The sequence below is a fragment of the Capra hircus genome, chromosome 29, assembly GCF_001704415.2.
Source record: "Capra hircus breed San Clemente chromosome 29, ASM170441v1, whole genome shotgun sequence".
Lineage (NCBI taxonomy): Eukaryota > Metazoa > Chordata > Mammalia > Artiodactyla > Bovidae > Capra > Capra hircus.
In genome coordinates, this window is record NC_030836.1 from 5,321,638 (window position 1) to 5,465,816 (window position 144,179).

Genomic DNA, 144,179 nt, shown 5'->3' on the forward strand with positions numbered 1-144,179 from the left:
GCAAAGAGTCAAGCACGACTGAGCGACTTATTTCACTTTACCAAAAGGGGGTATCCACGTGTCTGATAAACCTATGAAAAATTGTTCCACTGAATTTGTCATCAGGTCAGTTCTAGCTAAAACCACAATGAGGGCTTCCCTGGTGTCTCAATAGTCAAGAATCTGCCTGTCAATGCAGGAGACAACGTTTGCTCCCTGATCCAGGAAGATTCCACATGCCACGGAGCAACTTAGCCCTTTTGCCACAACTACTGAGCCCCCATGCTAGAGCCCATGAGCTGCAACTACTGAAGCCCACATGCCCTCCAGACCATACTCCACAACAAGAAAATCCACAGAAATGAGAAGCCTCCTCACTGCAGTCTGAGAGTCGTTTCCCCACCCCAACTGGAGAAACCCCCCGCAGCAAGGAAGACCCAGCAGCAACAAAGACCCAGCAGAGCCAAAAAATAAAGTTTTTTTTTTTAATTTCTAAACATTAATAAAACCACAACGAAAACACAAAATGACCAAAAAAATGACAGATAATGACATATGTTATCAAAAAATTGGAGGAAACAAAGTAATCATCGATTGTTTAAAAGTATGAAAGTTGACGTAGTCTCTTTGGAAAAATGTTAAGTATATGCTTTATGAGTCAACTATTTCACTCCTAGTTACAAACTGGGTATCACTTCTCTTTCAATAAAAAGATATGTATAATGTCTTCATGATAGCAGTATCTATGCTCACTCAATTGGAAATGAACATGTTCTTCAGCAGTAGAGAAAGTAAACTGAGGTATATTCATAGAATGAACTATTATGAAACAAAATAATAAAAACGCTGCATGCAACCAAGTGGATGAATCTCATCAACATAATTTTAAAGAAAAGAAACTACACAAAAAAGAGTATACGATATGTGATTTCATTTACAAAAATTTTCAAAAATTGATAGTGTCAGTTCAGTTCAGTTCAGTTCAGTTCATTTCAGTCCAGTTCAGTTACTCAGTCGTGTCCAACTCTTTGCGACCCCATGAATCGCAGCACACCAGGCCTCCCTGTCTATCACCATCTCCCGGAGCTCACTCAGACTCACGTCCATCGAGTCCGTGATGCCATCCAGCCATCTCATCCTCGGTCGTCCCCTTCTCCTCCTGCCCCCAATCCCTCCCAGCATCAGAGTCTTTTCCAATGAGTCAACTCTCTTCATGAGGTGGCCAAAGTACTGGAGCTTCAGCTTTAGCATCATTCCCTCCAAAGAAATCCCAGGGTTGATCTCCTTCAGAATGGACTGGTTGGATCTCCTTGCAGTCCAACGGACTCTCAAGAATCTTCTCCAACACCACAGTTCAAAAGCATCAATTCTTTGGCACTCAGCTTTCTTCACAGTCCAACTCTCACATCCATACATAACCACTGGAAAAACCATGGCCTTGACTAGACGGACTTTGTTGGCAAAGTAATGTCTCTGCTTTTCAATATGTTATCTAGGTTGGTCATAACTTTCCTTTCAAGGAGTAAGCATCTTTTAATTTCATGGGTGCAATCACCATCTGCAGTGATTTTGCAGCCCCCCAAAATAAAGTCTGACACTGTTTTCCCTGTTTCCCCATCTATTTCCCTTGAAGTTATGGGACCAGAAGCCATGATCTTTGTTTTCTGAATGTTGAGCTTTAAGCCAACTTTTTCATTCTCCTCTTTCACTTTCATCAAGAGGCTTTTTAGTTCCTCTTCACTTTCTGCCATAAGGGTGGTGTCATCTGCATATCTGAGGTTACTGATATTTCTCTCGGCAATCTTGATTCCAGCTTATGCTTCTTCCAGCACAGTGTTTCTCATGATGTACTCTGCATAGAAGTTAAATAAGCAGGGTAACAATATACAGCCTTGACGGACTCCTTTTCCTATTTGGAACCAGTCTGTTGTTCCATGTCCAGTTCTAACTGTTGCTTCCTGGCCTGCATATAGGTTTCTCAAGGTCAGGTGGTCTGGTATTCCCATCTCTTTCAGATTTTTCCACAGTTTCTTGTGATCCACACAGTCAAAGGCTTTGGCATAGCCAATAAACAGAAATAGATGTTTTTCTGGAACTCTTGGTTTTTCCATCATGTTTAGAGACTACTATAAAAGGAAGGAATATTTTAGGGTCAGCAATGGGGAACTATATACTTTTATTTCATTTCCATATATATGGTATTCAGATATGGTTTCCTGCTTCCAGTGATTTTTGTTTTTAATTAATCAATTTTTTTTAATTGGAGGCTAATGACTTTACAATATTGTGGTTGTTTTTGCCATACATTGACATGAATCAGCCCTGAGTGCACATGTGTTCCCCATCCTGAATCTCCTCCCTCCTCCCTCCCCATCCCATCCCTCAAGGTCATCCCAGTGTGCTGGCCCTGAGCACCCTGCCTCATGCATCAAACCTGGACTGGTGCTCTATATCACATATGGTAATATACATGTTTCAATGCCATTCTTTCAAATCATCCCACCCTTGCCTTCTCCCACAGAGTCCAAAAGTCTGTTCTTTATCTTTGTGTCTCTTTCACAGTCTTGCATATAGGGTCATCGTTATCATCTTTCTAAATTCTGTATATATGCCTTAATATACTGTATTGGTGTTTTTCTTTCTGACTTAGTTCACTCTGTATAATAGGCTCCAGTTTCATCCACCTCATTAGAACTGTTTTTTTTAAATAGCTGAGTAATATTCCATTGTGTATATGTACCACAACTGTTTTATCTGCTCATCTGCTGATGGACACCTAGGTTGCTTCCATGTCCTAGCTATCGTAAACAGTACTGCAGTGAACATCAGTGTACACGTGCCTCTTTCAGTTCTGGTTTCCTTGGTGTTTATGCCCAGCAGTGGGATTGCTGAGTCATATGGCAGTTTTATTTGGATTCCAGTGACTTCTAAGGGCACTTTTTCACCATATCATCACAAAAGAAGATAGGATTACACCACTGAACAGCATTTTCTAACCTGTGCTCAAATGGTCTTTTCTAATTACTGTGTTACTCAGTGAAGCCCATTTATTTTCCTTACTAAATGTGAAGTGTTGAGCTTAGTCTATTACTTTAGCTACATTTTAGAAAACCTTATCAGTGGTGGAATAATACTTGTTTATATGAATTCCTTAATTCAGGCATTTTTCATTGATCCACCTAATGCTTGTATTCTATATGCTGCATTGGGTAGTAAAAACATAAAAGATAAATATATAACATAATAGACATAAAATGCTAGGGATGATGTCAACAAAAGAGAGGAAATTGATTTACAGATTTACAAAAAATTCAATTATTTTGAGGTTTAAAATATCGACTGTATAATTCTATTTTAGGACATCTATTGTGGATCAGTAGATAAGAATCTGCCCTGCAATGCAGGTGAAGGTGGGTTCAACACTTGGTCAGGGAACTAGGATCCCACTTGCCCCAGAGCAACTAAACCTGCATGCTGCAGCTACTGACCTTGCCTGCTCTGGAGCTCACATGCCACAACTAAGACCCAGTGCAGCCAAACAAATAAGTAAAGTATTTTGGAGCTTCCCTCATAGCTCAGTTGGTAAAAAATCTGCCTGGCATGCAGGAGACCCGGGTTTGAATCCTGGATTGGGAAGATCCCCTGGAGAAGGATATGGCAACCCACTCCAGTATTCCTGCCTGGGGAATCCCATGGACAGAGGAGCCTGGCGGGCTACAGTCCATGGAGTCACAAAAGAGTCAAACATGACTTAGTGGCTAAACCACCACAAAAGGTAAATATCGTCTCTTCTTTCTTGGAAATTTCCATTAAGTACTAAAATTATCTACTAATTTGAGGAAAGTTTGCTCAGTGTTATGATGAGATGGTATATGCTTAGAGAGTTTGTAAACATTAATGGGCATTGGAAATTTGGGGGGTGATTGATATGTTCTGGAATTAGATATTTCTGGTTTCACACATTTTTATATATTTCTAGAAGACATTGAATCATGTGGTTTAAATGCAGTGATCTTTATGGTATATAATTTTTAGTTTAATAGAATTGTTACTTAAAAAGGAAGAAAGGCAATAGATTATATTCTATTAAATATTCCATAAAAATTTTATTAAAAGAAAATTTGTTTAACAAATTAATGCATAGAGCATGGTTATGCCATTTTGTAAACACACAATCATTATATTACATTAAGTAACAATGTGCTTGGACAGTCAGGTATCCTGTGTCCTCACATGAGGTTAAGGACAGCAATATCCCCAGAGAAGTATTTTCAATAAATGGTCCCAGAAGTGGGCAACTCATGGAGACCTAAGGCAAAGAAAAGGCTTCAGAGGGGAGGAGAAGGGGGAAGGAAGGAAACTATATATGAGGGAACTCCTGAAAACATCATAGAAGCTCACAGCTCCATTGTCATAATCCAGAAACACGCCAATCCTACCCAGAGGCCTTTTCACATACTGAACTGAGGGTCGAGCGTTGGTGAAGAGACTATAATGATCGTTCACATTCATAGAAAAGAGAAGAAATGCTTCTTCAGAATCAATGCTGATAGTGGTATCACTTGTCAAGATGTTTTTACAGACTCCCAGAATCCAGTTGGAGGACTGCGTCACATCTGCCTCCCAGTAATGCCTCCCGGAGGTGAAGGCCCGAGCTCCCCAGGCCACAAAACTCTCCCTACCCCGGGGCTGTCTGGACATGCCATGGTCATCATCTCCAAACATCAGACTTGTATTATCCTCAGAAAGGCTCACATTATGAAAGGTCATTTTTTGACGCAGAACGTTATCCACTGCAGAGAGAACAAAAATCAGGTCAGCAACTGAAATTTCCATGTCATGAGAGATAGAATCTCTCAACTCAATAAATTCTTTCATTTTCCTTCTTCCAAGGAAACAAAAAACAAAGAGCAGATGAAGTTCAGACTGGTTTTCTGTGAAGAATAATTATTATTAGTATCTAGAGCATATAGAAACATCTCAAATCAATTAGCAAAAGGAAAAAAAGACAGATATATGGAGAACCGTGTGAAATCTGATTTAATGTCAGTCTCTTGATACTTCACCTCAGGACTAACCTAAACATTCTTTTTTCTTTTGTTTAGAAATCGTTTCTTATTTCATTTGTCTTTAATAGCATGAAAAATGTGGATGACATGTTACTATCATATGGACATTTTGGGGTTTTATTCTGCACCAATTATTTTCAGAGGCCTAAAATTTTATGAAAAGGCATAAATGAATAATTTGGGACCTTCTAAAACTATGTTCTGAACTCATTCTATGAGGCCACCATCACTCTAATACCAAAACCTGACAAAGATGTCACACAAAAAGAAAACTACATGCCAATATCACTGATGAACATAGATGCAAAAATCCTTAACTAAATTCTAGCAATCAGAATCCAGCAACACATTAAAAACATCATACATCATGACCAAGTGGGCTTTATCCCAGGGATTCAAGGATTCTTCAATATCCACAAGTCAATCAATGTAATACACCACATTAACAAATTGAAAAATAAAAGCCATATGATTATCTCAATAGATGCAGAGAAAGTCTTTGACAAAATTCAACATCCATATGATAAAAACTCTCCAGCAAGCAGGAATAGAAGGAACACACCTCAATATAATAAAAGCTATATATGACACCCCCCCAGCAAACATTATCCTCAATGGTGAAAAATTGAAAGCATTTCCCCTAACAGGAACAAGACAAGGGTGCCCACTCTTACAACTACTACTAAACATAGTTTTGGAAGTTTTGGCCACAGCAATCAGAGCAGAAAAAGAAATAAAAGGAATTCAGATTGGAAACGATGAAGTAAAACTCTCACTGTTTGCAGATGACATGATCGTCTACATAGAAAACTTCTACATAGAAAACTCAAAAGACTCCACCAGAAAATTACTAGAGCTAATCAATGAATATAGTAAAGTTACAGGATATAAAATCAACACACAGAAATCTCTTGCATTCCTATACTTTAATAATGAGAAAATAGAAAGAGAAATTAAGGAAACAATTCCATTCACCATTGGAACGAAAAAAATAAAATACTTAGGAATATATCTACCTAAAGAAACTAAGATTTCCCTGGTGGCTTAGAGGTTAAAGCGTCTGCCTCCAATGCGGGAGGCCTGGGTTTGATCCCTGGGTTGGGAAGATCCCCTGGAGAAGGAAATGGCAATCCACCCCAGTATTCTTGCCTGGAGAATCCCATGGATGGAGAAGCCTAGTAGGTTACAGTCCACGGGGTCGCAAAGAGTCGGACACGACTGAGCGACTTCACCTTACCTTACCTAAAGAAACTAAAGACCTACATATAGAAAACTATAAGACACTGGTGAAAGAAATCAAAGAGGACACAAATAGATGGAGAAATATACCATGATCATGGATTGGAAGAATCAATATAGTGAAAGAAAGCATACTAGCCAAAGCAATCTACAGATTCAATGCAATCCCTATCAAGCTACTAATAAACTAGAACAAATAATTTCACAATTTGTATGGAAATACAAAAAAAAAAAAAAACCTCTAATAGCCAAAGCAATCTTGAGAAAGAAGAATGGAACTGGAGGAATCAACCTGCCTGACTTCAGGCTCTACTACAAAGCCACAGTCATCAAGACAGTATGGTACTGGCACAAAGACAGACATATAGATCAATGGAACAAAACGGAAAGCCCAGAGATAAATCCATGCACCTATGGACACCTTATCTTTGACAAAGGAGGCAAGAATATACAATGGATTAAAGACAATCTGTTTAACAAGTGGTGCTGGGAAAACTGGTCAACCACTTGTAAAAGAATGAAACTAGAACACTTTCTAACACCATACACAAAAATAAACTCTAAATGGATTAAAGACTAAATGTAAGACCAGAAACAATAAAACTCGTAAAGGAGAACATAGGCAAAACACTCTCCGACATAAATCACAGCAGGATCCTCTATGACCCACCTCCCAGAATACTGGAAATAAAAGCAAAAATAAACAAATGGGACCTAATTAAAATTAAAGGCTTCTGCACAATGAAGGAAACTATAAGCAAGGTGAAAAGATAGCCTTCGGAATGGGAGAAAATAATGGCAAATGAAGCAACTGACAAACAACTAATCTCAAAAATATACAAGCAACTCCCGCAGCTCAATTCCAGAAAAATAAATGACCCAATCAAAAACTGGGCCAAAGAACTAAAGAGACATTCTCCAAAGAAGACATACAGATGGCTAACAAACACATGAAGAGATGCTCAACATCACTCATTATCACAGAAATACAAATCAAAACCACAATGAGGTACCATTTCACACCAGTCAGAATGGCTGCGATCCAAAAGTCTACAAGCAATAAATGCTGGAGAGGGTGTGGAGAAAAGGGAACCCTCTTACACTGTTGGTGGGAATGCAAACTAGTACAGCCACTATGGAGAACAGTGTGGAGATTCCTTAAAAAACTGGAAATAGAACTGCCAAATGACACAGCAATCCCACTTCTGGGCACATACACCGAGGGAACCAGAATTGAAAGAGACATGTGTACCTCAATGTTCATCACAGCACTGTTTATAATATCTAGGACATGGAAGCAACCTAGATGTCCATCAGCAGATTAATGGATAAGAAAGCTGTGGCACATATACACAATGGAGTATTACTCAATCATTAAAAAGAATATATTTGAATAAGTTCTAATGAGGTGGATGAAACTGGAGCCTATTATACAGAATGAGTAAGCCAGAAAGAAAAACACTAATACAGTATAATAAAGCATATATATGGAATTTAGAAGGATGGTAATGATAATCCTGTACGTGAGACAGCAAAAGAGACACAGATGTTTAGAACAGTCTTTCGGACTCTGTGGGAGAGGGTGAGGGTGGGATGATTTGGAGAATGGCATTGAAACATGTATATTATCATATGTGAAATGAATCGCCAGTCCAGGTTTGATGCATGATACAGGATGCTCAGGGCTGGTGCACTGGGATGTCCCTGAGGGATGGTATGGGGAAGGAGGTGGGAGGGGGGTTCAGGATGAGGAACACTTGTACACCCGTGGCAGATTCATGTCAATGTATGGCAAAACCAATACAATATAGTAAAGTAAAAATAAATAAATAAAATATTATTTTATAAATAACAAATAAAATAAAATATTTTTTAAAAAATTAAAAAAAATAAATAAAAGTACGTCTGGCTAACCATGTTCACATATCCTTCAGCTGTTTTGAGATTGATCCAACAGCAATACAATTATTCTACTTAAGCCATTTTAGTCTTTCTTGTCGATTTTTTTTCTGATAACAAATATTCTTTTACAATGCAGTTTTTTATAAAGGCGGTTATAACATAGAGCATATTAGAACCCAGCAAGGACATATTTAACTTTCAAGAGTGAAATAACTGAGTAAGCAAAATATTGATTGATATTTTGATTGACTGATCTTCACAAAACTAAATTCTATTTCTTTATAATCACATGATCAACCTGGTTGCTCTTTTCTTGCTGTCTATGACATAAACATATGTCTGGCTTTAAATCATCAGTAAACTCTAGGTTGCAAAGCTCAATGGCGATTGTATTAATATAGGCAGAAAATATGTAGCAACTTTGTAAAGTTATGTACTAACTTAATGTCAGAAAATGTAAAATAACAGAAGAAAGTTCCTTCCTAGGAAGCTCTCATGAAATGCAGTCCTGATCACCACAGGGCTGACCCTCACCTCTGAAGCTGTTCAGCGTGTCTAGGATTCCAGTGACAGGCCAGCAAGTGAGCTCTGGGTTCACTGACTGAGGTTGCTGCATCTCTACCGAGTCAGTCCTGTAACAAATGACATCAATATATGTCAAGGCCAAAGGGTAATCATATGAATATTTAAAAAAAAAATTTTTATTCCAGGATATATTGTCAGAATTCTCTTATTTTTTGGTTAATTGCATATGTATTATATTCTACACACTTGGGAATATAAAAATGTTACTATATTCTTTTCTAAATGTAAGTTATATCAAATTGCAACTTCTGCATTCTTCCAAGACATGATTTCCGTTTTCAAATCATTGAACTTCATTCCCTCCCTCTATTCCATCTCAGGTAATGCAAAGATCCTGGGCAGTTTACAGAGACCAAAAAATTCAGGAAATTCCTTTGAGACTTGAGATAGCAAGTAGTTATCAAGGATACATTCTATTAATACAAGGAAGAGTTCACTGAGTGAGACACCTTTGTTCTTGTCAGCCCAGAAAGGGAATCCAATTTAAGCCTGGCTTCCCTGGTCCTGGAAGCCTAATATCCCAGAGTACACCAGGAAGCCCTCCCTCTGAGGTCCTGCTTACAAGAGGGCTTGCTGTGATGAAACAGGCTAAGTCACTGCTACTGCTAGGAACAAAATCATAGCCCTTTTTTCCATTCTTAGAGAATCTCCCTCTTTACTCTCTTATCCAGCTCACTATGGTAGGTGCTTCCTTTTTGACAGCTTAGAAAATTCCCTTCACTAAAGTTTATTGTGAGCTTCCCAGATGGTGTTAGTGGTAAAGAACCCCCCTGCCAATGTAGGAGACATGAAACACGGGTTTGGTCCCTGGGTCAAGAAGATCCTCTGGAGTAGGGCATGCCAACTTACTCCAGTATTCTTGCCTGGAAAATTCCATGGAGCCTGGAGGGTTTCAATCCATGGGGTCACAAAGAGCCAGATACGGCTTAGTGCATATATGTCAATTCCATATTCTCAAACTATCACACTCAAACCATTCCTCCACTCTGGTTCTGAATGGAAAATGCTTAGAAAAAACTTTCAGAAAGTTCCAAAAGGTAAAACCTGAAAATGCCAAATAACAATGAACTATTTACATGTCATTTAAATTGCATTTATCTATTAGGTGTTGCCTTGAGAATCCCATGGACAGAGGAGCCTGGTGGACTTCAGTCCATAGGGTCAAAAAGAGTCAGACAGGACTGAAGCAACTTAGCACACACAAACATACACACATAAGTAGTCTACAAATGACTTAAAGTGTATGGGAACATGCTTATAAGATATCTGCAAATATTATGCATTTTCAATAAGAGATTTTTCATTTTGGAATTTAGATATTCAGGAGGAGCTGAAAGCAATTTCCAATGGTACCAAGAAAGAAATGTGTAACACACTTAATCAAACAGAGAAAGTTGATCAGAATTAAAAATCATTAATTTATACTCACATCTCTAATACATTTCCCAAGGCCTGCAATGGAAAAAAAAAAAAAAGATGTTAATCATGAGAGTTCTGTCCTTTTACATTTTCTGTACTGTTCCTGATTGTTCAATAAGGTATTGTCTTTCTAATTTTCTTCTAAGGAACAATCAGAAGCCATGTTAATAACAGAGCTTAAAGTAAAACATGATGGGCTTCCTCAGGGCACATTAAGGAAGGAAGGAGGCCAGGAAGAGTGTGTTAAATGATGCAGCCACATCTAGGATCCCAGTGTCACTCATTGCCCATGCTACTCCCAAGGAGCAATTTCACCATCTATGATAACAATTAAAGCAAAACAGGGAACCATGTAAGACAAACTCTAGAGTGCCTTGAAACTAATGACCAATTCTGACAATCTTGCTTAGAAAATGGGGAAAACCTCAGTGTCTGCACTAAGTTTGGGATAACAGCCAAGCGACAAAGGTTTAGGATAACATCTACTGAGATTTATTCCAAGAAGTTAACTTGACCCCTGGTCACAAAATATTGCTGATTTTGGATCATCTGTCTGAATAGTACTCTGGATCAAACTGAACATATCTGGCCCTATGTTAGCTAGAAAAAGGGCAAAAATCTTCCTAAGATTACCAGGATATGATGAAATAGGAGATTAGACAAATACAATAATGGGGGTCAGGGAGCACCATCCCTTGGCTGAGAGTAACAGTATATGCAGGGACCATTTCAGTGTCACAGCAGCTCGTCTAGAAGAGTGTCTCTCTCTCTGAGGACGGACCCTCCTTTCTCACCTGGAGCAGCTCCATGTCCGGCTTGCGGCACAACTCACTCAGCTCTCTATACGTTTCTTTCAGACTTTCTCTCTGTTGAGTCATTCTGAACACACTCTCCTTGAGTTGGTGACAAATCTCATTTGCTTCTTGCTCCAGGGCCTCCAGGTGCAGTTGCTCCTCCCCCTGGAGCATTGGATGCATCCTCTGATATTCAAGTTTGATCATCTCTTTCCTTAAGGCCACAAACTTCTGATGGGATAGTGGATTCAAAGCATTGATTAGGTTCACATTTAAAAGAAAATCTCAAATATTATTTCCTAAATATTATCAAAAAAGCTCTTGAAAAATTTTTGCCTCACACATCAAAAGGTCTTGAATATTTGTTGGTCCTTCCTATCCATCCTTTCTCTTAGTGCTTAGTCTCCGCCTGTGTATAAATCAAGCTATCTGAGGGGTCCCAGGCTCTCTTCCTAGGAGAATTCTTCAGGGTTCTTCAGTCCAGTCCGTCAGTTGTGTCCAACTCTTTGCCACCCCATGGACTGCAGCACGCCAGGCCTCCCTGTCCACCACCAACTCCCAGAACTTGCTCAAACTCATGTCCATTGAATCAGTGATTTCATCCAACTGTCTCATCCTCTGTCGTCCCCTTCTCCTCCAGCTCTCAATCTTTCCCAGCATCAGGGTCTTTTCCAATAAGTCAGTTCTTCCCATCAGGTGGTCAAACCATTGGAGTTTCAGTTTCAGCTTCAGTCCTTCCAATGAATATTCAGGACTGATTTCTTTTAGGATGGATGGGTTGGATCTCCTTGCAGTCCAAGGGGCTCTCAAGAGTCTTCTCCAAAACATCAGGGTTCTTACTCTATCAATTATTTCCTTTCTAACCTGAATGTTGTTTTTCTCTTTTTTTTTTTCTTCCCCTGATTTTTCCAAGTATTCTTCTATGAGGCAAATCCCACTTAGTAAAATTTTTAAAATATGCTCTATTTTCCCTCTAGGTACTACTCTCCTCTCCTTCTCAGTCACACTGAGTGCAATATTGTCTTATACTTCACATCTGAGAACATTCATTCAAACCTTCAAAACTTGCCCTAGGCATACTTTTCATGTTTTGGTTCTCCAACACACCAGTATTCTTCAAACTAGAATGCATTGGCCTGTTCTAAATGTGATTACTGATAGGTCATTTGAAAACAATACTTTTCCAAGAAAGAGACCAATATCCTTTAAGGGGAACATATAGTGACCTAAACATCTAAGCTAGCATTCTATCCATATCTATACAAATAATTAGGAACATTTTTATTCTTACCTTAAATGAACGAGCCTTTTTAGCTTCCTGATTCAGAATGAGTCGCATTTTTTCTCTCATTCCCCATAAATAATCCATTCTATTCAGAAGTTTCTCCTGAAAAATATCCATGAGATTTAGCGATATGGAAGATGATATCATAAGTTTTATCCCTTTATTCATGAGCAAAGGCAGTTGTTGGTAACACAGAAATCTTGAGTTAGAGTACTGTGGTCCAGTTTTCCCACATGAATCTAATTTGACTGGAACATTTCAGTGTCACAGAAGAGCATACTAGAGAATTGGGGGAACTTTACAGATGATGAAATCCATTTCCTAAGAAACTGCCACTCAGACTCTAATACAGCGTGAGTAAGAAAACCTCAGGCTCCCATCAGAAGCCTGTGGCCCTGGTGCCACCCACCCCGGGATGCTGCATTTCCACACGTGTGGACAATTGGGCAACAACATTGAAAGGACACATTATATGTGAGGATACACATTCAGAACTCCCACCTCCACTCTCTCCACCCCCATCACCATCACAGCATCCTCATCTTCCTCTCTGACTTAGGAGCCTCTAGATCCCAAACTGCTCGAGAGGCGTTACCTACCCGGGTCTCCTCAGCAGCCCTGGGTATTGGCCTGTGGCTGTGAGCTGCGTGCTCGGGGCGTTCAGAGCAGGGCCCACAGAGCAGGGTCTGGTCAGCCTCACAGAAGAGGCCTTTGGCTTCCTGGTGTGTCACACAGATCTGCTCCTCAGAGCTGTGGTCGTGGTCAGCTCTGGCCTGTCTGGCAAGGGAAGCCAGCCTCTTGAGGGCAATGTTGGTTTGGAAATCAGGCCTCTCTGATAGTCCCCTGCACTCAGGGCAGCTCCTTGGAGTCTGGCCTTCTTCCCAGCAAAGGCTCAGACAGGGACGGCAGAAGCTGTGCCCACAGTCTATGGTGACGGGGTCCAGGAAGCAGTTCATGCAGATGGAGCAGGTGAGTTCCCTCTGGAAGGCTTCCAGTGTGTCTGAATCCATGTTTCTGAAAATGAAAGAGAGAAATATAGAGTATAAGAGAGAGAAAGTCTTTCTTCTGCCCTGATCAGGGGAAATAAAGTCTTTGGACCAAGTCTTGTCTTGAACTCCTAATTAATTTCCATATTTACTTACCCCCCAATACAAATCTAGAAATGTTGAATACAGAGAGGTTGGGATCATGGTTTGATACAAATGATGAAATTAGATAGAGAGCCCCTAACATCTTTTTTTGTATAAAATAAACCATGATCTCAGTCATACCTAAATTACATGGAAAAGCTAAAGATTAGATCAGAGGGTAAATGTTACGATGATTCCGGAGTTACTTTTATTAGCTGATTGGTGTAGAAGTACATATGTATTCTCAGTCTGTCTCTATCTTTCTCAACAGCTCTTCATGACTCACTGACTAGATCCTGAGCCTGCACACACTTTATCTCTATGCTGATGTTCTCTTTTGCTTTGAAGTATCATATGTGCTTTTTTTTTTTTAAAGACAAGCAAAATTGTTTGCAAAGAATTTAAACTTAATATAATCAATGCTGGCTTTAATTTTGAAGTTCCAAAACTATAAACATTTCAGTGTTTGCTTCCAACTTAAATAGTAAAACTCCTTCCTTTAAGACAAAAAGAAATTTAAAAAATATGTTATTTCTAGTTCAGGAAAACTATTTTTCCTGGAATCAGTTTAGATCATCAGAGTTGGTCATATTTTGAACTAGTGAACATTCAAGCTACAACAATAATCACTAAAAATTAATCAACTGGTTTTTAAAACATAAGAAAAATGTTTGAATGTACACAAGGTTTCCTGTCTACACTAGAAATTCCAGAGTTGTAGTTAATGGAAGCAATTTAATATCCTCTTCGTTTCTAATATTTCTCTCTTTGACAAATGCCACTTCTTGGGAATCCCTTTTGGTTGATTGGATCCACTCTGAAAACTGCAATTCCAGACTGCAAACTAATGGCTTTAAAAAAGTAACAATTATGACCTTTACAAGAAGGTATTCTGATTAATTTCACCCATTTAACTCATGCTCTTCTTTGTAAAGACTATGAAATGTATACATCATTTTGAACATTTTAGGAGTTCTACAGATTTTATAAATACTCATGTCTTTAGGAATGTCTTTTAAGACCCAAACACATCTAATGACCTAAAAGGTAATGGAAAATATAAATTTTAGATTAAATAACTTAATTTAATATTACAGATAAAATATCTGCCACAGATATTCTCAATATTGGTGTCATCTTCCAAACCTAAGAAAACTACTTGCTTGCTTGAACAAGAGCCAATCTAATCTTTAATTAAATTCAATATTTAATTAAAACAAATATTTAAATGGAAAATATTTGGATAAGGGAAAGTGAGCATGAAGATGTAATTTCAGTTATCACACATTGTGACTAAGTATTTGGTTTAACTACACGATTCTTGTTATCTTCCCTGTCTTTGAGAAGTTGAATGTAACAGGCTACTTCTTTCCAAGGCTGAAAATTTAGCTCTGGTCAAAAGAGACAGAAAGTAAACCCTTGCTTAATTGAACAATAACATCAGGTTTAAGATGTCTTTGGAAAAATTATGAGCAGTGATGTGCACAGTTATATTTATAGGCAAAAATTATTGACAGGGCCATTACAGACTTCTGATCAATGACTACAAAATGTTCAGTAGTATAGAACCTAACACCATGGACTAAAATGTCCATCAAATAAGGACACAGTTTGATGAAGAGGAAATACAGTAAGCTCAGTCGCTTCAGTCATGTCTGACTCTGTGCGACCCCATAGATGGCAGCCCACGAGTCTCCCCCGTCCCTGGGATTCTCTAGGCAAGAACACTGGAGTGGGTTGCCATTTCCTTCTCCAGTGCATGAAAGTGAAAAGTCAAAGTGAAGTCGCTCAGCCGTGTCTGACTTGTAGCAATCCCATGGACTGCAGCCCAGCAGGCTCCTCCATTCATGGGATTTTCCAGGCAAGAGTACTGGAGTCGGGTGCCATTGCCTTCTCCGTTAGAATGGCCTAGAAACTGGCAAAAAATTAATTATGAATATAATCACTTCTATACTGATAACATTAATGATCATGACAATATGAAAATAATAGGAGAACCTAATAAGTGTTGCTTACTATTTCTAGGCATTGGATTAGCTCCTGTTATATAGGTTAACTATTTTAATTTTCTGAACAATGCTAACCAGTTTTCTTTTACCCCCAATCTGTAAGGAAGTGACTTGACATAGAGTGAGTAAAATAAGCAATTTGTCTACAAATCTCACATGGAATAAATGCTTGATTCAGTGATCACATAGAGATATTACTGTTGAAATTAAAAACAATCTTTTGTGTCCACAATAACCATTACAGCTTACTTAAGTGAACATAGCAGAATCATTGTACCTTCATCAAACTCACCTTTGGGTTCTGTTAATGAAAATTTCCAATCTTATTCAGTAAGTAACTCTGTTAAATTCAGGACAGAGTTTAGGTGCTCACCTCCTTGTGGCAGAAACTCAAAAGTATCCACAGACCAGCCAACTCCAAACACAACAGCTCTGACGTCTGAAGAAAAAGAGCTTGGATCTTTGCTGGATGCTTTATATATGCTCTGAGGACCACACCCATTTCTTAACAAGCTATAGAGTTATGAGCCCTATAGAAAGGTATAGGTGCACATGATTAGATTTGGAAAAGTTGATTGATTAGATTTTGGATGTGATTGATTGAAGTCAAACCTTTGAAACCTACTTAATCCAATCCCCATGATCCAAGCTCTAGTAAAATGTAATGACATTACTTTACACTTGTAATCCATGAAGTTGTTGTTTGGAAAATAAATGAACTCCCCAAATATGAATTTCATCTCTCCATTTAATGAACTATATTATAGCCCTAATTGCATTGACTCATCACTCACTAGATTTATTCATCTGTCTGAGTTTGCCTGCGTTCCTTCGGTGACAATTCTTCAGAAAGTGGAATCCTTCGCATTCCATTTTTCAACCCCCAAGTTCCTCAATAACACCACTGCTTTGGTCCTTACAACCTTTCACTCTTTGCTGACGACTATTCTCAACCTCATCTGAACTAAAATTCTCTCAAATTTCATTCTTTTCATTCAGTCCTCAATGAAATTCTTTCCTCTAAGATTTGAGTTTTTTTGTTTGTTTCGTATGTGTGTGTTTGGTTACACACTATTGCCTTTTCTCTGTCCATAACTGCACACACAATAGGTGTTAATGACTGCTTTCTAAAACTGTCCCTTTACTTCCCTCTGCATATGATTTCATTCCCACTCATTCAAGAATAGAAACATTGATACTATGTTGCCAAATTAGTGATTACATCATAGTTGTATACTATATGATTGACTAAAAAAGTCCTAGACAATTTGAGGAAGAAATATGATATTGACGGTTACGTATGGGCAGCTATCTTTTAAGGTTTTCTTTATTTTTTTACAGTGTTTTCATTCTAGCCTTCAAAAACATTTTCTTACTTTAACCCAAGATGGGTCATAGTGCTTCACTCAAGAAAGGAGAATAGACATGAAAATTTATTCACTTTAAAATTTTTATTGAAATATCATTGATTTACAATGTTTAGTATGAGGTATACAGCAAAGTGAATCATTTACACATATACATATAGCCACTTTTTAAAAGAAAATTTTCCCATATATATCAATACAGAGTAATGAGTAGAGTTCCCTGTGTGATACAGTGGGCCCTTATTTATTATCTATTCTATATATTATAATGGATGTAAGTCAATCTCTCAATTCTTCTGCCCCTTCTTATAAATTGCTCATCATAAATTTGTTTTCTACATGTGTATCTCTTTTTTAAATAACTTCATTTGTACCATTTTCTTAAGATTCCACATATAAGTAATGTCATATGATATTTTTCCTTTTTTTTTTGCTGACTTCTTTTCTTCCTTGTCCTGACAATATCCAGGTCCATCCATGCTGCTGCAAATGGCATTTTGTTCTTTTTTATGGCTGAGTAATATTACATTGTATATATGTATGACATCGACATCATCTTTACCCATTCATGAAAAGGCAAAAATATATAACACTGAAAAATGAACCCTTCAGGTCAATAGGTGTCCAATATGCTACTGGAGAGGAGTGGAGAAGGACCTCCAGAACGAATGAAGAGGCTGAGTCAAAATGGAAATGAAGCCCAGTTGTGGATGTGTCTGGTGGTAAAAGTAAAGTCCTATGCTGTAAAGAACAATACTGCAGACAAACCTGGAATGTTAGGTCCACGAATCAAGGTACGCTGGAAGTGGTCAAACCGGAGATAGCAAAAGTGAACACTGACATTTTAGGAATCAGTGAACTAAAAGGGACTGGAATGGGCAAATTTAATTCAGACGACCATTACATCTACTATGGTAGGTAAGAATCTCTTAGAAGAAATGGGGTAGCCATCATAGTCAACAGAAAAAGGCAGGATTTGGATGCAGTCTCAAAAATGACAGAATGATCTGTTTGTTTCCAAGGCAAACCATTCAACAGCATGGTAATCCAAGTCTATGCCCCAGCCACTAATGCTGAAGATGAGGCTGAATGGTTCTATGATGACCTACAAGACCTTCTAGAACTAACACACACAAAAAAGATGTCCTTCTCATCATAGGGGACTGGAATGCAAAAGTAGGAAGTCAAGAGACACCTGGAGTAACAGTTAAGTCTAGCCTTGGAGTACAAAATGAAGCAGGGGAAAGGGTAACAGAGTTTTGCCAAGATAACACACTGGTCTTCCACCATCTTCCAACAATACAAGAGATGACTCTACATGTGGACATCACCAGATGGTCAATACCAAAATCAGATTGATTATATTCTTTGCAGCTAAAGATGGAGAAGCTCTATACAGTCAGCAAAAACAAGACTGGAGCTGACTGTGGCTAAGATCATGAACTCCTTATGGCCAAATTCAGACTTAAATTGAAGAAAGTAGGGGAAATCACTAGGCCAGTCAGGTATGACGTAAATCAAATCCTTCATGATTATACAGTGGAAGTGACAAATAGATTCAGGGATTAGATCTGATACAGATCTAACGGAAGAGTTGAAACATAAAGAAGGCTGAATGCTGAAGAATTGATGCTTTTGAACTGTGGTACTGGAGAAGACTCTTCAGAGTCCCTTAGCAGCAAGGAGATCAAACCAGTCCATCCTAAAGGATATCAACCCTGAATATTCATTGGAGGGACTGATGCTGAAGCTGAAGGTCCAGTATTTTGGTCACCTGATGCAAAGAGCTGACTCATTAGCAAATACCTTGATGCTGGAGGCAGGAGAAGGAGGCAACAGAAGAGGAGATGTTTGGATGGCATTACCAAGTCAATGGACATGAGTCTGAGCAAACTCCGACAGATAGTAAAGGACAGGCTGTTGTCCATGGGGTCACAAAGAGTCAGACACAACTGAGTAACTGAACAAAAATCCTTAATATTATTCAATTAAAATACTGTATCAGTTGTTTTTCTTTTTTTAATTTGTGCAGTTGTATAACAAATACATAGTGGAGACTGCCGTCGTGGTGCAGTGGAAGAATCAACCTTCCAATGCAGGGGACACAGGTTGATGGGTCCTGGAAGATTCCACATGTCTCAGAGTGACTAAAGCCCATATACCACAACTACTAAGCCCAAGGTCTAGAACCTAGGAGCCACAACTACTAAGCACGCGTGCTGCAACTACTGACCATATGCCTAGAGCTTGTGTTCTGAAACAAGAGAAGTCACAGCAATGAGTAGCCTGTGCACCACAATGCAGAGTAGCCCCTGCTGCTGCTGCTGCTGCTGCTAAGTCGCTTCAGTCATGTCTGACTCTGTGCGACCCCATAGACGGCAGCCCACCAGGCTTCCCTGTCCCTGGAATTCTCCAGGCAAGAACACTGGAGTGGGTTGCCATTTCCTTCTCCAGTGCATGAAAGTGAAAAGTGAAAGTGAAGTCACTCAGTCGTGTCCGACTCTTTGCGACCCCATGGACTGCAGCCTACCAGGCTCCTCCATCCATGGGATTTTCCAGGCAAAAGTACTGGAGTGGGGTGCCATTGCCTTCTCCAGAGTAGCCCCTACTTGCCACAAATAGAGAGAAGCCCATGCAGCAATGAAGACTCAGCACAACCAAAAATAGGTAAGTAAAATTAGGAAAAAAAAATTTTTTAAGAAATGCATAGTAGGAGGAAAATAGATGTTGAGTGCCAAAAAGAATAAACTGTCATTGCTGGGACTTGAATGTGTTCAGAATCTTTGCATATCTTCTCCATACTTTGCTCTTTATCTCAGGTAGCCAGACACTACAGCCTGAGATTCCAAAACTTTTACACAACTTGGTTTCCAGCAGGCTCTGGAACAACATTAGAGGGTAAGAGAAAGAGAGAAGTCGCTGTTATTTCTTCTCTTCCTCTCCACCTCAGGCACCATCTGCTTCATGGCTTCAGCCTGGAACTGACTCTGACTCTGACTCTAAGGATAATTAATATCATTACCACCCTATTTCCACAGCCTAGTTTGGTGATGGCTTTCTTGCTGATGCTAATCTCTGGGTGGTTCCACTATCTCTTGTTTCTATTGTCCCCTCTTATTTCACCAGTATAACCAATCCCTTGCATTACATTCCCTCTTTTTTAAATGCCCAGAATTTTTTTGAGCTTTACCGATCCATTTTGCATTTCATATTTTAAAGCCTCAAGACCACAAGTTAAAATATGAATCATGGACTTTGCTGGTGGTCCAGTGGTTAAGAATCCACCTTCCAACCAGAGGACCCTTAGTTGGGAAACTAAGATCCCACATTTCACAAAACAACTAAGACTCAATGCAGCCAGTAAATAAAATTTTTTAAAATGTTAATCGGTTCCAGGAAACAAATTATCCTTTATGAAATGAAGTAAATGTAACGTAAGAGAAGTAATCTCTTCTAAAATGGACTAAGTATGCCCTATTTGTGCTTCTCAGAGGAGAGCATAATCTTTTGCCTCTTTTTTGTTCCAGAGGTTTTTTTGTTTGTTTTAATTTTTATTTTTACTTTATTTTACTTTACAATACTGTATTGGTTTTGCCATGCATTGACATGAATCCACCACAGGTGTACATGAGTTCCCAAACATGAACCCCCCTCCACCTCCCATCCCATATCATCCCTCTGGATCATCCCCGTGCACCAGCCCCAAGCATCCCGTATCCTGCATCAAACATAGACTGGCGATTCGTTTCTTACATGCTAGTATACATGTTTCAGTGCCATTCTCCCAAATCATCCCACCCTCTCCCTCTCCCTCAGAGTCCAAAAGTCCGCTCTACACATCTGTGTCTCTTTTGCTGGCTCGCATACAGGGTCATCATTAGCATCTTTCTAAATTCCATATGTATGGGTTAGTATACTCTATTGGTGTTTTTCTTTCTGGCTTCCTTCACTCTGCATAATCGGCTCCAGTTTTGATTTACATATCACTCAGAGCAGTTCCTGGTGGCTTCCTGATGGTTCAGACTGTAAACAATCAGTCTGCAATGCAGGAGACCCAGATTCAATCCCTGGGTCAGGAAGATTCCCTGGAGAAGGAAATGGCAACCCACTCCAGTATTCTTGCCTGGAAAAATCCCATGGATGGAGGCACCTGGCTAGCCCATGGACTAGCAGAGTTTAGCGGACTGAGCAACTAACAGTTTCACTTTTCAGCGCTGTCAATCAGCAAGTTTAAATATTTGTTTAAACTAGCTAGAGAAGGGAATGGCACCCCACTCCAGTTCTCTTGCCTGGAAAATCCCATGGACGGAGGAGCCTGGTAGGCTACAGTCCATGGGGTCACAAAGAGTTGGGCACCACTGAGCAACTTCACTTTCACTTTCAACTAGCTAAAATTTATTTAAAAGTACATCTATAAATTAAACATGTTAAAGATATATGAAGTATTGCATTTCACTACCTGTGTTCCCTATTGATTCAACTCAGTTATCCAGTTTATATGAAACACTTATCTTTGCCTTTCAGGTATGGTGGGTGAACCAAACAAGATAGTCAGCCTTGTCCCCCAGAAAACATACCACATAGTTGTGTGTGAGTCGCTTCGGTCATGTCCTTCTCTGAGACCCCATGGACTGTAACCTGCCAGGCTTCTCTGTCCAGGGGATTCTCCAGGCAAGAATACTGGAGTGGATTGCTGTACCCTGCTCCAGGGTATCCTCCTGACCCAGGGATTGAACCTACATCTCTTATGTCCCCTGCATTAGCAGGCAACATTTACCTTCAGGGTGACTAGACCAGAGCTGCCCAACTACTGATCGAATACAGCAATCCTCTCAGCCCTGGGAGGCCAGGCAGACCCAGATCCCGGGCTGGCCGAAGCCCTGTGGATTTTCCCCTGTGTTCTGTAACAAACTGATGCTTTCTTCATGTGCAGTGACAGGAACAGATCTGGAAGTGTTGAAGGAGACATGATTCTCTGATAATGCCACCTAAGTGTATTAAAATTTTAGGCACTTCTTACTTTCATCATTTAGTTCAACTTCAGAATAACTTTCTATAATTTTAGAAGAAAAATATCCATCTTTCTTACTGATCTATAAGAAGAAAAGAAACACCAAGGTAGATGTGTGTATCTATCTATACCTATGTATATATATGTACACAACTTTACCTTTCAGTTTATCAATACATCCAACATGATTCTTTCTGATACATCATACCAACTCAGTATGTGTTTTACGAAGAAATTCCTTAGGCGACTTCTCTCAGAGTCCCTGCTGCAGCCTGCACTGTGAAGGCTGCAATAGAAATCTGTCTTTTCACTTCTTCCCAGGCCTTGGATGGGTCCACTCTGTTTTCAATATCAAAGAGAGCGTCGTAGATCCCAGGGAATGACTCCCCCATGTACTTGTTGTGGCTGCTTGGAGCATAGATGACATGCCTGTTAATAGAAATAGTTTGCTATCAGTTGCTCAAATTACATACACAAGGGAAAAAGCAAGGGCGCTCTACAATTCATGGATTGTGTAACTCTAATTGCCACTTGTCAACTAGACTTCCAAGTTCAATCTCCAAAGACTATGAAGTATGTGGTAATTAACTATATTTTGACTTTAGACAATGACCTAAAGTGGCTCAGAGCGACAAAAATGATGACAATGATAGCAATAGCAGCTTGTCACCTACTATGTATCACACTTAGCATTAAATTATTAACCTATAATTTTTCTAAAGGGTTTCCCTGGTGGCTCAGTGGGTAAAGAATCCACCTGCAATGCAGGAGACTGCCTGCAACACAGCAGCCCTGGGTTTGATCCCTGGGTTGGGAAGATCCCCTGGAGAAGGAAATGGCAACCCACTCCAGTATTCTTGCCTGGGAAATGCCACTGACAGAGGAGCCTGGCAGGCTACAGTCCACGGGGTCACAAAAGTTAGACATGACTTAGTGAGTAAACCACCATAAGTTTCCTAATTCTTGAAAATAAAGTCTACAAAATTGATATTAGCATCTTAAAGAGGAGGAAATTGAGGTCTGGGAGATGAACTGATGAATCTCAGTGTATATTGTAAAGAAGTGATGACTTCAAAATACCATTCTATCTTCTGAAATGCAGAATAATAGGGTCTCATTTGTGACCTAGCCAATCAGTTATTGTATGGACTTCCCTGGCGGCTCAGAGGTCAAGAATCCGCCTGCCATTTCAGGATATGTGGGTTCAATCCCTGGGTTGGGAAGATCCCTTGGAGGAGGGCATGGCAACCCACTCCATGTTCTTGCCTGGAAAATCTGTGGACAGAGGAGACTATGGGGCTGCAAAGAGCTGGACACGACTTAATGACTAACAACAGTAACGACAACCTGTCACTGTGTTTTTCTCCTACTTAAAAAGGAAGTCGTGCTGCAATACGAGCACCGACCGAGAATCAATAAAAAACAGTTCTGTAACATTCAACATGACCTCGGCAGAGGCTGCTGTTTTACTGAAGGAGCTAGTGAAAGTGAAAGTGAAAGCAAAGGTCATTCAGCTTGTCCAACTCTTTGCAACCCCATGGACTATGTAGTCCATGGGATTCTTCAGGCCAGAATACTGGGGTGGGTACCCTTTCCCTTCTCCAGGGGATCTTCTTCCAGCTGAGTCACAAGAGAAACCCAAGAATACTGGAGTGAGTAGCCTAGCCCTCCTCCAGCGGATCTTCCCAACCCAGGGATTAAACCGGTCTCTTGAATTGCAGGCAGATTCTTTACCAACTGAGCTATGAGGGAAGTGCATATAATAACCTTGGAAGAGAAGGACAAGTTCCACAGTAAAAAGACAAAAAAGGAAAGGGGCACAGTGCTGCCGCCAGGGGGAGACCATTCACTCTGTTTGGATGACACCCTTAGTCTCAATTCCAATTCTTCACAAATAATCCCTGCACATAAACATGGGATCATTTCTGGCTGGTCAATGATCCAATTCTTTCTGAATTCTTAGTAAGATCAACCTGGGGACAGTTGATGGTTATCAGAAATAATTAATGATTATCAAAAATTAGGGGAAAAATCTATCAACATTAAGACAGTAAATAAGTATATATTTATTATGCCTTATGTATATGCATAAATACACATTTAAAAGAAAATAAAAAGGGGCTAAAGTTTATGTATACCAAAGGGGAGATTTTTATTTTCTACTTCTGACTTCCTCAGTCTTCTAAATTTCCTACAATGAGCATACACTCTTTTATATATGGAAACAATCAAAAAAGATAATAAAAACCTGTAGTAATCATTTTATATAAATAAATAATATTTATCATTTACTACATATGTTTTGGAATTTTTTGTTTGCAAGAAATTAAATACATTTTTGCCACAATGCAAATAATAAAAAAAAATTTTATTAAAATGAAGAGCCATATTTTTATCCTTACCTATAGAAAGGCCTGTCTGGTAATCCTAAAGGATCAGTAAATGCTCGTTCCAAAAACATCAGTTGATCATTCATAATTCTTAATAATATTGGGCTAGAAAAGGAAAGGCATAAGCTGCAGCGTCACAAAAACAGGTGCACTACCCAGCAAACTAAACATTCAAAGCAAATCTAAACACAGCTAATTTTAAATTCCTATAACACGCAAATTAAGAACAGTAGCATGCATAGTTATATTTCTTTAAATCCCATAAAGTTAATATTCTGCTGAGGCTTATAATTAGGTCAGAAAGAAAGAAAGAAATATCATATATTTAATCCATATCTGAGGAAACTAGAGAAATGGTACAGATGAACATATCTGCAGGGCAGTAATAGAGAGTGCAGGGAATGAAGTGTGGACACAGGGGCCTGGGCAGGAAGGCATGGATGAACTGGGAGATCAGGATTGACATATATACACTACCATGGATAAAACAGACAGCTATTGGGAACAGCTACAAAGCACAGAAAGTTCAGTTCAGCGCTCTCTGCTGACCCAGATGGGTGGGACGGGAGCCAGGTTGAGAGGGAAGTCCAAGAGGGAGGGGATATATGTATACATATAGCTGATTCATTTCTTTGTACAGCAGAAACTAACACAACATAAAATTGTAAAGCAACTATACCCCCAATTTAAAACACAAACCAAAAAAAACCACTAAAAATGTTCAATGTGCCAATGGAAAAAATTATAGTAATTTTTATTTACACTGAAATAACTAACTATAAACCTAGGTATTCAAATAATAGGCAAGACTTTTTCATTTTAAGTATCCTAATAATCTGTTCATAAGTCATTTAAATATTGAAATGGATTAGTATATTAATATTTAGTAGGGTGCCTAGAGAATTATATTTACCAAATGATGGCTAATAATATTTTATTGTTTTTAAAGACAAACCTACATGAACACAGGGATGTTGCTTATTTTGTCCTTTCAACGATATTTGAATGACTGTTAGGTATCAGACTCTTCCTGCTTACAGAGTTCACATTTCAAAGTGTGCAGGAGAGTGTTACTGTAATAAAAATGCCTCAATATACCTGAAAATTTACCAGCAATCCTGGAGTAGGGCAGCAATATGTTGTTAAATTCAATGTATTGTCATAATTTAATTAACTAATTAAAAATAATCACTACTATAAGGAATCAAATTACTTTATATAAAAATGAATTATCTCTAGCTTTGTTATATCTTAGTTTTAATAAGAAAACTATGTGACCATTACTATTCTGAATGTTTATAAAATATATTCCTTTTAATCATCTAAGCAATCCTTCAAGCTATGCACGAACAGCAGCCCCATTCTATAGATGAGATACTCAGATTCAGTAGAGAAATAACTTGCCCAAGTTCACATCTAGAAAGTTTTAGAGTGAAATAGGAGCTCAGTGGGCTTCCCAGGTGGTACTAGTGGTAAAGAACCCACCTACTGATGCTGGAGATGTAAGAGACATGGGTTCTATCCCTGGGTCAGGAAGAGTCCCTAGAGGAGGGCGTAGCAACCCACTCCAATATTCTTGCCTGGAGAATCCCTATGGACAGGGGAGCCTGGTGGGCTACAGTTCATGGAGTCACACAGAGTTGGACCCGACTTAAGCGACCCAGCAGTAGCAGCAGTAGGAGGTCAGTATTATTCCTTCAACTGCAGTATGTCAACAAAAGGCAAATTGAATAATTAAAGGCCACAGAATTTGGATATGAGCTATTTTCAACATTCATTTATTTAGCATCAATAACTCAGGTTAAGTGATAGTATAAAGGTAAACCGTGGGCACAGACTTTACCTGTGAACAGTCCACATTAACTAATAAAGAGGAAAATTGAATGAACCGTAATTTCAATAAGGTATCACAAGTTTCTGGACCAAATTCATAAAGCATTGCTAAGAACACAGAAACTCATGTGAATATACACACACACACCCCATTCGGATGTTCCTTGTTCAACACAGTAAGTCACTTGAGTCGTGTCTTACTCCGTGAGACCCTATGGACTGTAGCCTGCCAAGCTCTTCTGTCCATGGGATTTTCCAGGCAAGAATACTGGAGTAGGTTGCCACTTCCTACTCTAGGGGATCTTCCTGACCCAGGGTTCGAACCTGAGTCTCCTGCGTCTCCTGTCTCCTGCGTTGGCAGGCAGATTCTTTACCACTAGCGCCACTTTGCAGGTTTCAAACTAAAACATCCCTGGGAGATAAATGCTCAGAGCACCAGACTTATGTAAACAGGATCTATTTCCACCAGAAGTATGCTGGCCTCCCTACAGAGACTGGAGGAGGCTAGGTCTTGAGGCTGAAAACTATGTGACCATAAAGGTACCAAGAAGTCAACACTGTTTTCTTCAATGGGTTAAGACATTGATTGGAGAAAAGCAGGATTCAAGAAGTGTCTCTTTCACAGATTTCAAAGTTTGTTTGAGAAATTCTACATCCACCTTAATTTATTTTAGCCAGCACTTACTCTTATTATGTACAAACCACAGCTCCAGGTGTTTCAGGGTATGCATACATAATATAGAGATACAAATTGTACTTTAACTATCACCTAGAGATAGTAAGACAAATCCAGAAATACTCAAGGAAGTGAAAGCCCAGTGTGCTAGACTACCATACTATGCCATCAGGCAGTTCCCCCACAAGGAAGAAACATCATTTATTTAATGACAGAAAATCAGCTTTATAGACTGGAGTGGGTTGCCACTTCCTACTCCAGGGGATCTTCCCGACTATACAGTGTTTGACATTACTCTAAAATTTATTTATCATTGGTTATTTTTACTTAGATAAAAATTTGAAAAGAATTATAAAGTATAAGGGAAAAAATCTTCACATTCACCTAAGGATAACACGATTATTATACTAATTGCTTTTTTGTAATATTTTCTGTGTATTCAATAAAACAGTGTATATGAACAATTTTATGACTTTTGTTTGCTTAACATATTATTATATCTTAATAAACTTCTTTTATAATTATCAATTTTAATGTTTACAAAATGTTTAAATTGGTGGACATCCGATTGTTTAGTAATTTCTATCCTCATAGGTATTAAGGCTGCTTTATTTGATATTATAATTTGATTTTTTCTGTGAAAAGCCATTTCATTCTTTCAAACTTGAGACCCTTTCCTGAAGGAAAAAATTTCAAGATATAGAAATACTACGGCAGAGTGTAAGAACACGGTCATTGCTCTAGAAATTGTAATAATATATATTTATGTTTTTTAATAGCTTAAAGCAATAGCAATTTCAATGCTATCAGAAAAAATAAAGCCCAACAGCATCAGCTTCAGTGTGCTGCCTGTAGCAATTTGCACAAACAAATTTTAAATTGCTACTCACTTGATATGAAAATAATACATTTTCATTTGTGGTTTTAGAATTACTAGTAAATTTGAATTTTTTTCTATTTCTGTATAAATGATATGTTATTTTTTAATTCTCTTGTCTAGTGTAAATATTTTCCACTTTGTCTTTTGGATTCTCTAATCAGTTTTCAAAAACAAATTTCTTATAATATCTGTATTACCCCCATTCATATTTTCTGGGTATTTATTACCCACCATCCAAACTTCCCAGTCTTTTATTTTTGATTTGGATTATTAATTTTCATATTATTAACCATTTAAATATTCTCAAATCTGACTGCATTATCATTCCTAAACTTTGAATCTCATTTCTAAGATATTTCTATTTTTATTAAAAAATTCTTCTATACCTGTTGTTTATCTTTGCATAGAATGTGAAGTGAGACTTTGGATTCACTTTTTTTTTTTTTACCAATTCCTGAAAGAGCTTATACAATATTATTATTATTGAATACTTTTCTCATTTGATTTTAATGTATCCTTCATTACAAATACTTCCTTATATATCACTGGTCTAACTTTTGATCTGTCTGCACTCTCTCTTTCCATGTATTCCTGCATCAGTCCCCAAGGATTTGATATTTGTATCATCATTATGTATTTAATTGATATTCACTCTCAAAATTCTACTTTATGGAAAAAAAATAATGGCTTTATCTTATTTGCTATTCTGGATATAGAGAATTTTTCCAGGTGGCAGTGTAGATTATGAGGTGTTTGTGGGAGTAATGACATTAAGAAGAGGGAAGAAGAAGGTGTGTTTTGGGAAAAGAAGTGTTTGGTTGAAATATGATGTACAGATGTTGAAACAACAACAACAACAAAAAAAAACAAGAAAATTATGGGGACATATAGTGAAAGACCCTTCAACGTTAAGGTGGAAATTTTGTTACTACTACTCAGTTCATAGTAATGGAGGCACCAGCATTCTCAACAGCACATATGTAACCTGAATGTCAAAAATATATCTTTAAGAGATATGGCAGCCCTTATAGGGTGTGTTAGAATAGAAAGAAAGCAGAAGAACACTTTCCAAAGATAGTTCAACAATAAGACATCAACTAGTATTTCTTTTTTATTCTATACAGTGGATGCATAGCACATCTATCTGTCTCCCTGTATATATGCAGAACATACTTGTTTTTATCCAAGTCTTGCAGTCTCTCACTGAAATTGGAAGCAATCTCTGTAAAATTCTTCACTGCAGAAAAGAGTGAATCTAAAAGAGAAATTAGAACCTAATGAAACGGCATTGCTCTATAGTTTAAACAAGGGGAACCATACAGGAAGCTGTTCCCTTTTGCATTTAACAAGGTAATTATATTTTGTATATTGCAAGATAGGCATCAGTGAGACAGAGGAAACATTTATATGCATAAAATATTTGATCATGTGGAATAGCAATAAATAATAAATGGACCTAAGGTAAGTCATTACATTTTAGAGATTACAGATTGAGAGTTTTGAAAGAGGAAAGGTAGCGTACCAAATGACACACTGTATGTTTTCATTTCTTGTGGATGCTTCATTGAAATATTGTAGATTTTATCAGCATACTTTCTTAAAACAACAGCATAATCTCGACAGTCGAAGGGCAGCACTATGGAATTGGCTATCTCGAAGATGATTCCACCTCGAACCTGGGCCACAGCGAGGTGATACTTAAATGCTGGATCGTAAAATTTTTCCACTAATTCATACGTTTCATAGATACTATGATACAGTGGATAGCTACTGAATGTGCTTCTTTCCTACAAAAAATAAAAAAAATCCAAAATGTATCCCTTGTAAGATAACTTATATAAAATGCATAGTATCACAGTTACTGTTAGTAAGACTGTTTTTGTCAGTAATGAATAAAGGAAGTATCTAAGTACTTCAATAAGCCACTTACTAAATGTTTATTATTATATTATTAAAACCTGCCCTAGGTTTTCACTAGTAAAAAAGTATGTGTATATAATATAAACAATACTGTAAAAATGATCTTGGAAGAAACCTAACATTCTTGCCTTTAAGAAAACAGGAGATGTAAAAATCTTCCTCAAATAAAGACAAGATAATGCTGCATTTGTTTGAAAATAATTTAAGAAGACAGAGAATTGTTAGAGGCAAGAAAATAAGCATAACATATCATATACAGCAATGGTGCAAATTGTTTCCTGACTGAAATTTCATGAATGAGTAATTTTCTGACAAGCAGTGTGCTGATGAGTGAGAGTCTAAACAGTGAGGGTTCAGTAGTAGATCCGAAATCTCACTAAAGAGAGAAGCAACGCTCAGACGGTTGTAAGAACACAAGAACACACACAAAAGGCAAGAGGGAACTACTTTTCAAATTCTGAGTTGCTGATTTATGCCTTTTGCCCACTTTTTAAAGATGCTTGCCTTTTTTTTTTAACTGATATAATAGAACACTTTATATAGAGGTGTATTGAGAGTGGGACTCTGGAATTAGCCTGCCAGAGTCTGAATCCAGGCTTCAGAACTTATTACCCTAAATAACTCTGGCCATTTATTAACCCCAGAATTACTAACCTTTCTTGCTGCAGTTTTCTCATGAGAAAATGTAGATGATATTTACATCTACCCTCAATACCAACGCCAGCAGTGAGCGATTTTCTGTCTGGGCAGAATAACCAACCCAAGACAAAAGACTACAGATCCTCAGTATTAGCTGTCACCCACCGAAGCAACTAGAACAGGCACCCCCAGTCCCTCTCTTGTGAAGCTTCCCCTTCAACACACACCACCTCGCATATGAGCTCTCTCTTGTCTCACTCCCAAACAAGAGAGAGAGCCAAAGATGGCCAGGCATTTGAAGACACCTTTTAACTTGAAAGTTATAGATCCAGCCTGCAAACTAGAATAAAATCATCTCAGAGTAAGGAGGTACTACAGGGAATGGAGAAGGAAATGGCAACCCACTCCAGTGTTCTTGCCTGGAGAATCCCAGGGATGGGGGAGCCTGGTGGGCTGTTGTCTTTGGGGTTGCACAGAGTCGGACATGACTGAAGTGACTTAGCAGCAACAGGGAATGGAGGAAAACTTAATAAAAAATACTAATAATAAATGAATAGCATAGTTGAAGGAAACATTGCAGAATGTAAAAAAAGACACAGATAGGAATGCAAGAGAACAGATAAAGGCATTGGAAAAGAATCCCCTAGAGGCTAAACAAATTCATAAGAGTTGAGAAAGAGAAAAGAGGGAATAATCAAAGAAAAAACATTTCCTCCAACTACAATCCATAAGTTTCCAGGACGAAGGGTATAACTTGTGCCCAGTTCAGCATATTAAAATATGACATAATACACATTTGTTCACCAAGGGCAACACAATCATAAAGAGTAGATACTAAAATTTTCCTTTAAAAATAAAAAGCAAGAAACAACAGATCAGGGAGCAAATAACATCTCTCAACAGGCTGGGAGACAATAAAGCAATAAGATCAAAATTCTAAGGGTACAGAATTTGCAACAAAATTTTTCTTCCCAGTCAAATCATTGAAGAATTCTGTGTAGTGTAACAAGCATGCAAGGTATTTAGCTTTCGTTCACTCTTTTCAAGAAGTGCCTGAAAGATGTGATCCAAAAAAAGAGGTGAGTAAGTAAGAAAAAGGAAGTCATAAAATCTGGGAAACAGAAAATTCAAAGTATGAGTGAAATGAAGATGTTCTCAGCTTTCTTTTAAAATTTAGGCAAGAACTGTGCCACAGGCAGAAAGAATAACCAGAGAACCCAGAGAAGCAGAAGAGCCCCAACAGGGAAAATGAATTCTGCCAGATCACCTGATGAGTTTGAATATACTAGACGTTTGTAGATACATGGAGGAAAAAAAAAAAAAAGCCTTCTAATCAACAAATGAAGCACAAATATGATATTGAAAACAATGCCATGAAGGAAAGTATTTGGGGGTTGGGAGAGGATGTGACATAAGAGAACTGAATGCCTAGCTTCCCTAGAAAGAAGTAAATGGATAATAACTAAAACTGGAAAAGAAAGAAATAGCAGAAGTATATGAGTGAAGTGAGTGAGTGAAGTCCCTCAGTCCTGTCCGACTCTTTGTGACCCCATGGACTGTAGCCCACCAGGCTCCTCCATCCATGGAATTTTCTAGGCAAGAGTACTGGAGTGGGTTGCAATTTCCTTCTCCAAGGGATCTTCCTGACCCAGAGATCGAACCCAGGTCTCCCACACTGCAGGCAGACGCTTTACCTGTCTGAGTAGACAGACATCAGAAGAAACCAATTAAAAATGGGAAGAATTCTAAGTTGCTGAACAAAATCAGGGATGTAGCAAGCATGGTGCTTAAATCACTTTTTTTGATCCAGAATTATTTGTTTAGCTAAAATATATTCATAATTAATCCTGAAGAACTTATTAATAGACTTACCCAATCTTTAGTATACCTTGCTCTGCCTGAAGCAATTCCAAGTCTTTGGAAGAACACTTCAAAATCATTTCCAGATCCTAATTTGCTAATCCTTTTAGAAATAAAATACAGGATTATTTGAGTAACTTCTTCATTGACTATAGATCAAAATGAATTAAACTAAATTTCCACTCAATACTATAAATACAATTTTTAGATATATTGCCTTTAGAGAAGCAGCAAGAAAAAAAAGGGGAATGTCATTTATGATCACAAAATATCTATTTCCTGAAGACTATTTTGGGGAGGGGTTATCATTGTTCTTTTGAGTTTCTGGACCCAATTCCAACCTGTTTATGTGGGGAGGGGAGGGTTTCCCACACCAACAGCACACAATTCTCCAGGACACCAGCTGGGTGTTCTACAATTCAACTCAGTTCTGACACTGCCCACCTGGAGTCAGGTCTCAGACATGAAGGGCTTGCCACCACAGACTGTCCCACCCCCCCAACTCAGAATTGTGTGCTTCTGACCAACCACTACAGAGAGGAGGATCCCACAAACCCCTCCTTGGATTGGCTAGAGCAGCTCATAGAACCAAGAGAAGCATTTACTTACTAGATCACCAATTTATTGTGGAAGATTATAACTCAGAAACAGCCAGATACAAGAGATGCATAGGATGAGGTACAGGAAAAGGGTCAGAACTCCCAACCTTGTCTAGGCTCACCACTCTTCCAGCATCCCCACATGTTCACCAGCCAGGAAGCTCCCCAAACTCTATAGTTTTGAGGTTTTATGAAAATCTCAGTACATGGTCATGATCAGCTAAGTTATTGGACACCAATGACTGAGTCAACCTCAGGCTGCCTCCCTTCCAGGGAGGTTGAGGGCCAGATTGAAAGTTAGAACCCTCAAATCACTCGATTGGTTCTCCTGGCAACCAGTCCCCACTTTAGGTGTGGGTCTATGTTACCTCATTAATAAAACAAAAGATACGTTTGTCCCTCTTACCTCTTACAAAATTCCAGGGATTTTAGGAGCTCTTTAAGAGAATCAAGAATAATTCTATTTCACTATTAAAAATTCTTGAAGTTGGAAACTATTTTCCTTCACTGACTTATTTTATTATTTGTTGTACATGATACAGTTAAAAGAATCCAAAAATTTTCAGATAACTCAGATTTAAATCCTATCCTTAAAAATTTAAATTATTCATACCATTACCTTAATCTCAAACTACTGAGATATTTACTCCTCATCCCTTGCTTGTGAAGATATGGCTAAACCTGATATGATGTTTATATTCTTCTCAGAGTAACCAAAATATTGCATGATGTTCAGAAAAAAAGGAAATTTATTAAGCAGCAAGAGGACAGACTTAGGTACCATGTGCATAATCTATTCAAAAGAGAACCACATTTTGATGGCCTATAGATTTAATTTCAAAACACATACCAATATTTGTAAACAGACAGGGTAGGGGGTCCCCAGAAAAAGAGAACTAGTTTTGGCTTTCTTGACATAAGACAACTCACTGTTGATCTAAGCCATTTTGTGATAAAGCCCTGGCCACAGTGCTTATCCCTGAACAGGTCTCAGTAATAAATAATTTTAAGGCAACAAGAAAATTTAGGAACAAATGACCTGGGCAAGAGAAGTAACAACAGCAAAGATAATAAGCCTGTTGTAAAGACTTTCAGTTCAGTTACAATGGTAAATATTAGCCTAAAGAACATTTTTGAGCTGTTCTTCAGAACGTAAACCCCTATGTGTGCTCAACCACCAGATCAGCTGGGAATGATGATGTTAACCTTTTCTGAACTCAGTCAACTTAAGTTTGGACTTTTTCAAATTTTGTCCAAATTTTATTATGAATTATTCATGGGGTCACAAAGAGTCGGACATGACTGAGTGACTGAACTGAACTGAACTGATACTCTGCTGAAGCCCCTTCATGAATGTGCATGTACTCTTAGCTTAAAACATCTATGATTTTACTGTTCAGGGAAATACTGCTTTAGGAGAGATCCCCAGTGTTTTCCAGGTTACCATGATGGCTCAGCAAGAATCTGCCTGCAAGGCAGGAGACACAGGAGATGCAGATTTGATCCCTGGGTTGGGAATATCCCCTGGAGAAGGAAACAGCAACCCACTCTGATATTCTTGTCTGGGAAATCCCATGGACAAAAAAGCCTGGTGGGCTACACCCCTGCAGTGGGTCACAAAGAGTCATACAGGACTAACTAAGCACATCCAGTGTTTTCCAAACTTGCTGCAAGTAATTCATCCTTCCATCTCCAGGTCTTTGACTTGGTTGTGTCTTTTGGCTCTACACCCCTTGAGAGGCAAACCCAGTTTTCAGGTAACAATTTTATTTGTGAACCTAAGCATTGCTTAATCTTTATCAGAAGTTAGAGAATTTTAAACTTTTATTATTTATTAAGAGAAGCTATCCTTTATTTTTGACACAATTCCTTACAGAGTTCTGTCTGTTTACCTTGGCAAGTCACTGAATTCAGGGGAAGGACTTTTTTCATTCCAGCTCTCAAAAAGAGACTTGCCTTCAAAACCTTCATCAGGACTTCGGAGCTACAGGAGTTAAACAGGAAAAAAGAGAGTATACTTATAAATCAGATGTTTCAAAATCTAAATATCTATTAACCAGGGAATGAGTAGTTAAATCATATTAAGGAAAATATGAGAAATAATTCATACATTAGCAGTCATTAAGAATTACAGCACTGCCTTTCTGATGATATGGGAAAATGTTACTATACATAATACAACTATTATAATAAAAATACATGGAGTATATGGAAAGAAAGGGTACACTAAATTATTACCAAGCCATTAAATTCAGATAATGGTCATAATATAAGACTTTTTTCAATCTATTCTTCTGAATTAAAGGAGGCTACTTTCAATGATCCATTCCTTCTCTTCTTTAAAAAAAATGAAAAGGAACAAGCTGGTTAAGGGAAGATTTTTGTTTTAACATTGCTTTGTGCCAACAAGGTTGTCAAAGTCATTAAATAATACATAAGAAAATAAATGCACTAATATTTTACTTAGTTGAGTGTATATTGTATTTATGTTAAACACAGGGCTTTTAATGAATTTTTAGATTTTACAGATAAGAAAACTAAGGGAGTAAAATATGCCCTACTACTGAATGTGAGTTTCAGAGCATTAAATGTTATGCCAAAACATTTAGCACACTAAATTGCAATTAATATTCCACTATTATTGGTAATTGACTAGTATATGGTATAAAAAATTTCATTTTATATTTAATAAAAGTCCTATGATCTTTTTTTTAACAGATTCAACTCAAAAAAATTTATAGACTACTTATGCTGTGGAAGACTTTTTGTAGATGCTAGCAATACAAAGAATAATAATACACATTACATATCATCTACTAGTGGGAACTGTAAATAACAGTGTGGATTTCATGTGCTAGGCGCTATAACACAGGGATGTGCAATGGTCAATGGGAACACAATTAAATTTGCATAAGCATAGGTAAAATGTCAGTATGTAAAGCAACAAAATAACTTCACTCAAGCTTATAAATTTACCCAAAACTTTTTGCTACAAATGGCAGAAACATTCCATTTATTTTAGGAAATATGAATTTTTGCATCATGTAGAAATATATTACTAGATTGCTTAGTTTATTACTAAAATTTGAAATGCTGCAAATCATCTTCTCAAAATAAACAAAACATAATTTTTAAAAATCCAAAATAACCAAGTATCACATAATTTCGAACCTAACCTAGAAGTAGTGTTTTTGCCTTTGTCACAGAGAACCACCAATCCACCTGGTAAGTAAATATAACTGCCAAGCTTCCCTGGCATTGGCTTTAAATTCCATAAATGGTGGGAATTCTCTGAGATGCAATGTTTCAAATATTTAATTTTGTAACAACATCACAGGAATTGATTAAAAACTGCAGATCCTGAAGGAACTCTTAAGTAACATACAAATAGATTAGTGCCAAATTAAACTTTTCCACTCCTACTGGAGATGCCAATAAATTAAATTCCATGCTTGTTAAGCCAAAGCTTAACCATATGTTTGAAGTGAAGTGAAATGAAGTCGCTCAGTCGTGTCCGACTCTTTGCGACCCCATGGACTGCAGCCCACCAGGCTCCTCTGTCCATGGGATTTTCCAGGCAATAGTCCTGGAGTGGATTGCCATTTCCTTCTCCAAAATCCCTACTTGAGGGAAACAAATGTTTTTCTTAGTAAATACCTTGCAGTTGATAATTCTGTTAGCCCTCTGTTAAATAAGCAAGTTTTTTTTTTTAATCCTTTTTCTGTTCACAGGAGGTAAATAGCAGTAAAAACAAAAATCTGCCATGCAAAAGCTCCTTCATTATGACTAAATTTAGGACCAGAGGCTTTATGGGGCAGGAGAACTAAAATGAAGAGCTGCCTGCAGAAATTTCAGTCCTGCAGAAATTCAGACACCACCAGGTTCAGTATCTTGTGCTGCTGTCAGAAGGAATAAGGCAACTTCAGCTCAGTGGACTGAAAGCCACAGCAGGAAATCATGAACTGAGTACATTCAACCCATGTACTCCAGTCTCTGTCCCAGGACTCTGCATGCAGTGATTTACTTACTCTTTCTCAACAAGTTAGAAATATCAACTTTTCCTGAGTCCTGAATTAATTGGTATCATATTAAAGAGTAAAAATCAGTTTTAAACCTAAGAAGTTAAACCACAGGACTCAGTCATGGTGCAGGTACTGAACAAGCTGTATGACTTCAATGGCTAATGCTGTTTGAGCTCCGTTGTTTCATTTCAAATGGATACGGCATACTCAATACTCCCCAAAGACTGCCTCAGACTGATGTGGGGCAAAACAGGATAGCGTGCATCCACCATTTATAAGACATTTCTAGGAGTGGATCTTTGCTATGTGGAAAAAAAAAGTTATAAAACAACAGTTGTTCAACATAATAAACATAATAATGCCACCTCAGGAAAATATTTATAGAACTTAAAATTCCATGTAATTATTTTTACCTCCTTTGTTAGGTTATATACCAGGCTGTACATAAGTGGAGTACAATCAACTCTCAGAGTGTAGTTTCCTGAAAGACAAGAAGATTGTTTTCTTTTTTTTTTTTCTACATGCGTTCCCAAACATGAACCCCCCCTCCCACCTCCCTCCCCATAACATCTCTCTGGGTCATCCCCGTGCACCAGCCCCAAGCATGCTGTATTCTGCATCGGACATAGACTGGCGATTCGTTTCTTACATGATATTTTATTCTTCCATTCAAAGACCATTCCTAACTCCTTAGCCAGAATGACCCTTTTAAAATCTGACTGGGGACTTCCGTGGCAGTCCACTGGTTAGGACATTGCATTTCCACTGCAGGAGGCATGGGTCTGATCTCGACCAGAAACTAAGTTCCCACGAGCCCTGATGTACAGCCAAAAATAAATAAATAGAATTCAAATCTGACCAAAACTCTCCAATTCATCCCTGGATAAAATTCATCCTTATCTTGACCCTTGGTGCAACACATAACAATCTCTAATCACCTCTCACCTTTCCAAATCTTCACCTTCTACTCCGCTAAAGCAAATGTTCTATACAACAGAGATAATAAAAGTACTTCCCTCACAGGATTACTGTGTCAAATAAATGTTTATATTTAAAGCTTTACTTTAAAACACTTAAAGTAAGTGTTTATATTTAACAGCATTTGCCGTTGTTGGCACTTTGAGCTAAATTTTGTATGTGAATGTCAACACCCTAAACTGAGGATAGTAGTGTCTTTGAAGAGAGAGTTATTTCAGAATGGTTTCAGTAGAAATTTTTTCCTCATAAATTCTGCATCTTAACATTAGGAAGCCAATACATCATTTATTGTATTGTTTGAGAAAGGAACAGTTAATCAAATTTTAAATACAAAACAAAGTGAGATAAGCTGTGTTCCAATCACAGACTAACGGGGGTGTTATTTGCTTTTGATCCTAAAAAGGATGGGGAAAAAACAAAACAGCATTAATTCAGAGAATGACATGATCAGCAAAACCCACAGATTAAAAAAAAAATGCATTAAAATCTTAAAAAAAACAGCAATAGAACGTTATTCTACTTTTGAAGAATATATGTTTGGAAAACTCATTCTGTGTGACAACGTATTTCATCTTCATATGTGTTTAAACAAGGATGATAATAATCCAAGTTAACATTTCTGAACATCAACCCTGTGCAAGGAACAACTCTGGGAGTTTTGTAATTATTAACTTCTTCTACCCTTACAAGAACCTTTGAGATATGTGATCTAACTTAGTAACTTTATTGAGAGCTGAGAAAACTGAGACACAGAGAGCAACAACCTGAGGTCACAAAATTAAGAAGTAGAAGGGCCAGATATAAGCCCAACCCCTGAGCCACTAACTAAGGAAATTCAGAGGAAGGAGGGGAGGATGACGAAAATGCACTAACTAAATTAGGAGACTACGCAGCTCAGATACATGGACAAAGAGGAAAATGTAAATGCCAACGTGCCTCCATTATATGCAATGTCCCAACTGTTTTTGACATGGCAGACTTACTAATAAACTAAAGAAAATATTCTATAGTCCACCCTTCATTCATTTGTTGCACCCATGCAAATAACATTTATTTTTTGAGACATGCAGGGATGGAGATGTATGATCCCACCTGTTCCTGGTGGAAGAATATAGTCTAGAAAGGGAGGCAGTTTGTAAAACAAATAATTACTTAATAATGGCAGTGATGAGTATTGCAAAGATACCTTTACCTGGAAAAAATTGGCATTCCTAAGGAGACTTTAAGAATTAAACAGATGGTGGGTTGAACAGCAATCTGAGTATACAGAACAGCAGTCACAGTGGCTGATAAGTTGCATGTGGTCAAGGAACAGAAAGAAGGGCGGGGCTATGGTGTAATGTGATTCATACCAGCTTCCCTGGTAGCTCAGTCAGTAAAGAATCTGCCTGCAGTGCAGGAGTCCTGGGTTTGATCCCTGGGTTGGGAAGATCCCCTGATGAAGGAAACAGCAAACCACTCCAGCATTCTTGCCTGGAAAATCCCATGGACAGAGGAGCCTGCCAGGCTACAGTCCACGGGGTCGCAAGAGTCAGACACAACTCAGCAACTAAACCATCACCATGGTGCTGTGAGTGACAATGGATTGTTTGGGTTTCTTGGAAGTTGACCTAAGCTTGTCTCTTCATTTGAATCTCTGTTTATCAAAACAAACCCATTCAAAAGTCCTATCTTCAATGCTTATCTCATTTCTCTAGCCTTTCCTGAAGTTGCTATCATTCTGTCCTCTGAATTCCAAGATCAGTACCTTAATATCTTTCTGAGAGTACCTGCATATATCAGAATCCTAAACTGATTTATTTTATTATCTATACTAAATCTTGGGCTTCCCTGGTGACTCAGATGGTAAACAATCCTCCTGCAATGCAGGAGACTTGGGTTTGATCCCTGGGTTGCAAAGATCCCCTGCATGAGGGCATGACAAACCACTCCAGTATTCTTACCTGGAGAATTCCCATGAACAAAGGAGCCTGACAGGCTGCAGTCCCTGGAGTCGCAAAGAGTTTGACATGACTCAGAGACTAAGCACAGCACAGTACATACTAAATCTTAAACTCCTGAGTATTAGATTGTTCTTTATCAACCTCTAATTCATTTGAAATCTTGGAAAGTTCATTGTATAGAGAGGAGCTTAGTAAGTATTTGAATTGAAGAAAAAAATTTAGAAGGAAAAAACCTTGGTGAAAGATGAAATCTTGGAAGCCAGTATCTGTCCTCAAAATTTGTATGCATGATATGATAATGACAGGAGTTAAACATAATCATAGCTTTTTGATATCCCACTCTAAAATTATAGAAATCTCTAGTTCCATAAACAATTTATTCATTTAACAATCACTGAATTCCTACCATAGATACGGTATCTGCCAGATGAAACAAACAAATCAAAGGGTGCTGTTTCAATAGAGTCCAAATTAGCATCCTAGAGCTCACAGCTGCCGTGAGTGCAACGAACCAGCAGGAGGTTCCCTCACCACCTGTCACCGGATTTCTATTCCTCGGCAGTGCATGATTTATGAACTAAACTGCTGCTCCTACCAAGATCATATATATTTTCCTATGAAACTGATGATACTCACCTTCTATAGAAGAATCAGCATTGATATAGGCCACACCACGCTCCTGAAGGAGTCTGGAATTTTCCTATAATAAATAAATAAAGTAAATGAATAATTAAACATACAGCCGTAACTCCCTTCTTAAATGCACAGATACATTTACTGAATGGTGTGTGGATGAAGCTGGCTCAAGTTCACCCCAAGTTTGACATATAAGACTTTCCAGATTTTCAACGTTTGAAAGAATTTGGCAAGAAATAACGAGCAAAACATTTTTAAGACTAAAATTTGAGATGAAACTGTCCACATTCTTAACATGGTGAGCAGAAAAGTTGAGTTCTTAATCACACATAATCCTAGAAGCTAAGTTCTTCTGTGTTATGGTACCACCTACTGGTCAAAACTTTTAAAACTTTGTTTTCAAGTTTAAAATAATGCCAAAGAGTAACAAGATTTTTTTTTTGATAGAAGTGGATTCTGAACCTCGAAAACAAGCAATTTTCTGTGTCCTGACTATAAAAAATAAAGTGAAAAAAACATGAAACTAAGTGAAGAAAATATGAAAGAGGGAAATCAAGATATTTCGGCTCTTCTTGACACCAGCATAAATCTTCATTTACAGGAACACCATTTTTTTCTTCGTAAACTTCAAATAAAATATAAGTACACATGGCTTCTAATAATTTCAAGATAATAGGAGATAAGTAAATATTTATATCATGACTAGAAGTTAATGTAATAAATGTTATTTTTGCATATATCTACTTTACTAGCAATGCTCTATTACCCACAGCCAACAATGTATGCAGGTAAAATTACTTTGCAAGAAGCCTCATAAATATTCTGTGGTGAGATTTTCCATCTCACTCTTAGCATGATTTAAAGTAGGCCATTATGATATGAGGAAGACAGTACAACCTCAAGGAGTATTTAAATGTGAATAGCTTTAGCAGCTAACCTGAAAAAACTGACCTGATATCTTATTATGATGTACAGTTTCTAGTGGATTTATTTAGCTACCAGCACATCCTCAGAAAGCAAAAATTATTTCCACAATTGACATTAAGTGGCTTTAAAAGTTCAAGTACAATTTAGTTCTCATGTGACAAGAATTTTGAACATGAATATGTTGTTTCAGACTTTTGAAAAAAATGTTTGAATATTTTCTTGCTAGATTGACATTATTCTTACATTCTTGTGAAGTAAATATTATGTTTTATTATTATGAAAATGTATCTTACATCGAATTACCAACTAACCTCTGCCCACTCAGTAGAACCAAAAAGACCAAATTCTTCTGCATCCCAGCTCGCAAACAGAATTGTTCTTCGAGGCCTCCATCCTGAAATATATGTGCATACCTAAGATGATGACTTGCAGCCATGAAATTAAAAGATGCTTTCTCCTTGGAAGAAAAGTTATGACCATTCTAGATAGCATATTAAAAAGCAGAGACATTACTTTGCCAACAAAGTTCCGTCTAGTCAAAGCTATGGTTTCTCCAGTAGTCATGTATGGATGTGAGAGTTGGACCATAAGGAAAGCTGAGTGATGAAGAATTGATGCTTTTGAACTATAGTGTTGGAGAAGACTCTTGAGAGTCCCTTGGACTGCATGGAGATCCAACCAGTTCATCCTAAAAGAAATCAGTCCTGAATATTCATTGGAAGGACTGATGCTGAAGTTGAAGCTCCAATACTTTGGTCACCTGATGCAAAGAACTGACTCACTGGAAAAGACTCTGATGCTGGGAAAGATTGAAGATGGGAGGAGAAGGGTACAACAGAGGATGAGATGGTTGGATGGCATCACCGAATCAACGGGCATGAATGTGAGTAAACTCCAGGAGTTGGTGATGGACAGGGAAGCCTGGCATGCTACAGTCCAGGGGGTTGCAAAGAATTGGACACAACTGAGCAACTGAACTGAACTGATAAAAGCTGGGAAAATGCACAATATAGCCAAGACATCAGCATGCCCAACAGCATAACAACAGCAAAAATTCACTGGTTGCTTAGGAAGGGTGAATTATGGTAATAATTTTAATTTCCTTCCCAATGATTTTAAAGCTGATCTGTCAATACAAAGTAGAGCATTTGTACTGAAAAAGAGGGGGAATGCAGACATGGTAAAAATTCTATGAGATCCAAGGAACTCAAACAGGGGCTCTGTGACAACCTAGAGGGATGGGATGGGATGAGAGGTGGGAGGGAGGCTTAAGAGGGAGGAGACATATGTATACAAATGGCTGATTCATGTTGGTGTATGGCAGAAACCAAAGCAATATTGTGATTATCCTTCAATTACAAATAAATAAATTTAAATAAATAATTTTAAACAAATATTCTATGAGTTCATAAAACATTCTAATAGGTTTACAATGACAGGCTAAGAACAGGAAGCCATCTGCGGTCTGCAGCTGCCTAGAGTGAAAGAAAGTGCTAGATGTAGACTATGCTCTTATAGCCAACAGAACTGAGAGAAAATCCTTTACAACTCTTCCGAGCTGCACTGGCGCCACACAAACAATTGTTCAGTGTCAGTTGGTTGTGTGACTTCACTCGATTCTCTGCCAGAATTAGTCAACAGGAGCTCCGTTTGCAACAACAGTGTCTGCTGCTGCTGAAAAGTACATCATTCAGTAGCAAGGTCATATGGCTTGGAGTTAAAAACACTGACCTTGGAGTTTAAAAGATCTTAATTCAAGCCCTGGTTCTTTCACTTACTAGCAGTATGACCAAGGGAATGTTACTCAAACTTGCTAAATCCCTGTTTCATCACCTGTATACCAAGAAGAGCAGAGCAAAGATAAAGATACTTTTTGACTGTTGGGAGGATGAAATGGCATAACAGTTATAAAGATAGCACTAAACAAGTGTTCTAAACAGTGCAAGTTGCCATTGTTTCAGTACATATTTCATTCGTGCTTATTAAGACTGAATATCCCTCTGGCTATTGAGTCAAGTGCTTCATGTTTGTTAAGAGTATTAATAGTTATTATCAAATCCCCCAATAATTATTATTCTTCATCACTGCAGTCTGTAGGCATACTCCGAAACTGTCATAGTCATGTTTTATATTTACCACAGGGATCCTTCTTCCAAAATAATGAAACATTTCATAATAATATTAAAAACTATGTAAATTCTAGTTTCCATAATTCTGTTTTCTTAAAGAATAAGAAAACTATGGTAAAAAGAATAGAGCACCCTTAGATTTGATTTCAAAGAGAGATGTCACGGTTTTTTGGACTGGGAGCCAGAAATCTGAATTTCAGTCCCAGACTCTGTTGCACACCCACTACACAACCTTGGGTGAATTACTAAATCCTAAACACTTCAGCAGAAAGTGAAGAGGAACTAAGAAGCCTCTTGTTGAAAGTGAAAGAAGAGAGTTAAAAAGTTGGGCTAAAGCTCAACATTCAGAAAACTTAAGATCATGGCATCTGGTCCCATCACTTCATGGCAAATAGATGGGGAAACAGTGTCAGAGTTTATTTTTTGGTGCTCCAAAATCACTGCAGATGGTGACTGCAGCCACAAAATTAAAAGATGCTTACTCCTTGCAAGGAAAGTTATGACCAACCTAGATAGCATATTCAAAAGCAGAGACATTACTTTGCCAACAAAGGTCCGTCTAGTCAAGGCTATGGTTTTTCCAGTGGTCATGTATGGATGTGACAGTTGGACTGTGAAGAAAGCTGAGCACCAAAGAATTGATGCTTTTGAACTGTGGTGTTGGAGAAGACTCTTGAGAGTCCCCTGGACTGCAAGGAGATCCAACCTGTCCATTCTAAAGGAGACCATCCTGGGTGTTCTTTGGAAGGACTGATGCTGAAGCTGAAACTCCAATACTTTGGCCACGTCATGCAAAGAGTTGACTCACTGGAAAAGACCCTGATGTCAGGAAGGACTGGGGACAGGAGAAGGGGATGACAGAGGATGAGATGGCTAGATGGCATCACCGGCTCGATGGACATGAGTTTGGGTAAACTCCGTGAGTTGGTGATGGACAGGGAGGCCTGGCATGCTGCAATTCATGGGGTCGCAAAGAGTTGGACACAACTGAGCAACTGAACCGAAATGAACTGAACTGAACTGAAACACTCAGTTAATTTATTTTTGCTTTTTGTTTGTTTTTGGCCACACTTCACTGCATGTGGTATCTTTCCAACCAGGGTTCGAATCTGTGTCCCCTGCACTGGAAGCATGGAGTCTTAATCACTAGACCACCAGGGAAGTCCATCAGTTAACATATTTGTAAATTGAAATGAGAAATAACTAGGTAAACATCTCCCTGGTGCTATGTGTTCAAAACAGACAGCACACATAATAACATTGATTCTCTGAGAAAATAGGTACCATGCAAACATAACATATTTTTACTAAACGTAACATATTTTCACTACTTTCACTGTTGCTAAAAAAAAGAAAAATTGTGGATCACATTCAGTCCAGACACCTTGTCTGCAGGAGCAGTAAACACAGACCTTCTGTTCTCAGTGTGAAATGTTCATTTTAACAAACAACCATTTGAACTAAATTTTATTTTGGTTTCATAAAAAGGTTCTAAAATGACTGAAGTAATGGTCAGTCTGATAGTATAGTATAATCTGAAAGTCTGCGAGAGAAACCAAAGCTGGAGTGTGAGAATGCAGATATAAAACTTTTGACAGTATCCTATTAAGCAAGAAGACCAGCATTTACCTGAATAAGCTTTCATCTCCTCAGTCACTTAGTGCCCTTGACCTGAGGCCTGAGGCTGGAAGAGCCCAAGGAACTCCTGTTCACATTTCTCAGACCAGGACACAATGGCTTATAATCTAATTCTGGTGGCTATTCTCCAGTGAAGAAACTCATTTCCATCTTCTTTATTGCCAAAAGAAACCATGAACAGTATAATTCCTTTATTTCAGGTTATAATTTAATGTCTAAACATAAGTAATGTGAATATTACATATAAAGGAATTATTACAAATAAATATATAAAAGAACAAACAATATTATTAACCAACATAAGGTGGCACAGCTGGTAAAGAATCCATCTCTAATGGAGGAGATGCAGGTTTGATCCCTGGGTTGGAATGATCCTCTGGAGGAGGATGTAGCGACCCACTCCAGTATTCTTGCCTGGAGAATCCCATGGAAAGAGGAGCCTGGTGGGCTACAGTCCGTGGGGTTGCAAAGAGTCAGACACAACTGAGCAACTGAACACAAGTAATATAGCTGCTAACTACCGAAAGCTACTCTCTGCTCCTAACCACTATTACATATTGTATGCTACTACTATGATTTAATTTGCATGCAGCCTCTCTGCTGTTTCACACAAACCACTGAGGTGGTAATTTTACACTCACTTTACTGAAGACCAAACTGAGATTCAGAAAAAATGGTCTTTTTACTTTTTGCTTATATTACCTTCTTTTTTCAGCTTTCCAAAACTCCGGACAATTTCATGAACGACAGCTGCTCCACTCTGAGGGTCAATGCCACCAAACACCCAGGAGTCACGGTGACCTCCAAGAATGACATATCTGTCTAGAAAGCATCATTGCAAAATTACTTTCCATTCCAGGTCAAGAACAGAGCAAACAGCAAATGACTCAATAGCATCCAAACACGAGGCACTAAGGACTCAAGATAGCAACATTCCTAAAGACTTACATAAATATATCACTATTCTGAATGTGATGTATGAAGAAAATATACATGCGATAAGCAAATGTAAATACTTCAATGAATTATAGTAATTATAACTATATAAGTAATGATAAGTGAATATAAAAGTATCCTTTTCCACCTCTTTATATAATTCTCTGTTACTCCTCTTTTATCAATTTACACTGCTTCCAGTATTTTCAGAGTAAAAGAATACAGTGGCCATGTAATGAGTTCTCCATGTTCTACTCTTTCTACTTAGTTTTTACGGTACAGCTCAGAGATTCTACCTCTCTATAATCTGCTCCCATTTCTACAGGGGGAGGAAATCACACCACTACCCTGCTTTCAGGGCAGTCTCTTCATGTTGATAAAGCATTTACCACACTTCAATGTAGGGGGCTCCTTGTCCCTGGTCTGGGTCTTTTATAAAAATCCCTCCATCCCCAAAGCCTAGCACAGAGCTGGCACAAAACATGTACTCAGTGAGGTTCAATAAATAGTTGCATATCACTTAGTGCTCACTGGAAGGCATATCAATATCTTTATCCCTGAAAGAAAATACTGGCTGCTTGTATGAGAGATATGCAGTTTAATTCTATTTTGGTTACAAATTTATAGGTCCTAAGGAATCAAAACATAATAAAGTAAGATTATTTTCAAATGTATCACTGAGCAGGTCATCTGAAATCATATGGAAATCACATGTCTATGTATTTTACCAATTTCAGTGCAAAAAAAAAAAAAATAAAGCCATGTACAGGATTCATTAACTTGAAGTTATCTTAACTGCATAAGAGTATTATTTATCATTATTATGAAGGTATTTCTCCATGCAAAATATCCATTAAAGAAATCTGGAGTTCTTTAAAAAGAAAAAATGCTCAGATTAAACACCTAGAAACCATCTCTCCCTGCTCCTCCTCCCTTGTTCCTTTAATTGAAGCATGCATAGTTTTTCAGCAAGCTTGCTCATCTGACCACTCTAGTCCCAACCTTTATTCACAACATGCATCACAATGCAAAATTACCTCCTATGGATCTGTTTTGTGTTTACGTGAGTTCCATTAGGACTAAGAGTTGCCTTGCTTTGTTCACTCTACATTCCCGGAGCGCAGAGCAGTATCTGGCACCAAAGAATTGCCCAATCCATATTTGCCGAACAAATGACTAAATTACCTGGCTCCACTGCTCCTCTGAGAGTTCCAATCACGTTGTAAATTCTTTCCACTTTATTGTTGGAATGGATATGCATCTTGACTTTTCTAACACAAAAATAGAGGACACAGGCTAACAATATTGGTTAACAGCTTGCCACCCACATTTTTTAAATCTTCCATTGTTTTGACTATTTCTAAATGCACATAAGCAATAACTGTCCAATCGTGAGGATACAAGCATAATACCCTTTCCAACCTGTTGTTATGTCTCCTGCTGATGGTATATTTTACTTTTCAGTCATCCTCTAAAATTGCTTTTTGAAAAAAGGTTTCCTCCCCCTAAAGAGGGTTACAATAAAAATAATCTCTTAACTGTGCAGAAAAGTTTCCAATAAATCCAGGTCCAACATTGTAGGGCACTTTAAGACCTCCTTTCCAGCTGTCATCTGGGGGTGCTAATCCACCCATTCTTCTGTTGAACATAAAAAAATATTATTAGCTGATGGATAATTCTGAGGTTATAAGTTAAAATGTCAAAGAACTTGCTTTCTGTTTTTGTTTGTTTGGCCACACTGTGCATCATGTGGAATCTTAATCTCTGACCAGGAATCAAACCTGCGCCCCTTGCACTGGAAGGCAAAGTTTTAACCACTGGACTGCCAGGGAAGTCCCTGAACTTACTTTTTGAATGCTCGCTTATAATAGCTTCTAGTACAGTTTGCATAGGATATACCATTTAACCCTTATACCATGGTGACTACAGATGTGAAATTAAAAGACGCCTGCTCCTTGGAAAGAAAGGCTATGACAAACCTAGACAGCATCTTAAAAAGCAGAGACATTACTTTGCCAACAAAGGTCCATATAGTTAAAGCTACAGTTTTTCCAGTAGTCATGTATGGATGTGAGAGTTGGACCATAAAGAAGGCTAAGTGGCAAAGAATTAATGCTTTTAAACTGTGGTGCTGGAGAAGACTCTTGAAAGTCCCTCGGACAGCAAGGAGATCAAGCCAGTCAATCCTAAAGGAAATCAACTCTGAATATTCATTGGAAGGTGAAGCTGAAGCTCCAGTACTTTGGCTACCTGATGGGAAGAGCTGACTTATTGGAAAAGACCCTGATGCTGGGAAAAACTGAAGGCAAGAGGAGAAGAGGGCAACAGAGGATGAGATGGTTAGATGGCATCATCAACTCAATGGACATGCATTTGAGCAAACTCCAAGAAATAGGTAAGGACAGGGAAGCCTGGTGTACTGCAGTCCACGGGGTTGCAAAGAGTCAGACATGACTGAGCAATTGAATAACAACAATAACAAAGTTTTACATCAGACATGAATTTGGATCCCAGATCTATCATGTATTCTCTGAACTTTGATTTCCTTATTTGTAAAATAAGTTATTAGAATATTATTTTATGTGGTTGTTTTATGAGTAAATTGATAAAAAATATATAAAGCATTTAGCACAGTGTAAGTGCTAGAACCTAATTTGTATTTTATGTACTTTAATGCTATTGTCATTGTCTTTATTATGATTGTTGCTGCTGTCATAATCCTGGTAGTTACTCAGGGAGGCAGATAGAAGCCATATAATCACATTCACTTTAGAATAAAAGAGTAAAAAAGAATATGAACATCCACCCAGGTAAATTAAAATTTTATTATAACTCAAATTTCATCAACTTTTTATAAAGTTCTCAGCATTCCTGGGCCATTATATAACTCTATGTCTCTTTTCTTCTTAAACATTTATTAAGAAACTTTCATTTTATGATATATCTAATTTATAAAATACTGTCTTTTCTAATTAATTCATAGTATTACATTGCTAACCATTTGTGGGAATATGAGAATTGACCATCAGGGACAAGTACCACATTTCTTAATTATGCAGAGGGAGTAAATTTTCACAGTGAAATTCACAAATTGTATGTTCTTACATTTTTAATAAGATTAAATTCTAATCACGTATAGTGTTTCATTATACCTTACAAAGTATAAAATAAAGTGTTAGTTGCTCAGTTGTGTCTTACTCAGACTTTTTACTGTCCACCAGGAAAGCCCTTACAAAGTATAGATATGGATGGAGAAATGGAAACTATCTTATTGCCTTTGTATGTGCAGATCATTGCCTCCTTCCAAAATTTATGTTGTACTTTCCAAAATTTATTTTTAATCACTGTCTTGAATGCAAAGCATACTTCCATAGAGGTTATGATATTAATGACTGCATTTACAAAATGACTTACTAAAGCTGACTTAAACACATTTGGTAATTTTTTCATTATGTAATTACTGTAGTAACACAGTTAGAGCACAGCCAAATTTGACTAGTTTACCCTAGTCAAATGGTAGACACTAGATTAAACAAACCTCACTTCTAATTCCATAAAATCCCTCCTTTTTTCCTTCCATGCATTCTTCTTCTAACTACAATGATAATACAGGTTTACTTTTGTACAGCATTAAGGATTATGGACTTCCCTCGTAGCTCAGTCAGTAAACAATCCGCCTGCAATGCAGGAGATCCAGGTTTGATTTCTGGGTCAGGAAGATCCCCTGGAGTAGGGAATGGCTACCCACTACAGTCTTCTTGACTGGAGAATCCCATGGACAAAGGAGCTTGACAGGCTACAGTCCATGGAGTCACAAAAGAGTTGGACATAACATCACCAATAAACCACCACCATAGATATTTTTGAAACTGTTTTTCCCATTCAATACTATATTATAAGCATATATCCACATCATTACTCTTATACAATATATATTTTAATAGCTTCATGTACTATCATAGTAATGTATTTAACTACTTCTCAATGATTGAAGTTCTGTATTGTTTATAGTTTTCTACTATTACAAGTAATGCTATAATCACACTCATCTTTTAAATGTAATGAATATTTAGACAAATACATAGTCCATGGTGCCCTCTAAAGTTCTGCTCCATCCTGAGCCTTAACCCACATGGTAAAGCTAAGAGTTCAAAAGAAAAACAGACCAGGCTGCTGTTCCTTAATCTGCCCTTCAATGGAACATGCATGAGTGCATGCCAAGTCACTTTAGTTATATGCAACTCCTTGTGACCCTATGGACCAGCCCACGAGGCTCCTCTGTCCATGGGATTCTCCAGGCAAGAATGCTGTAGTGGGTTGCCATGCCCTCCTCCAGGGGATCTTCATACCTTGGGATTGAACCCAAGTCTCTTACGTCTCCTGCCTTGGCAGGTGGGTTCTTTACCACTAGCGCCACCTAGGAAACCTCGTTAAATAGGACAAATTCCTCCAGCTGTCTGATGACAGCCTCCTCACCTACAATGAGGGCACTGCACTAGGTCATGAAAAGTTTTCTCATACATTCTAAAATATAGTTATTAAGACTGCCTTAAATTCAAAGAAAATAAATTAGCCAACTGCTTTGGTCTCTAGTGATAAATCACTAGAGAAATCAGTGATGACTTCTTGAACCCTGCTCAAGAGTAATGGAAAAGAAAGGACAGGAAGACAGTAGAAAGCAGGACAAGAAAGAGGAAAGAGTTCCAACATCAGGTTAAACAATAACAACTTTGGAGAAGCTTCAATGATGAAAGCAGAGGAGGAAGAGGAATGAATTAAGATGATAATCAAGGGAAAATGCTCTCAAAGGGTGTTATTCTAGGTCCATGAAAGAGCAGTCAAGAAGAGAATTCAATAAGCAAGAGATTTATCAGGGGAAAGGCCAGTGAAAGAAATAACAAGGGAGCTAGGAAAGGCCAAGAAAGCCAGATAGGGAGTAAAAGAGAAAGAGAGAAGAGTGTTGGTGGCAGAATCCCAAGAGCGTTGCTCTCAGCCTCTCTAATCCTCCCATCAGGGGAGTCCGTGTTTCCCAGTAATGGGCCTCATTTAATATCCTTGCGGCATCTAGTTCCTCACTGGGAGCATCTAATGGAAGCATGGCCTTGACACAAATAGGGTGATAGATTTAGCACAATGCTTCAGCACAGTGGAGCAGACTTCCCTGGTGGTCCAGTGGTTAAGAATCCTCCTACCAATGCAGGGGATGTGGGTTTGATTTTTTATACCAAAAGATTCCACGTGCTGCAGAGCAACAAAGCCCATGAGCCACAACTACTGATCCTCGCTCTAGAGCCTGTGCTATTCAACAAGAGAAGCCCCCACAATGAGAAGCCCATGAACCGCAATAAAGAATAGCCCCCACTCGCAGCAACTAGACAAAGCCCATGTGCAGCAACCAAGACCCAGCACAGCCAAAAATGAATTTTTAAAAATGCAGTGTAGGGGCGGTCCCAAGATGGTGGAATAGGACAGGGAGACCACTTTCTCCCTGATAAATTCATCAAAAGATCATTTAAATGCTGAGCAACTTCTACAAAACAACTTCTGAACACTGGTGGAGGACACCAGGCACCCAGAAAGGCAACACATTCTCTTCGAAAGGAGGTAGGACAAAATAAAAAAGACAAAAAGAGAGGCAAAAGAGTTAGGGATGGAGACCTGTCCTGGGAGGGAGTTGTGAAGGAGAAGTTTTGACACAGTAGGAAACCATCTCACAGGCGGGTGTGTGGGGAGTTTTGGAATCTCAGAAGGCAACATAACTGGAAGGGAAAAAAAAAAAAAAAAACCCACAGAATACGCACCTAACCACAACAGTCAGTGGAGAAGTAGCACAGATGCTCATGTCCGCCACAAGTGAGTGGGGGCTGGACAGGGAGGCACGGGCTGCATGCTTAGGATAAGGACTAGGCCTGAGCCCTGAGGACAATCTGAGGGAGCTAACATGAGATAGTAACCCAAACTGTGGAATCACCAGAAAGAAAAAAAAAATTGAATTTTCCTGTGAAAGGCTCTAACGCGCAGCCTAGCCTGCTCACAGAACAAAGGACTGAATGAATACCGAAGGAGAGCTGGCCGGCCCCTCCCCATGCTGGAGGCAGAGAGGCAGGTGGGCAACACCAGAGCTGGAAGGCGAGGGGCAATCTCGGCCCCAGAGACGGCATTCTCCACCAAACTGTGAGCAGGCTCCCAGTTGCTAACCACAGCTTCCTGGGGTCCTGGACAGTTGACATCTGCCAGGAGGGCTGCAGCCTGAGATCAGCTCCCCACAGGAGACACATGGCACACCTGAGATGATGTTCTCACAGCACACCCAGGAAACAGAGCAGCTAGGGACAGGAAGGTGATTAAGATGCACAGCCCACCTGGGACAGTGCACTCTCCAAGCACCTGGTCACCTAAGCTGCTCGAACCTTGGAAGAGCACAACACGCAGGCCCAGCTGAGTCTGTGCCCTTCAGAGTACCCAAGAGCGGCTGAGTACCTGAGCGGCTTAGACCTGGGAAGTGCACAAAACGCAGGGCCCACTTTTGACAGTTCCCTTGCAGAGCATCCTGGAGCCTGAGCAGTGTAGACCCGGGAAGCACAAGCTTCCATGAGCTGGTACAAACCCAGTGTGGTCCACACACTGCGAGCACTCCCCACACACGCCAGCAATATTTGTTCGCAGTGTTCCTCCCTCCCCACAACACAACTGAACAAGTGAGCCTTGTGTCAGGGTGGAAATTAGACACCGAAGAGACTTGAAAACAGAGGAAGCAAAATAAACAAAGAGGAGGTAATTGCTCTGGGAGTGACAGGTGCAACACATTAAAACACTGTAGCTAACATTGACTAAGCATTGGAGGGTTGGGCCTTGAGAAGAAGTACAAGCTGGAAGAAGGAACTATATGAAACTGAACTCACCCCACACTGCCCACAACAGCTCCAGAGAAATTCCCAGATATAGTTTTACTACTACCACTTTTTAATTTTTTTAATTTAAGTTCTTTATTATTCCTTTAAATTTCATTTTTATAGCCTACTATTACCTTACAAAAAGAAGACCCTATTTTTAAAGTAAATTTCATATATATATGATTTTTAAATTTTGTGATTGATTCCACTTTGTATTTTTTATATTGTATTTTTGAGAGGCTAACCTTTAGATTTTTAATCTTTGCTTTTTGGCATTTTTTATCAGTTTTGTACCTTTAAGAATCTAATCTCTGGTATCGATTTTCACTTAGGGATGTTATTACTGCCTTGATTGCCCCCTCCCCTTTTGACTCTCCCCCAGGTCACCTCTATCTCCTCCCTCTCCGTTCTCTTCTCTACTTAACTATGTGAATCTCTCTGGGTATTCCAGACTGTGGAGAGCACTTAGGGAACTGATTACTGGCTAGATTGCTCTCTCACCTTTTGAATTCCCCTCTTCTCCTCCTGGCCACCTCTATTTCCCTCCTCTCTCTTCTTTTATCCATGTAACTCTGTGAACCTCTCTGGGGTATCCTTCACTGTGGAGAATTGTTTCACCATTAACCTAGATGTTTTATCATCTGTGCTGTATGGATGGAGAAGTCTTGAAGCTACCATAAGAGAAAGAATGAAAGTCAGAGGCAAGAGGCTTAACTCCAAAACTTGAGAACATCAGACAACTCGTGATTCCAGGGAACATTAATAGACAAGAGCTCACCCAAGTCTCCATATCTACACTGAAACCAAGCTCCACCCAAAAGCCAACAAGTTCCAGTGCAAAACATACCACACTAATTCTCCAGCAAAGCATTAAAAGCCCTGAGCATTAAAAAACAGGCTGCCCAAAGCCATGCCAAACACATAGACACCCTAAAACTCATTACTGGACACTTCATTGCATGTCAGACAGAAGAGATTCAGCTCCACCCACCAGAACACAGGTACAAACTCCCCAAACCAGGAAACCCTGACAAGCCACTAGTCCAACACACCCACCAGGAGCAGGCTCCACAATAAAGAGGAAGCATGAATTCCAGCCTACACTAAGGGCACCCCAAACACAGCAATCCAAACAAAGTGAAAAGGCAGAGAAATATTCAGCAGGTAAAGGAACACGATAAATGCCCACCAAATTTAAACAAAAGAGGAGGAGATAGGAAGTCTACCTGAAAAAGAATTCAGAATAGTGATAGTAAAGATGATCAAAATCTTGAAAACAAAGTGGAGCTACAGATAAATAGACTAGAGATGAGGATTGAGAAGATGCAAGAATAACTGAGGCAGAAGATTGGATAAGTGAGGTGGAAGATAGAATGGCAGAAATAAATGAAGCAGAGAGGAAAAAAAGAAAAAAAGAATGTTAAATGCCCCAACATTCAAATCATAGGTGTCCCAGATGGGACAAAAAGAAAGGGTATGAGAAAATACTTGAGATAATAGTTGAAAACTTTCCTAAAATGCGGAAGGAAATAGCCGCACAAATCCAAGAAACCCAGAGAGTCCCAAAAGGATAAACCCAAAGTGAAATGCCCCAAGACACATAACAGTCAAACTAATGAAAATCAAACACAAAAAGCAAATATTAAGAGCAGCAAAGGAAAAGCAACAAATAACATACAAGAGGATCCCCATAAGGATAACAGCTGATCTTTCAAAAGAAACTCTTCAGGCCAGAAGGGAATGGCAGGACATATTTAAAGTGATGAAAGAGAAAAAACTACAGTCTAGATTACTATACCCAGCAAGGATCTCATTCAGATAGGAAGGAGAAATTAAAAGCTTTACAGAAAAGCAAAAGCTAAGAGAATTCAGCACCACCAAACCAGCTCTTCAACAAAGGCTAAAGGATCTTCTCTAGACAGGAAACAAAGAAAAGTTTTATAAAATTGAACCCCAAACAACAAAGTAAATGGCAATGGGATCATACTTATCAGTAATTACCTTAAATGTAAACAGGTTGAATGCCTCAACCAAAAGACAAAGATTGGCTGAATGGATACAAAAACAAGACCCCTATATATGCTAACTACAAGAGATGCACCTCAATCCAAGGGATACATGCAGATTGAAAGTGAAGGGCACAAAAAATATTTCACACAAACAGAGACCAAAAGAAAGCAGGAGTAGCAATACTCATATCAGATAAAATAGACTTTGAAATAAAGACCGTGTAAAGCAACAAAGAAGGACACCACATAATGATCAAAGGATCAATCCAAGAAGAAGATATAACAATTATAAATATATATGCACACAACACAGAAGCATCTCAATATGGAAAGCAAATGCTAACAAGTATGAAAAGGGAAATTAATAGTAACAAATAATAGTGGGAGACTTTAATACCACACTTACACCTATGGGTAGATCAACCAAACAGAAAATTAGCAAGGAACCACAACCTTTAAATGATACAATGGACTAGTTAGACCTAATTGATATCTATAGGACATTTCACCCCAAAACAATGAATTTCACCATTTTATCAAGCGCACATGGAACATTCTCTGGGATAGATCACATTCTGGGCCATAAATCTAGCCTTGGTAAATTCAAAAAATTGAAAGCATTTCAAGCATGTTTTCTAATCATAATGCAGTAAGATTAGATGTCAACTACAGGGAAAAAAAAACTGTTAACAATACAAATACATGGAGGCTAAACAACACACTTCTGAATAACCAACAAATCACGGAAGAAATCGAAAAGGAAATCAAAATATTCATGGAAACAAGTGAAAATGAAAACACAACAACCCAAAACATATGGGATTCAGTAAAAGCAGTGCTAAGAGGAAGGTTCATAGCAATACAAGCTTACCTAAAGAAAAATGAGAAAATCAAATAAATGCCCTAACTCTACACCTAAAACAACTAGAAAGAGAAGAAATGAAGAAGCCTGAAGTTAGTAGAAGGAGAGAAATCATAAAAATCAGAGCAAAAATAAATGAGAAAAAAATAAAGGGGACTATAGCAAAAATCAACAAAACTAAAAGCTGGTTCTTTGAGAAGATAAATAAAATAGACAAACCATTAGCCAGACTCATCAAGAAACAAAGGGATAAGAATCAAATCAACAAAATTAGAAATGAAAATGGAGAGATCACAACAGACAACACAGAAATACAAAGGTTCATAAGACACTACTATTAGCAATTATATGCCAATAAAATGGATAATTTGGAAGCAATGGACAAATTCTTAGAAAAGTATAACTATCCAAAACTGAACCAGGAAGAAACATAAAATCTTAACAGACCCATCACAAGCAGAGAAATCAAAAATCTTCCAACAAACAAAAGCCCAGCACCAGATGGCTTCACAGGCGAATTCTAACGAAATTTAGAGAAGAGCTAAAACCTATCCTACTCAAACTCTTCCAGAAAATTGCAGAGGAAGGTAAACTCCCAAACTTATTCTATGAGGCCACCATCACTCTAATACCAAAACCAGACAGAGATGCCACAAAAAAGAAAACTACAGGCCAATATCACTGATGAACATAGATGCAAAAATCCTTAACAAAATTCTAGCAAACAGAATCCAACAACATATTTAAAAGATCATACATCATGACCAAGTGAGCTTTATGCCAAGGAAGCAAGGATTCTTCACTATTCACAAATCAATCAATGTGATACACCACATAGCAAATTGAAAGATAAAAACCATATGATTGTCTCAATAGATGCAGAGAAAGCCTTTGACAAAATTCAACATCCATTTATGATAGAAACTCCCCAGAAAGCAGGCACAGAAGGAACATACCTCAACATAATAGAAACCATATATGATAAACCCACAGCAAACATTATTCTCAGTGGTGAAAACTGGAAAGCATTTCCCTAAAATCAGGAACAAGACAAGGGTGCCCACTCTCACCACTACTATTCAGCACAGTTTTGGAAGTTTTAGCCACAGCAATTAGAGAAGAAAAAGAAATAAAAGGAATCCAGAATGGAAAAAAAGAAATAAAACTCTCACTATTTGCAGATGACAAGATCCTCTGCATAGAAAACGCTAAAGATACCACCAGAAAATTACTAGAGCTAAGCAACAAATATAGTAAAGTTGCAGGATATAAAATTAATACACAGAAATCCCTTGCATTCCTATACACTAACAATGAAAAGACATAAAAAGAAATTAAGGAAACAATCCTATTCACCATTGTGAGGAAAAGAATAAAATACTTAAGAATAAATTTACTAAAGAAACCAAAGAACTATATATAGAAAACTATACAACACTGATGAAAGAAATCAAAGATGATACAAATAGATGGAGACATGTACCATGTTCATGGATCTGAAGAATCAATATAGTGAAAATAAGTACACTACCCAAAGCAATCTATAGATTCAATGCAATCCCTATCAAGCTACCAATGGTATTTTTTCACAGAACTAGAACAAATAATTTCACAAATTGTATGGAAATATAAAAAACCTCAAACAGCCAAAGCAATCTTGAGAAAGAAGAATGGAACTGGAGGAATCAACCTGCCTGACATCAGGTTCTACTACAAAGCCACAGTCATCAAGACAGTATGGTACTGGCACAAAGACAGAAATATAGATCAGTGGAACAAAATAGAAAGCCCAGAGATAAATCCACACACCTATGGACACCTTATCTTTAACAAAGGAGGCAAACATATACAATGGAGAAAAGACAACCTGTTTAACAAGTGGTGCTGGGAAAACTGGTCAACCACTTGTTAAAGAATGAAACTAGAACACTTTCTATCACCATACACAAAAATAAACTCAAAATGGATTAAAGATCTAAATATATGACCAGAAAAAATAAAACTCCTAGAGGAAAACATAGGCAAAACACTCTCTGACATAAATCACAGCAGGATCCTCTATGATCCACCTCCCAGAGTAATAGAAATAAAAGCAAAAATAAACAAATGGGACCGAATTAATCTTAAAAGCTTTTGCACAATGAAGGAAACTATAAGCAAGGTGAAAAGACACCCTTCAGAATGGGAGAAAATAATAGCAAATGAAGCAAATGACAAAGAATGTCAAAAATATACAAGCAGCTCATGCAGCTCAATACCAGAAAAATAAATTACCCAATAAAAAAATGGGCCATAGAAATAAACAGACATTTCTCCAAAGAAGACATACCGATGGCTAACAAATACATGAAAAGATGCTCAACATCACTCATTATCAGAGAAATGCAAATCAAGACCACAATGAGGTACCATTTCACACCAGTCAGAATGGCTGCAATCCAAAAGTCTACAAGTAATAAATGCTGGAGAGGGTGTGGAGAAAAAGAAACCCTCTTACACTGTTGGTGGGAATGCAAACTAGTACAGCCACTATGGAGAATAGTGTGGAGATTCCTTAAAAAACTGGAAATAAAACTGCCTTATGACCCAGCAATCCCACTACTGGACATACACACCAAGGAAACCAGAATTGAGACATGTGTACCACAATGTTCATTGCAGCAATGTTTATAATATCCAGGACATGGAAGCAACCTAGCTGTCCATCAGCAGACGAATGGATAACAAAGCTGTAGTACATATACACAATGTAGTATTACTCAGCCATTAAAAAGAACCCATTTGAATCAGTTCTAATGAGGTGAATGAAACTAGAGCCTATTATACAGGGTGAAGTAAGCCAGAAAGAAGAACACCAATACATTATGCTAACACATATATATGGAATTTAGAAAGATGGTAATAATAACCCTGTATGCAAGATAGCAAAAGAGACACAGATGTATAGAACAGTCTTTTGGACTCTGTGGGAGAGGGAGAGGGTGGGATGATTTGGGAGAATGGCATTGAAACATGTATAATATCATATATGAAACAAATCGCCAGTACTGTTTCAATGCATGATACAGGATGCTTGGGGCTGGTGCACTGGGATGACCCAGAGGGATGGTATAAGGAGGGAGGTGGGAGGGGGGTTCAAGATGGGGACACGTGTATACCGTGGAGGATTCAAGTTGATGTATGGCAAAACCAATACAATATTATAAAGTAATTAACCTCCAATTAAATAAGTTTATATTAAAAAAATGTCTACAAACAATAAATGCTGGAGTGGGTGTGGAGCAAAGAGAACCCTCTTACACTGTTGGTGGGAATGCAAACTAGTACAGCCACTATGGAGAACAGTGTGGAGATTCCTTAAAAAACTGGAAATAGAATTGCCATATGACCCAGCAATCCCACTGCTGGGCATACACATAGAGGAAACCAGAATTGAAAGAGAAACATGTACCCCAATGTTCATCACAGCACTGTTTACAATAGCCAAGACATGGAAGCAACCTAGATGTTCATCAGCAGATGAATGGATAAGAAAGCTGTGGTACATATACACAATGGAGTATTACTCAGCTATTAAAAAGAATGCATTTGAGCCAATACTAATGAGTGGATGAAACTAGAGCCTATTATATAGAGCGAAGTAAGTCAGAAAGAAAACCACCAATACAGTATATTAATGCGTATATCTGGAATTTAGAAGTATGGTAACAATGACCCTATATGCCAGACAGCAAAAGAGACACAGATATAAAGAACAGACTTTTGGACTCTGTGGGAGAAGGTGAGGGTGGGATGATTTGAGAGAATAACATTGAAACATGTATATTATCATATGTGAAATGGATTGCCAGTCCAGGTTCAACGCATGATACAGGGTGCTCAGTGCTGGTGCACTGGGACAACCCAGAGGGATGGGATGGGGAGGGAGGTGGGAGGGGGCTTCAGGATGGGCTTCATGTACACCCGTGGCTGATCCATGTCAGTGTATGGCAAAAACCTTTACATTTTGTAATTTGCCTCCAATTAAAATAAATTAATTTTTTTTAAACTAAAAAAAAAAAAAAAGCACAGTGGATCAAATGATTGTTACAATCCCTGAAGTTGATGATCTGGAAAGACTCACTTTCATGATGGTATTTCACTTTAATATCAGCGTTTAAAGCAAATACAAGATTATAATCACAGTTGTATAAAACGGTGATAAAATTATACATTCCACCCACCACAGAGAACTTCGGTATGGAATAATGAAGATAAAAGCATGACACCTGAAGAATGTTGGTAAAGAGAATTACTCAAATAGCCATCTGCTTGTTTCTTACAAACTTACTCCAGGAGCTTCTGTGCATCATAGTATCCAATTGGATGAACAGGAATGTTTGGAAGACCGACAGCCTCTGCCATTTCACGTCTATAAGCATATTCTGAAAAAGTTGAACATATTTCTAATAAAAATGGAGTCCCTTTCAAAACATACTCTGTAAATCACACTAACGTGAAAGTCACTGTCATGTCTGACTCTTTGCAACTCCAGGGGCTATACAGTCCATGGAATTCTCCAGGCTAGGATACTGGAGTGGGTAGCCTTTCCTTCTCCAGGGGATCTTCCCAACCCAAGAATCAAACCCAGATCTCCCACATTGCAGAATTCTTTACCAGCTGAGCCAAATCACACTAAAACACACTTTTAAATTTCATATACTAAAACTGTTAAAATTAAAAAGACAGCGTCAAATGTTAACAAAAATGTGCTGCAACTGAAACTCTCATACGTTTCTTCTAAGAGTGTATATACTCTTTACAATCACTTTAAACAACTTCTTTGAAAATTAATGTTATATAGAAAATTATACCCTATGGCACAACAACTACATTCTTAGTATTTACCCAAGAAAGATAGAAACATATGTTCACAGAAAGACCTGCACAAAACTGCTCATAGCAGCTGAATCTCAGTAGCCAATACTGGGAACCATCCTGCTATTCATAAATAGGAGAATGAATAAGCAATTTATAGAGGAGTCTCATAACAGAATTCTATTCAGCAGGTAAAGGGAAGGAACTATCAATACACACAATACCATGACTAATCTCTACTTGTTATACTGAGTGAGTGCAGCAAAACAAATGATGAGGAAAAAAACCACAAATTTTTCTATGACAAGACAAACTAAGAAGGAAAAAGGATAACGTGCTCTGTTTGTGGCAGTCTTTGCAAGTGTGAAATGTGCGTCTGCAGAGTACATTAACCAGACCTCCTCAAAGTAGAATAATATTAACCTCTGAGATAAATGGATCCTTTCTTATGATGTCAGTATTGACACTTTACGGTTAATATTTCTTTTTCACACCATACACGGAGTCGTATTGACCACAGGCTTATTCTATACATGCGTTACTGGATCAAAATATCTTTAGTCAACTTTATGTATAAATCTAATCTGTCAGCATGATGCATAAATTCTTTTGTCAAAAACAGATAAAATTGCATCTCTAACTCCCGACCAGTGGAATAGTCTCAGAGCTTCTGAGAATCTGTTCCCTGGGTTATTCTCCTCAGTTTGGCATAAATAACATTCTCTTTTCTTTCTTCTTAGCTTGACTGTTACTTGATTTTCTGTCAACACACAAAGGAACAGATATAATCTGAATCAATTTATATGAAGTTCAAAACCAAACTAATGAATGACAGAAGATATCAGAAAATGGCTGTTTCTAGGGGTGGGGCTATGGTAAAAACTGACCAAAAATGGGCACCAGAGAACTTTCTGAAGTGACAGAAATGTCCTGTATCTTATTTTGAGTGACACAGATACATACAACTTTTTTAATTTAGTGAATTAATGCTTAAGATCTTTGCATGTTATTACATGTAAACTCTACCTCAAAATAAAAACACACATCCTGTCATTTCTCCAGATTTAAGAAAAATAAAAGCTATTCTTCCATTTTTTCCTCCAAAATTTCAAATCACAAGAAATTTATTGTTAATGTTCAGCTGCTCAGTCATGTCCAACTCTTTGCGACCCCATGGACTGCAGTATGCCAGGTTTCCAAGTCCTTCACCAACTCCCAGAGCTTGCTCAAACTCATGTCCATTGAGTCAGTGATGCCATCCAATCATCTTGTCCTCTGTCATCCCCTTCTCCTCCTGCCTTTATTCTTTCCCAGCATCAGTCTTTTCCAGTGAGTTGGCTCTTCACATGATATGGCCAAAATATTGGAGCTTCAGCTCTAGCATCAGTCCTTCCAACGAATATTCAAGGTTGATTTCCTGTAGGGTTGACTGGTTTGACTTCCTTGCAGTCCAAGAGACTCTCAAGAGTCTTCTCCAACACTAGAGTTCAAAAGCATCAATTCTTCCATACTCAGCCTTCTTTACTATCCAATTTTCACATCCATTCATGACTAATGGAAAAACCAGAGCTTTGACTAGACAGACCTTATTTGGCAAAGTAATAAATCTGCTTTTGAATATGCTGTCTAGGTTGGTCATAGCTTTTCTTCCAAGGAGCAAGCATCTTTTAATTTCATGGCTGCAGTCACCATCTGCAGTGATTTTGGAGCCCAAGAAAATAAAATCTGCCTCTGTTTCCATCTATTTGCCATGAAGGGGTGGGACCAGATGCCATGATCTTAGCTTTTTGAATGTTGAGTTTTAAGTCAGCTGTGTCACTCTCGTCTTTCACCTTCATCAAAAAACTTTTTAGTTCCTCTTTGCTTTCTGCCACTAGGGTGGTGTCATCTGTGTATCCAAGGTTATTATTGATATTTCTCCCAGAAATTTTGATTCCAACTTGTGCTTCATTTAGTCTGGCATTTCGCATGATGTACTCTGCATATAAGTTAAGTAAGCAAGGTGACAACATACAGTCTTGATGTACTCCTTTCCCGATTTGGAACCAGTCTGTTATTCCATGTCTGTTTCCAAATGTTGCTTCTTGACCTGTATACAGGTTTCTCAGGAGGAAGGTAAGGCAGTCTGGTATTCCCATCTCCTTCATAATTTTCCAGTTTGTTGTGATCCACATAGTCAAAGGTTTTAGTGTAGTCAATGAAGCAGAGGTAAATGTTTTTCTGGAATTCTTTTGATGTAGGTGATTGTAAAAGCTAGTCTTTTTATGGCAAAATGACATAATAATACATTACATGGGATTTTTAAAATTTAGAGCAATAATCAAAAAAGGGCAATGAATAGATAAAATAACATTGACAAAATGTATTCATTATCTCTAATTTTTTATGTCAGAACTATTCCATAATAAAGAGTGAAATTAAAAGAAAAATAAGAAAGAATAGGGCACAAAAGGGAATTCAACAAATGGAAGCCTCATAGGGATAACATTTCTACAATATCACCTTTTAAATCTGAGTATAGTAAACAGAAATATTCCAGTTAATCTTATTTTATGTTCATAATTTTAGCTTTGTATAACAAACAGAGCTTAGGAGAAGCTGCATTTTTTACAACTTGGCAATAAAAAGACTAAGTTAGTAAAGTTCAGATCGACACGATTTTATCACAGGATAATACGTATTGCTTAAAAAAACTATGACAATGTACTATGTTCAAAAATTTACAAAGCCAAACACATAAGCTTTAAAGGAGTCTACAATTAGAATCCCAGATGAAAAATAAATATGGAAATACCACCAATACTTTGGTAACCTACTTTATTCAAGTTATAAACCTTTATTAATTTTAAACCACACAAACTAAATGATGATGGATTTTTGTAAATGTCATCAAATAGCTGAGTACATTAAAAATATGCTCCAAGTTCCCTTGTTAATGATCTACTATTATATAGCAGGGCATTTCAGCGTAAGACAAATACATGGACTCTGGAGCCAGATAATCTGAATTTGAATCCCCACTCCTCACTTAATGGTGCAATGAACAAGGCAGACTGTTTACTTCTTTCTGGTTTCACATTACCCCTCTGTCAAGTAGAGATAATAATACAACAAAGTTTATAGGGTCATTAATGCATTTAAAAGCTAGAATTTTGGAAACACTCCTTGAAAGTGATCACTATTGTCTTTACACAGTAATGACACAAGAAGCATTTCCCAGACTCCATATTCAAAATATGCCATTTCATGGATTTATATAATTTGTTTTACTGTCCCTTATCTACAATTAGAAATTTTTTACAAATGTGAAATCCATTAATTGGGAGAGGGCATTTATTAATATTTGGCAACAAAACATGATCTGATATAAACTAATTTGGCAGCAGGATCTGACTTGAGCAGACAGGAGGCTATTTATATTATGTACCCTCTACTTAAAATAATTATTCATACATATGTTTACTGTAAAATATTTACATGCTTGCTTTCCACATTTTGTCCCAGCCTATGTGAATGTTATGCAGTAAGGTATATGCACCATCTTACTTTTAAATATCTAAAAATGTCTGCATTTCAAAACCTACCAGATGCAATGGTTCCAAACAAGGGATAAGGGACCCAAACCAATAATTTTCCGACTTCAAAACCCTTTATTTTTAGAGGCAAAGACAGTAAGAAAATGACATACTTTATCTTTTTGTCTAAGGAAATCTTTTGATAAAATCACTTCAAAATGTTAAAAGTTTCTGTGAGGATTGAAGCCTGAGCACTCACCATTTGCCGGGTAGCCAGGTGTGAGAGGGTCCCCTGCACCATTAAGATTTAAGATATTTCCACGCTGAACACCACCTCCAGGAAGATTCCAACCATCCGGATAGGCCTCCACCCCGGGAGCAAAGTAATCAGCAGGATCTGAGTACAAAATGATCCCTCTGGCCCCAGCTAGCTGGGCATTTTTAACCTGGAAAACAGTCTTTCTTATTTTAGGTTGGTTATTTCAAATTACACTTAAATAAGTAGCTAAAACTTATCTTCAGTCCTTACCTTTAATCCTTATGCTTACAACAAAGGACATCTCACAGAGAGTTGGTTTTGTCTTTTTCTTATGCAAGCTCTAAGACCTAGTTTCCAGGGCTGGATTAGCGCTTGGAGCAGATTTTTTTAAATGTACATATCAGTGGTAACAGGTTCCTGCTGTTTCCTTCCTCTCTAGTCTAGAAGCACAGTAAGCAAGTAGATTTCACAGACTAGATTCCCATTTCTTCTATGGTTGAAAGAGAATATTTTTTATATTAATTTCCCACAAAAGAGGGGAAAAGAAAATCAAGTGCTCTATGCGCTCACTCAGTCGTATCTGATTCCTTGTGACCCCATGGTCTGTACCCACCAGGCGCCTCTGTCCATGGGACTTCTCAGGTAAGAATATTGGAGTGGGCTGCACTTCCTACTCCAAGGGATCTTCTCGACCCAGCAATCAAACTCCTATCTCTGGCATCTCCCGCACTGGCAGGTACAATCCTTATCACTATACTACCTGGGAAGCCCCAGATCGAGCGCTCACTATGCTACCCGCGAAGCCCCAGATCGAGCGCTCACTATGCTACCCGGGAAGCCCCAGATCGAGCGCTCACTATGCTACCCGGGAAGCCCCAGATCGAGCGCTCACTATGCAACCCGGGAAGCCCCAGATCGAGCGCTCACTGTGCTCCCCGGGAAGCCCCAGATCGAGCGCTCACTGTGCTCCCCGGGAAGCCCCAGATCGAGCGCTCACTGTGCTCCCCGGGAAGCCCCAGATCGAGCGCTCACTGTGCTCCCCGGGAAGCCCCAGATCGAGCGCTCACTGTGCTCCCCGGGAAGCCCCAGATCGAGCGCTCACTGTGCTCCCCGGGAAGCCCCAGATCGAGCGCTCACTGTGCTCCCCGGGAAGCCCCAGATCGAGCGCTCACTGTGCTCCCCGGGAAGCCCCAGATCGAGCGCTCACTGTGCTCCCCGGGAAGCCCCAGATCGAGCGCTCACTGTGCTCCCCGGGAAGCCCCAGATCGAGCGCTCACTGTGCTCCCCGGGAAGCCCCAGATCGAGCGCTCACTGTGCTCCCCGGGAAGCCCCAGATCGAGCGCTCACTGTGCTCCCCGGGAAGCCCCAGATCGAGCGCTCACTGTGCTCCCCGGGAAGCCCCAGATCGAGCGCTCACTGTGCTCCCCGGGAAGCCCCAGATGGAGCGCTCACTGTGCTCCCCGGGAAGCCCCAGATGGAGCGCTCACTGTGCTCCCCGGGAAGCCCCAGATGGAGCGCTCACTGTGCTACCCGGGAAGCGCCAGATCGAGCGCTCACTGTGCTACCCGGGAAGCGCCAGATCGAGCGCTCACTGTGCTACCCGGGAAGCGCCAGATCGAGCGCTCACTGTGCTCCCCGGGAAGCGCCAGATCGAGCGCTCACTGTGCTCCCCGGGAAGCGCCAGATCGAGCGCTCACTATGCTCCCCGGGAAGCCCCAGATCGAGCGCTCACTATGCTCCCCGGGAAGCCCCAGATCGAGCGCTCACTATGCTCCCCGGGAAGCCCCAGATCGAGCGCTCACTATGCTACCCGCGAAGCCCCAGATCGAGCGCTCACTATGCTACCCGCGAAGCCCCAGATCGAGCGCTCACTATGCTACCCGGGAAGCCCCAGATCGAGCGCTCACTATGCTACCCGGGAAGCCCCAGATCGAGCGCTCACTATGCTACCCGGGAAGCCCCAGATCGAGCGCTCACTATGCTACCCGGGAAGCCCCAGATCGAGCGCTCACTATGCTACCTGGGAAGCCCCAGATCAAGTGCTGGTAACTTTCAAAACTGCTGTGTATAGACTGGCTTGTCTCATTACCTCTAACAAAGAATTAACACCAAAATTTAATTTAGTAAATATTTTCAAAGATAATATTTAAAGATACTAAAGACTAACAACAAATCCAATGTACGCTACTTCACAGACCACAGGGACAAGGTGTAGGTATGGAAAAACCTGTGCTGTTCTCCTTGAACTTCTACACTGGCCAAATTCCAATGACCCACTTTAAAACCTGCCTATAAACTAGCACATGTACCCTCCCTATTAGGCGGGAATGGTAAAGAGTATGGGAAAATCATGGTCATCAAAAAATTGTAAGGATGTGGTTCTACCCATGTAAGACACAATACGAAAAACAGAAAGTGTTCGTCCCTCAGTCATGTCTGACTTTCTGCAACCATATGGGCTGCAGACCACCAGGCTCTTCTGTCCATGGGATTCCCCAGGCAAGAACACTGGAGTGAGTAGCCATTCCCTTCTCCAGGAGATCTTCCTGAGCCTGGGATTGAACCCAGGTCTCCTGCATTGCAGACAGATTCTTTACCTGTCCCAGCCACCAGGAAAGCCCAAGATACAATATAACTTTTTATTTTTATTGAAAAGAAAAACAAAGAGTTGTTGTTGTTTTTACCTTATTTCCTCTGAAAATTTTCCCATATCTGGCAATCAGAATCTTCCCAGAGCAATTGATTTTCATGTCCCGCTCTAGTTTAAAGAAGTCTTCAGTTTGTGCATAGTTAACATACACTAGGTCACCCTGTTGAGAACATAGATGACTTAGTACAAGAAAGATTTCATAAAAGAGGTTTCTCAGCATGAAGACTGTTCTGCGTTTTTGAAAGAGGAAAGAAGCAAGACGACGTAAGAGGGTCAAAAAAGCCTCTGGTAAGAGATTCAAGGGAGAAATGAACTTGAATTGAGAAGCCAATTAGCTGGATACAGACTTATTAATTAAATATTAAGTCTGTTTATGTCAATGTCTCCTCCGTAGTGACTATAAAACTATAGAGAAGCATTCCCCAGGAAAATGCACATAAACATACACACTGTCCCATGCAATTTGAAGGGGGCCAGGTACCCTAAGGTTAAAAAGCCCTTCAAGAGAGCTTTATTGTCTTTGAAGTATATTCACAATGCATCTTCACACAACCAGGTAAGAAATAATTGTCAGGTAATGCCACTACTTTACAAATTTGGCTTCATATCATTATAATGATCACAAGCAAGTCATCTGTAAAATGGCCTGTTAGATTAGATCAGTGTTCTTCACGCACTTTTTTTTTTTTTTTTTGCTTACCTATTTCTTAAAAGTTAATTTTGAAAAGCAATGTATCTCTCCTTTATTTTTAGGTTCACATCTGAAATTGTTTGTCATATCTTTAAGTTGCCATAAAGAATGCAATTTCCAGAACATTATAAATATTAACATTTTCAGAAGCAATTTTACCTCTTTTATTTATATCCAAAAGAATTTAAATAATATGATGATTTATTATTCAACATCATTCAACAACATTGTAAAGCCACACTCTTAAGTCAGAATTTTATCATCAAGTTTTCTCCTTGAGCTCCTTTTCCCCCTTGCCTAAAGCATCTTACTATATATACACTAAGGTGACAGCAGGGTGTCCTGCCTAGATTCCTCTTCATTGAAGATGTCCTTGCTCCAGAGAAGAAGGCCCTCTGCAGGCCATCTTCAAAGTCAGTCCTTGCTCAAGACCAGTTACACACAGCCACTCTGCTCGAGGTCATGCCCTTCCAGACATGCTCAATGACTGATCCATGTGGGAACAGAAAGATCTGGTCATCTCTGTCCAGTCCAGGGCATTCTGAAGGGCTATTCTGACTCCAGAGCAGCCCACTGGGTCAGTTGAGGCTGTCCTTGAACTATCATTGACGTGCAATTTCTCCCTCTGTGTGTTCCAGCTTCCTTCCCTCCCTGCCACAGATATTGATCCCAAGAGAACACTCCTTAATTAACATCTAGCATGGCAAATTCCATTTCAGTTTCTGCTGCCTAGAAATCTGGATAATGCCTGTAAATCTTAATCACTGCCAAACCTGCCTTGATTAAGAATGCATGTGTATAGTGTTTAAAAATATTTATTCCCTATGGTAAGCTGTACATGTTAGGAAAATTCTTCAAGTAACTTACTATTATAATTATTAGCAGTATCAAAGTGAGTCTAAGCGTCATTACAAACTTTCATAAACAATGCCTAAGCATAAAATTTTGCTTGGAATACAACTTTCAGTGCTATGGGATGTTAAAACATTTGGTCATAGATCTATGGATGAATAAATTATTTCCAGAATACGTCAGGACTATCAGTTCTATTCACATTTCTCATTGTTAGACATGTTTTGAGAAATTTTAGGATATGAATGAAAAAAATGTTGTTATGGAATTTTCCCTGAATTATTTTCATTCTTTCCAAGTCAAAACCCCTAAATCTCACACTGATCTGTTATCCAAGTTAATTCTAATGGTATTAGCTGGAAACTCAATTAGACTCATCTTTAATTTTGTTCAACTATAAACCATTTAACTTGACAAATTTACGTCACCTAGCTATTAGAATCTTTTACTAGCATCTCTTTGTTTGGAGGCCTAGAGATTTTTTTTCTACAACTCAGAGATGTTTCAGGATGGATGAGTGATATCTCTCATTCATAAAATAAGAAATAAATAATTATAAATCAGGGAGGTGGGAACAGGGGACCAGCAGAGCCTTACCACAGGCTAGTTCTCAATTCTATGAAGAGTCCACTGAGAAACAAATAATGCGACTGTTTTATTTTAAATGAGCCTATATCTGCCTTTGGAAAATCTTTACATACCCTAGTGTTTGAAGTCCCCATCCTACACTATTTCTAATATACTATCCCTGTCTCATGCTATTTCTAGTATTCCATCATTTTATTTTGGTTATTGTTTTCCTCTTGACTATGTCTCATAACATGTGCACAACAAATTTATAATGTATTGCAATAAGGTTGTTTCCAAGATGACTCTCGGATTCCTTCCACAAATACATTGAAGACATATCATTCTAGGAACTGCAGATACAGAGAATCCCTGTCTTTGAAGAAACTTACGTTCATGTGGAAGTCAGAGACAATAAATCATAAAAGTAATAAGCAAATTGTATACAATATTAAAAGGTGATGAGTTCTATGAGAAAAAAATTAAGTTTAAATATAGTAAGCAAACGGACCTTGTACTCAGTTGCATGCAATTTCAAAAAAAAAAAAAAATGAAGAAAGCTTATTGAGAAAGTGACATTTGAATCTTTGCTTCAGGAAAAGGATTACTTTTAGCTATTATTTTTCTTCCCCAAATTGATGCAAGATTAACAAAGTATTGATGATAGCACTGTATGTCTGGTTTATAATCATTAGCCTTCTCTAGAGCACACTTTTACGCCAACTGTGAATACACAGCCATTAACCAATTTGGTTCTAGTGAATTCTGTTTAGCATAAACGTTCTACTTGAAATTTATTCATATTTAATATCACCAACTTTGGGAAAACTGACTACTTCTTTAAATGCCTATAAATTGTAGCTACCTTTTAATCTGCACATCTCACAAGACAAATCAGGAGGCAGAAGGGACAGGAGAAGAAATTAGTTTGAAAATGACAAAAAACTTTGAAAATGAAAACAAGTGTGGGCAGACAAGTCCTCTTGGCACTTCACAAATGCAAGCTGTCATTGCTAGTTAGAAAAAATCTTTGTTTTCAGACAATGACCTTCTTGTAAAATTTACACTGCACAATTGTTCTATAACTGGAAATAATTAACAATGTTGCACTGTTAGAATTTTCCATTTCTTTCAAGCTCCCATCTTCCTGCTCTTGTTAATAGAGATAGAATTGGGACATAAGACCAATGGTTCTCAAAGCATGGTTCCTGAACCCAGAGTCAATACCATCTAGGACCTTACCAGAAACAAACCCTCAGACTTCACCCAAGATCTAGTGAAATTTAGGGGGTGTGAATCAGAATCTGTGTTTTATAAGCCCTCTAGATTATTGTGATACAAGCTAAGTTCAAGAACCACTGAATTAAACTATAATTACAGACACTGTTGAATTGCTAGTTTCAAATAACCTAAAGCAAAACTTCTCTGATAGCTCAGTTGGTAAAGAACATGCCTGCAACAGCAGACCCCAGTTCAATTCCTGGTTTGGGAAAATCCTCTGGAGAAGGGATAGGCTACCCACTCCCATATTCTTGAGCTTCCCTTGTGGCTCAGCTGGTAAAGAATCCACTTGCAATGTGGGAGACCTGGGTTCGATCCCTGGGTTGGGAAGATCCCATGGAGAAGGGAAAGGCTACCCTCTCCAATATTCTGGCCTGGAGAATTCCATGGACTGTATAGTCCATGGGGTCGCAAAGAGTCGGACACAACTGAGCCACTTTCACTTTCAGAGGATTCAGACGTAGATCCACAGACTGCGTGTGCTTAGTCGCTTAGTTAAGAGCAGGATCCTCTGTCCTTAGGGATTCTCCAGGCAAGAATACTGGAGTGGGCAGCCTATCCCTTCTCCAGGGAACTTCTCACCCAGGAATCGAACCAGGGTCTCCTGCACTGCAGGCAGATTCTTTACCAGCTGAGCTACCTGAGATCCATAGATGCTCACAGTGAAATATCCTAAGAACACATACAGACATACCTAATTAAAAAACAAAACACTCCACTGCCTGGGTTATACGTAATCCAATGAAACACACCAGCCAGCAAACCAATTTAGTATTTGGATATACACAAGTTCTTGGAGATTCCCTTGGAGAATCACGTGTATCTTCCAGCTTCCCACTAACGTAGAAGAGTTTAAATCTACTTGAAAGAAATGAGTTAATCATCTCTACAATATAATTTTCTTATGAGTAAAATAATTCTGTCATAACTGGACAGTTGCATTTCAAAGAATCAAACTGGACCACTTTCTCACACCATTAAAAAAAAAATTCAAAACGGATTAAAGAGTTATATGTAAGACCTGAAACAATAAAACATCTAGAAGAAAACATAGGCAGCCCACTCTTTGACATCTGTCTTAGCAATATATTTTTTTTTGGATAGGTCTCCTCAGGCAAGGGAAACAACAGCAAAAGTAAACAAATGGGATGACCTCAAACTAAAAAGTTTTGCACAACAAAGGGAACTAACTCTTAATACAACTAAAAGGCTGTCTGCTGAATGGGAAAATGTATTTGCAAATGATACATCTGATGAGAGGCTAATATCCAAAACATACAAAGAATATAAACAAACAACCCGACTGAAAAAATGGACAGAAAACGGAAAAGTCATTTTTCAAAAGAAGACATACAGATCACCAACAGGCACATGAAAAGATGTTCAACATCATTAACCATCAGGGAAATGAAAACTAAAACCACACTGAGGGACTTACTTTCCAAGCAGTCCAGTGGTTAACACTCTGTGGTTCCACTGAAGGGGGACAGGTGTGGTCCCTGGTCAGGGAGGAACTAAGATCCCACATGTTGTGAGGCACAACCAAAAAAAGAAAAAACACTGTGAGATATCACCTTACACCTATCAGAATGGCTATCACCAAAATGACAACAAACAACATGACGGTGAGGATGCAGAGAAAAGGGAACACTCTGGCACAGCTGGTAGGCTTCCCAGGTGGCTCCATGGTAAAGAATCTGCCTGGCAATGCAGGAAATGCAAGAAAAGATCCCTGGGTCAGGAAGATCCCTTGGAGGAGGAAATGGCAACCCACTCCAGTATTCTTGCCTGGAAAATCCCATAGACAAAGAAGCTTGGCAGGCTACAGTTCATAGGGCTGCCACGAGTCAGACATAACTGAGCGCACACACACTGGCATGGGCAGTCGCTATGGAAAACAGCATGGTGGTCCCCTCCAAAATTAAAAATAGAACTGCCGTACAATGCAGGAATTCCACTCTTGGGGAATATCCAATCCTGGGGTATTTATCAGAAAACAAAAACACCAATTCAAAAAGACACATGCAACCCTATGTTCACTGCATCATCATTTACAATAGTCAAGAAATGGAAGCAACTTAAACTCCCAACAAGGAAGAGAGATAAAGAAGATGTGGTAAATATAATCTACAATGCAATATTACTCGGCCATAAGAAGAATGAAACCTTGTCATTTGCATCAACACGGATGGACCTAGAGGGTATTCGGCTGAGTGAAATTAGTCAGAATAAGAAAGACAAATACCTGATCACTTGACTTATATGTGGAATCTAAAAAACACATGAATAAACAAAGCAAAACAGTAACAGTCATAACTACCAACTAAGCTGGTAGTTGCCAAAGGGGAGGGAGTGAAAGGATGAGAGAAATATGTGAGGGAGATTAAGAAGTATAAACTTCCAGTTACAAAATAAAGAAACAGGTATGAAATGTACTGTCTAGAGAATATAATCAGTAACTATTAATATATCATCTTTGTGTAGTGATAGATGGTAACTAGACTCATTGTGGTGATCATTTGGAAATATACAAAAATAATGAATCATGTTGTATAACTGAAACTAATAGAGTGTTATGGGTCAGCTGTACTTCAAAAACAAATGGATAGAGATCAGATCTGTGGTTACCAGAGATGGAGGGTGAGGGGTACAGGGTACTGGACAAAGGCAGTTCACGGGTATAAACTTCCAGTTAGTACTAGACTTGAAATGTATAACATGGTAGATAAAATTAATTCTGCTGTATCTAATATATGAAAGTTGTCAAGAGAGTAAATCCTAAGAGTTTTAATCACAAGAAAAAATTTTTTCTGTTTCTTTGTATCTTTATCACTAAATTTATTGTCATAATTTTGTCATGATGTATGTAAAGTCAACTCATTATGTTGTGTATCTTAAGCTCGTTTAGCTTGCTTAGTTGCTGAGTCGTATCTGACTCTTGTCACCCCGTGGACTCTAGCCCGCCAGGCTCCTCTGTCCATGGGATTCTCCAGGCAAGAATACTAGAGTGGGTTGCCACTTCCTTCTGCAGGGGATCTTCCTGATACAGGGATCGAGCCCATGTCTTCTGCATTGCAGGAAAATTCTTCACTACTGAGCCACAGGGAAAGCCCCAAATTTATATCTTATTGACATACCAATTATATCTCAGTAAAACTAGAGTCCCTTGGACTGCAAGGAGATCCAACCAGTCCATTCTGAAGGAGATCAGCCCTGGGATTTCTTTGGAAGGAATGATGCTAAAGCTGAAACTCCAGTACTTTGGCCACCACATGCAAAGAGTTGACTCATTGGAAAAGACTCTGATGCTGGGAGGGATTGGGGGCAGGAGGAGAAGGGGACAACAGAGGATGAGATGGCTGGATGGCATCACCGACTTGATGGACATGAGTTTGAGTGAACTCCGGGAGTTGGTGAGGGACAGGGAGGCCTGGCGTGCTGCGATTCATGGGGTCGCAAAGAGTCAGACATGACTGAGCAACTGAACTGAACTGAAAACTAGAAGAAAACAAATGAAAAAACAACAAGAAACAAAAAACAATGTACAAAAACTAATTGGGGAATTTTCATTGATTATAGAGTAAACCCACAAACTAATGAGCACTTATCTTATAAAACTGTCTTCCCAACCAGAAATATGATCTTCTTTATACGTAATATTGTCACTGCTCAAAAAATTTCACTATTCTTCAACCAGTTCACACTCATTTAATAATTTTTACAATTCATTTTATATTTGAGGGCTATTTTAATACATATTTGTTATATTTTCTGCTATTATATATCATTTTTCCTTATATTTAATTGGTAATATCAAGGCTATTTTTAAATAAAGAGTTATTAGTATTTTGGGGATATTCTGACTGTATCACTGTAAATAAAGAATGAGGAAATTAAGAAAGACCCAAATTGTGAAAATATAAAGAGAACACTGGACAATGTCACAATAAAAGAATTCTTTTCAGTAAAAAGCATTATAGACAACATGAACAAATATGAATAAAATTAGAAGCTGTTTGCAATATTTAAACCAATATGGTATGAGTAACTAAAATATTTAAAAAACCACTGAAGTTAGAAAGAAAATGGCCAGAAATTCAACAGGAAAAGATGGCTGGTAATCATTTCACAGCATTAAAAAAAAAAAACAAAACACAAAAACAGAATAACTAACAAATAAGTGTGCTTAGATATGTATGATCTCATTTTTAATCAAAAATGTGAATCAAAATTAATTGAAACAATAACACAATTCAGTTCAGTTAAGTTGCTCAGTCATACTCAACATTTTGTGACCCAAAGGACTGCAGCACACCAGGCTTCCCTTTCCATCACCAACTGCTGGAGCTTGCTCAAACTCATGTCCACCAAGTCAGTGATGCCATCCAACCATCTCATCCTCTGTTGTCCCCTTCTCCTCCTGCCTTCAATCTTTCCCAGCATCAGAGTCTTTTCCAGTGAGTCAGTTCTTCACATCAGGTGGCCAAAGTATTGGAGTTTCAGATTCAGCATCAGTCCTTCCAATTAATATTCAGGGTTGACTTCCTTTAGGATTAACTGTTTTTATCTCCTTAGTGTCCAAGGACCCTCAAGAGTCGTCTTCTCTAGCATCACAGTTTGAAAGCATCAATTCTTTGGTGTTCTGCTTTCTTTACGGTCCAACTCTCACATCCATACATAACTACTGGAAAAACCATAGTTTTGACTATATGGACCTCTGTCGGCAAAGTGACATCTCTGCTTTTTAACATGCTGTCTAGGTTTGTCATAGCTTTTCTTCCAAAGAGCAAGCCTCTTTTAATTTCATAGCTACGGTCACCATTTGCAGTGATTTTGGAGCCCAAGAAAATAAAGTCTGTCAGTGTTTCCATTGTTTCCCCCATCTATTTGCCATGAAGTGACTGGGACAAATACCATGATCTTCGTTTTTCAAAAGTTGAGTTTGAAGCCAGCTTTTCACTCTCCTCTTTCACCTTCATGAAGAGGCTCTGTAGTTTCTCTTCACTTTCTGCCATAAGGGTGGTGTCATCTGCATATTTGAAGTTATTGATGTTTCTCCCAGCAATCTTGATTCCAGCTTGTGCTTAATCCAGCCTAGCATTCTGTATGATGTACTCTACATAGAAGCTAAATAAGCAGGGTGACAATATAGAGCCTTGACATAACTCCTTTCCCAATTTGGAACCAGTCTATTGTTCCATGTCCGGTTCTAAGTGCTGCTTCTTGACCTGCATACAGATTTCTCAGGAGGCAGGTAAGGTGGTCTGGCATTTCCATGCCTTTCAGAATTTTCCACAGTGTTTAGTGATCCACACAGTCAAAGGTTTTGATGTAGTCAATGAAACAGAAATAGATGTTTTTCTGGAACTCTCTTGCTTTTGCTATGACCCAACAGATATTGACAACTTGATCTCTGGTTCCTCTGCCTTTTCTAAACCCATTTTGAACATCTGGAAGTTCTCAGTTCACGTACTGTTGATGCCTGGCTTGGAGAATTTTGAGCATTACTTTGCAAGTGTGTGAGATGAGTACAATTGTGCAGTAGTCTGAACATTCTTTGGCATTGCCTTTCTTTGTGATTGGAATGAAAACTGACCTTTTCCAGTCCTGTGGCCACTTTTGAGTTTTCCAAATCTGCTGGCATTTGAGTGCAGCACTTTAACAGCATCATCTTTTAGGATTTGAAATAGCTCAACTGGAATTCCATCACCTCCACTAGCTTTGTTCATAGAATCACAGAAAACTAACCAAGCTAATCACATGGATAATAGCCTTATCTAACTCAATGAAACTACGAGCCATGACATGTAGGGCCACCCAAGATGAATGGGTCACGGTAGAGAGTTCTGACAAAACCCGGGCCACTGGAGAAGGAAATGGCAAACCACTTCAGTATTCTTGCCTTGAGAACCCCAAATTAACAAAACAACACAATTAGATAGGCAAAATTTAGAAAGTTATATAACCTCAATTGTTGATGAAAATGTGAGGAAAAAGGAACACTCATATATAGTGTTGCAAGGAGCAATAAACTGCTGCAGTCTGAACATTCTGAAATGTAGTATTCCTTACAAACTGGCAATCCACTACTGGTTTACTGTACACAGAGAAACCCTTGCAAGCCCATACAGGGACATGTATGAGCACATGCTCTCCACACTGTGGTAATTTAGATTTAGAGGCAAACCACATGTTTGCCACTAAGAGAATGGATAAGCTACATGTGGTGTGCACATAAAATGGGGTACTATGCAACAGGAAAAAGTAATGAACCACTCTGACATAAAATAGATTTTTTAAAAATAGCTAATTGAAAATAGTCATGGACCAAGACCTAAGGTATAATATTATTTGCATATATTTAAAATATACCAATCACTAATAAGCCCATGTTTTTATAAGAATACATACATTCCTAAAAGTATAAATACATTACAGATGGTGGCAGGGTGTAGGGGATGTGGAGAAAAGGAATGAGATTGAAAATAAGGATAAAAGATGAAAGGAAAGAAATTAAATTAGGAATCTTACATGGACCCATGATGGTAATGTGCCTTACCCAGAAGATAAAGTCTATGTAAATTCTAGACACCTGAGATCTAAAATATATTATCTCTTCATTCCCATTTTTTATATCCTTTATTTCTATGTTATATCAATTATGAAGTAACTACAATGACTATAAGGAAACTATTTATGTGCAAATTTGGGGGAGAATTTTTCTAATATTGTGCCGTTAACTATGATGTTAACTATTCATTTGAAACAAATTCCATACAACTATAGAAAATATTCTAAACCTGTGAGAGTTTTTAAATATGTTAATCAAATGCATTAGAAAATAATAAAAAAGAGTATGTTTTTAAACTCTACATATTAAAAAATATAGCATTGCCTAATATTAAATCATAGGTTTAATAATTAACTAAAAACATAGGTTTATTGCCTATGTTTTTACAATAAACATTAACTGACTGGTGAAGTGTTTTAGTCACTCAGTAGTGTCTGACTCTGCAATCCCTTTGACTGTAGCCTGGCAGGCTCCTCTATCCATGAGATTTTCCACATAAGAACACTGGAGTGGGCTGCTATTTCCTTGGAGCTTTAAATATTAATTCAGTTCTAAATGTAAATTTTTTACTAGGGATGTTTCTGATAATAGTCAAGTGTCTATCTCTCTACTGAGTGATATTTACCTCAATATTCCAACTTCTTGGAATATCCTAGGTACCTCAAACTCTATATGTCCAAAACTGAACCTGCTGCTGCTGCTAAGTCGCTTCAGTCGTGTCCGACTCTGTGCGACCCCATAGACAGCAGCCCACGAGGTTCCCCCGTCCCTGGGATTCTCCAGGCAAGAACACTGGAATGGGTTGCCCTTTCCTTCTCCAATGCATGAAAATAAAAAGTGAAAGTGAAGTCGCTCAGTCATGTCCGACTCTTCGCGACCCCATGGACTGCAGCCCACCAGGCTCCTCTGTCCACGGGATTTTCCAGACAAGAGTACTGGATGGGTTGCCATCGCCTTCTCCAAAACTCAATCTACCTGATGTCAAATACTATAGCAAGAGAGGGAACATTTTAAAAGACATTAATAAATTATATTCAACTCTTTCAAGCTTAGCTTTCTTATAAAAAAAAAAAAAGTACTATCCAAGAATCTGGGGATTTACTGTGAAAACTCAGATAAATATGCACACTGCCTTATTAAGTAAACCATACAAATTTTCTAAAAAGGATACCTGTATTCTTCATTTGAAAATGGCAACAATTTCAAATTCTCATTCAGGTTCTTTATAAAATTAATCCAAGTCTTACAACGGTAGCAAAATATGTAGTGTTTTCATATGGTGGAAAATAATTGGCAATAAAAAAAGAAAATCTATGGATAAGTGCAAAACAGGTGAATTTTCACAGGTCCTATACTTACAAATGCTATCAATTCCATTTATGTGAATTTCTAGTATAGGCAAAACTAATCAAAAGTGGCCAAAAAACAAAAAAAAACTGGAGAATGAGAATGACTGCCTTGGGAGTATGTGGGGCTGACTGGGAAGGGGCTTAGAAGTACATTCTGAAGTGACAGCAATATTCTGTGTGTAGATGGTGCTTTCATTACATAGGTGTATGCATTTGTCAAACAAATGTTCACTTTGGATATCCCCATCTCAGTGCCGTAAATTTTATCCAAAAAAACACTATGAACACAAAATGTATATTCCTTCTTATTACTAAGACATTCTATTTCTTAAAATTAGGAAAAGATAAATTTGGATTGCATCAAAACCCTCCACAATACCCTTTTAATTATTGCCTGCATGTACAAGGAAGTTCTGTTCGTTATTTTTATCACGTGCATTTTTACCTCTGGCATTCCTTGTGGAGAAAAGGCACTAAAGGGTGGCACAACGTCTGAGACATTTTCATATCCTGGAGGAGGTGGTTCAAATAACGATGTGTTGAAAATCTGGAGAAGCAAAACATAATAATCAGAAGCAAGTCAGGTAAAGCTTAATTACTACAGTCAAGCAAAGAAATGTGTATGATCTCTTTCGCCAGAAGAGGGTTAATCAAGACTTCTTATTTTAAAGATGCAAATCAAAGAGCCAGCCCTGTGCTAGAAGCTGTGAGGAGTTCAAGAGGTGAATAAACTACAGAACCTCAGAGGGTCTACAAGCACCAGCTTTTGATTTAGAAGGAAAAGTTCACTTTCCAAATAAAAAAATAACATCATGTAGTGTTATTAGTTGGAGAAGGCAATGGCAACCCATCCAGTACTTTTGCCTGGAAAATCCTATGGATGGGGGAGCCTGGTGGGCTGCAGTCCATGGGGTCACTAAGAGCTGGACACGACTGAGAAACTTCACTTTCACTTTTTACTTTCATGCATTGGAGAAGGAAAGGGCAACCCACTCCAGTGTTCTTGCCTGGAGAATCCCAGGGACTGGGGAGCCTGGTGAGCTGTTGTCCATAGGGTCGCACAGAGTCAGACACGACTGAAGCGACTTAGCAGCAGCAGTAGCAGCAGTGTTATTAGTCACTTATAAAAATGCTAAGCTAATTACTTATAAACAAATTAAAGGTTAAATTCAATTCTAACCAAACATAATTTTTCAAGTGTATCACTGACACTGTTAAGTGGGAATCAATGTTATTTTACTTTCCAAACTACTAAAAGAAATATAATTAATAAAATTAACCATTGCCCCACCCACAAAAAAGAAAAGAAAAAAAAAGAGAGAGAGAAAAAGCAACATTAGGGGGGAAAAGTAAAAGTAAAAATAAGTATTATTTCTGTAAGTCAGTAATAACAATTTTTTAAATTTTTTAAAAAAGCTTAGTATGTCAGACTAGATAAATTCAACTGTGTACCATTTTACAAGAAGGTACTTAAACATATGATCACAGTAAGTCTGAAAGTAACACTGCAGAAAAAGAAACACTAAACAAATACAGTTTATGTCTAATGGAAGAGCTCCAAACTACAGTAATTGACAGAATTCAAAACGGAAATAAAAATAATCCACCATTATGGTGAGAAAATCTAATATTCCTTTCCTAGTAATTGATAAAAATAGACAAAATGAGAGCACATCAAGGATAAAGGATATTTTAGCCAAACAATTAACAAATTTTAACTAATAAGCAAATATGAAATTATTAAATTCAAAACTGAAAATATTTTTTTCAAATAACAAGAGAACATTTATAAAAATTGATGACATAATAGACTGTAAAGAAATGACTGCAAAGGATTAGAGTCATACAAATTACAATTATTTGATCACAATGTAGTTAATCTAGAAAATCAGATTTTGTGAGATCTAGTTGAAGGAGTTCTTAGAAGGAAATGTATGGTTTTAAATACTTATATTAGAAAAGAAGAAAAGCCCAACATCAATAAATTAAGCATTCAATTGAAAATTTACAAAGAACAGCAAAATAGAGACTAGGAAGGTAAAGGGGGAAGTTAAGAAAAATATATAATATAAATAAATAATATTAGGAGTAGAAAAACAGGCATATCTATAGATCTTGCAAAAAAGATAGTAAGAAAATACTAGGAAGAACTATGCCAATAATCAAAAACTTAGATGAAATGGAAAAATGCATTTTAAAAAATTAAAACTGACATAACAGTGCATTTAAACAAATCTAAATACTCTCATAACTAAAAAGAAATTGAATCAGTAGCTTAAAATCTTCCATAAATCAAAGTATCAAAACCAAGTGGTTTTCCTTTGATCTGAAATACTAAAAGATTTTTTAAATACAACACAACCTATTTCAGAGATTAAAAACTCATTTTATAAGGCAAGTATAATTTAGAAATTATAACTGAATAAGCAAATTGCAGAAATACAGGCCAAACATGTTAGCAATAAATGTATACAGATATGAGTTGAAAACTCTACTACAGACTAATATTATACATTTCAAAATGTAAACTAATCTATTACATCATGTATCATAATTATCATTATGAAAAAGAAAACTTATATGTTCATCTCAAAAGTTATCCAGAAAAAGAAGAAATTTCTGATAAAATTCAATACAAATTCATGAAAAAAAATCTTAGTGAACTTGAAAAGTGATTTAGTGCATGCTGTGCTAAGTCGATTCAGCTGTCTCCAATCTCTGTGATCCCGCGGACAGAAGAGCATACTGGAGTGGGTTCCCATGCCCTCCTCCATTGGATCTTCCCGACCTAGGAATCGAACCCACGTCCCTTATGTCTCCTGCATTGGAATGTGGGTTCTTTACCACTAGTGCCACCTGGAAAGCCCTGAATTAAGGTAACCTGACATAAATATCAAAATTAAGGTGAAACATTAAAGGCATTCAAGGCAAGGACACCTGCTTTCTTCACTTCCTTTCAATATTAAACTGTAGGTCCTGGCCAGTGCAGTAATTTAAAGGTGCTGGGAGATGGAGAGTGAATCTGAGCTGATACTATATTAAAGCACCAGTTACCTCCTTCAGATGCTAACAGAATCTAAAATGAAACCAAATCAACTACTACTCTTCAAAAATTCCCACATCTTCCATTTTTCCTGTAATTCTTCTCTGGTCCACATGGAGAACAAACTGAACTGAATCACTGGGGAAAATTCTAAGAAAAACTATGCTAAAGCGCAGTAAAAATCCACCTTGAGACAAAGTCATCACATCACCAAGTCTTTCAGTCAAGGAAGCATTCAAGCTAGTCTCACTTGATTAGCCTTTATGGTAACCTTCAATTTTACAGCATCACTGAGCAGGTGGACTTCACATCAAATTTATGAGTTATTCCAACAACTGGGAAAAGCTTCTTATGGTCAAGGAAATGACTCTTTTGGGTGACTTCATCAAAGACAGACAATACACCAGTGAGCAATGTTCACTATCCAACATTCACTAACATAGCCTCAAAGTATGTATTCTGAGTATAACTAAAATAATTTTGGTTTACAAATTTTTACTTAACTTTTGCAACATAAAAAGGCAATATATATATATAGTTCAATCTATATGGCACATTGTCCCTACATAAATAAAGGAAAAATAATGCATAATATGTGTTGAAAACATTTCTGGTAGAATCTATAAAATATTAATCATATTTGTTATCTGTGGGAAGGGGAACATGTCTGCGCCATGCAGGGCAGTAAAGTTCATAGTTTACCTAGCTTGGCTATGAACGGTCAGTTACATTAATTGATCTGGGAGATTGGGACCCAGTAAGAGAGCATCTGTAGCTGGGGCAGAGGGGTGAGAATAGAGCTGACCTGTCATAAGGTCAAAAGAAAATGCTTGAATCTGAAACACAAGCAATACAAGCACATCATTTAAAGAAACAGAAGCAAATATCAAAAGAATCAGCTCAGGGCTGAACAGTGATTCCCTCAGGGAAGAGGGAAATAGGGAAGAAGCAAGGCCCTTTGAAGAACTGTGTGAATATTTATGTACAGATATAACTTAGATAAAAACAAAATTGAATTAATGATATAACTTTCAAAAAAGTTAATAAGCTTTTGGCAGCTAACCCCATTCAGGAAAACCTCCAAAATAAAACTTCTACATTATATGTTTATGTTACGGGACAGGCTTTAGAAATTTCATAAATGCTTATAATAGGAAAAACAAATAATGAAATGGAATAAAAGCAAAGGTAGGGATGAAACTGGGAAGTGAAGAGGAAGAAAAGAGAAGAAAAATGAAAGTTTGTTATTTTCCTCATTGTATACAATCACCAAATTTGAGAAAGCAAATTTGGTTGAATGCATTTTTTTTAACCTTAATATTTATTTTTTTAAAATTTTACAGTGTTGTTTTCGTTTCTGCCATATAACAATGCAAATCAGTCTTAATTATACATACACGTCATTACAGAGCACCAGACTGGGCTTGCTGTGCTACACAGGGACCTCTCACCAGCTGTTCATCTTAAACCGATAGTGTGTATATGTTGATGCTACTTTCTCCATTTGTCTCACTGTCTCCCTCCCTGACTGTTTCCACGTATTTTTTAATATCACTGGCATTTTACTATGTGATCAAATACTCTTCCTAAATATACTTTTTAAATAATTATATAGATAATGTCACCATTTATAAAGGCTATGGAATTTTATGGAGTATAATGGTATTCCCCACACCAACCTTAAAAATATTTTTATAATTGTGAAATGGTTTGAGAGTATTTTTAAAAGTTAAACTGTATTAACTACTATAATTTTAAAAGAGTGAATATGTCAAGTTTCAACTCATATTAGGAAATTTACCATGGGATTATATCACTGACTGCAAAATAGCATATTAATCATTAAGAAGAAGCTGATTCATCAGTCAATAAGAGGAGGTGATTAAAAATTTGTATGTACAAAAATCACAGGATATTTTGTGCTGACCAATCAAACTGGATACATTTGAAGCTATATGCAATTTAGAAGCTCCAGAGAAGGGGACTCAAGAAAGCTATCTAGAGGAAAAGGGCTATTTTAGATATGGATATGGTAGCTCTAAGGCAAATAGTGATGAATATATGAGTTATATTTTATGAGCTTTCATATTGAATATACATCATGATATGAAATATCTCAACTACTTATATCATCTTCTTTTCCAATTATGTGCCCTAACTAGCAAAGAAGACTGTAAATTTTTAGCATAGATGTAATTCTCTAGTATTTCTCTCCAAACTCGCTTCTTTCTAAATGCCCACCCCCAAGTTCTGGGTACACAGCTGAATACATGATCATAGGAAATATAATCATGAATTACCAATAAAAACCTACTGGCTCAAACAACACATCTCTCAATTTCCTAGCATCCTCATATTGATGCATGATCTTTTATCATCTGAACCAATCAAAAGTGTATCTAATTTAGCTGTAGTTTACTAACATATCATATTTTGTTAGTGAACAATAGTTAAAAAGAAGAAAATAGCAACTGTCATCAAGCATCAACTTCTCAGAATCTTTTCAACATCACATTAAATTCAAACATCATTAAGAAAGAGTTGGCACCAACAATAAGATCATTAAAGGCATCATTCACAAGCATCAATACTCATTTCTATCAGTGTTTGGAGATGGCACAGGGCATTCTTTTACAGAAGACATTTCAAAAGAGAAGATGGGGGAGCTTATTTTTTCTTTCTTTTTACCTCATTTCCATCTTCATCAATTATTGAGATGTAGTTGGGAACAGTCTCATTTGGATAGGACAACAGGACATCATAATGGGCTAACTCAACAGAATCCAGGCCAAATTCTTTCCACTGAGCTTGAATTTCCTTTGCAAGCTGGAAGTTTTGTTCTGTTCCAGCTAAATGTGGTATCCGTGTAAAATTACTGTTGAACAAAAATTGAAAGTGGTTAGAAATTGTTTAGTTAGCCTTTGTCTTAAATCAACAACCAAATAAAGCAGATTTACATTAAAAAAAAATACTTTTAAATGCTACACCATAAAAAAGCAAAGTGGTACCATTATCAAGTCAAATAGATTTTAAAGTGTGTTTTAAAATCCTCATGCTCTAATTTGTACTCATTCAAGAGAAAAATCAGAAAAACTGATCTTCATAGAAAATTGGTAAGTGTACGCCTGTAGAGGATCTCTCCATATTAGATGAAGAAAGTGTTCTATTCTTTCCTTAAGACTCAGGCATATTTGAACTTTCATGGAATTATCTATTCATTTTACCTTGTAAAATATAATTGGAAAGTAAAAAATATTTTCAGCCAAAGATCAAGCTGTGACATTCCAAGAACTACTGATAATCACATTTATTTTAAAATAATGAACATTATAGCCAAGTGAGAAACCTTTTGACTAGCAACCATTTTAAATTGCCTTCTTTAAGAAGTAATTTGGACATATTTACACACGCTCAAACTGAATCTTTTGTACTCCATTCACCATGCATTCTAAGTATAATACTAAAAATCAACAATGATAATTAGTCTGACCAAGAATATCTTTAACAAATAACAAACTATGTGGCTAAAATTTTAGCTACCACAAGTATTTTCAAGAATAGACTAATTTCTCATTTAATATGTGTAGATACTGGGGCTTTTGTTTTAAAATTCTCTTTCTTGGAAATTTGTTGTTTCCTTGAAGATTCAGTTCACTGTTATTTTCAATTTAAGTAGTTTCAAGAAAAAAAATCCCATATGACAAAGCATCATGTGTCATGAAATGACATTTATTCATTTCTAGCTTATAAATGTCCTGAGCTTCATCAAATTCTCATTCTAATTATATAGGTTTTTCTAAACTCAACCTACTTCCATTCTTAGAGTGATTTAAAAAAAATAAATAAATAACCAACATAGCTATAGTCATCCTAATTTCAAGTGCTGAATCAACTGTGTATCTTAAAAAAAAAATAAGGGAGGAAGAGGAGTCCTGGGATTAATTTTATAATTAGAGTAAAATCATTTAAATTTTTATTTACAAAAACAGTACTACAATTCTCATTCAATAAATATTTAGAAGTTTAAAACCCTACATATGATTTCTAATGTGCATTTGCAAAATACAATAATGAAAAGAACACAGTTTTAAGAGGCAGCTGAGGCATCTATGCATTTCCTCATCAACCTGGAAAGAAAATATTACACAGCCAACATGTTGCTCTTTTATTCCCTATTACACAAATCCAAACTGTAACATAAATAAAATAGATGCAAAGTATGCAAATTTCCTGAAGTCCTAGCTATAACTCTATTCTTACATGAATAATTCTTACATGAATTGTTACAGGGGGCTTGACCCTGCCCACACAAACACACACACACAGGAGATCATTATCAGACTTTATTATCAAAATGACTCCCCTAAAACTAAATTCCCCTGCCAAGATCATGATGAACCTCTCTATCCAAAAAGCCTTATTCCTTTTTCTCATTCAGTCTCTATTCCTGTCAGGATTAAGGAGTGTCAAAGAAAAAGGCAGATTGAAGCCAAGTAGTACCTCGAAGGGCCCTCCCAGATACAAAAGCCCCACAGAGCCCCCCGTTTATATTTTGTAGTAAAAGGCTTTAATCTCCTAGGCCTTCCCTGAGTTCCAAAGAGCAGACACAAGCAATTACTATTATGGAAGTGAGTGAATACAGAAATAAAGGAAAAGTGGTAAAGCAAGAAAAGTAATGATAGTTTAAACAATATAACAATCTGATGCATATCTTTGGGCTGTTCTGCAGAAACTGAGAACCCCACATAGCTGGAGTATGGTGACTACGTGCTGACCACAGGACACAGACCTGAGACTACTCAGAACCACAAAGTTGATGATTCAGATTTCTGAAACATCTTCTGGTTACCTTATCACCAACCAATCAGAAGAGAGTCCATGAGCTGCAACCAGCATCTCAAATGTTGTCTTTAAAAACCCTCCCCTTGAAAGCCATCTATGATTTCCGGTCATTTGAGTATGAGGTGTCTGTTCTCTCTATTTGGCCCCCTATAATAAACACCGTACTCCTTCACCTCAACCCAGTGGCAGTAGATTGACTTTGCTGCCCAGCAGGCTAGCAGACCCAAGTTTCATCAGGTAACATGAGTGAAATTCCTGGTAAAAGTTTTGTTTTTATCAATTGACATACAACAAGCATGCTAGGATTAGCATTAGAATCCATTCATTTGGAGAAAAGTTGATCCTAAAAATGATGAGTAGGAAAAAAAAGATTTGTTTCCAAGGATAAATAAAATCAATTGGCACAAAATCAGTGTACTGCAGGTTTTGCCACTGTCTTGTTGTATGATCCTGGCCATGTCTTAAATTTCTCATTCATTGTGCGTGCTTAGCGGCTCAGTCATGTCTGACTCTAAGACCCCCATGGACTGTAGCCCACCAGGCTCCTCTGTCCATGGGATTCTCTAGGCTAGAATACTGGAATTGGTTGCCACTTCTTCCTCCAGGGGATCTTCGCAACCCAGGGATGGAAACCAAGGGTCCAGTGTCTCCTGCATTGCAGATGACAGGATTCTTGGCCCTCTGAGTCATCAGAGAAGCCCTCTCATTCATACAGAAGGAGAAAATTGCTACCTCACTAATACACAAAGATCTGAGGCTCAATGAGACAACTGGTAATAAACAGAAGATCCTATTTTTTGTTTTAATCAATTGAGAAATGTGTCACAATTTCTTGACCTACTAGAATATCAAGTTATTTTTTAATTTATTTGAATAATTTATTAACTATCCAAAATAGCTAACATCATGCATTTTAAAAATAGGCACATACATCTCTATCTGGCTAGAAAACTTTAAATATGTCCTAAGTATCATTATGTCGTCTCAATTAATAAAGGGAGCTATTGATGTATGTTTTAATACACTACATTTGGTTTACGAATGAACAATGCTTAGAGACATTAGGTGACTTAAAGACAACCAGTGAAAGGTAGAACTGGTATTCAAATGCAGATCAGTGAAATTCTAAATCATTCCTCTAAAATAAGCTTGTCTTTCAGAACAGGTGGAGGAAGAATGCAAAATAATGAACAAATCTGAGACTTTAACCAGGCGTTACAAAACAAAAGGAAAACAGGGGACAACCTTGCACGCCAAGGTTAATCCTCCCAGTCAGAGTCAAGTAACTTTGAAACAGTAGAGAATCTTCAGCAGTAAAGCAAAGGGTTAGAAAAGGGGAGAAGACAGATCTGAGCCTTTAATGACCTTTAATCCTCCCAGTCAGGGTCAAGTAACTTCGAAACAGTAGAGAATCTTTAGCAGTAAAGCAAAGGGTTAGAAAATGGGAGAAGACAGATCTGAGCCTTTATAATGACCCCTGACCTAAGGGTATAAATAGACTGAACAGCTCCAATGGACAAATGGCAAACTGGAATTATGGGGAGTTCAGGAGGCTTCTGGAGATTCTGTGGCCCTTGGAGGGGTGAGTGGGGGTTCTGTTCATCTCTTTTTGTGTTAATGGTGAAAATTCTTGAGTTCTAAATGATGCCAAGCAGGGCCCTGTGGGGTTTCAGGCATGGAGGCCTTTTTGTCCCCCACTTCTATAGGCAAGACTCTACCTTCATGACCTTCCCTGAGTTCCAAAGGGCAGACTCAAAACAGCTGCTAATCAAGAGAGGGACAGCCAGGAAACCACCTGAGATATGGTGAGATTAAAGGAATCAGAAAAACTCATCAAGTTTAGGAGACCCAACCACCTGAGACCCTGCACACATGCTAACCCTGTCAGTTTGCAGAAGAATGCTAATACCTTGATCCCTGTCACATAACCCTATCTGACTATTTAACCTCTTCCATTCTCCAGGGCTTCCCTGGTAGCTCAGATGGTAAAGAGTCCGCCTACAAGGCAGGAGACCTGGGTTCGATTCCTGGGTCTGGAAGATCCCCTGGAGGAGGAAATGGTTACCCACTCAAATATTCATGCCTGGAGAATCCCCCTGGCAGGTCATGGTCCATGGGGTCACAGAGTCGGACACAACACCATACACTATACTATTCTCCAAGGAGAGGAGCACAGTTCTTGAGGTACTCCCCCTCTGCCTGCCAAAGAAATAAAGTCACTCTCTCCTCATCCATAACTGTCTCCATATTTATGTTCATCATCGGTACACAGAGAGCCAAGAGTTTGGCTGCATAAACAGGAGATCTTGGTCAAGGCCATGGAGAATAAGCAAAAAGCTGAGGGCCCAGAAAGTGAGAGAGGAAGGTATTCATTTTTCTTCTTTGCTGGTCACTCCATGTCACAGAGGATGAGATGGTGGGATGGCATCATTGACTCAATGGACATAAGTTTGAGCAAACTCCAGGACATAGTGAAGGACAAGGAAGCCTGGCATGCTGCTGTCTATGGGGTCCCAAAGAGTCAGACACGACTTGGCGACTGAATAACAACAACCAACCCACAGGTCAGAAAAGGAAAAAGGAAGCAGAGGTAGCACCTGTCTAGGAGTGAAGATTATGTCTACAGACTTCCACTTTCATTACATCTATTATACAAAACTACAGCAAAAGACACGCAAGAGGCAGAAAAATTTCCACGAAAAAAACCTTTAAATTCCATCTCTCTCACCAGAAATGGCCCTTATAAAGACTTGACAGATGCCCTAGCAAATTTTATTCATAGTTTTGATTCTAAAGACTATGTGTATATTCTCTCTGGTGTTAGTTGCCTCATTATGTCCAACTCTTTGAGATCCCATGGACTGTAGCCCACCAGGCTCTTCTGTCCATAAATTCTCTAGACAAGATACTGGACAATGTAGTCATTCCCTTCTCCAGGAGATCTTCCCAACACAGGGATCAAACCTGGGTCTGCTGCATCTATCTATCTGTTCACTTGGCTGTTTTTATATAAAATTATAACTTGCATTCATAAAGGAATCCTTTAATCATTATCAGGACTTCAAGTATTTTGTTTTGAAAGAGTCTAAGTATTCCAATCGATTAGTCAATAAAAGTGTTTTATTTTTAGTTGTCTTGCAAATACCTTTTAAATTTACTCATTTACTCTTTTTCTCTATACCAGGGATAGCTATTTCAGGAAATAGGCAGCAGATTTTTACACTAGGTCACGCATATGCTCTCTAATTTCATGCTCATCATAACAGTATCATTATTCCCATTTTATAGATGTGAAATGAGAGCTCAGGAAGGTTACATATTCAATTGAAGTTATGTTAATATCAACAGGCAAAGATGGAATTTAAACTTGTCAATGTCCGACTTCAAAGTCCAAATTTATTCTTTTCACTTAAATACAGTATCTTCCTCTAAAACAGGAGTCAGCAAACTATGTTTCACTGACCAAATCCAGATCACTTCCTTTTTTTTTTTGTACAGCCCACAAGCTAAAAATGATTATCATGTTTTAGATAGGTGAAAAAAACAAGAGGAATAATATTTTGTGACATATTTATACAAAGTTCAAATTTTATTTTGATAATATAAAGTTTTATGAAAAATGACCCTCATTCCAACATGTATTTCCTATCACTTCTTTGGTGCTACAATAGCAGAGCTGAGTAGTTGTGACAGAGATCAGCCAGCCTACAAAAGCTGGCTCTTTACAGGAAAAGTATGCTGACACCTGCTTTAAAACATCTATCATGATAAAGTTCAGCTGAGGGTACAATCCTTTTGAGATGAAATGTGATACAAGATCTTCAATAATAAGACTTTTTTTTTTAAGTCAGTTTCTGTTTATGAAATAGTGGATCAAACTTCTCAACAGAATAACAAAATTTTTCAACTTGATATAAACTTTGAAGTATCTGCTTACTACAAGAAGGTCTTGATGTTCTCTGCTTTCAACTCATCCAAAAACGCTTTCTTTACATTATGCTGTGGAATGTTAGTAGCTTCACTGGAGGACTTTATAAACCATCCTGCAAAAGACAAACAAATATAGGAAATGGGGTATGTATGACCTTACAGACAGAGCCTATTTTTCTTTATTATTTTATTTATCATATGTAAAACACAAATTGTCCATGACCTCTGGCATTAACTGAGATTTCCTGAAGTTTTCTCTTGCCTACCTCCATTGGAAAAAAAATCATGCACACAGACTTAATTACAAATCAGTCACAATATATTTTTAATCGAATTTCATTATGTATTGCTGTTATTCTAAGAAATGCTTTATGACATTAGCACTAAAATTAAATACACTTCAACTAATGGGGAAAAGGAAAGCAGAAAGGAGATCCACCTTCTTTCTCCTTCAAGCTTTTATCCCCAGTGACTATTCCTCTGCTGACCCAGAAGAAACATTTAGTAGATGTTTAATGAATTAATTATGAATGTATTTCATGTACATAAATCATTTCAAAGAGTTGAAGGCAATTCAGTCTTGTAATTTGTTCTGGTTCTGACACTAAAACAAAGTGTGATAAAATATTTTGTGCTTCCAGTTGAAGGCAGGCTTGAGAAGTCCAACTTCAGAGAGCTACAGTGAAACTGCAAGACACCCAACATCTCTGCAAGATAAACAGAGGCTAGAGGCAACGGGCAGGCAGTTCTCCCAGGACCATGATCCCTTGTAGCTGGGGATCATGACAGATATTTCATGACAGATATTCAGCTAAATAATACGATTTGTGCATAAATGATTACCAAAACCACCCAGCTAGCTTTCATGGAGCTTTCCAATTATTAACCACATACATGTTACACACATGCATATATACATGTGTACTGAAATAAATGGTTGGCAGCAAATGGAAATACAGTTCCACCAGTATGTTTAAAAAAAAAGGGGACTTGGAAACGACTTTAAGATCAGGGCACACAAGGGATGAAATGCTTGAATCGAGGAATGGAAAATGAGTTGGATAAAGAGGATGGAGGCCTGTGGGAGGGAAGGAGCAGAGAATCCTAGGGGAAAATTAACATTAATAAAGAACATACTCTGTGTAAGCCACTGTACGGGGCCGAGGGCAACACTGGGTACACACTCAGTTGCTTCAGTCATGTCTGACTCTTTACAACCCCATGGACTGCCAGGCAAGAATACTGGAGTGGGTTGACGCCCTCCTCCAGGGGATCTTCCCAACCCAGGGATTTAACCCGAGTCTCCTGCATTGCAGGTTGATTCTGTACCCACTGAGCCACCTGGGAAGCCCAAGGGCAACACTAAGAAGCACAAAAAGCTTCTAAAAGACAGAGAAGACTTCCCTGGTGGCACAGTGGATGGGAATCCACTTGCCAACACAGGGGACACAAGCTGGATCCCCGGTTCAGGAAGATTATACATGCCAGGGGCAACTAAGCCTCAGTGCCACAACTGTTGAGCCTAGAGGCCAAGAGGTCCAACTATTGAGCTGTGTGGCCCCCACTCCTTGCAACTAGAAAGCTCAAGCACAGCAAGACCCAGAGTGGCCAAAAAAAAAAAAGACATAAGCTCCTAATCTTCATGCTAACCTTGCCAAGTGAATTTCCCACATATTCAGTTGAGACAATTGAAACTCAAGTTGGCGGGTGTCCTTAATGAGCACACTTATCTCACCTTAGCCCCACAGCAACCCTGATATCCACATTAGTTATAAGCAAAATGTGGTTCAAAGGGCACAAAGCAAGCAAAAAGAGACTGAGTTTGAGCCAACCTAGCAGGTTTATTGGAGAAGGAAATGGCAGCCCACTCCAGTATTCTATGCTGGAGAATCCCATGGCAGGCTCCTCTGTCCATGGGGTTGCAAGAGTCAGACATGACTTAGCGACTAAACTACTATTCCTAGCAAGTTTATGCCCTGGTCTTCTAAATCCCAGAAAGGGAGCCCAGAATTCATAGTAGGGGTAAACTACCTGGCGATACCTTACGCTAGTCCTGTGCATTAAAAGTACAATTAGAAGCATCTCCTCACCAGGAAAGAATAAAGCGCCAATTTACAATTCCCAGCAAGTCACAGCTATTGTTCTTACAAAGACTGACAAACTGAGGGTAAGAGAGACTCCCTCACTTGCTCAAGGTCAGGAAGAAGTTGCAGAGTCTTTAAGAAAAATCTCAGCGTTGCTCTCTGATTACCTTGGGGAGTTGGGTTAGGTCTGCAAATTAGTACAAAGGGGGAAACTCGAACGCACTGCTGTTAAAGTTCTGTTCAGAGCACTGACAATAAGGTCAGCCAGTTACTAACTGTTCCTCTCTTACTTCCTTCCAAAAAGAGAGAAAGGGGCTCCCGAGAAGCAATGCCCAGCGCTCTCCTCACTGTACACATGAAGCAGTATCAGATAAAGACCCCAAAGAGGTAAGAGTCGTTTCTTACAAAGCTTCTTGGACGACCTAGCAAATGCCCCCCAGATCCTGCGGAAAGGTGCCAATTTCTCGCAGGCCTGCAGCCGGTGGAACTTTCTCAAGTTCAGTTTCAGGGTTTCTGCACTCTCCTCCTGACCCTGGGAGCCTGTCCAACAGCAGCCCGTCCAGAACGCAAACGTGCACGGTCCCCGGCAACTAAGTCCCACCTAACTCGCGGGAGCTGGTCTGCAAGCCCCCCAGCCCGATCCCCGCCCCGGAGCCCAGCAGCAGGATCCGCCGCGGCAGGGGGCCCCGGAGCCCGGCGGGCCGCGAGGCAGCCGGGCGGGCTGGGGGCCGAGCATGGCGCGGACCCCCGTCCTCCCCCTCGTACCGAAGAGGAAGCCGAGGACGAAGAGGCCGGCGCCCAGCACCAGGGCCCCCGCGCAGAGCCGGCGCGGACGGGGCCAGGCCACCGAGGCCGAGTCGGTTTCGTGAAGCGGGTTCCACATCACGGCGCGCGGCGGCGGGGCCTCCGGGACCGTGCGGCGGCACCGGGGCAGCCTCGTGGGCGGCGAGGCAAGCGCGTCTTTCCCCTCCCCGCGCGGATCAGCCCGGCCGCCGGGAGTGCGCTCCCCGCCCGGGCTCCGCGGACCCCGCCCCGAGCCTCGGTCCGCTAGACTCTCAACCAATCCGGGCGAGCGAGAGGCGGAGCCGCCCCGGAGCAAACCCCGACCCCGCGGAGAGGTGCTTAAAAAAGAGAAAGAGTTTAGCTTGAGGATTTCTAGCTCTTATTTTAAAATGAAAGGAAAAGGAGGAACAAAGGGAAGGAGGAAGCGGAGGACAAACTCTTCTTTCTGCACTCCCAGGCCACAGTCCTATGGACAGAAAGAAAACTGCTTCCCGCGGAATTCAATGGAAGGGTCCTCTATTTATTTCTGTCTAGGAAAATACATATTCCAGGCTAGTTGGTAGACTAAATTATTTCTCAAGAACTTTTTCTCAGACCTGAGATCCCATTCGACTGTTTGCGACCCCGTGAACTGTATGTATAGTCCATGGGATTCTCCAGGCCAGAATACTGGAGTGGGTAGCCGGTCCCTTCTCCAGGGTATCTTCCCAACGCAGACATGGAACCGGAGCCTCCTGCATTGCAGGCGGATTCTTTACCAACTGCGCCATCAGGGAAGCCCCATTAAATACTGTTACAGCCTTGTAATGAGTTGGTGGTGTAGGGAGACCTGGCGTGCTGCGATTCATGGGGTCGCAAAGAGTCAGACACGACTGAGCCACTGAACTGAACTGAACTGAATGAGGAAAATCGAGTAGAAAACGGAGATGCCCTAGTTTGGCACTGATTTGGATTCAGGGAGTGAATTTTGATGTCAATGTGAGTTACCGCTGTGCAGTTTTTCCTAATGAAGATCATTGATATTAATAAACTATTAGGAAATTATTCCTGCCTTACATTACACAACCATTTTTTTAAGAAGTGATACTGGTATTTGCTGAAGGCGGAGACTTTATCTCATTTCATATCCCAGCTGCACTTGGCACTCTATTACGTTGTGGGCGTGAAAATCAGTCTTTGTTGAATTAACCTGACAAGTCAATCGCACATAATTTTACCTTTGTTATAAATTCTTAAAAAATTATAACAATAGTATCTAAAGGATGACAGTAACCACAGCCTTCATAAAATCAATGATGTTCATAAAATCTGTAAGGGAAACTGCATGCAAGGCCTTTAGCTAGGACTGCTTAATGGGAACACTGTATTTAACAAATCCAGGAAATAGCAGACCTTGAACCTGCTCGAGATAACAAGAAACTTGGGGCCCTGGGAGCTGCTGGAGGGGTAGTCAAGGAAAAGCAGACAGGTTACTTTGGAAAAGGCAGAGGACAAGGAGAGAGTGAGGAGAGACAGGGCTAGATGGTAGAGAGTCTCAGGTACTTTATACCTGAATTTCTGAGCTAAGTGAAGAGATATGGGAGAATTAAAATGTCAACAGTGAACAAAGTCGACTACTAGATGACTTAGGACAGGTTAGGGTTAGGAAACCCGAACCTTAACCCTTAATCCCTTTCTAACAATACCTTTTATTTCATGAATGTTGCCTAATGTTCTTGTTGTCAAATCTAACTAAGAATGGTGGAAGGACTACACACTGAGCACTTTCTAAGCGAGACACTTTATATACACATTAACTTGCTTAATCATTGGTACCTTTCATAGTTGATACTATCACTTTTCCCATTTTACACGTAGAAAAACTGAAATTTAATTAGATGGAATAAATTACTGAAAGTTACAAAGCTAAAACATAATCCAATGCTTCAGTTCAGTTCAGTTCAGTTCAGTCGCTCAGTCCTGTCTGACTCTTTGCGACCCCATGAATCTCAGCACGCCAGGCTTCCCTGTCCATCACCATCTCCCGGAGTTCACTCAGACTCACGTCCATCGACTCAGTGATGGCATCCAGCCATCTCATCCTCTGTCTTCCCCTTCTCCTCCTGCCACCAATCCCTCCCAGCATCAGAGTCTTCTCCAATGAGTCAACTCTTCGCATGAGGTGGCCAAAGTACTGGAGCTTCAGCTTCAGCATCATTCCTTCCAAAGAAATCCCAGGGCTGATCTCTTTCAGAATGGACTGGTTGGATCTCCTTGCAGTCCAAGGGACTCTCTAGAGTCTTCTCCAACACCACAGTTGAAAAGCATCAATTCTTTGGCGCTCAGCCTTCTTCACAGTCCAACTCTCACATCCATACATGACCACTGGAAAAACCATAGCTTTGACTAGATGGACCTTTGTTGGAAAAGTAATGTCTCTGCTTTTCAATATGCTATCCAAGTTGGTCATAACTTTTCTTCCAAGGAGTAAGAGTCTTTTAATTTCATGGCTGCAGTCACCATCTGCAGTGATTTTGGAGCCCCCAAAAATAAAGTCTGACACTGTTTCCACTGTTTCCCCATCTATTTTCCATGAAGTGATGGGACCGGATGCCATGATCTTCATTTTCTGAATGTTGAGCTTTAAGCCAAATTTTTCGCTCTCCACTTTCACTTTCATCAAGAGGCTTTTTAGCTCCTCTTCACTTTCTGCCATAAGGGTGGTGTCATCTGCATATCTAAGGTGATTGATATTTCTCCCGACAATCTTGATTCCAGCTTGTGCTTCTTCCAGCCCAGTGTTTCTCATGATGTACTCTGCATAGAAGTTAAATAAGCAGGGTGACAATATACAGCCTTGATGTACTCCTTTTCCTATTTGGAACCAGTCTGTTGTGCCATGTCCGGTTCTAACTGTTGCTTCCTGACCTACATATAGGTTTCTCAAGAGGCAGGTCAGGTGGTCTGGTATTCCCATCTCTTTCAGAATTTTCCACAGTTTCTTATGATCCACAGAGTCAAAGGCTTTGGCATAGTCAATAAAGCAGAAATAGATGTTTTTCTGAAACTCTCTTGCTTTACCCATGATCCAGCAGATGTTGGCAGTTTGATCTCTGGTTCCTCTGCCTTTTCCAAAACCAGCTTAAACATCTGAAAGTTCATGGTTCACGTATTGCTAAAGCCTGGCTTGCAGAATTTTGAGCATTACTTTACTAGCATGTAAGATGAGTGCAATTGTGCGGTAGTTTGAGCATTCTTTGGCATTGCCTTTCTTTGGGATTGGAGTGAATACTGACCTACTGCTGAGTTTTCCAAATTTGCTGCCATATTGAGTGCAGCACTTGCACAGCACCATCTTTCAGGATTTGAAACAGCTCAACTGGAATTCCATCACCTCCACTAGCTTTGTTCGTAGTGATGCTTTCTAAGGCCCATTTGACTTCACATTCCAGGATGTCTGGCTCTAGATGAGTGATCACACCACCGTGATTATCTTGGTCGTGAAGATCTTTTTTGTACAGTTCTTCTGTGTAGTCTTGTCACCTCTTCTTAAATCTTCTGCTTCTGTTAGGTCCATACCATTTCTGTCCTTTATTGAGCCCATCTTTGCATGAAATGTTCCCTTCGTATCTCTAATTTTCTTGAAGTTATCTTACTCTAAATCACTGTCCTGTCTGCACTGAGCATTTGCTAAGAGCTTTGCTTATATTGGGAGGAGCACTGGGCTTGAAGTCAGAAGACTTGGACATAAGCTTTAGTCCTGGTCCTGTCTAAACCCTAAATCCTCAAGAGTGACATAATGTATCATCTCATTTGTAAAAAAAAAAAAAAAAAAGGATCATCTTATAACATTATTAAAAACTGTTAATAAAGATGTTCGAAGGTCATATGTGACTATAAATGAGGCAAATTATATTTATTAAGTACAAGAAGTGTTTTTGAACAATATAAGAACTACATGACAATTTAGTTAATACCCTTTACGATGACGTAGGCTACATTTGACAAAATCCGAGAACAAATGATAGTTTGTCATCTTATAGAAAGGATTCCTTTCCCCTCATGAAGCATACAGTTTAGTGGGAAAGACAGAGCTTTTATGAGTAATCCATGACTAATTATTATCATGAGTACATTCTACATGGTAAGCGCTTACTATATGCTTTGAAAGGTAATTTTATTTGATTACCAAGATTTTGCCTGAAAGAATTTGAAATCTCTAGAAAGTGATTTTACAAGCCACACTAGATTTTTCTATTGTCATTTTTATTGTTATTTCCCTTTTATAGCTGAAGAAACTAAGCTTTAATGAAATTAAATTACTCCCTCCCCTACAAAAACACACGTGTTTGCTTTGATAAGTGTTGGATCACATTATACTTCTTTCTTTGATTATGGAGGAAAGATTGTAGATGACCTTTATACAAGGACTTGTAGAAGAGTCCAAAATCCAGTGGAACATGCTCTTATTTCTCTTGATTATAACATTTATCATTCTGTATTGTAACTGTGTTTATATGTCTATCTTCCTGAATACTGTGATCTTTTTCGAGGTCAGGTACTTTATTTGACACAGGTTTATACCCATAATTTTTGGCATGAAATAACTATTTGATAAACATGCATTCATTAAACAAATAAATGAATGATTGAAGAACAATTTTAATGCTAAAAAGGAAAATCATTTGCTTGCTAATTCACTATGTATTATGTCACCTAGTGACAAATGAAGATTCTGTCATCCCTATACCTTGCCTGGGTGGCTATTTGAGTTTTCAACAGCACTGATTTCCTACGATACTCTCCCCAACCCTGAACCACTTACTTCGTCCACACATTTATTATGATTCACAAATTCCCAAGGAAAAACAAATACAAAATTTGTTTAATAATGCTTTATTTGAAAGTGTTCAGAATTGCAAATGTACTCTTCTATTTGGATATCTTATTTCCACTTTTATATGCATAATATTCTCTCTTTAAAGAGCCTGCTGAAAATCACTTATGTTGCGTTCTTGATATTCATAGACATTTGCTACTGACACACTGATCTCTAGTTTTCCTTAATTGTATGTGTTAGCCTTTTGTTGCATATTTTGTTCTCTTTTTCCCTTTCAGGTTTTAAGCTCCTTGTTACCAGGAGCAATATCATGTTCCCATCTATTTTCCAGAGTTATCACAATGCTTCATATATAGAAACATCCTTTTGAAGGATTGGACGACATTATACTAAGAGTTGAAGCAATTATGAGATATGAGAGATGATTTCTATTACTGAAGAACTTTATTGAAAGGGAGAAGATAGGGCCTAAATAGAAAGATAAATAACAATACCAGAAAGCAGAGATTATGAGCCAAGAAGAATAGCAATAGCAGATGTTCAGGAAGCATTATGGGCTCCACATTTATACCTAATGATTCATATTAACCTCATTAGTGTTTGTTTGAAGAATACCTTGAAATATTTCATAGTGTCATATGCCCATCCATACACACAAAAATTGTGTGGCATAACTTTGTAGTATGGTGGACAAAATAAGCTAAAATGTGACCTGACCATCCTCTTCATCTCCCAGTGCATGAAATAATATATTTAGAATAGAAATATTAAATGAAGGAAACATGGCACATGCATGCAAACGTAGTGTTTGCATCTGTGTTAGTTACAGAACTCTTACAGCATCTCTCGGCTGACAGCTCTGCCTGTTGGGCCTGGCAGAGTGCTTCTCACATAACGCATGCATGCCGTCACTTCAGTCGTGTCCAGCTCTGCAGCCCTATCAACTTGTAACCCACCAGGTTCCTCTGTCCATGGGATTCTCTAGATAAGAATACCAGAATGGGTTGCCATGCCCTCCTCCAGGGGATCTTCCTGACCCAAGGATTGAACCTGGGTCTTTTTATGTCTCCTTCATTGGCAGCCAAGTTCTTTACTACTAGCCCCATCTGGGAAGACTTTGTCACATAACACTTATACAATAAAAGCTTTTAAATGAAAGAACTGTACAGCAACTAGTAGATGATGACTAGTTATCACCTAGTTACAAAACTCTTTTAAACAATAAACAGTATGGTGCAAAATACAAGTATTTAATTCAGTAATGAGAAAAAGCATTTTTGTCCTTTACTGTTATATGCTCATAAAGTTATTTTATTCAATCTAAAAAGCATTTCTTAAAATTATCACCAAGGGCCAAGAACTGGCCTGGGTCACAAACACCAAACTAATAAGAATTTTCTTTGCTTCAGCTGAGATTTCTTACTCCTGGAACGTTGGCAAAAACAGGTTGCAAAGTCTTGTGAGAAGAAAAATTAAGTAAAATCTAAACCCAAGTATGTAATCTCTGTTGGTTATTAGATCTACAAGACTGTTATATGAGTTGCTATAGTGACTACACATAGAGCATTATAAGCACAATGTCTTGGTCAGCGTTTCAGGTAAATATGCCAAACACGTAAGAGTATCCTTGAAGAACATATCCTTGAAGAATCTTTGAAATGACACCAATGTTTCATTTTTGAGAAAGTAGATTTTAAACTCTAGAATATTTAGATTTAAACATAGAAATGTTTAGGTAATCAGATTATGTATTATTCCATTAATTACTTAGTATTTCAAAACCATGGTTTGTGATATTTAAGAGAATTTGGTCTATTCAATTAGACTTGATTCTAATATAAGCTATCTAATGGAATAATTCAGTTACCTACTATCTTAACATGCAGTTTTTTCCTGAAATATGTAAAAGAAGTTAATATTCTCCATAGTTACAAATTAAAATTTTAGACTGATGAGAATTAATTTTAAGTAGTAGATAAGATTTGTTAGATATTGAATTGCCTAAAAATTAACAGAATACATTACATGTATAAATGCTGTTTAAAATGTTTAATAGTATTTAATTAACTGTGTAAACATAATACTAAAATTATAAAAGATCCCAGTGTTATTGTTAAAATTTATTAGATTTGTAAATGGAATAAGACACATATGCAGAAAATAAGGAAGTTAAAGAACAAGTTTTTTTTTTAATTTCTAATTTCAATCAACTGAATAATGACTATAAAAGTTAAAGTAAAATTCTGAATAGATTTATATATATATATAAAACCTGCCCTTAAGGAAATTTAAAAAGGTTTTTAAAATATTGCAACACAGATCCTCAGAGAGTTTAGTAAGGTGACATGCTAGTTCCCCAGTGAACACTTCCTCTTCTGGACGAGATGACATCACTTCTCTTAAGCTGTCTGGCATTCCTCCTCAGCTCCCTTTGCCAGCTCCTCCTTTACCGGCCCTTCAACTGCTAGGCTGCCTGAAGCCTCTGCCTTTGGCTCTGGGTTCTCTTCTTTATGTAGCATCCCTTGAGGTGATTTTAAACTCCATGCACCATCATGCCCTGGCAGAAACTGTTCAGCAAACATATTTCCTGTTTCCTAAGCATACAGCTTAGACGACAAGTCTCATTCTCCCTTGAAGTTAAGTAGGCCTATATTACTGTGTGAGAGTTAATAAAATATAGAAGGAAATGTTATATACCACTGCCAAGCCTACCCCTTAATCCTTCCTACATAATCCTCTCTGTTCACCTCAATTATGTGGCTGAATACACAAGATCCAGCAGAGATATCAGGGAATAGTATGGCCTCAAAACACAAAAAGCATCAGTTTCTGAATCACTGTTTGGAAGAATGACCAGCAATCAAGAATGTCCATTGGACTTTATTAAAAAAATAAATAACTTCTAATTTTTCAATCCAATAGATATATTACAGGAGTGTCACTAAGTTTCACTTATCTCGATAGAATCCTCTAGTTTTTCACATTTGTTGTCTGCCAAGACTTCATGCCCAAGATCCAGAATTAAACATTCCATTGTTGAATTGAGATCTCCACCTGAGCGTCTACCCGGCCACTCAAACTTCACATGAACAGAGAGCAGCTGAGTGACTGACAACCAGTGTTAGTAAGGGTTCTACAGAGAAACAAAGCTAAAGGCTATGTAGAAACATATGGAAGAGGAGAGTTATCATGGCAATTGGCTCATATGGTTATGGAGGCCAAGAAGTCCCACAGTCTGCTGTCTGAATGCTGGAGAGCTAGGAGAGCTGATGTTAAAATTTAGTCCCGGTCTGAAAGGGGTGTGGGGGGTACATCTCTAGTCTTCAAGTCTGAGGCCCAAGAACCACTTCCTCTGATATCTGAGAGCAGGAAAAGATGAACAAGAAGAAATTGACCATTCCTTCACCTGTTTGTTCAATTAAGACCCCAATCACCCTGGTAAATGTCAATCTTGACTCAGTTTACTGGATCAGATGCTAGTCTCTTCCAGAGACACCCTCACAGATACAACCAGTACTAATGTTCTGCAGCTCTGAGGGCAGCCCTTAGTCCAGTTAAGTTGATGTATCAGCCACTTCACCACCACCCCCAACACCTTTACTTTCCACTCTCCGACATCACCCCATCTCCAACCATACTTCTCTGTCGGCTCTATCTGAATAAATGGCACCATTCTCCACTGTTGTTCAGGATAAATGCCGACGTCATTCTTTATCCACTTACTTATGAAATATTTATTGAGAGTCTCCTCTGCATCAGGAAGTATGCCAGGTACAGCATATACAACAGTAAACAAAATAAACCTGGTAGCTCTTCTCTCTTTAAGTCAAACCTGACCACCAACAGCGTCCTCTTAAAACATGAATACAATCACATTTGATTTTTTTTAATATTTTATTTATTTATTTATTTTATTTGGATTTGCTTGGTCCTGGTTGCAGCACATGGGATTTCTTTTTTATTATTATTTTATTTTTTTAATTTTTTTATTTTTTTATTTTTTTAGCACATGGGATTTCTATTTGCAGCAAGTGGGACCTAGTTCCCTGCCTGAGGATTGAACTTGGGCCCCCTGTATTGGGAACTCAGAGTTTAAGCCACTGGACCACCAGGGAAGTCCTTCATGTTTGATTTCTTGCTTGAAAATCTTCACCTTTACTCTTTTTCTCTACAAAATAAAGTGTAATTTTATTTCATCAAGATATATATATATATATATAATTTTTCCCAAGACCTTGTACAAATCTATTCTTATAGTGGACACCTTGAAAACCTCATGCTTCTGGGTGCAGTTATTAATAGTTAAATGAAGAATAGATAACTAATTCAGCTTCGAGAAAGGTCTTTCTTTGCTGCAGTGTTGAATTGGAGATTGAGGTGGCTGGAAGTGTTATGTATATGACCAGTCAGCTTCTGGCTACCACATGTTCACAGAGAACTAAGGTTAACTAGAAAGTAGAATAAAGCACATGATCAGGGAGGAGCAGATACAGTATTAGAAATGGAGCATCCCCTTATCTCCTGACCTTTGGGACCTTGACCCCAGGTTTCACTGAGGCCCAGTGATGTTTTCGCCTTTGGGATCTGAGATACTCTTATTTTCTCCTTGTAATAAACACCTGCCCCTTTGCCCAGTCTCTCTTTTCATGAAACAAGTTTATTTTACTTGCAACATTTAATCCTCAATAATTAAGCTCTCCAGCCACATCTCGTATTCAGCACTACTGCCCCATTCTCTTCTGCTATCACCTATCATAAAAAACTTGTCACACAGAATTGCAAGTGGTGTCTGAAACATTCTTGGCTGTTTTGTGGCACTGAACTTTGTAAAATTTGTCTCATTTGCCTCAAATGTCCATTACCACTTAACTTTCTGGGAGTGTCTGGTTATGTATTAAGGTTCTTCTCAAATACCATCTCTGCTTTTCACTTTTTCTAGACTTTGGTAAGAAGATGTTTTCATTTTCCGTGTTGCTATAGTGCTCCACCTACATATCTGTAACCATGTGAAGGAAATGAAATCACTCTAGAAAGCTTTTCTTTCATATTAGACTAACTCAAGGGCAGGGATGTTCTTTAATTCTGGAAACTATTTGAGTTAGTCTGTATTTTTTTGAGAGTATTTCTAATGTACAGAAATGTTTGTCTTTAAGCCAATCAAATAGAGTTCTTTAAAAATTAACTTTGGCAATATCATAAGTAGAGAAATGTCCCACATTTCAACACACATAGACATACATCAATGCACAGATGGACACAAGCAGAGACGCTATGGTTCTGAACTTTCAGTCACGAAGCAGATAGGGTAAAGACCCCTGAAGAAAGAAAACCCGACAAGGCTTTCTTGATGTAAGAAAAGCCATTTTTGTGATTGAAGCTTGGCCACAGTGCTCTTTCTTGGACAGGTCTCAGTAATTAATGATCTTATAAGAACAAACTAATTCTTGTTATCAGGCAAGAGAAGTAACAATAACAAAGATAATACATCAGTTGTAAAGACTGTCACAATGGTAAATATTAACCAGAAACACATTTTTGAGCTGTTTTGCAGAATTCAAATCCTCTTGAGGATTCAATCACTTAATCAGCTGGAACCTAAGAAATGATGATGTTGACCCTTTCTGAACTCCATCAACTACAACTTGGATTCTGTCAAACTTGCCCCAATTCTATACTGAATTCTCCTCTTCTCAAATCCCTTCATGAGTATGTATGTACCCTTAGCTTAAAAGTTGCCCTATTTTGCTGTTCAGAAAGAAACTTCCTTGGGAGGAAGATCCCCAGCATTCTCTGTACTTGCTGCTAGTAATAAATACTTCCTTCTCCCCACCCTTCACTCCATTGTGCCATTTGGCTGATGCCCACCAGGAAGTGAATCCTATTTTTTGGTAACAATATAATAATACAAAACTCACAAGTTTAGAAAAGAGTAGTAGTTGGATCCAAATTGTGTTCAAACTCATTGGGTTTTTTTGCAGACGCTGGAGCTCTGCCCTATTTGCATTTTAAAATTTTCCAGTCTTTATTCAAAGGACCTGATTTTTTTTTTTTTTTTTTTTTGAAGGCTTGGTCCCTTCTGTTAAAGGCTTTGCCTTTTTTGTGAGTACTCATTTGGCACTTTGACCTGACTCTTTTGAAACTGGGCTGCTTCTATTGGAAATGTGTGCTAAGCCTTTGGTCGGATTCCTTTGGAACCAGTCTGTTCCTATAGAAACTATGCTGTTTAGGATTTTTCTTTTCTTTTCTCTAGAGTAAAACCTCTAAGAAATGGAATCCAAGTTATCTAAAAGTTTTGAGCTCTCTCTCATTTCAGAGACTCCAGCTGGTTTTATGAATAAAAACAATAGTCCCTCCTCATGCAAATTTCTATCTAAATGGACCTACTTAACCAAAAGTAATGTAGAACATTGATCTCCATTATGGGGAGCTTTTTGAATTCCCCAGACATACTTTTCTTAAACCTAAATTGGACAGCCATGGCTCTAAAACTGTCAGAACCGAATGGGATGCTTATTTCAATTGGTATTCCAAGGCTTCCACATGTTATCAGACACCTAAAATTGTCTCTCTGCAAAATACAATTTTTAAATTAACTGAGGCAAACAAATAGCTGAAGACAAGATGGCTTCTGAGGCTTCTCTCTCCGTCCCCCTGCCCCAGATCTTCTTATCCAGATGCATGGCCACCATATTTGTGCTCAGGCCTCCCTCTACTGCCATCTTTCGGCACGGTCTCCGCTTTCTCTGTAACTTCTGCTTCTTCATTCCATTTCTCTCACCAAATTTCCTTTCCCCCCTCCCCCTAAACCTTTCCCCACTTCCTCCTACTATGGACTTATTAGAACCTGTCCTTTAAAGTTAACTCTTCTGAGAAGTCAAACAAACCCCAAGTTTTTTATGTTCCCTGGACTAAGGCCAAATTGTGAGCCATAATTAAAGAGTTTCCAAAAGTAACTAAGGACCACCCCCTCTCCACAGTTTTGCTGAAGAACTTAACTTAGTTATCAAACTTTCCAACCTGTTTTTTGTTTGTTTGTTTTTTCTGATCTATGTCTGTTATTTTGCATGCTTTTTGGCAAGAGTCGAGCTAAACATTGGATGAAATTTGTCCAGAGAGAACTTTGTGAAAGAGATTTAGAAAAACAAACTCCTAACTTTTGGCAAGAACCTAAAACATTCTCTAGAGAAATCGACCCAGCTCTTAGAGTAGCTTTCCTTAAGCCTATTGATTGGAACAAAATTCAGGTTAGCACACAAAAATCCAATGAACCATCTCATAGCTATTATAATCAACCAGATTTTTTTCAGAGAAAATTCTCATCTTCCTTCAGATGTTGAATCTACTTGGGTAGCCTTTAACTCTATGTTTGTTAACATGCTGAACTGACATCTTTCTTTTTAAGCTAAAAGGACCAGGGTGTAATGAGAAACTATGTCCACTCCAGATTTAGTTAAAATCTGTGAGCAAATGAGCAAAGTGAGCAAATCAGCTCACTTGCACCTGAGATGAGTCATCTAAGAAAAAGATTGCTGAAATTTTTAATTTTCAACTCCATCAAATGAAGATTCCCAAACGTGAAGTTGCCCAGACAAAACCAAAGTCCTCCTAATTTCTTCTATTATTGAAGCAAGCTAGGACTGGAAAAAAGACTGTCACAAACTTAAGTGTTGCAGATACCTTCAGCTGTCTAACATTTTTCAGTGTCGTCCTAATTCCCAATGAACCAAAGGGATGTGAAAGATACTATCTTCTTGATATCCAGAGCCACTTCAAACAATGGTAGGCCCTCAGCTACAAATGAAGTGCAATCCACATTTCTGTTCCTCTATGCTGTGCTATGCTTAGTTGCCCAGTCCTGTACGACTCTTTGCAACCCCATGGACTGTAGCCTACCAGGCTCCTCCATCCATGGGATTCTCCAGGCAAGAATACTGGAGTGGGTTGCCATGCCCTGCTCCAGGCTGTTCCTCTATATCCAGCCACAAATAAGGTGTAACTCACAGTTCTCTCTGGCTATATTTGGGGGGCCCAACCTGACAATTGTCAAGCCAAGTTCTCAGGACACAAGACAAGACAGAAAAAAGATAATAGCTCTTCCTGGGAAACAAAGGACTGACAACCAGTGAGTATCTGAGAGCAAATTCAGAAATTAAAATTCAAAGATCTAATTCTTACCAGTTTTTTCCTTCAAATATGAATTTGGAAAGGAAGTAACAATGTAAAATTTCCTTTTCTTTCTACCAAACACCACAGGCAGAGATATGAGAGAGCTGACTTAGGTAAGAATTCTCACCCTTTGCTGGCTTCTGCCAGTTTTCCTAAAATCCCATCTACAGGCTCTGGAAATAAAAGGATGTCCTAGCAGGTCCCATCTTGGTCACCAGAAATGGTAACAGGAATAAAAATTTTCCCTCTACCCTTTATGATGAGTTCTTGGCTGAGACCTCTTCTTCTCTAAGACACCGCATAAACAGATAAGTTTATCTAAATTAAAGTTACTGCACTATGGTCACTGTTCTTCAGAAGTTTCATTGGTAAGGTTAACTGCTTGTTCAGCCTTAGGACAAAATTTACTTATCCAAAATTTAACTCAGACCCAGCCCAACTCCAGATCCAGTCCAGTTAGTCAAACCCAGTCTGACTCTGGCCAATTTCTGGACCTGATCTGGAAAAAGAAATGCACAGATAAAGTCTGGAAGCTAATTATACAGAGCCACAGAGCTAGGATTAAAGAGGAGGTAAATATCATCTCCAGCTTCCCAGGTGGCTCAGCGGTAAAGAATCTGCCTGCTAGTGTAGGACATGACAGTTCGATCCCTGGGTCTAGAAGATACCCTGGAGAAGGAAATAGCAAACCATTTCATTATTCTTGCCTGGGAAATCCCATTCCAATTCCAAAGAAAGGCAATGCCAAAGAATGCTCAAACTACCGCACAATTGCACTCATCTCATACGCTAGTAAAGTAATGCTCAAAATTCTCCAAACCAGGCTTCAGCAATACATGAACCGTGAACTCCCTGATGTTCAAGCTGGTTGTAGAAAAGGCAGAGGAACCAGAGATCAAATTGCCAACATCGGCTGGATCATCAAAAAAGCAAGAGACTTCCAGAAAAACATCTCTTTCTGCTTTATTGACTATGCCAAAGCCTTTGACTGTGTGGATCACAATAAACTGTGGAAAATTCTGAAAGAGATGGGAATACCAGACCACCTAACCTACCTCTTGAGAAATCTGTATGCAGGTCAGGAAGCAACAGTTAGAACTGGACATGGAACAACAGACTGGTTCCAAATAGGAAAAGGAGTATGTCAAGGCTGTATATTGTCACCCTGCTTATTTAACTTCTATGCAGAGTATATCATGAAAAACGCTAGGCTGGAAGAAACACAAGCTGGAATCAAGATTGCAGGGAGAAATATCAATCACCTCAGATATGCAGATGACACCACCCTTATGGCAGAAAGTGAAGAGGAACTAAAAAGCCTCTTGATGAAAGTGAAAGAAGAGAGCGAAAAGTTGGCTTAAAGCTCAACATTCAGAAAATGAAGATCATGGCATCCGGTCCCATCACTTCATGGGAAATAGATGGGGAAACAGTGGAAACAGTGTCAGACTTTATTTTATTGGGCTGCAAAATCACTGCAGATGGTGACTGCAGCCATGAAATTAAAAGACGCTTACTCCTTGGAAGAAAAGTTATGGCCAACCTAGATAGTATATTCAAAAGCAGAGACGTTACTTTGCCAACTAAGGTCCGTCTAGTCAAGGCTATGGTTTTTCCTGTGGTCATGTATGGATGTGAGAGCTGGACTGTGAATAAAGCTGAGCACCGAAGAATTGATGCTTTTGAACTGTGGTGTTGGAGAAGACTCTTGAGAGTCCCTTGGACTGCAAGGAGATCCAACCAGCCCATTCTGAAGGAGATCAATCCTGGGATTTCTTTGGAAGGAATGATGCTAACGCTGAAACTCCAATACTTTGGCCACCTCATGCGAAGAGTTGACTCATTGGAAAAGACTCTGATGCTGGGAGGGATTGGTGGCAGGAGGAGAAGGGGATGACCGAGGATGAGATGACTGGATGGCATCACGGACTCGATGGACGTGAGTCTGAGTGAACTCCGGGAATTGGTGATGGACAGGGAGGCCTGGCGTGCTTCGATTCATGGGGTCGCAAAGAGTCAGACACGACTGAGCGACTAAACTGAACTGGGAAATCCCATGGACAGAGGAGGCTGGCATGGCTATAGTCCATGGGGTCACAGAGTTGGACATGACTTCACGACTATACAACAACAACCCACCATCTCTAGAGACACTGAGAAAGCAGATAGCTCAGGGGTCTCAGCAGTTACCTTTGGTTGGTTGGTTGCTTCTTGCTCCTGGGAGCTTTAGTTGAAGGGAATCTCCTTTGGTTCCCTCTTTTGATACCAGAACCATTAAAAGATAAACTCAGGTATATTAAAAATTTTAAGAGTTAATTTGAGCAAAAAATCAAGCGCAATCTGGCAGCACCAAACCAGAATCGTTAGGAACGCTCCACAGACAGGAGGGCAGGGAGAAGCTTTTCTAGAGAAAAGGTGGAAGTGAAGTAAGAGGATTCCTCCTTGGGTATAGGTTGAGGTTTGCTCCTTGTTTATGACTGGCTGTGCTTAGCATTTTGATTGAAGCATTTAAGGGCTAGATTTGGCTTTGCTTACACGGGTCACCATGAAATAGGGCCACAAAGTCTAATGGCTTTCTGGCTTAATAAATTTAACACTGCTCATCTATCTGTTCAGGATTTTGGATTTTATTGCAAGCCAATTCAGTATCAGGCAAGGGTCCTTTGCCAATGATATCTCTAATGCAAGTTATTTAGGCTTATAAGGACTTTGTTGTTGTTGTTGGAGCAGTAGTTTATCAAGCAATCATTTGAGGGCTTAGAAGAGGTTGTTTGTGACCTGTTTCACAGTTTTCTGATACTTTGGGGTACTCAATGCCCTCCTGCACTATAATACTTGATATTTTCTTCAATAACATCTGTACTATGATTGAGTCCATTTCCAAAATGTACTATATCTCGGTTAAGAAATTTTATGAATTTCCATGCTTTCTTCCTCCAGCAACTGAACCAAACAACAAGTGTTTTGAGCTATTGATTAATAATATGCTAAAAAAATGTTCTTTGTGCATTATAAGTTTACTAGCTAGAATGGCTTTAGAGGAGAAAGACCTCTTTATCCTTTAGAAGTGGCGGGAAAATCAAGCTGTTCCTCAGCGTTGGTTCATCTACCTGTGGCTCTGACATGATCATATGAAGTGATATTAATGAAAATTTTATAATCCAGATCATTGTTTTTTGCTCTTTCTTATGAAGAACTTAATCCGTTCTTCTGTTCTAGCTCTTCCTTTTCATAGCAAGTGAGTCAAAGGAGAAGGGGGAGGAGTGGGGACTGCGACAAAGACTTGAGAGTGAGGTCTCGAGGTGACATTCTCTAGAATGGTTGAAGAATTAGGCCAACTAACTGAACTTTGCTGTTTAATGAAAAGAACACCAAACCAGGAATCAAGAGCTGTGGTTTAAAAGAAGTGATAATAGAATAACGTCAATTCCTCTCACTTTGTAACTATTTAGCCTTTAAAATTACTTAAAACTTCTTAGTATTTTCATTCTTAATTATTTGCTTAACAAGCTGTAATAGCTGCAATAAATATTTTGATATAATCTTTTGAAAATAAAACAGCACATAGTAATGATAATTTTTTTAATAACAGAAATAAAGATGTTATAACAGTTATTGCTTATTTTCTATGTGTCTGGGATTGCAATAAATCACTGAATGGGTAATTGAAAATAACTGAAATGTTAAGTGAGCAACATTCTAGATATATATGACAATATTTATTTGGTTACAGATTAAAATATAAAATAAAAACTTTTATAAATTTTATATTTTTATTATATAAAATAAAATTATAAATTTTAGATTAAAAATTTTTAATATATCTATTTTATGAAATAAATTTTATATGTCATCATATTTATTTAACTTCTGTGCAGAGTACATCATGTGAAATGTCAGGCAGGATGAAGCACAAACTGGAATTAAGCTGGAATCGAGATTGGTGGGAGAAATATCAATAATCTCAGGTATGCAGATGACATCACCCTTATGGCAGAAAGTAAAGAGGAACTGAAAAGCCTCTTGATGAAAGTAAAAGAGAAGAGTGAAAAAGCTGGCTTAAAACTCAACGTTCAAAAAACTGAAAATCATGACATCTGGTCCCATCAACTTCATGGCAAATAGATGGGGAAACAATGGAAACAGTGACAGACTTTATTTTCTTGGGCTCCAAAATCATTGCAATTGGTGACGGTAGCCATGAAATTAAAAGACACTTGCTCCTTGTAAGAAAAGCTATGACCAACCTAGATAGCTTATTAAAAAGCAGAGACACTACTTTGCCAACAAAAGTCCACATAGTCAAAGCTCTGGTTTTTCCAGTAGTCATGTATGGATGTGAGAGGTGGACAATAAAGAAAGCTAAGCATATTAAAAATCAGAGACATTACTTTGCCAACAAAGGTCCATCTAGTCAAGGCTATGGTTTTTCCTGTGGTCATGTATGGATGTGAGAGTTGGACTGTGAAGAAAGCTGAGCACCGAAGAATTGATACTTTTGTACTGTGGTGTTGGAGAAGACTCTTGAGAGTCCCTTGGACTGCAAGGAGATCCAACCGGTCCATTCTAAAGGAGATCAGTCCTGGGTGTTCACTGGAAGTACTGATGCTCAAGCTGAAACTCCAGTCCTTTAGCCACCTCATGCGAAGAGTTGACTCGTTGGAAAAGGCCCTGATGCTGAGAGGAACTGGGGGCAGGAGGAGATGGGGACGACAGAGGATGAGATGGCTGGATGGCATCACCGACTTGAAGGACATGAGTTTGGGTGAACTCCAGGAGTTGTTGATGGACAGGGAGGCCTGGTGTGCTGCGATTTATGGGGTCAATGAGTCGAACATGACTGAGCGAGTGAACTGAAGTGAACTGAAGCACTGAAGTATTGATCCTCTTGAGCTGTGGTCTTGAGAGTCCCCTGGACTGCAAGGATAGCAAACCAGTCAATCCTAAAGGAAATCAGTCCTGAATATTAATTGGAAGAACTGATATGGAAGCTGAAGCTCCAACACTTTGGCCACCTGATGTGAAGAACTGACTCACTGGAAAAGACCCTGATGCTTGGAAAGACTGAAGGCAGGAGGAGAAGGGGATGACAGAGGATGAGATGGACATTAGTTTGAGCAAGTTCTGGGAGTTGATGTTGGGCAAGGAAGCCTGGCATGCTGTAGTCCATGGGGTCACAAAGAATATTGACTGAGCCACTGACTTGAAGTGCCAGGAACTGAAATAAAGGTTTATATTATGTTATTTACTTTCACAGGCTGTCCTATAGAGATGGCTGGATGGCATCACTGACTCGATGGACGTGAGTCTGAGTGAACTCTGGGAGTTGGTGATGGACAGGGAGGCCTGGCGTGCTGCGATTCATGGGGTCGCAAAGAGTCGGACACGACTGAGCTACTGAACTGAACTGATAGTTGTCTCAACTTACAGATGAGGATGTTGAAGACTGTTCAACCATTGCTTTGATCTCATGTTATTGTAGCAGAAACTATTTGAGGCACCTCATTATGTTAGCCCTTGTTGTTGAATATTGTTAGTCACTCAGTCATATCTGACTCTTTGCTCAGTCATGTATCTTTGTGTGTGTGTATATATATATATATGTATATATATGTATATCTTTTTGTTTTCTTTTTCAATTTTATTTTATTTTTTAATCTTTGTGTGTGTGTGTGTGTGTGTGTGCGTGCGCGCGCTCTTTATTTATTTATTTATTTATTTATTACTTTACAATACTGTATTGGTTTTGCCATACATTGACATGAATCCACCATGGGTATACATGAGTTCCCAATCCTGAACCCCCTCCCACCACCCTCCCCATATCATCTCTCTGAGTCATCCCGATGCACCAGCCCCAAGCATCCTGTTTCCTGTATCGAACCTAGACTGGAGATTCGTTTCTTACATGATAGTATACATGTTTCAATGCCATTCTCCCAAATCATCTCACCCTCTCCCTCTCCCACAGAGTCCAAAAGTCTGTTCTATACATCTGTGTCTCTTTTGCTATCTTGCATACAGGGTTATCATTACCATCTTTCTAAATTCCATATATATGTATTAGTATACTGTATTGGTGTTTTTCTTTCTGACTTACTTCACTCTGTATAGTAGGCTCCAGTTTCATCCACCTCATTAGAACTGATTCAAATGGATTCTTTTTAATGGCTGAGTAATACTCCATTGTGTATATGTACCACAGCTTTCTTATCCATTCATCTCCTGATGGACATCTAGGTTGCTTCCATGTCCTGGCTATTATAAACAGTGCTGCAGTGAATATTGGGGCAATATTCCCTTTCAATTCTGGTTTCCTCGGTGTGTATGTATAGGATTCTGGGTCATAAGGCAGTTCTATTTGTAAGGAATCGCCACACTGTTCTCCATAGTGGCTGTACTGGTCTGCATTCCCACCAACAGTGTAAGAGGGTTCCCTTTATGCCACACCCTCTCCAGCATTTATTGCTTGTAGACTTTTGGATTGCAGCCATTCTGACTGGTGTGAAGTGGTACTTCATTGTGGTCTTGATTTGCATTTCTCTGACAATGAGTGATGTTGAGCATCTTTTCATGTGTTTGTTAGCCATCCGTATGTCTTCTTTGGAGAAATGTCTATTTAGTTCTTTGGCCCATTTTTTGATTGGGTCGTTTATTTTTCTGGAATTGAGCTACATAAGTTGCTTGTATATTTTTGAGATTAGTTGTCAGTTGCTTCATTTGCTATTATTTTCTCCCATTCTGAAGGCTGTCTTTTCACCTTGCTTATAGTTTCCTTTGTTGTGCAGAAGCTTTTAATTTTAATTAGATCCCGTTTGTTTATTTTTGCTTTTATTTCCAGTATTCTGGGAGGTGGGTCATAGAGGATCCTGCTGTGATTTATGTCGGAGAGTGTTTTGCCTATGTTCTCCTCTAGAAGTTTTATAGTTTCTGGTCTTATGTTTAGATCTTTAATTCATTTTGAGTTTATTTTTGTGTATGGTGTTAGAAAATGTTCTAGTTTCATTCTTTTACAAGTGGTTGACCAGTTTTCCCAGCACCACTTGTTAAAGAGATTGTCTTTCATCCACTGTATATTCTTGCCTCCTTTGTCAAAGATAAGGTATCCATAAGTGTGTGGATTTATCTCTGGGCTTTCTATTTTGTTCCATTGATCTATATTTCTGTCTTTGTGCCAGTACCATACTGTCTTGATGACTGTGGCTTTGTAGTAGAGCCTGAATCAGGTAGGTTGATTCCTCCAGTTCCATTCTTCTTTCTCAAGATTGCTTTGGCTATTCGAGGTTTTTTGTATTTCCATACAAATTGTGAAATTATTCATTCTAGTTCTGTGAAAATACCGCTGGTAGCTTGATAGGGATTGCATTGAATCTGTAGAGTATGTATGTGTATATATATATATGTATATATATATATGTGTGTGTGTGTGTGTGTGTGTGTGTGTGTGTATGTATATATATATCTTTGTGGGTGTTGGTGTGTGTATATATATATATGTGTGTGTGTGTGTATATATATATATATATTTCATGAGTCTTTGCAATCTCATGAAATATATAGCCCATCAGGCTCCTCTGTCCATGGAACTCTAGAGTGGGTAGCCATTCCCTTCTACAGGGAATCTTCCTGACTCAGGGATTTAACCCAGGTCTCCTGCATTGCAGGTGGATTCTTTACCAACTGCTCCACCTGAGAAGACCATGTTAGCCTTTATTCAGCCCTTATTCTCCCCACCGATTCAAACTACAGATATTTGTTTTTCCCTCTCTTTCTTGCTTAATTGCACCGTGAAAATGTTTGCCCTCCAGTTAAAGTTGTACTGTGAGCCTGATGTTTAGCTCATCCAGGACAACATTCCCTAACACTCCTTTCTTCAGGGAGCATTCTTTTTTATTATTACTATTTTTAATTGGAGGATAATTGCTTTACAATGTTATGTTGGTTTCTGCCATACAGCAACACGAATCAGCCATAAGTATCTGCATATCCCATCCCTCTTGAACCTCCCTCTCACACCCCCACTTCATCCCACCCCTCTAGATTGTCACAGAGCACTGGGATGAGCTCCCTGTGTTATACGGCAACTTCCCACTAGCTATCTGTTTTGCATATATTAATGTGTATGTTTCGATGCTACCCTCTCAATTCCTCCTACCCTCTCCTCCCCCCACTGTGCCCACCACTCTGTTCTCTGTGTCTGCATCTCTATTCCTGCTCTGCAGATAGGTTCGTCAATACTGTTCTTCTAGATTCCTTATATATGCATTACGTATGATATTTGTTTGTCTCTTTCTGGCTTACTTCACTCTGTATAACAGGTTCTAGGTTCATCCACCTCATTAGAACTCACTCAAATTTGTTCCTTTTTATGGCTGAATAATATTTCACTGTACATATATAATACAACTTCTTTATCCATTCATCAGTCAATGGATATCTAGATTGCTTACATGTCCTGGCTATTGTAAATTATGATGCTATGAACATTGGGGTACTTGTGTCTTTTTAAATTGTGGTTTCCTCAAGGTATATGCCCAGAAGGGGGATTTCTGTGTCACGTGGTAGTTTTATTTCTAGTTTTTTAAGGAAATTGTTTAGGAGCACTCTTCATTCTAGAAGGAATGCTATGAGATGGTAACCCAAGGACCACCAGAATCTGTTCTGGAGTCACCAGACACCAGCCCTAATGGTCTCAATGCCCCTAGAAGGAGAAGAAGTGTGCAAGGCTACATCAGCTCTGATCCTTATCTACAACCCTATTTTCCATCCTAAAACCATAAGGCTTCTTCCAGCTTCCCAGGGAAGAGGGCACAGTCTTAGCATTAGCTTGCTATGGCCACTTTGCCTGCAAAGTAGTGAAGCTACTCCTTTCTACTCCTCCAAAGTTCTGTCTCCATGTTTCTATTTGGCACTGGTGAATAGAGGTCGGGTTTCTCAGCAACATTTTTATACCACACTACATGTCATCAAGACTGATTCAAAGGAATAACTATAATTTTAAGGAGGTCTCTAATTCCAATGCACTGTTTATTCCTGAAAGAGGGCTGTTCCCCCTGCTCCCTGCCATATAGTCAGAAGATAGGTTGCAAGCAGATTTTTAGAATACTTATTATTCCTAGATAAAGACTGTAAAGTTTACTTTAGAGTAAACAAAGGGAGAAATAGAACTTTGGCAAAATAATAACATGACCTTTAATGTGTTTTAGTATTTTTGTTGTTCAGTCACTAAGTCACCTCTGACTCTGTGCAACCCCATGGATTTCAGCATGCTAAGCTTGCCTGTCCTTCACTATCTCCCAGAATTTGCTCAAATTCATGTCCATAAAGTCTGTGATGCCATCTAACTCTCTCATCCCCCACCCCCCTTCTCCTTCTGCCTTTAATCTTTCCCAGCTTCAGGGTCTTTTCCAATGAGTCAGTTTTTCGCATCAGGTGGCCAAATGATGTACATGCTAAAACACTGAGGCAGGAATGAATAAAGGAGAATACAATCCCTTAGGCCTTAGTAAAAGGAAGATCCATATGAGAAATACAGGTGTATTAGAATGGCCTGACGTGCACAGGAAGCATCTGAGGAGTCTGTTAATAATTCCTATTTCCAGTCACTACCCAGGGAATTGTTGCTGTGAGGCGGCTTGAGACAATATTCTGTTCTCACTTAGCCAAGAGATTAGTGAAGCAGTGTGAACTACATTTCCTTCTTCACAGCAAGCCTTGGCCTGCAGGGACCAGAATTTATTCATCTTTTTATTCCTTTTCCCCCTAGGACTTGAGATCTTACTCACATTAACCATGTGGATGGATTGAATTGAACTGTCAAAGTGAAAGACTCTTGTCAAAGAAGAATCATTAGAATTGTTTGAATTGGAAAAGAGAACAAGTTCAATAAAACACTATTTGTCCATCTGGGAGAGAGAAAACACGGGGTACAGGGATGGCTATATATGTCCAACAAAACAAGGTTAAATGAAATCTCAAGCCAATTATATTTGAGTGATCTGCTGCTCAGAGTACATGATTAAGTTCCTAGCAGGTTTTATGTCTGCTGGGTACCTTTCCTCTACAGATTCTGAAAGCACTTTGAAAAGACTGCATCACCATTAGGAGACAACATAAAGCTCCATTTGATTAGAGCCTCCCTCTCTGGAAACATGCAGGCAGCATTCTTTCTGCTGAGCGCCAAAGAAGAAGCAGAGAAGAGGGGGTTTTTTTCCCATTGAAATAGCAGAAAGACATGAAGAGAAGCACAATATGGTTTCCTGAGTTGGAGATTCACTAGAACGCAGGGATGTGAGTGTCTGTCTTCTCTAAAACACACTAGAGTCCAACGCATATGAACAGAGTGAAACATTACATGCAGGAGCAAACAATGCTGAAGCCCTCGCCCTCATTTATTGACCTCGATGTATTTGGCATTCCAATAAATATCTGTGTCACAGGGAAAAATCTGACTCTGTGTTGGATCTGCTTCTTTAACTTTTGGTTACCGTTGCTTTTGTTTGCAAAAAGAATGCTGTCTATACATACATAATGGTCAGCCTCCAGGGATTCTACCTCTCTGCATGAACATATTCCCTCCTTGGAGCTGACCATTCAAAGAGAGATTTGCAAGATTAACGGCCTTTTTACTTTACTTTCTCACCTCCACCTCTCTCTGTTCTGTAAAAGATACTGGCATCCAGACCCCCAGATGGTCTTTGGAGATTTTCATCTACCATCTTCTCAGCTTGCTGGCTTTCCAAATAAAGTCATTATTCCTTGTTTCAACATCTCATTTCTGATTTATTGGCTGTTGTGCGGTGACCAAAAAAAACTTGGACAGTAACATTTGCTGGTATAAAGATATCAATTTTATATAAAGATATCAATTTATCTTTATATAACTTTATATAAAGATATCAATTTAGGGCATACGTGCTCTCAAGGGGTCACTGTTCCCCTTGCTTCTTCTGTCACAGGACCTAGACGTGGAGAGGTTATCTGACCTTCTTTCTCATACTGGACCCTTCCAGATAATTTTCCCTCTGACTGTCTTAAAAATCTCCCAACATGATGCTTGCTCATATCATCAGATTTTATTACTTTTACTTTTCTTTATTGCCTCAGGATTGTATCATGTGTGTCTTTACAACACTCCTGTGTGTCATATCAGGTTTTGCAACACTCCTGTCGTAAATCTGGATAAATGTCCATGGATTAAATTTCCAAAATCCTGACCTCTTCAGAGAACTTCTGTCAACTTAAAACATACTCACAACCTAACAGTTGAGAGTTTTGTTTTATTCAGCAGGAATTTTTAGGACTTCAAGCCCAGGAGGCAGCATCTCAAGCAACCTTGAGAGAACTGCTCCGAGGAGGTGGAGGTGAGGGGTTGGGGTGGGGGCTCAGGTTATATAGAAGTTTTGCAACAGAGAACCGGTAGTACGAATGTCAAAAGGTTATTGTTATTAAAGGAAAACCAGACATCTCAAGTTAAAGTATCTAATGGGTTCCTATGTGTGTGTTGCAGCGCTCAGTCACTCAGTCACGCCTGACTCTCTGAGACCTTATAGACTGCAGCACACCAGGCTCCCTGTCCTGCAGCATCTCCTGGAGCCTGCCCAAACTCATGTTCCTTGAGTCGGTGATGCCATCCAACCAGCTCATCCTCTGTTGTCCACTTCTCCTGCCCTCAGTCTTTCCCGGCATGAGGGTCTTTTCTAATGAGTCAGCTCTTTGCATCTGGTGCCCCAAGTATTGGAGCTTCAGCGTCAACATCAATCCTTTCTGTGTGCGGGAAGATGCAAGAGTCTGGACTCACTTGATATGCAGATAAGCTTTCTAGGACCAGTATCCTGTGTTCTCACGTCCTGAATTTCCTCAGGGCACACTGTAGGGAGTGGCAGTCTTCCTGGTTGGCTCAGATCCTAAAGAATCTGCCTGCAATGTGGGAGACCCAGATTCAATCCCTGGGTCGGGAAGATCTCCTGGGAAAGGAAATGGTAACCCACTCCAGTATTCTTGCCTGGAGAATTCCACGGACAGAGGAGACTGGTGGACTACAGTCCAAGGGGTCGCAAAGAGTCGGACACAAATGAGCAATTAATATACACAGGAAGTGACTGAAGTCTGATGGCTGCTACACGGCAGGTATTCTTTCCCTCCTAAGTTCCCTTAGGGCTCACCAGCTCACCATTGGTGTTGGCTGCTACTGGTGGTGGATGCGATTGTTGATGACAGCGACAGGTTTTGTTTATTGATATGGCAGGGAACTATTCCGTTTCTCACTTCCATTCTATTTCAGTTACTCAGGTCCTTGGTTGTAACCTAGAACAACTGACAGATATCTCCTCTCTTCTGCTACCATCATGTCAACTAAACTGTCCTACGTGTATATTCTCTCTTCCTTCGTGTTACTGTGAATGAACTGTTAGGATCAAACAGACGCCATGACAGGCTTCAGGGGGCCAAGGTAGGCCTAAGTCTCCTTCACAGAGGGGCTGAGTTATTGCCAAGGAGGAGCTGAGATCATCCTCTGCCGGCGCCAGGACTCGACCAATCAGTGTACTCCCTGTAGCCTGGTTCAGGCCTATCAGGACGAGGATGAAAACCCCCTGAGAAAGCCCGCGCACACAAAACTCTAGCCAATTAGTAGATGCTAAGGAACCCTTGCAACCAATATGCCCCTGACAACTCCCTGTCTTTGTCTTAACTTTATAAATACTGCTGTAATTCAGGGCTCGGGGCTCTTGTTCCACTCCACTGCGTTGGATGTAACTTGGGCCCTGGCTTGAGCTAGCAATAAATTCCCTTTTTGCGTTTGCGTTGCTGTGGATGTCTTGTTCTCTCAGTTCTGGGGATTGGAACCTTGGGCATAACAGAACTAACCATGATCCTGTCTGCTAACATTTGTACACTGGTTCTCAATCCTTTCCACTTAGACAGATACACTCTCTTCTTTACACAGTATTCTCTGTCTCAACCAGCCCAATGCAACAAAAGCTCACACAGTAGAAACCGACTGCAGCAGAACTCCAACATGGCTGAAAGCAGTGGAAACCCAGTGTAGAGGAAGCCAAGCACAGCAGAAGTGACAGGAAGCAGAACATTGCAGGAACTGGCAGAGCAAAAATGCACTCAGTGAAAGGCTCCTGCAGCTCAGTCTCAGATTCCAGAAGACCTCTGGTTAAGATAGGAGGCCTCACCTCTATGGCTGGAAGGACCATATGGCTAACAAAATCTTAATTCCTTTACAGTTGCTCATTTCTTGCCTCCTCGAACACTCAGCGAGCAGGTGAGCAGCTGTGGATGTAACTGAGGGACTCTGGCAGGGACTACTCCCCAGCATGTCCTGAAGGCCCCACTGTCTGTTGCACTCCAGTAGCTGTTGCCAAAGCGGGTGAGGGTTCTTCTGTCCTCAATCTCCCCTGTGCCGAGGTTCAGGCCAATGAAAACGGTGTGGGCACAGGTCAGGCATTTAGCCGCTTTCCCGGCAGGCTGTGAAGGGGATTCCTCAGCACAGTCTTCCGGCTGCTTTCTCCTCCTGTCCTCCAGCTCCTCCCTCCATCAATGCCACTGTCTGCAAAGCATTGGGAGGGTTATCCACTGCTCTTTTCATGAGCTCCATCTGGACCCACTATGTTGCCTCTGCAACTTTCTGGCAGGACAACCAGAAAATGGTTGGCCCTTGGAAGGGAAATAGTGTATAGTACCCAATCCCTCTAGAGAGTCAGGCCTTCACTTCCAGGTTCCCTACAACATGTACAAAGAGAGCATTTCTCAGTGGACCCGCTGGGCAGGTGGCAGGCACCCAATGCCTGCCAGAAGTCCATCTGCTGATGACATCCCTTGGAGGGCAACTGAGTTTCCAGAAACAATGTTTGCTGCTGTGGAAGTTATCTCTGCAGGCCATTTGGGCCCAAACCACTCTGTTCCTAAAGCTCTGAACGTACCCCCTGGATGAAATCTCCACCCTAAACTGATCTTATGGAGGACTATGGGAGGAAGTCAGAGACATACATTCCTTCAAGGTGATAAGAGAATTAGTCTTGTGGCTGTTTTGCCAGGTTCCCAGTCTCAGGCCACAAGCTTAGACTGCTTTACACTATGCCCTTTATTCCCATCCAGGTGGACAAACCAGCAAAGAGTCAGGCCCATCCAACACCCCTCTATTGGAATCCCTGGGGACACCCAGTTCCTGACCTGGGGATGCCTGGCTCTGATTATAACCCCTTCATCCTTCCTAGCACGAGTTATGCTGGAGATCTTGGGGAAGCCCAACTCCAGCTCAGGGATCCCAGGACATCAACCTGCCGCAACATGCCCAGGGATCCAGTCCCTGGGAGGTTGCCATGCCTCAACTTGCTCAGGGATCCACCAGTCCAGGGGGTTCCCAGGAGGTCAACATCCCTCGACCTGCCCAGGGAATCAATTCCTGGGAGGCTGACCTGCCTTGACCAGTCTGAGGATTTGATCTCCAGGAGGTTTGTAGGCCACAATCTGCTTGGGGATCTGCACCCTGACCTGGGGACGTCTTGCTACCAGGAGGCAACAGGGTTGGATCAGCTTTATTAAGATGCACCCTAAGGAAATTCACCCTGTTAGGAAACCTATTAGTTATGGTGCTGTACCTGGGTCTCAGCAATAACTCATGACCCCAGCCAGAACACCATTGACTCTCTGGAAAGGCTAAAAGAGGCCCTCCAAAAGTTTACCAATCTAGACTTAGACCCTTACAAGGGACAGGTGATTTTAAAGGACAAATTCGTGTCCCAGTGTGCATCAGACATAAGGACAAAGTTACGACAGCTATAGCAACAAGACCTAGTTGTCTCTTTAGACCAGATGGTCTAGAAAGCCACCAATATTTTTATAATAGAGAGCAGGAGAGGTAGGCCAAGGGCCAGGAAAGGGAGAAATGGGAAAGACAAGGCATACCCAAATGCTGGCTTCCCTCTAGAGCAGCCCTGTGGCAAACCCCGAGTCCCTGAAGGACAAGGCAGGAAAGAAAAGCCTAATCTGTAGACAGGTGGGGCATTGGGTCAAAGAGTGTCCAAACCATGACAAGTCTTCTAAAATGGCTTGCTACAAATGCCATCAACTGGGACACTGGGTGGCACTCTGCCCTTGGGACCCAAGAGCCTCAAGGTCAAGTGCCAAGCCTTCACTTAAATGATGGTTCAAAAAGATGGAAGCAGCCCGCACCAGCCAGCCCACCTGTCATGGATGACCATCAAGGACTGAATGTGGCAAGTAGCTCTGAAAATTTCTTTGTTGACACCCAGGGCTACCTACTCTGCCCTCACCTCCTACTCCAGAGCCTTCTCCCCACAAATCTGTACCATTTTGGGTACTACAGGAGAAACAATTACAAAAATATTCACCCAAGGCCCCTTTTGTTGCTGGGATGGACAGATATTATCCCATCAGTTTCTGATGGTCCTTGAGTGCCCTACTTCCTTTTTGAGAAGAGCTATACTCAGCAAGCTGGGGAACACCCTTGGGATGTGAAAGTTTTCAGCCCCTAGAGCCCTTCAACTCCTGGTTACTACTGAGAAACCCATTATGCCCTCTCCAATAGAGAGGGACTAAAAACCATGGGAGGACAAAATTAACCCCCAAGTGTGGAACCAGGGGACACCTGGACAAGCCCATCAAGCTGAATTGGTTGTCATTATCCTCTGAGTAACACCTGGAGTAACAGGAAAATTTGGCCTTGGAATACGGAATGAAGCAGGGCAAAGACTAATAGAGTTTTGCCAAGAAAATGTACTGGTCATAGCAAACACTCTCTTCCAACAACACAAGAGAAGACTCTACACATGGACATCACCAGATGGTCAACACCAAAATCAGATTATTTATATTCTTTGCAGCATAAGATGGAGAAGCTCTATACAGTCAACGAAAACAAGACCAGGAGCTGACTGTGGCTCAGATCATGAACTCCTTATTGCCAAATTCAGACTTATATTGAAGAAAGTAGGGAAAACCACTAGACCATTCAGATATGACCTAAATCAAATCCCTTATGGTTATATAGTGGAAGTGAGAAATAGCTTTATGGGACTAGATCTGATAGATAGAGTGCCTGATGAACTATGGAATGAGGTTCATGACATTGTACAGGAGACAGGGATGAAGACCATCCCCATGGAAAAGAAATGCAAAAAAGCAAAATGGCTGTCTGAGGAGGCCTTACAAATAGCTGTGAAAAGAAGAGAAGTGAAAAGCAAAGGAGAAAAGGAAAGGTATAAGCATCTGAATGCAAAGTTTCAAAGAATAGCAAGAAGAGATAGGAAAGCCTTCCTCAGCGATCAATGTAAAGAAATAGAGGAAAACAATGGAATGGGAAAGACTAGAGATCTCTCCAAGAAAATTAGAGACACCAATGGAACATTTCATGCAAAGATGGGCTCGATAAAGGACAGAAATTGTATGGACCTAACAGAAGTAGAAGATCTTAAGAGGAGGTGGCAAGAATACACAGAAGAACTGTACAAAAAAGGTCTTCATGACTCAGATAATCACAATGGTGTGATCACTCACCTAGAGCCAGACATCCTGGAATGTAAAGTCAAGTGGGCTTTAGAAAGCATCACTACGAACAAAGCTAGTGGAGGTGATGGAATTCCAGTTGAGCTATTTCAAATCCTGAAAGATGATGCTGTGAAAGTGCTGTACTCAATATGCCAGCAAATTTGGAAAACTCAGCGGTGGCTACAAGACTGGAAAATGTCAGTTTTCATTCCAATCCCAAAGAAAGGCAATGCCAAAGAATGCTCAAACTACCACACAGTTGCACTCATCTCACACGCTAGTAAAGTAATGCTAAAAATTCTCCAAGTCAGGCTTCAGCAATACGTGAACCATAAACTTCCAGATGTTCAAGCTGGTTTTAGAAAAGGCAGAGGAACCAGAGATCAAACTGCCAACATCCGCTGAATCATGGAAAAAGCAAGAGAGTTCCAGAAAAACATCTATTTCTGCTTTATTGACTATGCCAAAGCCTTTGACTCTGTGGATCACAAGAAACTGTGGAAAATTCTGAAAGAGATGGGAATACCAGACCACCTGACCTGCCTCTTGAGAAACCTATATGCAGGTCAGGAAGCAAGAGTTAGAGCTGGACATGGAACAACAGACTGGTTCCAAATAGGAAAAGGAGTACATCAAGGCTGTATATTGTCACCCTGACCATTTAATTTCTATGCAGAGTACATCATGAGAAACACTGGGCTGGAAGAAACACAAGCTGGTATCAGGATTGCCGGGAGAAATATCAATAACCTCAGATATGCAGATGACACCACCCTTATGGCAGGAAGTGAAGAGAAACTCAAAAGCCTCTTGATGAAAGTGAAAGAGAAGAGTGAAAAAATTGGATTAAAGCTCAACATTCACAAAACAAAGATCATGGCATCTGGTCCCATTACTTCATAGGAAATAGATGGGGAAACAGTGGAAACAGTGTCAGACTTTATTTTGGGGGGCTGCAAAATCACTGCAGATGGTGACTGCAGCCATGAAATTAAAAGACGCTTACTCCTTGGAAGAAAAGTTATGTCCAACCTAGATAGCATATTGAAAAGCAGAGACATTACTTTTCCAACAAAGGTCCGTCTAGTCAAGGCTATGGTTTTTCCAGTGGTCATATGAGAGTTGGACTGTGAATAAAGCTGAGCCCTGAAGAATTGATGCTTTTGAACTGTGTTGTTGGAGAAGACTCTTGAGAGTCCCTTGGACTACAAGGAGATCCATTCTGAAAGAGATCAGCCCTGGGATTTCTTTGGAAGGGATGATGCTGAAGCTGAAACTCCAGTACTTTGGCCACCTCATGAGAAGAGTTGACTCATTGGAAAAGACCCTGGTTCTGGGAGGGATTGGGGGCAGGAGAAGACGGGGACGACAGAGGATGAGATGGCTGGATGGCATCACTGACTCGATGGACATGAGTTTGGGTAAACTCCAGGAGTTGGTGATGGACAGGGAAGCCTGGCGTGCTGCGATTCATGGGGTCGCAAAGAGTCGGACACGACTGAGCCACTGAACTGAGCTGAACTGATCCTCTGAGTTCCCATTTAATTTCCAAGTAGAAAACAATACCTCTTCAGAAGAGAAACTTGGGAAGGACTACAGCCTCTAATAAACAAATTCCTTGCTTGTGGGCTACTGGTCCCCATCTGTTCACCATGTAACCTAATCCTCTCTGTAAAGAAAAAGGACAGGACCTGGGAAATGGTTCAAGATCTCCAGATCATAAATGAAGCTGTAGCCCCTTGCATCTCATGGTACCAAATCCCTATCTAATTCTGGGAGATATCCCACCCAATACCAAGTGGTTTACTCTCTTGGATCTTAAGGACATATTCTTTTGCATTACAGTGGTTAAAGAATCCCAATATCTTTTGCCTGAAGTGGGAGGCTCCAGGAGAAAAACAAAAATTGACTTGGACAGTATTACGTCAGGGATTCAGAGATGCCCCCACCAGTTTGGACAGGTTCTTAGCTCAGATCTTCTAGATCTGGACCTGAGACCTAATGGGAAAATATTGCAATATGTGGATAACCTACTAATCTGGTCTCCAGATGAGGAAAATGCCCAACAATATGCAATTCAGGTTCTAAACTTTGTGGCAGAGAGAGGACATAAAGTCTCCTGTGCTAAGGCACAGGTGGTCTAGACAAAGGTCACTTATCTGGGATTTCAGATTACACACAATTCCAGGAGGCTATCCTCTGATCTAGTACAAAGAATCCTCCAGTTGCCTTCCCCGGTGACTCAGAAACAATTGCGAGTTTTCCTGGGGCTAATCAGTTATTGTAGACTCTGGATACCCGACTATGGCCTAATCACCCAGCCCTTATATAAAAACTTAAAGTAACAGGACGAGTCAATCCCACTGACATGAGGACCTCCTCAAAAGAAGGCAGAGGCTATACTAAAACAGGCCTTAACCCAAGCACCACCTTATGTTGCCAGACCCAGAAAAAGCATTCCAACTGTATGTCTACAAAAAGGAAGGAAGAGCCTTGGGAGTGTTAACTCAAAGGGTGGAACCTGAGCCCCAGCCAGTAGCTTATTAATGCAAGAGGCTTGATCCAGCCACCCGAGGCTGGTCTCCCTGCCTTTGAAATCTTGCAGCTATTGCAATCCTAATAGAAGATGCTGTAAAACTCTTTGGGGCAAGCTAACTATTTTTACTAGCTGCCAAATGAAACAACTTCTGAATGGCAAAGGCCACCTATTTATGTCTGATCAAAGGATCCTCAAATACCAAGTAATGCTGATGGAAAATCCTGTACTGAGTATATCCCCTTGTGAGGTTCTTAACCTATCCTATCCTGCCTATCCCCCTGAGGGCTCTTTCTCCTTTCACTGTTGCCTAGAAACTTTAGACCATCGGACAACCCCCCCCCCCCAGAGGGATTATCAGAAGATCCTCTGACCAATCCTGAGGAAATCAGCACACTGATGGAAGCACCTTTGTCTTAGATGGAAAAAGGAGAGCAGTATATGCACTAGTCTCCAATTTCAAGACCATAGAGGCCTGGAAAGATGGGTCCAGAAAGGTTCAACTCCAGCCCAGTGGAAGGGCCCTTACCCTTTAATGCTTTCTATCCCCAGAGCAGTCAAGGTACCAGGGCACACGACTCCTGGATTCCCTAAGCAGACATTAAGCTGTGGAAGAACACAGAAAAGGACACTCAGTGCACCTGCAAGCCCCTGGGAGAGCTCTGATGCCTATTCAGGACTACAGATAAGTGCCATTGTAATGAGCAGGCAAAAAATTGAGTTTCTGGGGATAAACTTTCTCAGGAGAGCTCTTGCTTCAGCCTGGGCTACATTGCTGTCTCTCTGTCTTAGCCAAGGAAACTCCCTTGTACTTAGACACCACTATAAGGACTCTCAGGCTTGAGACTAGTGAGAGGGGGAGGCCCAAAGCCCCTCACCATCCCAGCTCAGCAGGAAGTAGCCAGAGAGACCTCGATGCTCCTATTCCTAAAGAATTTGCCCTCCTATCTCTTGAGGGAGGGATGTTAAGTAGTTAGAAAAGGAACAGGGAGTCCAAACTGGTGAAAACTAAAAGAGAAAAAAGGGGGAAAGCCCAAATAAAGGGAACAAAGGAGAAATCCGTGAACTGGAGGGGGAAACCTCAGGTGAAACACACCCTCTTCCTGATCAATGATGATTGCTAGCCCTAATTTGCATACAACAGGCAGCTGGAGCGGGGAAGAAGACAAAAAGTATAAAAAGAGGGAACCAAAATGGGCTGAGGCCTTCCCTTCAGGATTGGTCTCCTGTCATGCCTTGGGGGTGTACTATCTTTTATTTACCAAATAAATCTCTGACCTGTAACTGAGCTGAACACTGGTCCACCAGTTCCTAATCTTTGTTGCAGAGAGACTGAACTGAGGAAATTATGCACTTTGCCAAACACAAACATACATAGTATCTTCTTGTTTTAAAAAATAACCTCTGGCTTTAAACAATCTCCAACTATTACCTGATTTCTCTGCTTCCTTATACATCAAAACTTCCTTGAAAGAGATTTCTTATTCTCACTTTGTCCCCTCCCTCTTCTCCAGCTCTCTCTTGAATCTACTCCAAAAGGGCTCCACACACACACAAAAGGACCCATTCTTAAGTTTATGCGTGACTCCCACTGTGCTAAATTCAATGGTAAATCCTCAGTCTCTCTCTTAATTAACTTCTCCATAGCTTAGTTTATGGACAGCAAAGCGATTCAGTTATATATATAGTCCCTTCATATTCTTTTCTGTATAGCTTATTATGAGATACTGAATATATTTCCTGTGCTATACAGTAAGACCTTGTTGTTTATCTATCTTATCTATGCATGCATGCATGCTCAGTCAAGTCAACCCTTTCCATGAACTGTAGCCCACTCGTCTCCTCAGTACATGGAATTTTCTATGCAAGAATACTGGAGCAGGTTGCCATTTCCTCCTCCAGGGGATCTTCCCTACTAAAGGATTGAACCCATGTCTCTTGTATCTCCTGCATTGGCAGTCAATTTATTTACCATTGTGCCACCTGGGAAGCCCTCATCTTATCTATAGAAGTGTGTATATGTTATTCCCATCCTCCTAATCTACCCCCACCCACATTTCACTTTTGGTAAAAATAACTTTGTTTTCTATGTCTGTGAGTCTGTTTTCTAAATAGATTTATTTATATCATATTTTAGATTACACGTATAAGTGATAGATGTTTGTCTGTCTCCGGCTGACTTCGCTTAGTATGACAATCTCTATATCCATCTATGTTGCTGCAAAGGGCATTCATCTGCCAATGGACATTTAGGTTGCTTCCATGTCTTGATTATTGTAAATAGTGCTGCCCTGAAAATTGGGGTGCATATATCTTTTAGAATCAGAGTTTTCTCTGAATATATACCCAGGATTAGGATTGCTGGATCCTATGGTTTCTCTCTTTTCAGTTTTTTTAAGGAACTTCCATACTGTTTTCCATAGTGGCTGCACCGTTCCTCATTCCCACCAATAGTGTAGTAGGGTTCCGTTTTCTCCACACCCCCTCCAGGGTTTATTATTTGTGAATTTTTAAAATTATGGTCATTCTGACTGGTGTGAGGTGATATCTCACTGTAGACTTGAATTACATTTTCCTGATAAACATGTTGAGTGTCTTTTCACGTGCCTGTTGGCCATCTGTATGTCTTCTTTGGAAAAATATCTATTTTGGTCTTCTGCCAGATTTTTGATTGAGTTCTAGATGACTCTTTTCTTGAAATGCTTTCTTCACTTGGTTTCTGGAAATGCCTCTTTCAGTTGTCCTATCCCCATTGGTTGCATCCTATAGCTCCCATTGTTAATTCTCATCTCTCCATTGAGGTTCACTGAGGTTGGGTTCTTAGATCTCTTCTCTATCAACACTCATTTGCAAGGTGATGTCGTCCACTCTGATGACTTTAAATATTATCTGCATGTCAATGTGCTCAAATGTTCTTTCTCCTGAGCTTATTTATTTTTGGCTATGCTAGGTCTTCATTGCTTCATGGCTTTTCTCTAGCAGCGTCAAGCAGGGGTTCACTGCAGTGGCTTCTCATTGTGGAGCCTGAGCATGGGCTCTAGGGAGTCCAGGCTTCAGTAGTTGCAGCATGTGGGCTCAGTAGCTGTGACTCCTGGGCTCTCGAGCATGGACTTAGCTGTTCTGTGGCATGTGACCTCCCAGATCAGGGATCGAACCTGTGTCCCTGCACTGGCAGATTCTTTACCACTGAGCCACCAGGGAAGCCTTCCCTTGAGCTTAAGATTCTATTCAACTGCTACTGGACATCCTCACTTGCAAAGTATCTCAGATTTAGTATATCCTAAGTTAGACTCCTGAGAGTCCCTTGGGCTGTGAGGAGATCCAACCAGCCCATCCTAAAGGAGATCATTCCTGGGTCTTCATTGGAAGGACTGATGTTCAAACTGAAATTCTAATACTTTGGCCACCTCATGTGAAGAGTTGACTCATTGGAAAAGACCCTGATGCTGGGAGGGATTGGGGGCAGGAGGAGAAGGGGACGACAAAGGATGAGATGGCTGGATGGCATCACCAACTCGATGGACGTGAGTCTGAGTGAACTCCAGGAGTTGGTGATGGACAGGGAGGCCTGGGGTGCTGTGATTCATGGGATTGCAAAGAGTCGGACACGACTGAGCAACTGAACTGAACTGAAGTTAGACTCTTGATAGCCAGCTCCTCCAAGCACGATCATGCTGTACATTTCCTGATCTTATTTAATGTCAACTTCTTCCAGTTGCTTAAGCAACTTGGAGTTACCCTCCCTCCCAAATGACTTTTCTTCTTTTCTAATACACATTCTACCCATCAGTCAAACTGCTAATTATACCTACAAACTGTAGAAATAATCTTGCTGTTTCACCCCTGCACTAACTCCTCCAGGTGGCCCTGATCTGTTTCCTGGGTGAACACAATGCTCTCTTTTTGGTGCCTCTGATTCGTCACTTGCCTTTCTTCTGCGGTATGTTCTGCACATGGCAGCTAGATCAGATTGGGTAATGCCACCCTGGAACCCTAAACTCCACCACAGTTCCCCCCCCATCTCCCTTACAATGGCCCACGGCCCTACATGATCTGACCACGTTTTTTTTTTTTTTTTTCAGGTCTAATTTATTCTTCTCTTTCCAGGTCTCATTCATTAGGCACATGTGCTCCTTGGTGTTCATACTCAATCCATGCTCTCCACACAGAGTTTTATTGTTCCTGCTACTTGGAGCACTTTCCCCCAAATATCCACATGTTTCCCTCCATGACCTCCTTCAGGTCTTTGATTAAATGTCAGTTTCTCAGGGAGGCAGTCCCAGACTACCATAATTAAAATAAATACCCTTCTTAGCACCATCTGGGGCTTCCCTGGTGGCTCAGTGGAGAAAGAATCTGCCTGCAATGCAGGAGACAACAGTTCAATGCCTGGGTCAGGAGGATCCCTTGGAGGAGGGCACGGCAACCCACTCCAGTATTCCTGCCTGGAGAATCCCCCAGATAGAGGAGCCTGGTGGGCTACAGTCCTTGGGGTCTCAAAGAGTTGGACATGACTGAAGTGACTGAGCACAGCACTATCCATCTTCCATCCCTAGTAATATTCCTAGTAATATAGCCATCTGACTTACTTATATTTTGCTTATTTATATATTGACTGTAAGTGCAATGAGGGCATGGCTTTTGTTTACTAATTTAGCAACATGGAAAATATCTGATACATAGTAGGCACTCAATAAATAACACTTGAGTATTTCAAAGTCAACAACTCTGGTTTCTGTCTCCTGTCTCCTCTACTTACCAGATGTAGAGGTAAGAAATATTAAGTACACCAAGAATTCATTGACCAGAAATAATGGCATACTCTTGTTCTCTACAAAGATTAAGTTGATCAGTACTAAAGAAATATCAGTGACATTCAAACTCATGAAACCAAATATAGTAAAAATATATTTAGATGCTTTTTGTTACACTTGAGAGAATAAATGGAGGCATTTTGCTTTTTAAGAATTAAGAATTAAGTCAAAATGTCCCATTTTCTCTGAAAACTTCCTGACCTCCAGTCACTCCTTCCTCATCATATTTTGTATGTATCTTAATTTTAGCCCTTATAGGCCTGGCGTGCTGCAGCCCATGGGATCGCGGAGAATCGGACACTATTGAGCAACTGAACTGATGAGTTTATTTCTTCAGATAAGCAGTGAGTTTCCTGGAGAAAGTGGTAATAGATATCTATCTTTGCATCCCTTGTTGCTAGAACTGTCTCTGTCATGTTATAAGTTTTCATAAATCTTTGTGGAACAGATTGTGTAGTTAGGCTGAGATGGCACAGTATTGCCCTTCATGGTGGCACAGATGGTAAAGAATCTGCCTTCAATGCAGGAGACCTGGGTTGGATTCCTGGGTCAGGAAGATCCCCTGGAGGAGGGAATGATAACCCACTCAAGTATTCTTGCCTGGAAAATTCCATGGACAGAGGAGCCTGGTGGACTACAGTCCTTGGGGTCGCAAAGGGTTGGACACAACTGAGCACACACGTGGCAACAATTCACTATTATTAAAGAGAAAATTGCTATAAAACACAGCTCTGTTTATGAACATATTACTGAGCAGGCAAACCGTGAAAGACTATCTTCAAAAATTTTAAAATACTCTCCAAGTTTTGGATTTAATAACCAAATGTTATTAATGTTAATAGCATAATGTTAATAAACATAAATGCAGAAGTCTTTTTATTATTCCTGTTTTTTGTATTACCCAGATTTAGACACCAGATGTCACTAGGAGACTGTGGTCCATGTCTCTCTTTCTGTAAACAAGAAGGAAGCAAAAACTTGACATTGAAACATGAAGCAGAATCTTTCTTTGTAGAAACTCTTCTGAATGTAAATCCAAGTATGCTTAAGATTTTATTTTTTGCCTGATTTTGACATAGCTTAGGTTAGAATAAAGAACACTGGACTGGGAATTAGAGATCTAAGATCTTGGCTCCAACTCTGACATTTTCTAGCCCTTATTACCTGCTAAGTTTCTTCACCTTTCTGGTCTCTAAAAGGTTTTCTCATCTGAACCTAAGTATAGCCAGAGAAGATGATCCCCATAAATGCTGCAGCTCTAACTTTTGATGATTTTATTCCCTCCCTGTTACTTAGGAGTAGCAAGGATCTCCTCTCCTCCAGTGCGGACTGGGATGTCAGCTCATGTGTAAATTCGGGTACCTCTTACACACTCAGTTTTATTCTCAGTGCAGGCTTCCCTGGACTGTGACCTACTGTGAAGCTGGAAAATATTTACATTCTCACTGCCACACAATCTCTAGATGTTGGTTGACATGTTGTGTGAAATTCCTTTTCCATCAGAGAATGTTCCATTTTTATTTTAAAAGCAGTGTACAGAATGTACTTAAGATGTCAATATGTAAATATGAGGCTACTTTTAGTAAGAATCATTTTCACTCTCACTGGGAAATGAATTCTTTACCTGAGGTATTTCTGAATACTAATGTGAATATTTTCTTTGTTACCAGTTCTCTGTACTGCCTACCTACCCACCTACCTAATGCTCTTACAGCTTAATCTTTTATTTATAGTGTTCCAAAGCATCCTGTGTTCACAAACCACTCTCATAAGACTCAGACGCTGTTGTTGTATGTGTTGCCTCATTTATCTCATTCTGTGAATATTTATGCTTGTTTGATATTAATATGTGCATTGCCTATAGTTCATTCAATGGAGAGGGTCTAGCAGTCTCAAACCATTCCTCTGTAACTCTTTCATTACAGGTTAAACTACATGGTAGTATTTTCAAGAATAGTCTGAATTAGACAGAGCCCTTAAGGCTTAAAGCCACTAATCCACCACCCAAATTACACACAGTTAACAAATGTTTATGTACAATTTATTGATTCCTGGAACATATGTTGCATATTTACTAAGCGCTTTGCGCTGTTGATGGTCTGAGATTTAAACAATGACCAACGCGCAGTGTAGCTTGGACACAGCATGGGATATGTGTGGACCAGCAACGTGATGACAGATACAGCGGAGTTAAGTCAGCTTGCAGTGGGGGTGGCTAAAGTGCGGCAAGCCTTACCTGTCTGGGGAAACCACAGAAGGCTTCACAAAGGCCTTACAAAGTTACCCTTGATCTGACTTTCAAAGAAAAAGTCAGCAGGTTTGGATGGGAGCTTGGCCAGGAGCCTCTTTCAGGCAGAGGGGGCAGCAGAGGCAAAGAATTAGAGGTACAGAACTGCATATGAAACCAGAGAACTCCTAAGTGTGGTCTGCACTTATTGGTTAGTAAGTGAGAGGAGTGATACACCTGAAGTTGAGACTGAACTGAAATTTACGGAATGTACTCTGGCTCCTCCCATGTCATGTGATTTGTAAATTTTCAAGAGTAAGTTCAGATATTTCTGAGGGAACTGTTCTCCATGATCTCTGCTTCAGTGACTCATTGCTCTTCTTTATTTATATTTGGTGGTTTAACAGGTGCATGGGCTCTTGCCTCAGCTAGAGAGTGAGTTCCCCGGGTCAGGTCTGTACTTAGCAGTCACCTTCATATGTTACTATATGGAGGATAGAAGGAAGAAAATAATGAAACAGAAGGATGGAGGAGACAGTGGAGTAGTCTACCTACTGAGCTTACTTAGCAGCACCATATGAGATAACATATGAAATGTTCCATCTAGTTCGGGCGGGGGTTCCAGGTCCCCAAGGTTGAGTAATCACGCCTTGTTCTGCCTGACAGCCTAGGACTGATCTACTTGCAGAATTTTAGTGCTCTGGTTGCTGAAAACAGCACCACATGACCCTGTGCAAAGTACAGTGTCTGTTTCATGGATTTTCGGAGACACATATCCCAGACTTGAGAGTCTAATAGAAAACTTAGCAGCCCCGTGTGGTATCTTACAGTCCTTTGAATCTTGAAAGAAACTCATAAGGAGTTAGCAATATGGAGTTTGGTTGTTATGACTGTGATAAATTTCCATGAGTGTTTCATATTGAATGTTATTCATATGCAGGTTATTTAGACATTCTACCCACTGTTCTTACAAACTATATGATTTAAGTATACTACCACATTTTACTGTTCTCTTTCATTATTGTATCTGCAGTTAAAGCCGAATGTACTGGCATCTGTTTTGCTTTGTTAATGCCAAATTGCACTTTCAAATGTCAGCTCCCTTCTGAATTTTTTCCTCAAATCCTGCTTTATGGCTTCAAGAAAACATGGAAGCCACCAAACCAATACTCTTTATAGATGAGGAAACTGAACTCCAGAGAGCTTTAGAGATTTATACACGCTCACATGGTGTTAGTGGAAGAATGCTAAGTCTTCTTGTTTATATGTCTTTTCAGATAAATCATATTATCCTTGAAAGTATAATCATTTAAAAACTTGGGTATAGTTCACAAAGTTTATTGCTACAATTCATTTTATTTTATCTGTAATAGTTCGTTAAACAATTGTAAATTTAAATACTTTACAAAGTAATTCCCATTAAGGATTTTGCTGCATTTTATCCATACTCATTGGAAGAACACAGGTAGATGTAACTCTTACTATTAACCTCACGTCCCAGGTGATCACATTGAAGTTCAAAGGGTTTGTGGCCTTGCCCGAGGTCACATAGCCAGTAAAAGTAGATGCAAATATTTAAACACAGATCTTCTGACTTGAAGCTTACTTCAGTCCACATAAAGTGTTATGTAATTCAAACTATTAATTACTCACAGAAAGTAAGCTTGAAGAGATAGGTAAATCAAATTTAAGCTTTTTTTTTTTTTTTTTTTTTGCTTGGGAGCAGAGGTGATCATTTTTCTTCTCTTGAAAGCATTAGTGGCATGATAAACTAGATACTTCCTGTGTCTCCTGAATTGGAATTTCATTATTTAATATGAAGTATTGCTAATCTTCAGAACATTAGACACAGTCATGTTTAGGCATACATTTGTAAGCTGAGTTTAGACTTTGATGTGACTTAATTGTTTTTAGACTCTGTGCACTACTGCCTCTATCCATCAGAACAGATAATTGAGGAGTCCTCTATATATGTCATGAGCTTCCCAGGTGGCGCTAGTGGTAAAGAACCCGCCTGCCAGTGCAAAAGATGTAAGAGACACGGGTTCGATCCATGGGTCTGGAAGATCCCCTGGAGGAAGGCATAGAAACGCACTCCAGTATTCATTCCTGGAGAAACCCATGGACAGAGGAGCCTGGTGGGCTATGGTCTACAGGGGTCACAAAGAGGTGGACAAAACTGAGCAACTTTGCACACATACATGTCTCATGTGTCAGATGCATGAACTTCTTCAAATTATGGACTTGGCACTTAACTCAGCTTTCTTATCTTGGAAATCACTTACTTCTTTTACAATAATGCAGTGGTACAATTTCCAGAAGAAAATGTAATTTTTTGATTGTTTTTTTTATGAATAATGATTATTATTAAATTAAATTCTACTGTTACTGTTAAAATACCATATTAATTATGATTATTAAATTATATGCTACTTCTTAAAAAGACTTGATGACTGGGTCACATATGCAGCAGGTTAATAAAATATTAGTATAGGGATGTTATCTCTTGGACCAGGGATTAAACCTGTGCCCCATACACTGGAGTCAGAATCTGAACCACTAGATCACCAGGGAAGTTCCAATAAAATATAAATACATATGAAAAATCATCAGTAGTTGCAGAATGGTGTATGATGCTTGAAAACAAAAGAAGGAAATTTCCCCAAGATTCAGCCATTATTTATTCCTTTACAATCATATTCTTTTCTAGATCAATAAGATTCTTGCCAAAAATCACAGTCAATTGGTAGCCATAATATAGTTATTTTTCAACTATAGACCAGAGTCCCCTCAACACTTGACTTCTTTAATAATATACTATTTAATAATTTAATTTCACTTGAACTTCTCCTTGGTAATCCCCAAAGTAGATTATATGACAGAAAAGAGGAAGTTCTGAAATAATGTATTTATGATCAAATTTTAATTTTCTGTTTTTATTTTTTATAGCATTCAGGAGTTTGTTCACACAATTTACATTGCAGATAACTATCATCTATATTGTAAACCCCTGATTAAACTTTCTCTTTCATCATTCCATACAAGGATACAGGTGGGGGGTCCATGTAAGCATCTCCTCACACCATGGCTGGATTACTGGCTAATGCAACTCTGAGCTGTACTCTGAGCTGTGCTCTGAGCCTCACACCATGGCTGGATTATTGGCTAGTACAACTCTTCTCCCCACTCCCAAGCATTCCCAGCCATGTATCTGATGCTCCTCCAATACAAATGACGAGGCCATCTTCCTAAAGTCCTATAAGTGCTCAGAACACAATTCTCAATGATTTATTTAAATAAATATTAAACCTAAATTTCTCTTACAAGGTCCTACAAATCTAACCCTATTCACTAGTATTGTGACGGAGAGGGAATGGACACATGAAGCAATTTTTTTTACTTCTTTTCAAAAAAAATTTTATTGAAATATAGTTGATTTACAATGCTATGTTAGTTTCAGATATACAGCAAAGTGATTCAGTTATACACACATATGTAAATATGTAAATAGTTATATATATATATACACACAGACTGAGTCTATTTCTATTTTGTAAATAAGTTCATTTGTATCATTTTTTTAGATTCCACATATAAGATTTTTTAGAGTCCACATAGAGGTTCCGTATATATATATATTCTTTTTTACATTCTCTTTCATTATGGGTTATTATAACATAGTATTATTTCTGTGCCATAGAGTAGGTCCTTGTTGATTAGCATCTCTGGTGGCTCAGAGGATAAAGAGTCTGCCTGCAGTGCAGAGGCTCAGGTTTGATCCCCGGGTCTGGAAGATCCCCTGGAGAAGGAAACACTAACCCACTCCAGTAATTCTTGCCTGGAGAATTCTATGGACAGAGGCTACAGTCCATGACTGAGGGACTAACACATTTTATATATAGTAGTACGTATATTTTAAATCCAAACTCTTAATTTTTCCTTCCACCCTCTTCTTTGATAATGATGTTTGTTTTCTATGAATGAGTCTATTTTTATTTTGTAAATAAGTTCATTTGTATCATTTTTTTAGATTCCATATATGTGATATCATATGCTGTGTCTTTCTCTGATTTACTTCACTTAATATAATTTAAAGTCCATCTATGTTGCTGCAAGTGGCAATATTTCATTCTTTCTTATTACTGAGTAATATTCCACTGTGTGTGTGTGTGTGTCTGTGTGTGTTTATGTATATTTATATATATATAAACCACATCTTCTTTATCCAATCTGCTGTCAGCGGACATTTAGGTTGCTTCTGTGTGCATGAGGCAATTTAAAAAAAACTTAAACTGTGGGGGAGTAAGAGCTGTATGGGGTTTGATCTTAATATTGAAGTCAGAGGCATAATCCATGAGGACAAAGGGCGACCAGAAGCAACAGAGGAAGGAGGCGATCTTCTTCTCAGAGAAGAAGCTTGAACCATCAGAACATTCCTCTTGGAGGAAAACAGCACAGATGGAAGGTCCCAAGAGCTCTTTTCCCTGTAGTGACTGGGCAGCCTGACAGTTCCTGGGGACTGGGGCCCGGCCAGATGTGGTTGCCCCAGGTCAAATGCACGCTTTATTTTTCTTCTTAATCTCCAGAGTTTTCCTGAACAAGTTTCACAGAATTCTTGATCAGCAGCAGTTGTAGACTGTTTGATCTGAATATTTCTTTTTTTTATTATGCAAGAATGCATTTTAAAATTTATTTTAACTGGAAGCTAATTACTTTACAATATTGTGGTGGTTTTGCGATACATTCACATGAATCAGCCATGGGTGTGCTTGTGTTCCCCATCCTGACCCTCCCTCCCACCTCCCTCCCCATCCCATCTCTCAGGGTCATCCCAGTGCACCAGCCCTGAGCAACCTGACTCAGGCATCGAACCTGCACAGGCAATCTATTTCACATATGATAATATACATGTTTCAATGCTATTCTCTCAAATCATTCCACCCTCTACTTCTCCCACAGAATCCAACAATTTTTTACATCTGTGTCTCTTTTGCTGTTTTGCATATAGGGTCATCGTTTCCAGCTTTCTAATTTTCATATATATGCGTTAGCATACTGTATTGGTGTTTTTCTTTCTGGCTTACTTCACTCTGTATAATAGGCTCCAGTTTCATCCACCTCATTAGAAATGATTCAAATGCATTCTTTTTAATAGCTGAGTAATATTCCATTGTTTATATGTATCAAAGCTCTCTTATCCATTCTTCTGCTGATGGACATCTAGGTTGCTTCCTTGACCTGGCTATTGTAAAATAGTGCTGTGATGAACATTGGGGTACCCGTGTCTCTTTCAGTTCTCGGTTTCCTCAGTGTATACGCCCAGCAGTGGGATTTCTGGGTCATCTGGCAGTTCCACTTCCAGCTTTTTAAGGAATCTCCACACTGTTCTCCATAGTGGCTGTACTAATTTGCATTCCCACCAACAGTGTAAGAGGGTTCTTTTTTCTCCACACCCTCTCCAGCATTTATTGCTTGTAGACTTTTTGATGGCAGCCATTCCGACCGGTGTGAGATGGTACCTCATTGCAGTTTTGATGTGCATTTCTCTGATAATAAGTGATATTGACCATCTTTTCATGCATGTGTTAGCCATTTGTATCTCTTCTTTGGAGAAATGTCTGTCTAGTTCTTTAACCCATTTTTTTTTATTGGGTCACTTATTTTTCTGGAATTGAGCTGTAGGAGCTGCTTGTACATTTTTGAGATTAATTCTTTGTCAGTTGTTTCATGTGCAATTATTTTCTCCCATTCTGAAAGCTGTCTTTTAACCTTGTTTATAGTTTCCTTCATTGTGCAAATAAACAAATGATCTGCATGCTTCTTAGTGCATCATTAGGGAGAAGGCACCCCAATTCAATCTTTTACCATGAGACCAAACATACCTTTTTTGGGGGGACTTGTTGGGATGATTCTTTGAACAAGTCATAAAAGAAGGATGCTATCTGAGGTTCTGAACACAGCACAAGTGTCACAGGGACAGATTTGTCAGAATGAACACATTATAGCATTCTGAACTGAAATCAAGATGATCTCTATTCAAAGGAATTTTGGGGATTCTGCATGACAATCAGTTGTAATGTAGAAGGAATTTATTAAACTTCTCAGTTCAGTCGGTTCAGTTCAGTCGCTCAGTTGTGTCCGACTCTGTGACCCCATGAATCGCAGCACGCCAGGCTCCCCTATCCATCACCAACTCCCGGGGTTCACTCAGACTCACGTCCATCAAGTCAGTGATGCCATCCAGCCATCTCAGCCTCGGTCGTCCCCTTCTCCTCCTGCCCCCAATCCCTCCCAGCACCAGAGTCTTTTCCAATGAGTCAACTCTTCACATGAGGTGGCCAAAGTACTGGAGCTTCAGCTTTAGCATCATTCCTTCCAAAGAAATCCCAGGGCTGATCTCCTTCAGAATGGACTGGTTGGATGTCCTTGCAGTCCAAGGGACTCTCAAGAGTCTTCTCCAACACCACAGTTCAAAAGCATCAATTCTTCAGCACTCAACCTTCTTCATAGTCCAACTCTCACATCCATACATGACCACAGGAAAAACCATAGCCTTGACTAGACAGATCTTAGTCGGCAAAGTAATGTCTCTTCTTTTGAATATACTGTCTAGGTTAATCATAACTTTTCTTCCAAGGAGTAAGCGTCTTTTAATTTCATGGCTGCAGTCACCATCTGCAGTGATTTGGGAGTCCCCCCAAAATAAAGTCTGACACTGTTTCTACTGTTTCCCCATCTATTCCCCATGAAGTGATGGGACCAGATGCCATGATCTTCGTTTTCTGAATGTTGAGCTTTAAGCCAACATTTTCGCTCTCCTCTTTCACTTTCATCAAGAGGCTTTTTAGCTCCTCTTCACTTTCTGCCATAAGCGTGGTGTCATCTGCATATCTGAGGTGATTGGTATTTCTCCCAGCAATCTTGATTCCAGCTTGTGTTTCTTCCAGTCCAGCGTTTCTCATGATGTAATCTGCATAGAAGTTAAATAAGCAGGGTTACAATATACAGCCTTGACGTGCTCCTTTTCCTATTTGGAACCAGTCTGTTGTTCCATGTCCAGTTCTAACTGTTGCTTCCTGACCTGCATGCAGATTTCTCAAGAGGCAGGTTAGGTGGTCTGGTATTCCCATCTCTTTGAGAATTTTCCACAGTTTATTGTGATCCACACAGTCAAAAGAAAAAAAACATTATTAAACTTCTGTTAATAATCATTCTCTAAATCAATTAAAATGTACTTTAGGTTTATTAACATTTGCCACAATGTATTAACACATTTGCTGTTGTTTAGTTGCGCAGCGCTGTCCCGCTCTTTGCCACCCCATGGGCTCTGTGGCCCAGCAGGCTCCTCTGTGACTTCCCAGGCAAGAATACTGGAGTTGGTTGGCATTTCCTTCTCCAGGAGACCTTCCTGACCCAGGGATTGAACTCGGGTCTCCTGTGTCTCCCGCCTTGGCAGACAGATTCTTTACCACTGAGCACAGGGAAGCTCCAATAGGTATGTATTAATATTACATGCATGTTACTAACTATGTACTTTCAAAAGGCTTCCCTTGTGGTGCTATGGTAAAGAACCCACCTGCCAAAGCAGGAGACTTAAGAGACGAGGGTTCAATCCAGGGGTTGGGAAGATCCCCTGGAGAAGGGCATGGCAACCCACTCCAGTATTCTTTCCTGGGGAATCCCATGGACAGAGGAGCCTTGTGGCCTATAGTCCATAGGGTTCCAGAGTTGGACATGACTGAAGTGACTTAGAACAGCACAGCATAGCATGTACTTCCAATGTATGAACATATGAGTGAATATATATTCAATGAATATATCTAAACCATGAGATAATAAATGTATGCTGCTTTATGTTGCTAAATTTGTAGTGATTTGTTACAGCAGCAGAAAACTCATACACTTGTTACCTAAAATTCCCAAATAAAAATTGAACCATAGATGAGTTATGTTCACACAACTCCCAAATGTCAGAACTGATCCCTTCAAATAAGTGTCACTTCTTCTTGAAAGTGCATGTTACATGGTCTCTTATTCTTTGCTTAAGGGAGATAACCATATGTTAACTATTTTGTTCATCTATCGTCTCCATATTATTTGCTATAGTCCTGGAAACACAGACATCCCAGCGGTGGACAGTGATGAGCTTTCCAGATGGCCCACCAGTGAAGCACTCAGTACCCTGACAGCAGAGAATGCAATCTACAGGGTCTCAAAGAGTCGGACATGACTGAAGCAGCTTAGCACATGTTGAACCCAAGCTGGGGCAATGTCTATAGCTGTAGAACTCCCCATGAGATGAGCTGAGACTGTTAAGTTTACCATTCACATCCACTTCCTCTCTATCCCATTTTCATCTCCTTCCTTCCACAGATGCACAGGTGTGAATCCCAAGAACACTTTTTAATAAACATTTTGCAAGCTAATCTGTTTCTGAGAATCCACTTCCCAGGGAAACTTACCTGTGACATCTAACCTTTGGTTGATTAGCATATCTAAATGTTAGATATAGTTTATTATACCTAATAGTTTGGGTAAAATATTAGCTTCTTGCCACAAGTGACCAAAGTGTGCAGAAGGCCTATTGGAATTGTGCTTGTAACTTCAATCCCTCATCTGATGAATCTGAGAGCTGCAGATGGCAAATTTTATAAATAGCCTCACTTTGGTTAGTGTTTTCATGTGCTTATGTAATAAAATAAAATCGGTGCAATATAAGAAGCAAGGCAGCATTCTTACTTGCATTCATCATGAGCTAGAGGGATACTAGCAGGCTTAAACAAAAGCCACAAGTTTCATGATGAGCTGAGAAAATTATGCAGAAAGTAAACAAATACCTGCCCACGCTCTTCCCTGCCTCAGTGGCCATGCTGCCATGTTCCTGGCCTGCGAGTCTATTTGCATGGGAATATTAGAACAAAGGTAGGCTTTTCAGCTGCAGTTCTTTTCTTCTTTTAAAAATCACCTAAGCCATCTTTCTGATACCCTACACGAGTTCCCTCCCCTCCTGGCCTTTGTACTTGTTCTATGATCTCTGTACCTCCTGCCTTCCAGGGTTCACTGGCCACAAGGTAGTATCCGCTATTTTCCCGTAACCTCATGTGCTCGTAAAATTTGTGGTCCAGAAGCAAAACCCTCTCAAGTGTAATAACTTGAGATAACTGTTTCTTTTATTCCTGTGGTAATCTTTCCTTTCTCCCTCTACCATGTTTTTTTTTTTTTTTTTTTTTTTTTTTTAGTGAAGAGTGTTTCGTTTAAATTCCCTTGGGACCATTTCTTCTCACCAACTCTTCAGACCCTCTCTTTCCTATAGTACAATTTTATTAGACTTTTTAAGGCTTCCCAGGTGGCATAACTGGTAAAGAATCTGCCTGCCAATGCAGGAAACACAGAGATCCAGGTTCAATTCCTGGGTCAGGAAGATCCCCTGGAGGAGGAAATGACAACCCACTCCAGTATTCTTGCCTAAAAATTCTATGGACAAAGGAAGCTGGCAGGCTACAGTCCATGGGGTCACTAAGAGTTGGACATGACTGAGTGCATGCACAGAGATTAGATGTTTTATGTAAGTCATCCCTAGGAATACTGCAGTTCAGCATTCAGTTCAGTTCAGTCACTCCGTCATGTCCCACTCTGTGACCCCGTGGACTGCAGCATACCAGGCTTCCCTATCCATTACCAACTCCAAGAACTTGCTCAAACTCATGTCCATCTCATCTTCTGTCATCCCCTTCTCCTCCTGCCTTCAATCTTTCCCAGCATCAGGGTCTTTTCAAACGAGTCAGTTCTTCACATCAGGTGGCCAAAGTATTTGAGTTTTGGTTTTAGCATCAGTCCTTCCAACAAATATTCAGGACTGATTTCCTTGAGGATTGACTGGTTGGATCTCCTTGCAGTCCAAGGGATTCTCAAGAGTCTTCTCCAACACCACAGTTCAAAAGCATCACTTCTTCAGCACTCAGCTTTCTTTATAGTACAATTCTCACATCCATATGTGACTACTGGGAAAATCAGACCTTTGTCTAGACAGACAGGCCTTTGTTGGCAAAGTAATGTCTCTGCTTTTTAATATGCTGTCTAGGTTGGTCATAGCTTTTCTTTCAAGGAGCAAGCGTCTTTAAATTTTATGGCTGCAGTCACCATCTGCAGTGATTTTGGAGCTCAAGAAAATAAAGTTTCTCACTGTTTCCATTGTTTCCCCATCTATTTGCCATGAAGTGATGGGACCAGATGGCATGATCTTAGTTTTCAGAATATTGGGTTTTAAGCCAGCTTTCTCATTCTCCTCTTTCACTTTCATCAAGAGGCTCTTTAGTTCTTCTTCACTTTCTGCCATAAAGGTGGTGTCATCTGCATATCTAAGGTTATTGATATTTCTCTTGGCAATCTTGATTCAGTTCACATTAGGTTTTTATTATATTTGACTTTTGTTGATATTCCTTTTATCTACTTTCCCATGTTTTATGCCACAAAAAAATAGATATACTAAGCATAGTGCTTTTGAACTGTGGTGTTGGAGAAGACTCTTGAGAGTCCCTTGGACTTCAAGGAGATCCAACTAGTTCATCCTAAAGGACGTCAGTCCTGGGTGTTCATTGGAAGGACTGATGCTGAGTCTGAAACTCCAATACTTTGGCCACCTGATGCGAAGAGCTGACTCATTTAAAAAGACCCTGATGCTTGAAAAGATTGAGGGCAGGAGGAGAAGGGGACGACAGAGGATGAGACTGTTGGATGGCATCATCGACTAAATGGACATGGGTTTGGGTGGACTTTGGAAACTGGTGATGGATAGGAAGGCCTGGCGTGTTGGGGTTCATGGGGTCACAAAGAGTCAGACACGACTGAGCGACTGAACTGAACTGAACTGAAGCATAGTGATCTTTGTAACTCTAAGAACTTCAGGATAGCATTGGAGTAGGTGATAGGCTTAACGTCAGTGAAGAAGAACAACATATAAGTCTTCGATGCAATGGTGAGAACTTGTCCCTTTGTACTACAAGAAAATAGAATCCTCAGACTTCAAGTCAAAGTCCGCATTTAAATCCTAACTCTCAGCGCTCTGGGATGCATGCAGACATCCTTGCCCTTTGAACACAATGCATCCCATAATAGTTGTTTTGCAGTGAATACACATTTCCTGGGGAACGGGGGTTGCTTGCTACTCTTCTTATGCCCTGTACTAGACTTCTACAATAGACACATTTTCATGGGCAAAGTTGCTGCCTTTGTGTCCAATGTCCAAGCACAGACAGGACCATAAGTCATCAGGAGAGCAACCTAAAATGCCTTTATTTTTTTCCTTTCTTTCCATTTGCATAAAATCCCAGCAAAGGAAATTTCATCTGCTATTTCATCTTGTCTTTGGCAAATCCATTCTGCAGGAGATATATCTCAATAGAAGCCAAACACAAGCAATCAAACTCAGACATGTCATATTCTTAATTCCACTTCATCCCTTGATATGGCCATTTTGGCTAGACTTAAACTGCGATGATTGGTTGCTTGTGTTTGCTCGCTATTGTCTCAGTTATCTACAATTTTAAGATTCATTAAGTTATCTGTTTCTCCTGTCTCCTCTTCACCTGTATGCAGCCTGTATTTCATGCTTGCTCTTACTTGCTCTCAGCCCATTTCTTGAAAACATCTCTACAAACACTCTACTTAAAATTGCCATGGATAAATTGGTCTGTGGCCTTATTGCTTCTAATGAATTCTCTTCATGCTCCAGCTCCCTTCCCACAGATAAACTTAATTCAATAGATACTAGCTGCTGAGTACAGGGGCTGCTGGTATAATGGAATCTTGAAAGAGCTAAGCTGGTGACAACTGTGGCCTTCAGTACCTGAAGTAGGGCTGCATTTCTCATGGAGGAGTGGGGAGAGTACCTCTCTCTTCATTTAAGTATGACCAGTCCACATGACCACCAAACATTTATGTTTGTTTTTCAATAATTTACAAAGTTTATAGTGAAATAGCTCTCTTAATGTTTTACTTACACCACTTCTTAGCAAAAATGTTAGTCCATAGGACATGGAATAGGAGACAAATCTGAGTGAAACTAATCTAAATGTAGATAGCTAACACTCAAAGCATTTCTTGATGGAGTCAACTTTGGATTAACAGTGGGTAACATTAGTTTGCTTAAGTCTCTCCTTTACGGTAAGACTTAGTCTACCCCCACTCCCGGGGGAAACTAGCTGACATTCATGCACTGAGAGGGAGGAGTAGAAGAGGCAAGATATCTGGATGGGAAGTGACCTTGG

The 144,179-nt window shown here is 39.3% G+C and overlaps 2 protein-coding genes across 2 annotated transcripts; both read right to left on the bottom strand.

Moving 5' to 3' along the window:
- LOC102181365 (tripartite motif-containing protein 64) lies at positions 4,197 to 13,393 on the bottom strand. Its single transcript, XM_018043531.1, has 6 exons — positions 12,872 to 13,393; positions 12,279 to 12,374; positions 10,975 to 11,218; positions 10,671 to 10,678; positions 8,724 to 8,823; positions 4,197 to 4,772 (listed from the first exon to the last, which is right to left on the bottom strand). Exons 1-6 carry the CDS (start codon positions 13,280 to 13,282, stop codon positions 4,279 to 4,281), a joined length of 1,353 nt encoding a protein of 450 aa, XP_017899020.1. The 5' UTR covers positions 13,283 to 13,393; the 3' UTR covers positions 4,197 to 4,278.
- FOLH1B (folate hydrolase 1B) lies at positions 20,626 to 93,054 on the bottom strand. The gene is made up of 19 exons (XM_018043532.1): positions 92,816 to 93,054; positions 89,974 to 90,079; positions 83,883 to 84,069; positions 78,597 to 78,698; positions 66,875 to 67,000; positions 64,191 to 64,377; positions 59,890 to 59,983; positions 47,335 to 47,433; positions 46,981 to 47,066; positions 45,562 to 45,681; positions 41,404 to 41,486; positions 40,166 to 40,229; positions 37,022 to 37,089; positions 34,479 to 34,570; positions 32,000 to 32,090; positions 29,091 to 29,355; positions 28,742 to 28,823; positions 24,192 to 24,284; positions 20,626 to 22,218 (listed from the first exon to the last, which is right to left on the bottom strand). The coding sequence occupies exons 1-19, from the start codon at positions 92,931 to 92,933 to the stop codon at positions 22,029 to 22,031; spliced, it is 2,253 nt and encodes a 750-aa protein (XP_017899021.1). The 5' UTR covers positions 92,934 to 93,054; the 3' UTR covers positions 20,626 to 22,028.

Bases quoted from the DNA above. Each gene is read 5' to 3' on its own strand.
- LOC102181365 (XM_018043531.1), bottom strand. From the start codon at position 13,282: ATGGATTCAGACACACTGGAAGCCTTCCAGAGGGAACTCACCTGCTCC. The intron at 11,219-12,278 runs GTAAGAATAAAA...CTATCCCATCAG, and splicing joins AAAAGGCTCGTTCATTTAAG to AAGTTTGTGGCCTTAAGGAA. The intron at 4,773-8,723 runs GTGAGGGTCAGC...TTCTCTCTGCAG, and splicing joins CACGCTGAACAGCTTCAGAG to TGGATAACGTTCTGCGTCAA.
- FOLH1B (XM_018043532.1), bottom strand. From the start codon at position 92,933: ATGTGGAACCCGCTTCACGAAACCGACTCGGCCTCGGTGGCCTGGCCC. The intron at 29,356-31,999 runs GTAAGTCTATTA...TATTTTTTGTAG, and splicing joins CAAGGTATACTAAAGATTGG to GAAAGAAGCACATTCAGTAG. The intron at 28,824-29,090 runs GTACGCTACCTT...TTTCTCTTTTAG, and splicing joins AACATACAGTGTGTCATTTG to ATTCACTCTTTTCTGCAGTG.